The 144179-nt window shown below is 43.6% G+C and overlaps 2 protein-coding genes across 3 annotated transcripts; one reads left to right on the top strand and one right to left on the bottom strand.

The window, feature by feature from the left end:
- The first annotated feature begins 5143 nt into the window (after positions 1 to 5143).
- Positions 5144 to 24678, top strand: LOC147433593 (ABC transporter C family member 14-like). The gene is made up of 11 exons (XM_086490272.1): positions 5144 to 7389; positions 7688 to 8008; positions 8090 to 8176; positions 18855 to 19541; positions 19755 to 19919; positions 20036 to 20330; positions 20415 to 20629; positions 23042 to 23347; positions 23437 to 23500; positions 23654 to 23893; positions 24425 to 24678. Exons 1-11 carry the CDS (start codon positions 5326 to 5328, stop codon positions 24523 to 24525), a joined length of 4545 nt encoding a protein of 1514 aa, XP_086346398.1. The 5' UTR covers positions 5144 to 5325; the 3' UTR covers positions 24526 to 24678.
- Positions 24679 to 65601: 40923 nt separating this feature from the next.
- LOC147433592 (Ypt/Rab-GAP domain of gyp1p superfamily protein) lies at positions 65602 to 136461 on the bottom strand. Of its 2 annotated transcripts, none has more exons than XM_086490270.1 (18): positions 135824 to 136461; positions 135678 to 135747; positions 134949 to 135509; positions 134666 to 134851; positions 134406 to 134519; positions 134170 to 134228; positions 133998 to 134064; positions 122857 to 122908; positions 122677 to 122769; positions 122091 to 122174; positions 121536 to 121975; positions 91776 to 91837; positions 91608 to 91677; positions 87737 to 87817; positions 87420 to 87500; positions 68217 to 68410; positions 66351 to 66513; positions 65602 to 66234 (listed from the first exon to the last, which is right to left on the bottom strand). In XM_086490270.1, exons 1-18 carry the CDS (start codon positions 135868 to 135870, stop codon positions 66169 to 66171), a joined length of 2490 nt encoding a protein of 829 aa, XP_086346396.1. In that variant the 5' UTR covers positions 135871 to 136461; the 3' UTR covers positions 65602 to 66168. The 2 variants fall into 2 exon arrangements, with proteins under 2 accessions (XP_086346396.1, XP_086346395.1); XM_086490269.1 differs by having other exon boundaries at positions 87420 to 87521; positions 135824 to 136460.
- Between the last annotated feature and the right edge of the window lie 7718 nt (positions 136462 to 144179).

The following is a 144179-nucleotide window of genomic DNA, read 5'->3' as shown; positions in this document are numbered from 1 at the left end:
TTGAATCTCTTTCTCTACTTCATAACAACTCGTGGGAATCTCAACAGGACTTCTTCTTTCATCTCTATGGGAGAAACTCATACATGTTCAAGATTTGAGCTACTCATGTTATCCAAATTACTTTACAAATCTAAAAGTGAGTGCTTCCTCTCTCTTTTGACATTTTGAATCTCACATTGCGATGATGGAGTCTCTTAGATCGGACCGCTTCATAGAAGAAGAAGATAATTTGGGGTGTGATACCAATGCAATAAAATTTGAGTAATCGACTTGCCGACATCACTTGTAAAGAATAAAAAATATGAATTTCATATCATAGTCACATAACCATAAGTAGAAACTTGAGAGAGAGAGAGAGAGAGAGAGAGAGAGAGAGGAAAAGAGAGATGACACACAATTGAGGGTCGGAGTGGCCGATTCCCCCCTAGGACTTTTTGTATTATGAAAGCATAACAAACCTTACCAAAACATGAAAACAATGGCACAACCGCATAGAAATTAAAGAGGGATTTTTGTTGAGACCTTAGTTAAGCAATTCAACAACCCATGTAGAAGTCCTTGCCATTTTCATGAAGTGTTGTTGGCTATTTACATCCACATGCATTTCAAAATGCCATTTTCCCCTCTGTTACTGGCATCATCTCCTGTGAATCACTTAAGAAATACACGATATAAGTAATAAAAAAGCATGTGATTCAGGCGTTGACGAGTATTTTCTTTTTCTAGCCTACAGAGAAAAAATCATGTTTTAAGCCTCAAGATTTTATTGTATATTGTTTAGAGTATTATAAGATGTTAGAAACTAAATTGTAACAAAGAAAATTCAAGGGGACTCTTACCAAAGTACAATTTTAGTGACGGTAACCCACCTTAGAAAAACCCATTCCTAAATGTTCATTAAAAGCAATAGATCCTTTTTCTATAATTATGATAGCTCTCTTTTTTACCTTTGACTGTCTCTCTTTTGAGAAAGAGAGAAACTTATGACATTTTTGAATCTCTTGCCTTGAGTAGGGCGAAAAAGCTCTAGGTTGTTTCATTAAATGCAAAACGATCGTGTGGCGTGTCTCCAAATGCAAACCTCCTATGCTTGCATCTTAAAGGCACATGGGATATCCATGTAGTTGACACGAGTGTCCGTGTGTATGGATGTTTTGAGGGGTGTGTGTGTAGGTTACAAGAGACCAAGGCTCTTCATATATACAACACATGGAAAAAGTAGAACACCATTGTTGGTTTAGGAAAGAAAAAGCTTTAATTATTGATCATGATACAGAAGTATGCCATCAAAAAACCACATAGATATCATTTTGCAGAAGCATTTAAGGAAAGGGTTTCCTCTATACTTATCACCATCGCAGCCAACAATGAAAGGCATGTTAGTCAGTGGAAGATAGGTTTCACAAAAGAAGCCCACGTGTTATAGATATCAACCACAAATCTATGCAAATTAAAATCCTTATAGTAAGAAGCTGGAACCTGAGCAGAGTTATCCATGGCTACTGGGTAATGCTGAATGTAGGAAAAAGGAGCCAATAGCTTCTTCGTGAAACCAAGAGTATTGCTATTATGCACGAGCACCTGTAAGTAGTATGTCTCCGTTTGCACCAAGTCGGAAAACATGGCTTCTTTTTAAGCCATGGCTATGCATGTGAAAGAAGGTGGCGAAGTGGAGCCACGTCCCAAACAGGTAGAATCAAAAGCCGTTTCTGTGGGGGGTACCACCTGCAGGTGATACCATATACTTGTATGCTGAATCGGCCAAGTAGCGGGAGGTGTTTCATTATCGTGCCCATATATGATGGCCCCCACACTTGTGTGTGTGTGTGTGTGTGTGTGTGTGTGCACTCGTGTATTTGTTCTTTTATACTTCTCACTATCTATAACTGGCAGAATCAAAGGGAAATTACTGTTGGTGGGCTTCGTGATTTCATCTTTTTTTTTTGTAATTATGCCATGATAGACCTGAGCTTGATTTGCATAGCCCGCACTTTATGTTGAAAAGGAGCCTATTGGACGTGCTTTTATGAGGGGGGGTCGCCCAAAAATTGGTAGGTTTGCAAACGCTTTCCTCTTCAATCCAATCACTTTATGCATTGCTAGACATATACACTTTTTTACTGGCTTGTCTAAACCCAACTCAAGATCTGTGTTCCACCAGGTGGTTGTAGCACTCATAGCACCTGTTTGGTCCCACCCTCATGCCCTAGATGCACTAAAAACAAACCAAGAAAATGCATGTTTTTGTAGCACACGTCACTTGTCTAGGCAATCATTGCAATTTTTGATTTGCATGAATTCCACTAACAAATGTGAGCTGCACAGTAGCAAGTGATCCCATTCCATAAGATAAACCTCTCTTGCACTGGAAGCCCCACACCTACTCAATGAATAAGGGCTCTAAAAACACACTCGTTAAAGGCTGATAGAGAAGGAGGATTATTTCTGTTGTGCATGTTTCTTGCTTCCCTACATGCTAGAGCCAATAGGTCGCAAAACCTCCTTTACCTGCTCTTGAGCACTGGGGAAGTGGATGCAGCAGGTGAAAAAAACGCTTCATTAATGTGGGGGTGGTTCAAGCGCCTCCCAAGTCCCAACAAGATTTTATAGTCTTTGCCAATTAATTGATTTCTGCCATCATGGACTTCTATTGAAGGCCCTCAAAGATGCTAGTAGATTGGACAATTTTTATTTTTTTTGGGTTTCATTAGGGGGGATGTGCACTGATTCCCCCTCACTTTTAAGCAAAAGTTGGGTTGAAGAGCTGAATGGAAGGGTCAAGGGAGATGAGGTGTACTCACAATGAAGGAGGGAGGCAAGGATTGCATGGAATGCAAGTTCGATGCTCAATAGGAGGCAGGGCGACATGCTCAGCATGTGGTGGCAAGCAGGGTAATCAACTGATGGTGGACATGTTGAGCAATTGTGTGAAAGCAAGCATGAGTCTAGGAGGCTTCGTCCCTAGGGCAACCACCACGGGTGGGATGGCTAGCGTAGTGCATGTTCTCTTGCAAGCTATGTCAATGGTTCAATTCCATCTCTTGGAAACGAAATTTTGTAATGATTGCAGAGAACACAAGGAATCTTGAGTGGATCTCTCAAGAGTCACGCTAATACCAATTAGAGAATAGACCCAATAGTAAGTAGATTGCCAATATGCATCCCTCATGACCAAGGGGGTACAAAAGCTATGTGCTTCCATAATCCATTCCAAAAAATTGAAGGGGAGGAAAATTCATTCTCTCTCTCTCTCTCTCTCTCTCTCTCTCTCCCCATATGGCATGTTGTGTGGGGATATTCTCTCTCTAGGTAGAGTTCTCGATTGTACATTTTGCAATGTGCACATGCCACCTTTCATTGCTAAGATAGGCAAAAAAGTATAGCTAGCCCACCAAAATTCGCTCACACCCCAATCAAAATCCACTGCCTGCTTCACTAGTGGTATCGGAACTACACTCCCCTAGCCTTCATGATCAAAGCTGATTGTGTCTGTTTCAATGGGAGACTCTTTCATTTGTCAGTAGTCTCTGCACCTCGTCACATTCCATGAAAAGTTTCTCTTTCCCTCTCTCTCTAGAACACAGTGCATCTCTCTACTCCTTCATTTGTCTGTAGTCTTTGCACCTCGTCAAATTTCATAAAAAGTTTCTCTCTTTCCATCTCTCTCTCTAGAACACAGTGCATGTGCGTGCGGACTAGCTAGCTCTTGACAATCGTTCACTCCCAACGGTTCTCTCAACGACGTGCGCTCTCTCCCTTAGCCTTCATTAATTTTTGTAAGATTTTGAGGTGTCTAATTGGTATCTCCTCTCTCTCTCTCTCTCTCTCTCTCTCTCTCTCTCCCTCCCTCCTTCACTGCTTTTACCAAATTGATTCCTTGCACTTCTTTCTTCTTCATCTTTCTCTGTCGCCAATCTTTACACACACACACACACACACACATACACCACTTCCTACGTATACACAAGCCTCTTTTTTCTCTACCTCTTGGCTCCATGTTTTTCTGGTTCAGCAACCTACAACATGATTTTAGTGTGCGTAGAACTAGAGTTTCCTGTTGTGCATGCAAAGGCAAGCTGTTCTCGCCTTGGAGCTACCTTGCAAATTAGGATCTCTCAATTGCACGCGAGTGCGCACATGCATGTCGCAATATGGTGCAACAATGGTAGCCAAGAGTATGGATGGCCATTGGGATTGGGCGGTGAGTTGGGCCTTCATGATGGGGAGCTTGAAGAACGAGTGTAGAGGTGAAAATGCGATGGATGAGGAGGCAAAGAGAACATGATATGTAGAGAAACCTTAGAGCCAAGTCACACCCAGGGGAGTAGGGGAGTAGGGGGAAGATATTCACCATTTTCAGAAATGCCAAAAATGTTTGCACAAAATCTAAACATTGTTAGTAATCCCATTGTCACTTTAAAAAAGGGGAGAGTTACAGGAGAGTTGCTTCGTCCTTCAATGTATGACTTGTTGAGCGAATGACAACAAAGCACTAGTGGTGTCTTATGTCTTGCTCTTTTATGTGTTGAAGGGAGGTTCGATGCGACTCTGTGCATTCCACTCCCCCCACTAACCAAGGTGTGACTCGATTCTTAGGAAGAGAAAGAGGGCCTTAATTCAACAAGATGTGTGGCTTTCTTGAACTAAAGCCCTTTAAGAGCTAGTTGACCCGGAGCATGGGTTGTGCGCTTGTTGGCAACTAGCAACCGAGGCAGTTTTTGTTGACGTGAGGAAGAGTCAGTAGCTGCCAACATCATGTGCAAACTGAAAAAGTTGCAATTTTCTTTTAGGCTTCTATGCATGAGGTCCTTTGTCTTTTTCTGTGGTTGCTTGCTCACTCCATCAACTTGAGCAAGAGCAAGAGTGAAAATTGGTTGAGAACCAGTGGCAAAAGAAATTTTTAGAACCCCATTACGTAAACTGAAAATGTTTGCAACTGGTTGGCAAACAGTTGCAAACCAAGCGTCCATGTGAACTCGTCCTCAGATTGCCTTTTCCTTTTGAGCTCTTCTAAGTTTCCGGGGCTCACGAGTCTGGGAGCAGTTAATGGCGTAGCCTGGGCAAAAGTCTCGTGATGAGAATTCCACGTACTTGGACTTCAGGCCAGGGCAGGCACCGGGCATAATAATTGATCAAAATGTTCTTGCCGAGTGTTGTTTTCCTTCTTCCTCGCTTTTCCTCTCTTCTGGACCAAGGCGTCTACACAGGACTCAGGACTACAGGGCGGCTGGCACGCGCTTCAACTTCTCAGTCGAGCGGCCTGAAGGCTGAAGAAGCTCATGGCAGCTCGGCCGCCCTCCTTAGGCATCATCTGAGCTGCTAGAGATGTGGGCGTGGCTCGCCTCGCGCTCTTGCTCAGGCCCTGCTCCCCTCTCCGCATCTCAATCCCCTGCCCTTCAATGGACCATCTACATCCTCTTCTCCTCCTGCGGTCTCCATTTCCTCCAAGCTTCCTTCCATTTATTTTTTTTCTCTATACTCACCGTCTCTCTGCTAGCACAGAGGAGAAAAACCCGGCAACAACAGGATGGGAAGAGCAGACTACAAGGGTCCGGCGTGATTGCAGGTCCCCTTTTCATTGCCACACTGTCTTTCACGACTCTGGTTGCTTTGCTTTCCATTGCCTCACTTGTCTGGCATATTTGGTATGCGTGCTCTTCATCAGAAGGGTCATGGATGTCTACAGCTGAGGCTGTGTTTGCAGCTATACAAGCCTTAGCGTGGACCGTATTCACACTCATAGTGGGCCATGAGCTGCCCAAGAGCTCTGCGGAGCGGTCACGTCCTCTCAGGACTTGGTGGGTTACCAATTCCCTCCTCTCAATTTTGCAGTTTGCTTCAGCCGTTGCCAGACTAGCAGGTTACGGCTTCACTTACAGTATTTCTCTAAGAGTCGATGATATGGTCAATATAGTTGTCTTCCCAGTTTCCATTTTTCTTCTGGTCATTTCTGTTGGAGGCCAAACAGGGATCCGGCGAAGAACTGCTGATGGCTTGACAGAGCCTCTACTTGAAGGAACTGGGGATGAAATAGTAGACACTAAAGTTACAAGGTATTCCACTGCCCCTTTACTGAATCGAGCCTTCTGGATATGGCTAAACCCAGTTTTGACGAAGGGTGCCGCAACAACCCTCCAAATAGAAGACGTGCCCGAGCTTGCGCATGAGGACAGGGCTGAGAGGCTGTATGCTTTGTTTCAATCTAAGTGGCCTGGTGATCAATCCAAGCACCCAACAATGATGGCTATAATCAGGTCTTTTAAGGGCCAATTTGCCTTCAATGCATTGCTCGCTTTCTGCAGGGCTGTTTCAATGTTTGTCGGGCCTTCACTCATCCAGAGTTTCTCTAACTTTCTAGAGAGCAGTCCTCGATATTATAGTGAAGGCTACCTGCTTGCTTTCATCCTCCTTGTTGCGAAGCTTGTTGAGGTCCTATCCACCCACCATTATCAGTTTTTGTCTGGGAAACTGGGTATGACAATTAGATCATGTCTCATAACAAGCATTTATCGGAAGGGCCTCAAATTGTCGAACTCGTCCAGGCTATCTCACGGTGCTGGCCAGATTGTCAATTACATGTCAGTGGACGTTCAACAGATCAATGATTCGATTGTGCAATTGAACAATACATGGATGTTACCTCTTCAAGTAGTTATAGCTCTTCTGATCCTGTTTGGGGCGATTGGTGTAGCCACCTTTGCAGGTCTACTGACAATGATCTTGGTTGCTGCTTTGATCACCCAAAACAGCAAGCTTCTCAAGAATTATTCAATGCAAATAATGATGAAGAAGGACATCAGAATGAAGGCTACTACTGAGGTTCTTAGCTATATGAAGATCATCAAGCTGCAAGCTTGGGAGGACTATTTTCGAAAGAAAGTAGAGGATGCCCGGCATGAAGAGTACAAGAGCCTTACAAAGTTTCACGCTGCACTGGCATTCAACATTTTTGTGGTTGGAGTGTCGACTTCTGTAGTGACTGTTGTCTCCTTTTGGGTTTGCCTACTTGTCAACAGTGAGTTCACAGCAGCCAAGGCTTTCACTGTGATTTCTATCTTTAACATACTTTCAGAGCCTGTCAGAACATTTCCACAGGCGGTCATCGCATTGTCCCAGGCCTTTATATCCCTTAAACGTCTGGATAAATATTTCTTAAGTGGAGAGCTAGAGGGCTATGTGAACAGAGACAGTCCTAGAGAACCTGGCTACTCCATCATTGTTGAGAATGGTCACTTCACATGGGATGAGGAGCAGCCCAGCCCCATCCTCCAAGACATTAATGTCAAGGTTCGACAGGGTGATTTGGTAGCCATAGTTGGAACGGTGGGGGCTGGGAAATCCTCGCTGCTGGCAGCTTTACTGGGTGAAATGCCTAAGCTGAAAGGATATGTAAGTTTCTTTTTCTTTGGGAACAACTCTGGTGTTTCTCTTACTGGATTTTGTCGCTTTTGAACAAATAAAAGCAATAATCTTGTCTCGTTATCATAGAAAGGGTGGTTTTTTTGTTGTGTTTTGCATCATATGGTTGCTCACAGTTAGGAGTTTTCATTTCTTTTTAATGTTGCTCAGAAGATGATTTTTATTTTGCGACGTGCTTTACGTAGCCACTCGCAGCTGTTTCACTATGCCTTTTTTCAGTCACCAAATTTGCTGCCTTGTGATTTGTGTGTTCTGGTAAACGTGGCAGGTTGAAGTTACTGGAACAACTGCATATGTTCCTCAGACGGCTTGGATTCAGAGTGGCACTGTGCAAGAGAATATTTTGTTTGGGTTGCCACTGGATGGTGCCAAGTATCATAGGACAATAAAAGCATGTGCATTAGAGCAGGATTTTGCAATGTTTGAGTTTGGTGATCAAACAGAAATAGGTGAAAGAGGTATCAATTTAAGTGGTGGACAGAAACAAAGGATTCAGCTGGCAAGGGCAGTATATCAAGAGTCAGATGTGTACCTTTTAGATGATGTCTTCAGTGCAGTAGATGCTCATACTGGGTCTGCATTGTTTAAGGTTGTAAGGTTATGCGAGATGGACTTTGCAACGTTGTACTGCCTGATTAGAGGAGCTGATTTGAATTTGGTTATTTTGTAGGATTGCTTGCTTGGAATCTTGAAAAAAAAAACCCGAGTTCTTGTGACCCATCAAGTAGAGTTTCTACACAAAGTTGATCTTATCCTTGTAAGGCACTCTAAACTCTCTATTTTGAGTTAATTTTGAGGGCTATTGGTAAGCCCTCTTAGAAAATAATTGTGGTTGTTCTCCCTGGTTAATATGTCTGATGTAATGTTTGTGTTTATGTTTATGGACATGTATGTGTGAAAATATTAGGATTGGTCATGGCCTTTACATTCCATGTGATATTGGCTTTGGTGGGGTTGAGAAGGTTGCTCCTTAGATTTATGTTTGCAAGTAATTAGTAGATAGCAAAGTGTCATTTTTGTTACATGTTGATGAAAGATATTGGCTAGGTGTTGGACCTTCATGCTGATTGGATGTGAAAGGATAGATCTAGGTTTCCTGTGAAGTGCGCGAGCGAGAGCGTGTGTGAGTGTGTGCAACAATGGAGAAGAGAGGAGACCTTGTGTTTGCAGGGGCTAAAACTCACTCTCTACATGTGAGCCCCCTTATTCTATTATGTACATAATGAATAAGTATAGTGGGCGAGCACCTGGCCTAACCGGCCACATGGGGCTTTACCCCAAGAACCTCCCGCGTAAAGGCCAATGTGGCCGTGAGAGAAAAGAAAACTGTACTAAACCTGTACAAGGCCATCCCAAGTATGACCTCAGCAAACACCCACTACCCATTGGCTCACTAAATCTGTGTGCATCCAGCTCTAATTGTAGAGAAAGTATAGAGTGATCGACACCATACTCCTCACCAAAGCTGCACACATACCGCAGGTATCTCACCATACGCTGCAAAGTACCCCTATGCTCAAGGCCAATGTCAGTCACTGCACGACTAACTGCTCCCATTGCAAATGCACCTACTGCAAATGCAATCTCGGGTCTCGAGATCAGTATCTTGTACATGAGACTCCCAAATGCTGATGCAATCCTAGCAGTATCTACCAATTTGACGATTTTAGTCAAATCTGGCTCAGAACTCCACTCATGGAAATCACCCTGACACCGAACTCCGATCCTTGGAATCCATCCTTGTGTCCATCGCATGTCACATGCACACCAAGAGCATCTGTCTGTCCTGAACCGTGTGTGGTAAGAGCCATGCCTAGCTCTAACTCACATACATCAGCCTCTGGCCTAAGCATATCCATGAATGACTGAATCATGGCTGAATCCTCAACACTCAAGCTATCCATATCCGTCATCGTATCCACGAATGACATGCCCTGTTGCACAACTGTCTGCACGACTGGCTCAACATGCCTACAAACTGGAGCATCATGCAACCTATCCGCAAAGGAGACATGCCTCGTCTCTTTGCATGGCTGCGTACTCACAAACATTGTGTCGTCTCGTACATGACGTACTCTCATCGCATGAATCGTGCCAACACTAGCACCTCTCACTATGACTAGCTGTCCACGATGCAATCTGAAACTGTGCTCATCCAATACTACCTGGCATCCGCTGTCTCGTAACTGACTCACAGAGATCAAGCTTTGCGTCAAACCTGGCACATGGCGTACATCTCGCAACACGTATGATGCACCACTCGGCAACAATAGTTTGACATCTCCTGCACCAACTATGTCATGCTTTGAACCATTAGCTAGACACACATGTCCAAGCATACCACTAGCATATGTACTAAACCACTCACGACTCGGCGTGACATGAAATCTAGCACTCACATCCAGTATCCAATGCGAAGGTAACGTGTCGTCAAAAACCGACATAAGAAAGTCAAGAGTAAACACGGAAGCAAAAGCGACATCTCCGTCATGCGTAGCCACATACGCTACATCTGCTCCCACATCATCCAAAGTGATAGCATCCCTCCTGTGCTGTCTCATTTGCCGAAAACAGCGTCTATGTACATGGTCCGTATGACCACAATGCCAACACACGACATCTTTGTGTCTACGAGATCGTCCTTTGACTGTAGGCACCTCTCTAGACTCATTTGTGCCAAAAGCATTGCGCAATCTTTGCCATAACTCTCTAGTTGTATATGCATCCAAACCAATGCGATAGATAGACTCACCAAGGTGTAACATGATCGTTGAACGTGCAAGCTCATCCAAGTCCTCCCACTCATCGTTGGTCATAGACTCGGGCCTAGCATCCATGCCTTGAAGTGGCAACACTTGGCCCAACTGAGTCAATGCATCATGCAAACCTGCTTTCCAATGCTCAAAGTATGAACCATAAAACTTTGTATGGAAAAGCACAAACCCTGACAATGATGTACACGCCAAATCCATGGCGATAACCTGTGACAAGACCAAGCACAAATCGATCAACTGACAATAGCCAAAGCCTGGCTAACTCATACACCAAGTACTATCAAAATACAACATAAGCTGGCATAAGCTGTCTAAGAGAAGTATCAGCAAATATGGCGATCAATGTAACGAACAAGTGAGAAAAACCACTCAAATGATGCCAAAAACCACTACTCTAATCCACGAGCACTATGTGGTAATTGATGAAACTATCATCAACAATCTCCCTCCTGAAGAGATTACCACATATATGTCAAATGACGTAATCCGGTGAGCAAACACTCTCACAATGCGGTGCCAAAACACTATGGCAAGCAACCACTAAGTGCCAAATGCAATCAAAACACGATTGCAAACCATGTGCATAAACAAATAAACTCGCAAGAAAAATCCGGCAGAGTTTCTACAGTATTTGGCTATCTAACCATAACAACCATACATGCCATAAACATGCTCAAAACCATGAGCAAATCATGCGCAAAATCGGCACTCAAGCATATATGAGCTGCCCCAAAGTCTCAACTCCGTAAACTTGGAAAACAATCATGTAATCCGAAACACAAAGTGCATCAACCGCACTCTACAAGCGAGGCATATAGTAGCATAAACTTGGATGCAAACCAACCAAAATATGGCACAAATTGATGCTCAAAACAACTGAAAATCAGCCCATATATGCCATTGCAAGGCGAAGAATACCATCCGTCGAAAAGTGCACGTCATGTGCATCCGCATGGCAATATAAACGAGCGTCAAGCATGTACCAAATGTGTATCAAAGAGCATCCAAATCAGCTGAAAATTCAGCTCTCAATCATGCTAAAAATGCATGCGAAAACTCTCTGCAAATCCGTGCACAATCGAATAAGTCAATGCACATAACCTGTGATGAATCCACTCTCGAACCTGAGAGTCCACAAGAATGCATACATCCACAAAGTGTTCTCAACGTATGTGCATAAATTTGTTGAAAATCTCAACCCTCACTCTCTTCACTGAGAGCAAAACATCAATGCGCAAAACAAGAGAATGACAAAGCTCAATCCGAGCTCTCTGAATGTAGCAAATCACTACATTAGGCATACATAATCTTCAACTTTCCGAATACCATGCAGCCTGTCAGTCCATATCTTTCAAACCGCTCAGAATTTGCAGAAACTTCCTTTTGCAATGTTGTAGACCACGCGAAAATGGTTGGGCATAGGGGGAATGGACCTGAAATGTGTTGTATTTACAGGTCAAAACAGATCTGTAAAAATTTGCACCTGTGTACCCTAGACGTGCAGGCAGTCTGAGTGACATATCTCAAAATTGGTTAAGATTTTGAGAAAACTTTCTTCTGCAAAGTTGAAGAGGACAAAAAACCGGTCAGGAATTGCGGGAATCGGCTTGAATGAAGACGTTTTGGTAGGCAAAAACAGATTTGCAAAAACGCGCTACAGTTTTTGCTGCTTCTCTGCTTGCTTCCCCGCTGAGCTCCAATGGTGCTCCCAATCACTGAGCTCTGATACCAGTTGAAGTGCGCGAGCGAGAGCATGTGTGAGTGTGTGCAGTAATGGAGAAGAGAGGAGAAGAGGAGACCTTGTGTTTGCACGGGCTAAAACTCTCTCTCTACATGTGAGCCCCCTTATTCTATTATGTACATAATGAATAAGTATAGTGTGTGGGCACCTGGCCTAACCGGCCACATGGGGCTTTACCCCAACATCCTGTGGTGATTATCTCCCGTGGAGTACAGAAGCAGAAGACAAAATTGAGAGCATTTTGATCAATAGAACAGGGCATGGAGCAATGGCCCATTTTGACGCATTCTGGGAGTAAATGTAGTGGCATGGACCAAAATTGTACTCCGGTTAAGGATGTGTATACTTTGGGGACAAAATTTTGAACTCGTTATGCATAGAATGTCTCATCATTTCGAATTTGAACTTTGATGGTGTACAGCATTCACCTTCATTGTTTATACTCTCCAAAATCCTTAGATGAGGGCAGAGGTAGTAATTCTAGTTGTAGTATCTATTTTGAGTATGGAAAGATGGGCAATGGAAAAGTTCTTAAGGTGCATTCTTTTTACCGGTAATTTGGCCTAATTTCATTGTGGAGAGATGGCAACATGTTCATCAATTCGACATTTCCCTTGTACTCAAGAAAGATGTAAGGTGCAACGGAATGAATGTTGTATTTTCTCAAGATGAGTGATCCATATTTGCTCAAGGTTCCTTTTAGTTCTTATGGAAGGGAGAGCCTTCCGTTCTTTATGGGGAGTGCTATGATCACGAACAAAGTGAGTGGATATTGTGCGTGCAAGTGTATGAGACTGAGAGAGAGAGAAGAGAGATACGACACCAGAGACGTAAAACCCTCCTCTGAAGGCCCCACTCTCGTCGGCGAGAGTGGTCTACTTATGCAATTCGAGACTATGTCGATGACGACGATGATGACTTTATGGCTGAAAATTGGTGCTCTTCTATCTGGTGTCCACAAAGAGACTATGGCTGAAAATCTGGGACCACTTGGGGGTGCTGAAAATGACTGTTTTGCTGCTGTTTTTGTGGCTGAAAATCCCTGTTTTGTCGCAGTTCTTATGGCTGATAAAAACGCTGAAGAATGGCAGGGTTAGGCTGCATTTTTATGGTTGCAAATCCAAGGCTGAAAACGCTGATGTTTGTTGCGACAAGGGGCTGAAAAACGCTGTCCCTTTTGGTCCTTCTTGCTGCAAACAATGATCTGCTGCAGACTCTTGAGAGAGATCCCAAAACACTAAGAGGTTGCTGATGAGGGCGATCCCAAAACGCTAAGGGCTGGTGATCTGTCGGCGATGCACTGCTGTGGAAACGCCAAGCTGCAGGGATGTATGGCGATAGCAAAAACGCTAGGGGCTGGATGGGGATGGACTCACCAAGGGAGGCTTGGAGACGGTCTTGTTGAGAGAGGGGGAGTACATGTTGCCTGGGGGCTGTTGTGCTCCTTGCTCATCTGCCCAAGAGTGCTAACTTGGGTTTGCTTATATATTTTCTTACCCAATTTGCCCTACCTACTTTTGTTGGGAAGTCACTTAAATTAATAAGTGAAGAATGTCAAAAATAGGGAAAATAGGATAAAGTCACTAAAAAAATCCCCAAACTGACTCTAATGGAATCTTATGGAAATGCTTATGCTTATGCGGTGTGCAACCAGAGGATATGCATCTATACTAAGTGACTGGGCATGCACGGTCTACAAATAGACTCACAAAGTGCCAGATCACTTCTAATCTAGACTGTTTGGACTGACGGGAACCCTGTTCTGGTGTAGCTTGTCCACGGACGCATAGGGTTGGATGTGTCACGTGACATCCCCTCCTTTTTAGAGTGAGGTACTGGTACCGAGCTGCATGGCTTCCTTGTAGTCTGCCAAGAACTCTGGATAATCCTTGAAGAACTCTTCGTCTACCCACACCGCTTCATGGGTTCCTCGATCTTTGAATTTCAAAAAATATTGTCGTACTTGCTTCTTTGAACCATGGCGAAACCGATGCAACAAGACTTGCTCCGGCTCCATGACTTCAGCTTCATCGATGATCTCCGGTTCTTCTTCTTTCGAAATGTCCTTTGGAGGTGTTCCCTGAAACACTTTCAACCAAGAAACATGGAAAACGTTGTGCATTGACCATGAGTTAGGCAACTGCAATTTCATTGAAACCTCATCAATCTTTTTGATGGCAGGAAATGGACCATATATACGAAAAGACAACTTAGGATATTTCTTTCCAACTTGCTTAAGACGTTGTTTCATGATTCTTAGATATATCCAATCTCCTTCCTTGATCGAGACCTCCTGACGATGCTTGTTAGCTTGTCGAGAATAAGATTCCTGAGCCTTGCTTAGCCGAAGCTTTACACTCTCAGAAATCTCATCCAACGACTGACTCTCAGGCATCAGGCATTTGACTGACTGATCTAGTCAAAAGTGATTGGAACGGACGGCCAAAAGCTGCCTCATATGGAGTTCGACCAATAGCAGAAGAAAAGGAGTCATTTAGAATAGCCTGAACCAATAGGAGATAGAGCTCCCACTGAGACTGTTGATCATGAACATAAGATTTTAACACATCAAAAGTCAATTGATTATAAATTTCTGTTTGACCATCTGACTGTGGATGAAAAGCCGATGAAAAATTCAACTTTGTGCCAAAATTTTCAAAGAGTGCGCACCAAAAGTTGGATGTGAACTTAATATCCCAATTCGAAACAATGGACTTGGCAAACCACAGAGGGGGTACCAATGCTTAATGAACAATCGTGCTACATCTTGTGCAGTAACTGTGGCTTTACAAGGAATCAACATGCAAAATTTGTTGAAACGATCAACAATTGTTAAACATTGAGTGTTCCTTGTATGCAAACTTGGTGGTAAGTTAGTCACAAAATCCATAGAGATATCCTGAAAAGGTCCCTCGGGAATAGGCAGTGGAAGTACGAGACCTTGCTGCTTACCTCGAGGAGCCTTTACTCTTTGACATATAGTGCACTGTGTGACATAATGAAACACATCTTTTCGCATTTTAGGCCAATAAAAAGATCGTTCAATTTTTTCCAATGTGGTGTTCATTCCCCTGTGCCCACTCGTGAGAGAATCATGTGCATCATGCAATATGGTTGGCCTGAGAGAGGGCAACACACATAAACGTTGATGAAAAAATAACAATCCATCACGAATGAGATAGTTGTTGGGTCCTTGGGAAGCAAGAGCCTGCAACCAGTACTTACCAAACTCCGAATCTGCATACTGATTCTTCATGCTGTCAAAAGACTCACCCTGTATAGAAAATGTGGGTCTTGACTCAAGAGCCAAAATCCGTCCTTCGCGACTCAACGCATCTGCAATAGGGTTAGCTTTTCTAGGCACATACTTAATCAAACCTCCAAATTGCTCAAAAAATTGTGACCCAGTAAGTGACTTCAGTAAGAAAAAATTCAGACTTCTTAGCTGCAGTGTACAATTCACACTCATCGAAACGAGTTAGTACCCTTTCAACATCTCTTTCATGTTGTTCCCATGATGCAGAAAAAATGAGAATATCATCTAAAAAGATGAACATACATACACCGACCATATCGCCGAAACGACCTACCATGAGACGATTGAATGTACCCACGACACCTGTCAATCCAAAAGGCATAACAATATACTCCCATTGCCCTCGCTCGGTGCAAAAAGCAGTTTTGAAAATGTCGCCTTTGAATATCCGTACTTGATGGTATCCACTTTTGAGATTGACCTTGCTGAAAACCTTTGCCCCATTGAGCCTATCAAGGATATACTCAATGCGAGACATCGGAAACTTGTTCTTGACAGTCATCTTGTTTAATGCCCTGTAATCAACACACAAACGAGACAAACCATCCTTCTTGCGAACAAACAAAATAGGGGCAGCAAAAGGACTTACACTAGGACGTATGAATCCTCTAGCCACCAACTCCGTGAGTTGTCGCTCTAACTCTTCCTCTTGTGACTTGTTCAAACGGTAGGGAGCCTTACTGCTCCCTATATAAGCTCGATGCGATGGTCCTCCGGCCGCTCGGGTGGGAGACGAGGTGGAAGATCATCCTGAAAAAAGAGATGTTTAAACTTCGTAAACAACTCTGAATACTTAGCTGGAGCCTGAATGCTCTGGGAAACTGGAGCAGCATAGATGAATGCCGCTTGTGCCCCTCGTCGTAATTCACGTTTTATCTGCACATGAGAGATGAGAGGCAAAGAATGCAAGCCCTCCTCAGCACGAATGATGAGGGGGGAATCAGTGTCGGTATGTAAAGTGATCGTGTTAGCCCCAAATTTAATGCGAGCGTCGAGTTCCCGAAACCATTTAATGCCAAAAATCATATCACATCCTGAGAGAGGAGACACAAGAAATTTCCTACGAAAAGGAACTTGTTGAACAGTAAACATCACATCAAGGCACTCCTTCGTGATGAGAGAGTCCATACCAGGAGCGAAGCCAGAAACCTCGAGAGGAGATTTTTGACTAACCTTTAGGCGGGCTCTCTCAACAAGAGGGGGACTAATCACATCATGCATACTGCCTGGATCAAACAATATGATAAAACGTTGCCCCTTTACATGACCATAACACTTCAGGAGAGACTCATCAATGTGTGTGTCAGAGTCTGGAGAAGATGCAGGTTGTGTTGTGACAGTGCTTGTGGTAGCTGTGGGTGCCTTTGGTTCTTTAGGTGGGACTGTCTTAGGACAGGCCTTCTTAATGTGCCCCTTGACATGACATTGAAAACATCTACCTTCTTTAGCATATATCACTTGTTCTTCAGCCGTGATGTATCCTCCTATAATTCCTTGTGAAGCTTTTTCATCACGGGTTAGCTTAGGTTTTGCATGTGCTTTAGCTTTACCCTTAGATTCATTGTTAGAGTTCTTTTCCGAGGAATTAGAGGAAGAAGGGCTAGGAGAATTACCATTCTTACCATTCTGTGTGTTCTGAGAATTCTGCGGGGTTCCTTGAGAAGTCTTGTTTTCCTTAGGCTTTCCTTTGCTGTGCTTCATCTCGTGTGCGAGAGCAATCGCTACCGCTTTGTTGAGATCGATTGGATCAAGTACCTCGACATCATACTTGATATACTCGTCCAATCCGTAAAGAAATGCCTCCTTGCTCTCCGAATCCAATTTGCGCAATTGAGTGCCGAGCTGCAAAACACGATTAGAGAAAGACTTAACCGGCATACCATTTTGCTTGAGAGCGCGCCAATTGTCCTTTAATCGTGCGAGGTACTGGGGTGGCATAAACCGTGCCTTGAGCTTGTCTTGGAAATCAGCCCAATTGAAGGAAAGGGGCGTGAATTCGTCGGCTTCCTCTAGGTGCGCGGCTAGCTGTGCCTCTTGCCATGCGTGGTACCAATTAATGGCATCACCGACAAGGTACATAGCTGCCGTCAAATCTTTGCTATTTCCCGTCTTCTTAGTTGTCGCAAAATAAGCATTAAATTGATGCAACCAAGAATGAATAACCGTAGCATCCATCTCACTATCATACTTATTGAAAGTAAACTTCTCTGTGATCGGGTTGTTGGAATCCGTATCGTGGCTTGTGCCACTTGATGAACTCCCACGATCCTTGGGTGGTTCGGATTTCGAGGCAAGTACTTGTCGAACCAATTCTTGAGTTCGTAGTTCTCTTTGAGCCTCACGCTCAATCTCCAAGGCCGCTCTTTGAGCTGCCTCTTCCGCCTTTCTTTGTTGTTTTCTTTCTTTGCGTGCGTCGCGCTCGCGTTCTAAAGCAAGGCGATTTGCTTCTTGCTCGCGGTCCTTTAGCAAGGCGATTTGCTTCTTGTTTGTCCATCATAGCCATCATCTGCTTGACCATTGCGAAGACGTTCGACCCTCCCCCTTCCAAGAGACTTTTTCCCTACCAGGAGACTTTTTCGACCCTCCAGGAGACTTTTTCCCTACGTTCCTCTTCCCTACCAGGAGACTTTTTTGACCCTCCCCCTTCGCCATCATCTGCTTGACCATCATAGCCATCATCTTGCTGAGAGAGGGGGAGTACCTGTTGCCTGGGGGACTTGTTGTGCTCCTTGCTCATCTGCCCAAGAGTGCTAACTTGGGTTTGCTTATATATTTTCTTACCCAATTTGCCCTACCTACTTTTATTGGGAAGTCACTTAAATTAATAAGTGAAAAATGTCAAAAATAGGGAAAATAGGATAAAGTCACTAAAAAAATCCCCAAACTGACTCTGATGGAATCTGATGGAAATGCTTATATGTTTATGCGGTGTGCAACTAGAGGATATGCATCTGTACTAAGTGACTGGGCATGCACGGTCTACGAATAGACTCACAAAGTGCCAGATCACTTCTAATCTAGACTGACTGGACTGACGGGAACCCTATCATGGTGTAGCTTGTCCACGGACACATAGGGTTGGATGTGTCACGTGACAGAAGAGTTTCAGGTTTGAGAGGACGAGTTTGAAACGCATATGGGCCCTAGGATAGAGCATTAACAACACTTTTGTACGAAAGATGTTAACAAACATTAATGGAACAATTGCAGCTACTATGATCAGTGTATGGGGGTTCTATCTTGGGCCAAGTATCAGGTTGCTACGCTCCTGTGTGTAAATGCCATGTTCTATCAGAAAAAAAGACATGCGATGTTTTATGGCCATCGGTGTATGCTCGTGTTGCAGGAAGCTATTGGTGGCTGCGCTGGATTGCCAAGTAGCTGCAGAGGTCTCATATCTGTTTAAAGCACACAACTGTCCTTGACAGGAATGAATGCATCCGTCCTGCAGGACTGTGGTGTATGCTGCCAGTTTTATATTTTAAAGTTCTGATTGCTTAAAGAATTTGTTGCTGATAACAGGGTCTGAAAACGTCACTGTTTTCTTATTCTTTATATCTTTATTAAGCTAAAATGGTATTTTGCTATGTGAATGTGGCTGCAGGTGGTGCAGAATGGGGTAATTGAGCAATCAGGAACATACGCGGATCTCTTAAAAGCAGGGGCTGAGTTCGGTGCCTTGGTAGCAGCCCATAAGAAAGCTATTGGGGAAGTGCAGGAGGTCCCTCAACAAGGGGTGGTGCTAATGGAAGAGTTTTCTGTAGGTTCCCCACCTAATCTGTCTGTGGATAAATATGATGACAGTGTCAAGCTGTTGAGACGTTTGAGCTCTACGTCGAGGTCTCAGGAGCGCATTCTGAAGAGTAGAAGCTCAGGCTCCTTTTCAAAAGCCAATGGAAGGGAAGAGGTTGGGAAGCTTGTTGAGGCTGAGAAGAGAGAGTCTGGCAGGGTTGGGTGGAATGTTTATTGGTTGTACCTCACAAGTGCTTATGGAGCATGGTTCATATTCTTGGCACTTGGTGTCCAGATCATTGCACAAGCCTTTTCTGTATGTGCTGATTTTTGGCTTTCTCATGAGACCTCACAGACCACTTTTAATGGAGTCCTTCTCATAGCTGTGTATGCACTGCTATCTGTGGGGAACTGGGTATTTACCGCAGCTCGACAAGTAGCCATGGCGCTTTTCAGCTTGAAGGCTTCTCAAGCATTCTATTTGAAGATGTTGGGAAGCGTTTTCAGAGCACCAATGAGCTTTTTCGATACGACTCCGACTGGAAGAATATTAACACGGGTAAGATCTTCTACTTGCAGGCTACTTCTCAATCACATCTTAAACATTGTTGTGTGTGACATGTGTCCAGAATGGGTTTCTGTAGCCCGCTTGTATGCTTTAGCTTAAAACTTTGCATAGATCTTCTTGTTCATGGTTGATGATTGCATCTTGCAAGTGATGAGTAACTTTGTTCTCTCTCTGATTTGCTCAGTTTGTGGACATATTTTGCAGTCTTCTACAGACCAGGCTACTGTGGACATAATGCTTCCCCTTGCATTTGTGTTAGGGCTGGCGCTGTATTCTTCAACATTCGGTGTGGTGATTGTAACATGTATAGTGACTTGGCCAATCGTTTTTGTTGTACTGCCATTGGCATGGGTATACTTCAAGTATCAAGTAAGTTTTCAAATTATTTCTCGCATGGCCTATCTTGCCAGCTCAAAATTGTCTGAACTCAACTTACTCTGATTGAATTAAGTTTGTGTCTTGCTGACAGTCCCTCATTATTGCAGGCCTTTTACCTTAGATCTTCAAGGGAAATTGCTCGGCTTGATTCAGTTACCAAAGCTCCTGTCATTCACCATTTTACAGAAACCATTGCTGGGTTTATGGTCATAAGGGGGTTCAGAAAAACGGACCAGTTCATAAAGATGAATTTGGACCGCGTGAACACCAATTTGAAGATGGACTTTCACTCCACTGCTGCAAATGACTGGCTTGGATGCCGGTTGGAATTGATTGGAGCGGTGGTATTATGTGGGGCAGCTTTAATGCTGGTGATTCTCCCTTCGAGTTTCATCACACCAGGCTAGTTGAAATGCTTTGCTAGCTATAGTCATTGCCATTGAAGTATTTTGCCAAGCTGTCCGTGAAATTTGCTTTGTCTTGCAGCATCGGCGGCACTCTCTCTTTCTTATGGTCTTTCCTTGAACTCTGTTCTAGCAGCGTCTGTCTTCTTCAGCTGCCTGGTTGAAAATAAGATGGTCTCAGTGGAGCGAATTGGTCAATACATTCAGCTGCCAAGCGAGGCACCTCTAACTATCGAAGGCAGTGTGCCATACACAGACTGGCCTCGCTTGGGAAACATCAGCATGAAGCATTTGAAGGTAAGCAGTGTTTTGTAGTTTGGTTATAGAGGTTTTTTCTTCGATTGATTCTTCAGTGAATAAGGCTTGTGAAGGTGTTGCTTTCCTTCTGCATGCTCTTTGATTGCTATTGCTTCATAAAAGCTAAGTTAAAGAGTCTGCATCATGTAACATGACGTCGTACCTCACTTGTGAGGTGTCATCATGTTTAGGGCCAGGCTTTGCTGTGAGACTTGTAATCAGATCGAAGCATCTCCCTGAATCAATCCAGCCTGCAGCTCTATCATCTGTTGTTCTGGACGGTTTTAATATTGGCATGTATCTTACGTTTTAGGCTGTTAGGCATTAGGGTTAAATTCAGCTAGTCAATTCAATGTGAATGCTCTATGTTCTTCTGCTAGTCATCAATGGGCAGGTGGGAATGCCAAACTTGTTGTAGTTAATAAAGATATTGAGATGTACAGAGCTTGAATGCAATGTGCTTGGCTGCAATAGTAATAGAGTGGGTATATGGCTGGGTAAAGACTCAGGTTATTGAGTGACATCCATGATGAGGTTCTGTTGAGTATTGCCTGTGTGAGTGGACAACTTGTTTTTGGCAGTCAAAGCATACGTTCAACGGAATATGGTACATATAAGCTAAGAATAATGCAGAGCTTAACTGTACAACACCGTGTCACCCCTCTTTGGATTTTTGAAGGTCTGCAGCGTCCTTAGATAGCAAGGTCAGGATACAAGTTGATCTCATGTTCTCAGTAATTATGAATTTTTAAGAAACGTACCATGGGAATCACTATTGTCCGAACTCCACTTGCAATCAGGTCTAGATGCTGCCATGTTTTGTTGGCTTTGCCCTACTATTTGGCCATGTTGATGTCTTGCTTTGCCACACTGCATACATATAAGATTTAAGTCAGGTCGCAGCCTTTTGGGGAATGTTTGGGTTTTTACAGGGGTCATTATCTTGGTGCTGGCATAGCATAACCTCCCATTCTTGCGTCTCCTCCTGCAATAGGATTATTACATTCTCAATGGAATGGTTGGCAATTCTCTCTCAAAGCTGCATATATGTTACTTTAAGAATCCTTCTTTATTGACGCTGTTGCTTGAACGTTGGTGAGCTGTGGTGTAACACACTTCAAGTCCATTCGATGAGATGTGTGCATTGATTCCCTGTGAGCTAGCCATGGAGCTGCATTGGCCGTCTCATCCAAAATGCCTTGCCTCTGCTCCAAACACTCTTTTCTGTCACGCTTATCTATGTCTGAGCAGGCTCATGCGATTCCAAAACTCAGATGAGGAAAGAGATGCGAAACCTTTGGTGGAAAGGTTGTCCATGAGTGGAATGGCAAGGTGTTAGGAGATGTCAAACAGTAAGGAGAAAAGTGGGTAGCTCAATCAGCACTGACGTGGTTGCCCCCCAAGAAGACTCTCCAGCTCCCCTCTCTCCCGCGCGTGCACCTGTCAAATGCCAATGAACACTTTTTTGTAGCCTCTCCTCTTTGCAATTTGAAGGACCCTCCAAAAGCGCTGCTCAATGTGGCCGTAGGCTGCTGCAAATTCCCTCCTGCCTCTTAAGACCGTGGCTACTGCCAGCCAATCCATCTGGAGGAGGCATAATGCTTGCTGCTTGCCAGCCTGGAGGCAATGGCTGCAGCTGATGAGGCCTGGCTTGTACGGGGCAGCAGAATTAATTTCGAAGGGCCTTCCAGGGCCATCCATTTGCAAGGCCAGGTTCCTACAAAGAAAAAAGCGTTTCCAGCAAGCCTAAGGAAGCATATAGTTGGACCTAGTTCTACACCCATTGGGCACTAAAGACATTGTGTAATTGTCATAGTATTCAGTCAATTCTATCCATGATGGAGCTGATGGTTGTGTTGTCTTATGGATGGCCATGAGTCTACAACTTGCACTTTCTATTAGAGGGGAATTAGGGGATTCGTCGTTTTTGTTCTGCAAGAGACTGTTGTCATCAGCTATCAGTACCATGGTTTTGAGGTATATTTAGAGTATATATTGCTTGTAACGGAGCAGATGGTTCAGTTTGGCTCTAAGCTATGGAGACTATAGAGGCTGGAGTGGCTCATTAATCTGGTTTGATCTTAGCCTAAAGTGGGTCTCCGAAGCTAAGCTCACAAGATTGTGTCAGTTGTCAGCAGTGTCGACTGTTCTTTTTGAGTTATCACATAAGGAGTGCCACTGTCACATTATAAATTTACTCTAGACCGTCAGTCCAATGTGTCAATCTATGTATGACTTGATAGCTGATGGTGAGCCTTTGTGACAATACTTGCATTGCAGAAAAGCAGTCACACTGCAGAAGTACTCTACATGACCAATTTATGCACTATTTTTTTAGCTCAATGCTCATGGTTAAAAAAAAAGCCCTGTGTCTCTACCTCCTAACAAGAGTTTTTCTGTTGGGCATTGCAGGCACGCTATCAGCCAAACATGCCCTTTGTTCTTAAAGGGATTAGTCTTGATATTGTTGGTGGACAGAAAATTGGTGTGGTTGGGAGGACTGGAAGTGGAAAATCGACATTAATTCAAGTCCTGTTTCGGATTATCGAACCTGCTGGTGGGCTCATTCTATTTGACAACGTGGATATCACGACTGTGGGACTACATGACTTGAGATCAAAGTTGGGTATCATTCCACAGGACCCTGTATTGTTTCAAGGCACCATCAGAACAAACATGGACCCTTTGATGGTCCATACCGATGACGAAATCTGGGAGGTAAGGTCAATGTGTACACATTTGCAGAATAGCTGCACCTTATAAAGCCACAACAGATCATGGATAACATTGTGTATATAACATTGCAGGGTTTAAGAAAGTGCCAACTTGCTGAAATTGTGCAGGCTAGACCTGACAAGCTAGATGCCATAGGTAAGAGATTACGATAACTGTTGATTTTACCATGGTAAGCTTTTAGGACAGTAACTTTTCTTGGCACGCATTCGCTACTAGCTCGAGTTTGCCTCACAGTTTATATCTAGAGCTAACATAAGCTGCTCTGGTTTTTTCTTGACATTGATGCAGTGGTGGATAATGGGGAGAACTGGAGCGTGGGACAGAGGCAATTGATATGTTTAGGAAGAGCTCTTCTGAAGAAGAGCCACATCTTGTTTCTAGATGAGGCCACGGCTTCTGTGGATGCGCAGACGGATGCTGTGCTGCAGACTGTCATCAGAGAAGAGTTCTTGAACAGTACAGTCATTAGCATTGCCCATAGGATACCGACAGTAATGGACTGTGACATGGTCATGGTTCTCGAAGCAGGTATGGATTCTTGATTTTGTGCCCAGCATTCAATGAATGCATCATGACAAATGCCAGCGGTATTGATTCATGTGTACACATGCTTTGCATGAGAGACAGGTTGCACACATACATAGTGTTTCTGTTTCGAGAAAGGTGAGGCATTGCACGGTTGCCCGACGATACATATGGAAAATTCCACTCTTTCTTCAACAATTCTCCCCATTCATGATTGCACATATCTTGTCTACGGCATATGTCAGGCTTCTATTCATTGCAACTGTATCACTAATCTCTGATGTGTACATATGCTTTGATGACGAGAGACAAGTTGCACACATACAAAATGTTTGATTCTTCTGTGTTCGAGATGAGCTAGGCATACATGTATGCAAGAATCTTCTCTTTCTTCAACCCCATTCTTATTTGCACATATCTCGGCTCTTTGGGTGCAGATTTATGCAAGTATGTGTGGGATGTGTAGCGTACATTCTTCTCGTATGCATTGAGTGTTGCACCTGGAAGTTAAGAGTAGATCGTACTGTGTTTCAGGTCTTCTAAAAGAGTATGACAGCCCAGCTCGGTTGCGAGAGGACTCGTCGTCGCTTTTCGCAGCTCTGGTAAATGAATACACAGCAAGATCAAGAAGCTGAAGCTGAGGACTCTACTTAGAAGCGTGTAACCATCACACAACAGGGTTTGCTCGCTATATGCTTGGGCAATTTTGTATTTAGGCTTGCACCCCAGGTCCCTCGGAAAGACGAGGGATACGGTGCACACTTTCTTTATTTACCCATTTTTCAAAACTGGGTGGCTGTTGTGTGTGTGTGTGATTTACAAAAAAAGAGTGTGTGTGTGTGTGTGTGTGTGTGTGATATGAACGTCTTCAAAAGGCCATAGTGACCTATGAGACCAGAAAGTTACAAGGTGGTGGATCTGATACAAAGTCAGAGTAACAAAATAACATAACAACAGTACAAAACAAAGATATATACTATGGGATCCTAGATTGGTCGATGTGAACTAAGCAAAAAACTAAGCGAAAACTGAGCAAAAATGGGCGGCTTGTTGGGATAGCTGAATCGTTCTTCGGGACTGGCTAGCCTCGCCATTCATCAGGCTATCTCTGTGTGTACGCAGCTCAAGCAAGAACAAGCCCAAGCATCTCTGATCTTCGTATCCCATGACTCTTGAGAGTGGTCCAAAACCCTCTCTAAAGAAGCGGCCTCGTATCTCGTAGTAGACGGGGCAGCGGCATGTACAATGCAGCTCTATCTCAGGTTCTGCAGCTCTGTCTCAGGTTCCATGTCACACGAGGGGCATGTCCTGGCCTCTGCTCGTACTCCGTTGTATCTCCCAGTCTCAATCCGCAGCTGGTGAGAAGATGTGCGTAACTGGCCAATAACACATCGTATCCCATGTGACAAGTGGGTATCCATGTATCTGGGTCTCGTCACAAAGCCATCTTCCGTAAGCTGGAGAAGGTGGTTTCTGTAGAAAGTCATCTTCGTGCCCAATTCTTGTGCTGGTTGTATCCATGTCCTCCTGGTGTCTAGCTGGGTCAGGTTTTGGCGGATGAGCTTGGTGATCTCTGACTGTGTAAGAGTGAGAGATGGTGCATCCAATGAGCACTGGAATGGTGGTAGCCTGTCTATGCTGAACCCATGCGCCTGAAACCATGATGTCATCTCCCCATACCAGCATGTTGTATCTCCTTGTATGGCTAACTATCGAGAGGACTCAAGTGCTATGCGAGCATATCTGTCTCTAGGAAGTTCTCATGTGCGGTTTATGAAGGAGACTGATCTGGTGAGCGCCTCCACTACTAGTGGGGGGGCCGCTAGCTCTGTTCGAATAATGGCCCGTGGTCCTGATGCCTTGGCTCTAATGAGCCGCGAGATCATACAGACGAGACATTTCTCCATGTTCCCCCATCTGTCTGTGCGACCCGGCCTCCCGCGGTGATCCAATGAAGGTCTTCATATCTGAGCTCCATAGAGCAATGCTGAAGCCACCAAAGTGTCAAAGAGCCAAAGCTTCGTCCGGGGCTCCTGAAACTGAACCTGCAAACACATCTTCTCCAATCTACCCAATGCTGCGTGGGCTCTAGTCAGTCTGGTCTCTGCTGCTCTTCTGAGTGAGAATGCAGGTCCACTAAAAACCATTCGAAGGTAAGTGTAAGCGTCTGTGTATTCCATAGTCTCCCGGCCGTATGTGAATGTAGGTTCTGACCTCTTGATCCATTGCGGGGTGGTATTAAACACCATAACCTTGGTTTTACCAAGGTTGACAGACAAACCACTCTCGTGGGCAAACGTATGCAAAGCATCCAATTGACGTTGCATTCCCTTTGGGGATTCAGAGATCAACACTATATCATCAGCATGTAACAAAAGTGGAATCCATGTCCCTGCCAACTGTGCACCTTTATCCCCATCGTTGTCAATGTAGTCAGAAACCTCATCCACATACATACCGAAAAGAGTAGGAGAGAGCGGGCAGCCCTGCTTCACCCCAATAGTGGAGTGAACTGGTGTAGAAAGTCCCTCCGGGGTGCGTACATGCCCTACTACTAATTTGTACAATGCTATGATTCCCCAAATGAGCTCTGTGGGTACTCCCATTTCCTGTAATCTGCGCATCAATCTAGCTCTGGGTACTGTGTCAAAAGCTTTGCGGAAGTCCACAAAGCTACAATAGATCCGTCTCCCATGAGATCTGCCTTCCTCGTTGATGACCCTGAGTGTCAAGATATGGTCAAGAGTAGAGAAGCCTCTCCTGAACCCTTCCTACCCAGTTTCACACATTCCTCCCCTCTCTGCCCATCTACTCAGCTGTTGCTCAAGAATGGATGCATACAATCGTGCCAATGTGTGCCCAATCATAATAGTGCGATAATTCCGAGGCTCCATGGGGTCTCCTGACTTGAAGATAGGTAAGATCGTAGATAGGCTCCAAGTGTCCGGTAGGCCCTCACACATGGCACGGTTAAACATAATTGCTAGAAGCTCTGCTAGTAGGTCTTTGGCATGCATGAAATGCTCAGCGACTAAGCCATCATGATCATATGCACTCCCAATCCTCATCCTTTCAATAGCTTTCTTCACCATCTCAGCGGTGAAAAAAACACATGTGTGGGCATGGATCGGGGGGGTTGGGGAGGGGCGGCTGTCCAGGTACTGTGTACAAAGATGATGCGTATTGACCCCAGGTCTCTGTGGAGGAAACAGCAGGGGGGAGGGGGGGGGACTACTCATGAAAGAGCCGCCACGCCTCACGCGAGTCCTGGCTCAAGAATAGCTGATATAGATCCTGCTCGAGTCAAGCCAGAAAGGCCCTCTTCTTCTGCCGCACCGGGCGTCGGAAGTCAATTTGTGGCTGTCTGTGAGTGACGTCCCCCAAAAGCACCTCCCTTTGGAGTCTGGCTCTAGTTCGGCAGCACTCCTCATCGTACCAGCTGTTCTGAGGCATGCTCCCTGATCGGCGGCTCTGCTCAGGCTGGGTGTGTGGGTATGCTTCTGTTGCTGCATCATGTAATGTCTGTGTCAGTGTAGTAGTTAGCTCCTCTAGAGGTTGCCCCGGGTCCTCAGTGCATAGGCGTCTGTAGATCCCGTCCATATATACAGAATCCGTCTCCCGTGTGAATGTGTAGCGAGTAGGGGCTGCTACCCGTGGCCTATGTGCTACACTGAACTGGAAGGAGATGGTCATCGACACCAGAGCATGATCCATTGTCACCCCGACTGTTCTGGGCCCAACTGTGAGATCCTGGATACTAGAGATGAGATTCGGCTGTGCCATGACATAGTCCACTGTGCTGGCTCCATGTCTGTGTGGGAAGCATGGAAAACCTCCCGCAACAGGAAATCTGTGTAGGCCGTTCAAGATGGCCAATCCATGTGCGGTGCCCATGTCTATCAGGTGTCGCCCATACTCAGTATATTCCACATCGTGTGATAGTCTGGACATGCCTGTCTCTACAACATCTAGCTCTCTTAGCATCTCCTCTTGAAGTATCATAAAACACTGCCTGGTGATGGGCAGTCCTAGCATTGAAGTCCCCTAGGATGATAATGTCACCATCCCTAGAGAAGTCCCATATGTCATCATCTAAAATAGAGAAAGGGGACTATCCTCTGGGTGATGCATAAACTGATGTACTCGGGGGAAAGTAGCAAATAGCTAAGTAGAGATATCTGCCTGTCTCTGCTTTCAATCTCACCCACATGTACCTAGCCTGCTCATCACTGCGGGCTATATGTATCAGTGGCTGCAGATCCTCTCTAAATAACACTGCCACTCCCCCCGAGCCCCGCGCTCTGTGCTCCGAGTGTCTCATGTCTATAAGCTGTCTCCCACCTGCATCCACTGATGTGAGGCATGGATTGCCCAAGGGCGTGGTGTGTCTCAGAGTAAAAGATGATGTCTCTTCCAGTAAAGCTATCCTCAAAAGCACCCACATCAAGACACATAGATCCATTACAATTCCAGGCAGCCACTTTGAGTGTGGTCCCATAAGTCTCGCACCGTCATGTGGAGCGTCGCTCTAGTATTACCACTTTTCCATCTCGGTAAAAGGCAATCTTGCCTTTTCCCTTTGCCGCTCTAATCTCCGGCATTACTTCCTGCATATGAGCGATCTGCGAGAGCGTAAGATCATCCCCGAGAAAGATGCCAGTCTCTTTAAGAGTTGGTCTTTTCTTCAAGAAGCACTTCTTCGCTTCCATGGAGGGAAAACGGAGGATGAGTGCTCTTTCTTTTGAGGTTTCTCCACTGCTTCCATTTTTCTTTATGTTGCCCACTCTCCATGCCCTTGTGTGCGTCGGCTCATGAACCCCCATCAAGGCTGTGAGTTCTTTTACTTCTTCGTCCACATTGACTTTGTCTTTAAGACCGAAAATTCTCACATGTAAAGCGTGCACTCGTCTTCTTTGCTCCTCCTCTACTGTCTGAGAGAGAGAGAGAGAGAGAGAGAGAGAGTCTTATGAGAGGCCGAAATTGGCCTATGAGACAATTTTAAGTACGTGAGGTAGGTGTCCTCTGTGTATCCATGAAGGATAAAGGATTCAAAAGTGAAAATAGTATCTTATGTGATGGCAATTTTAAGTACGTGAGGTAGGTGTCCTCCGTGTATCCATGAAGGATAAAGGATTCAAAAGTGAAAATAGTATCTTATGTGATGGTTGGGGAATGAGGGGAGTGATACATGGAGTGGGGGATGGAGCTCCAGGTCTAGGGAGAAGATGCAATCCTATATGTTGAGGGGAGGTACAATCATGAAGTGAAACATGTCGTCATAACTCTAGCACTATCCACTTCTATAGCTAGCATGTGAGACACGATCGATGGGTGGGTAAGGTGTGAACAAATTGGGAAAGATGGTGGTCAGATCTACGAAGCCTCGGATGTGCCTCTCCTCTAGAGATCTGAGTGTTAGTAATAAGTCATGAGTTTGCATGGTGTCCGTTTGTTTGATGCATGGCATAAGTTAGGGTAGTCATTGCTTATGCTCAAATGTGAGGAGCTTCAGGTTGCTCTTTCCATTTGGAAGGAGAGTTCTTCCAATTCAATGATGTACTCCTCTAGGAAACTTGGTTTAGCATTCCCATACAAAGATATCCTCCCTAATTATAGGTCCCCCTCAAAGTTGCGTTCGGCGTTAAAAGGCACTGTTTCCTTTTAATTCTAGTAAACTTGCCATTATCGCTAGAGTAATGTTTGTTTGAATCTAGCTACTTGTTGCAATCATGAAATCTTTCCCATTCAGTCTAGAGGCAAACATGGACCCTCTCTCTCTCTCTCAGTCAACTTGCTAGCAGCCTTTCAATGTCACCTCAAGAATGTGTGCTTAAGTAGGCCAGAATCCTTTGTAAGAAACGTAAGTATGTGTAGAGAATGTATGGACTTAAGAAAGTGGAAGGTGAAGTGTGTGGAGGAGATGAAAAGTGAAAAGTTGACTAGGTTATGGAAAGGTATGCATTTGCCTTTGAAAGAGAAATGGTGCATGTGATTATTCTCACCCCCCAAATAGTCTCATTCATTAGGTGTTGGGTGTAATATCCATAGCCACTCCCTAGATGAATTGATGATAGATTAATTCATTTTTTCAAAAGTAGAACCGTTAGGAGATAGCAAATTGTTTATTGAGTAGTTAATTTTAAGTCGATTCACAAAGATTCATGATGAACAAGTATTGATCGGTATAATGGTATTACATATGACTTATAATGAACAATGTAAAGAGGTATGATCTACCTTTACTCTCCACCTTTTTTGTAGGGTGGTTGTGGAATACTATGAGTCATTGAAGAATACTTAGGCTATGAGGTTGGTCGACCTTAGCCACATATATGTGATTAGTGTGTACATGTGGTTTGCATTTTAATTATGCAGTCGATTGTTTTACTAAGCATCTTAATAGTGTAATCATTTTAGGTCAAATTCATTACGGTTTTCAAATCTTTAGGATGTACATTGATATCTCCTCAGTATAGTGTGCATGGAGAGAGAGAGAGATGAAATGAAATGAAATGTTATATTAACGTCTTCGAAAGGCCAAAATGACCTATGAGACCAAAAAATTACAATTGGTGAATCTGATACCATGTCTGAGTACGGAAAGTACAAAGAACTAACTAACTAACACTGAAAAACACTAAGGGGGGTGAATCTGAAGCTGATTCGGAATTGGAACGGGACGGGGGGGGGGGGGGGGGGGGGGGGTTTAATGGGTTCAAATGAAATCTCTGATCGGTCGATGTCGAATCTCATCTGAGAGAGAGAGAGAGAGAGAGAGAGAGAGAGAGAGAGAGAGAGAGTTAGAGAGAGAAAGAGGGATCAAGGCTTCACCTTTGCATTCAACATAGTTAGTTTTACCATGTGCTTTTTATTCACATGTGTAGAAATAAGAAAAATGGAATTCTTAGGGAGGCAAGTAATGAGTGGGTGATTGGCCAAGTCCAACCCACCCACATAGGCATAATAAATGAGTAAGCCATATAACTTCCTTGTTGACATCTATCATAGCAACATACTTTGCTTTTGTGGTAGATTATATGTACAATCTTGCAAACAAATTCTTGTGCATTGATAGAACTACAAGGTTTGCACTAACCAATTAAATATGTTAATCCAAAAAACAAAGAAGCTAACACTAACTTAGTATGGAAGCTATTTGCACACACCTCTACATTAGTGGTCTCAAGAAGTGCAAGAGGATGCCTTCAAACTTTACCATTCTTACTTATTGACCTACTCACTTAGACCTCAATGGTTGCTCTCTTCTACTTAGTGCAGCTCGATTGCTTAATGACCCTTCACTCTATGTAACTTGGTGATGTAGCTATTCCATACTTACACAAGGAAGACTGTGTGTGCAAGAATGTTCGAAGAAGTGTTAAACGTGTTTTACGCCTACTTGAATGCAGAACTGTAAAGCACAATCGGTAAATCAAAGAGCATAACACAAGAACTAAACACTTGTGTTAGCCAGCAATCTTGATTGATAACCTATCAATGGAAGAATTGCTATCTAATCTACTCTAAAAAATGAAGTTTTAATGCAAAGAACATGCAATGCATAGCGGAATGCTACTCTTAGGTTTTGTCCTTTACTCTTTGACAACATCGCCAAAAAGGTTTTGTCGTTGTAGTAGTATAGCCTTCATACTAACTGACTACATATCTCAATACGGAGAACAAGGAAGCTAACTCTTTCCTAAAGTATAGAAGCTATTTAGTCCCCAAAAGTAAGCTACAATGGATTGTTTACCATAATGAGCTTAAAAGCTAATGTTCGTATTGGACCAGTCAAAACTATCAAGTTTCAATCTTGCACTTATTTTGAACTCTGTGTGTCACATAATTATAGGAAGATCATCAAGGTTCTTGATTATCTCTTGAGGCTACCTGCACCAAAATGTACGGATTACAAATTATAAATTACATGGACTCTCAAAAAGTAAGGATAGTTTATCAATCACAAGGTACTTGAAAATTTTGAAGCCTTCCTCAACTCAATGGAAATATTGTCAACTCATGCTTTAAGTAATCTACTTGAAAGAATGAAGTTTTAACCCAAGTAACACTGGGTGCATGCAATAATGCTACTCTTAGGCTTTCTCCTTTACTCATTTTTTTGCAATGGTACTAAAAGAAGGGTATGCATCCATAGGAGTATAGCAATTGCTATAATTGATTAAATATGTCAATACAAAAGAAAAAGGAAGCTAGCCTTAATCTAGAGCCCGAAAGCTATCTACACACACCATTACATGGGTGGTCTCCAAAGGGTGCAAGAGAATGCATTACCATTCGTACTTGCTGACCTACTCACTTGGAACTTAATGGTTGCTCTTTTTATTTGTGCAATGCTCATCCCACAAAATGCTTAATGAAATCTCACTTAATGGAACCTAGAATGATGTAGCTTCTCCATGTCTGCACCATAAGACAATGTGTGGAAAAGAATGAACAACAAAGCATGCTATCCATCCTACACCTATTTGAGTGCACAATCTAGAGCATAACTGGTTAATGAAAGAGCACAACACAAGGATCAAACATTCACATTTAGTAAAAAGTATCGATAAACAACTCTAAACACCAATGGTTGCTCTCTTTACTTGTGAAATACTTATTGAATGGATTGCTTAATGAACTCACTCAATGGACCTAAAGTGATGTAGCTACTATTTGTGTGCACCAAAGACAATGTGTGTGCAAGAATGAATGACCAAGCATGCTACCTATCCTAACCTACTATAATGCATAATGTAGAGCATAATCAATTGATGAAAGAGCACTACACATGGATTAAACACTCATGTTAGCAAGCAATTTTGATTAGCAACTTCGAACACCAATGTTCAAAGCAAAATGGAGAAAACATTAATTCTATTCAAGAGATCAAGCACCATACATGAAGGATCATATGGGAGGACAATAATACAAGTAAGTAAATACTCAAAGAGGATATACAAGCTATGGAGCTTCTTTTTCTTTTATAAACATTCAAGCTTGATGTGACTAGCTCTCCAACTTTGGAACCCCAAAAATAAACTAAAATGGGCTTGTTATCATAATGAACATAAAAAACTAAAGTTCTCCTTGGACTAGATAAAACCATTTAATTCTTGTCTCTACACCTATTTTAAGCTCTGTGAGTGTCACATAATTACAAGAAAAACCACCAAGATTCTTGATAATCTGTTAAGGCTGTCTCCACCAAAAAGTAAGATTACAAATCATAGATTTTATGGACTCCATATAAAAAGCATTAGTTTAAACACAACTACATAGTGTCTTTTGAAAAAAATGATACAAAACTCGGGGCTCCCCTTGGACCTCTACTGCACTCTCGAGTCCTTTTTATTTTCTTTGCTCAATACTATATATCATCACATCTATTTCATAGTATTTTCACATACAATCCTAGCATGTCTGCACTTGGGGGAAGGATTTCCCCTATTGAGTTTGCACTCCCTCTTTGAACGCGAGGATCCCGACCTTTAGGCTTGCAAGTCCTCTCAGACCTCCGATCTAGTTGCTGGTTCTCAATTTGGTTGTGGAAGTGGAAATGGATCAACCATTGGTGTCCACAATTGTTCGATAGCAGCTGGTGGTTATTGTGCTCCAAATTATACCTTATAGTATCTTATTTTTGAATCTAGTCCTAATATTAGTTAAACATAATCCTAATTGACAAGACAAGATCTCGATCGCAAGGTGCTTGAGGATTTTGGAGCCTCCTTTGACCCAATGGAAAAATTGCTTATGAATGATGAATCTAATCTACCCTAAAGAATGAAGTTTTAACCCAAACAACACCACGCGCATGCAACTATAATAATCTTAGGATTTCTCCTTCTCTCATTCTTCGATAATGGCGACAAAGTAAGGTTGTACACCCATAGTAGTATAGCAATGGTACTAACTAACTAAATATATTAATATGAAAAACAAGGAAGCTAACCATAATTTAGAGCACAAAAGCTATTTACACACACCAAAACATTGGCGGTCTTGAGAGGTGCAAGAGAATGCATTGCACGCTCTACCATTCCTACTCACTCACTCACTCAATTGGAACTCAATGGTTGCTCTCTTTACTTCTGTAATGCTCATCAAATGAAATGCTTAATGAACTCTCATTCAACGAAATGTAGAGTGATGTAACTACTTGTCGATGTGTGTCCCAAGAGACAATGCGTGTGCAAGAATGAACAACCAAGTGTGCTACCTAGCCTACATATACTTTACTGCAAAAAATAGAGCATAAGCGGTCCATGAAAGAACACAGTACAAGAATTAAACACACATTAAGCAAGAAATCTTGATTAGCAACTTCAAACACCAATGCACAAACCAAACGTACAAAACATTGGTTCTATTCAAGAGATCAACCACCATACATGAAGGAGCATGTGGGAGGAGAAGAATCTAAGTGAGTAAATGCCTAAAGAGGATATGGAAGCTATGGAGCTGCTTAGTTTTCTAGAAGTTTATAAGTTTGATAGCTCTCCAATTTTGGAACTCCCAAAAATGAGCTAAAATGGGATATTTATCATAATGAGCTTATAAACTAAACTTTCCCTTGGACCAACCAAAACTATTTAAGCCAAAACTATTTAATTAAAGTCTTTGGACCTGATTTGAGTCTTTTGAGCATCACATAACTACAAAAAAAATCACCAAGATTCTCGATAATTTCTTCAGGGTATTTAAACCAAAATATAAGGAACACCAATTAAACATTACATGGACTTTAACTAAATAGGGGTTTTGAGTACAACCACATAATGGATTTCGTGAACTATGATACAAAATTGGTGGCTCTCCTTTGACCTTTACTGTCCTCTAGAGCCCTTCTTCTCCTCTTTGCTTGATACTTCCAATCTTCACAAGTGTTGCATAGTATTTGACATACAATCCTAACCTATGTGCACTTGGGGGACATGACTCCCTCTATTGAGTTGGCATGCCATCCATAGATGCCATTAGTTTTACCAATGGAGGAGGAGGTGGAGGGTCTGACCTTTAGGCTTGCCTTCCTCTAGTGATCGCCAATATAGTTGTTGGTTTTGGAGTTGGTTGTGGAAGTGGAAATGGGTCGGGCACTGGTGTTAAGTTGTTATGGTGGAGGTGGTGGTTGTTGTGCTCCAAACTCAACATTATCTTATCATGTTTCTTAGTCTACTACTAATATTACTTAACCATAATCCTAATTTGAAAAAAAAGGTTACAATCATACGGTGCGTAAGGATTTTGGAGTCTCCCCAGACTCGGTGGAAATATTTCATACCAATGCTTAATCTAATATGCTCTAAAGAATAAAGTTTTACTACAAATAGCTTCTAGTGCATGCAACAATGCTACTCCTAGGCTTTGTCTTTCACTCGTTCCTTGAAAATGGCACCAAAATAAGGTTGTGCATCCATAGTGGTATAGCAATTGTCCTAATCAGTTAAATACATCAATATGAAAAACAAGGAAGTTAACTCTAACCTAGAGCACTCCAACATGGATACACCCTCCTCGAGACCCTCATCTTTGATGCCTTTGCTATGACTATCTTCGCTATTGTTTCCCTTCCCAATTGGCTATGCCCCAAAAACCATCCTTACAAGTTATGCTGGCTGGACCCCACGAGCACCTGCACCTTCACCTCCACTACTCACATGGGCTCACATGTCTAATATCATGAGAGTGGGCTAGCTTTCTGCACCAAATAATACACCCGCCATCACAGATTTTTGCCCTTACCATGGGCACCCTTGTTGAACATCTTACTCCCTACTTCTTGTGTAATCATGGCCCTACCAGCTTTCTGATTCACCCTGCTCTTCCTTAACTATGATGTTTGCTACTAATGTTGTGTGCTACAAACCTCATCAACCTCGCTAGCCAAAATCCCCCAGCCTCGCCTCAAAGCCCTCTGTCAGCATCACATTTGTTGCTTCCACAACCCTGTGTAGCACGCGCTTCCCTGACCTTTCATGCAAATACTCTAGTGTTGTGACCACCCCGACCAGAATCATCATCCTCACCCCCCTGTCCACCTCCTCTTGTTGCACCCATAACAACACCAATACATGTAGCCACCTTCCTTTCTCAAATTTGACACCCTCAATCCAACCTCCTACCCACCTTTTGGTTTTGTTGCCCTTCCACGTGCTACCCCTCCCTATACTCCTAGCTCGCACGGCCAATGTCATCGTCAGCAAAAGTGGCATGTTATTGAACCCAAATGCACTATTTACAACTACCTACTCATCATTTGTGAGGATAGACCCTTGGTGACTCAACTTCAAGGCTCATCAATCAACAAACATTTTGTTTGTCTTTTCAGCAGCCCAAGCATGGGCTCCATAAAATCAAAAAACAAAAGTAGCTTGTTCTAAATGTTGGTAGCTTGTTATGAATGTTGAATGGTCAAAATGGGCCATTATTTCTTGCAAACATATCTGGCTCCTCCTGATCTTGTACTCTGCCAAGCTTTGGAAGATAGGTTGGAAGACCTAGCTCTTGCATTTTCAAAGCTTTATCCCAAGCTCGCTTATCTTACCCTACCCTACCACTAAGACTTACATGCTACTTGTCCAACAATGCTTCTCATTCTAAGTTACAAGTTCCTTGGTGACCCATACCTTGATCAACAAGCTTTAGGTATATTAATACATGCTCCTTTCATCTAGATGGTCCTCTTTAAAGTGGTTTGATAGCCCTTTCTTTGCCCTTGTCTATACCTCAAACCCAAGCCTTGACAACTCCTTTAGCATCAATGACCCTTGCTATTACATCTTCCACCATTGGTACTGCCTACCTCTTGCTCAATGGTCTGACCTTGGTGCACATTGGCAACCCAAATCTTCATATGTGACGATTGGTACTTCCTACCTCTTGCTCAATGGTCTGACCAATGGTGCATGTTGGCAGAACAAATCTTCATTGATTGTAGCCTTCAAGCCAATGTAGGCATCATAATCTCAAAGCCACCATCGATCAACCTTGCAATCATGAAGCCATACAATCATGAAGCTAGTCTTCCCAATGTCTTGTACACCATGCATTGTTTATAAAACCTTTAGCACCTTCAACTTCCTCATCTCAATGCTAGCATCTTTATCCTATCTCTACAAGTTGTTGCACCTAACACTGCAAGAAAAACACTCTTTGCATGTGCCCCTTGTTTTAGTAAATGTTGTGAGGGCTTGAGCACTATACCATGCCATCTCCATCCACCCATTACCTATGCCCCTTTGCCATAAATAGTAAAGTACCTTGTTGCCACAATCAAATCTCATGACTCCTTTCCAAGCCCTCAACCTGTCCCTTATCAGACATCAATGAATCCTTCTAACTGCCTTTAAGTTTGCCTTTGCAACTTTGTTGTAGAACCTATTCCTCTTTTTGAACCTTGTCAAAAATAATTTCCATGACCTTAAAAACTACAAACTTTCACTTTCAATTTATGGAATTGTGAAACCCATTGTATTTTTCTAGAAAGCAACCCTCATTACCTAAGGTCCTTACATGTATCCATGCTCTATCTACCCATGGTTAACTCTAAATCTAACCCCCCTCCCCTCCCCCTTTGTATAAACCTGACAAGAGATTGTAGTTCTTGCCTTGATGAGACCAAAAATGGTCAAAACGCATTGGCCACTAGTAATACAATCTCTATTCCTCAATTTCTTGTGACCCTTGATCCCCCGACTGTTGGGGTATAAAGCCCAATGTGGTTGCCCAGGTAAGTGGGCGGGCTGCCAGGTATGTACACATATTCTTTTGTTAAAACCTAATAAGAACTCACTATGCTCTACACATTACAATAGAGCGAGTTCACCATATCGTCGCGCTCTTCTTCTTGCACTTTCTCTCGCATCGCACTTCCGCTCGTACTCCTTCAACTGGTATCAGAGCTCACATCGAGGCTCGGGGCAGCATTTGCAAGTAGCCAGAGTCACCTGCTCAGATTGGAGTGAGATTCGACAGGCGAAGACACGGCCCCAAATATGGTGTTCTCAAAATTTCATTCTGAGGTCATCTCAGCCACCGTTCGGCTTCGACAAAGCTCTGCGCAGGCCATTTTTGACTACGTGGTCTTGGCGGGTGCAGATTCGACTCTGCAAATTTAGGGTTTCGGCCTACGACTGCAGGTGCTGAGGATATCGGCACTCCTAGAGTGCTGATTTGTGGTTGTCTACACATCGAAGGATGGCTCACAGTTCTTGGAGGCGTGTCACATACGACACGGGTGCATCTACACACAGACTGTAGGCGACATCCACTAGATCATCAGGAAGCTTGTGTTTGCTGCTTGATATTCCAGATTTCATCTTGACATTGCAGGTGCTTCCACATGGGATGTATTGTCAGAGATGATGTATGTCTGTTGAGGGTTTGCTGGCTGTGAGTCACGCAGCAAACAACCGCCGCAGCGATTACATCATATAGTGGGAAATTTGTGGATGTATGACTTTGTGGGAAGTCTATGTATTGTCAGATTTACTGCAGCCTTTGTTGAGGGTCGAGTGAGGTTTTATTGAGCTGGGGGATTCTCGAACGTTGGGATCCTTTCGGTGATACATGTCTTGGAGCGATCCCTCGAGCACCCTTAGATAGGCAGCTAGGATGTATTGACTGTGAGTTAGACAGTTGGGATTGCATCTTTGATTTACTGCCGTTGAGGCATTGTCGCAGTCTATGCTTACAGGACAATGATGATAGGACAATGAGAGATAGTATAGGTGCAGGACAGGTTTACCCATAGCTTACAGTGTTAGAGAGACAGTGGTTTTTTGAGCTGTTTTTGGTCTGTTTTTTGAGTACACCAGAGCCATTTTACAGAGGAGACTCTGTCGAAATTTCTGCAAAATCTGAAGCTTTCTTGGTTCATTTGACAGGTTGATATTGGTTCAGAGGTCAGTTTACAGGGGAAAATTTGCCGAATTTTTCCCAGGAAAGTAAACTACTGTGAAGCGTAGTTATGGCTGGATCACAGGACACTGCTCTTTACAATATCAAGAAGCTGGGTGGAACCAATTTCCCATTGTGGAAGAAGCAGATTTGGCACATGTTGGTACAAAAGAAGCAGATAAAACCTATAAAGCTCAAGGGGATAAAACCAGAAGATATGGACGAAGATGAATGGAGCGAAATGGATGAATTGGCACTTTCTACCATTATGCTGACTTTGGCAGAAAGCGTTTACTTCAATGTAGCAGACGAGATGTCGGCTTATGAAGCATGGACAAAGCTGAGTGATCTTTATGAGAAGTAGAGTGCAGCTTCACAGGTATACTGGCTTAAGAAGCTTGTTGACTTGAAGATGAAAGAAGGGACACCTATGTCCAATCATCTGAATGAATTCAACACCATCTACAGTCAGTTGTCAGCTCAAGGTGTCAAGTTTGATGAACCTGTTAGAACTATGTTCCTGTTGATCACATTGCCAGAAAGTTGGGACACTTTTCGCACAGCTTTGAGTAATTCTGCACCTCCAGATGGTTTGACCATAGCAGGTGTAGAAGACAGTCTGCTTACTGAAGAAACCAACTAAAAGACAATGGACAAAGGCAAAGGAACAACCTTAGTTGTCAGGGGAAGGACCAAAGAAAAGTACAAAGGTGGAAAGAGGAATCAGTCTCGTAGCAAGTCCCGCAGTGCTAAAGGCAAGAGTGACATAGAATGCTACCATTGTGGCAAGAAGGGTCACATGAAAAGAGACTGCAGAGAATGGAAAGCAGAAAAAGGCAAAGAGAAAGCTGATGACCATGGTGAGAAGAACAAGTCCTCAGTGAAGATTCAAGAAATAAATGTGACAAACACTGTTGCAGAGGATGACAGTCTAGTGTCAGGAGACATCTACTTCTTGAAGAATACAATGGACTCAACTCTTCTTACAGCATCGAATGGAAATGCACTGAGTGACTGGATTATAGACTCAGGGGCATCACTTCATGTGTCTCCAAACAAGGAGTGGTTTACCTCTTATGTGACCACTAAAGATCATGTTCGGCTAGTCAATGGGCAGACATGTGAGATCTTAGGTGTTGGAGATGTTCAATTGAAGTTTCAGAATGGCTCTTCTTTCACGTTGAAGAATGTGAGACATGTTCCCGCAATTAAAAAGAGCTTGATCAGCACAGGTTTACTTGATGCTGCTGGCTACGTCACCACTTTCGGAGAGAACATGTGGAGGATATCCAAAGGTTCTATGATAGTAGCACATGGAGTAAAGTCTGGAGGACTTTACATGATTTATGTATCAAATGTCTCTAAAAATGTAATCAATGTAACCGAGCAGCCGAACGTTTCTTGTGGCATAGCCGGTTAGGACATATGTCCAAGAAGGGAATGGAAATCTTGTCTCGTTCTGGTTATTTGCCTGGCTTTTCATTTAATGATTTTGAATTCTGTGAACATTGTCTGTATAGTAAGCAAACACAGCAGCCACATAAGCATAGAAGCAGTAGAAGAGATACACAGTTGGCACTTGTTCATAGTGATTTGTGTGGACCTATGCCTAACCTATCTCTAGGGGGAGCTTCTTACTTTATGACATTTATAGATGATTACTCGAGGAAAGTATGGGTTTACTTTCTCAAGCACAAGGATGAAGCGTTTAGTGTTTTCAAAACGTTTGTGACACTTGTGGAGAATCAGAGTGGCAAGAAGCTTAAATGCTTACGCATTGACAATGGTGGAGAGTATGTTTCAAAGGCCTTTCAGGACTTTTGTGAGTCAAAAGGTATAAAAGGTGAACTTACTGCTCCTTACAATCCTCCTCAAAATGGTGTTGCTGAGAGGATGAATAGGACCATACAAGAGAAGGTCAGAAGTATGTTGTCTAATGCACAACTGCCAAATGAGTTTTGGGCTGAAGCTTTATCAACAACTGTTCATCTTATAAATAGATCTCCTAGCAAGGTTTTGCAGAAGGATTCAGTGGCAGAGATGGTATGGACAGGCAAGGTGCCCTCATACAAGCATCTCAAAGTCTTTGGCTGTGAGGTATATACTCACGTTCCAAAGGAATTTAGGAACAAACTTGAGCCAAAGAGTAGAAAGTGCATCTTTCTAGGCTATGGTAATTCTGGTGAGATGGGGTATAGACTTTGGGATCCCGAATCCAGAAAGGTTATCCGCAGCAATGATGTTCACTTTAATGAAGCCAAATATCATTCTAAACCAGAGAGGGTTGAGGAGATTAGAAGAGTTGTCTTCTAAGAAGATGGACCTGCACGTGCAAGACAAAATGTCAGGGCTCAAGAGGAGCAAGGACAGGATAGAGTGGAACCACAAGTTGTGGCTGAGCCTGAGCCACCTATTTTGCGTAGATCTGGACATATCACGCAACCTCTTGATAGGTTTGTTCCATCTATGAACTATGTCATGTTGATGACTGATTGCAATGAGCCTTCATGTTACAAGGAAGCAGTGCAAATGAAGGACTCCGGGATTTGGCAATTGGCCATGTAGTCAGAGATGACAGCTCTGCATAAAAACCAGACATGGAAGCTAGTTAAATTACCACAGGGCAAAAAGGCTCTACCTTGTAAATGGGTTTACAGGTATAAGATCACCGCTCATGATAGTCAGCCAAAGTACAAAGCAAGGCTTGTTGCCAAGGGCTTTAAGCAAGAACAAGGCATTGATTTTGATGAAGTCTTCTCTCCGGTGGTCAAGATGACTACATTGAGATACTTTCTTGCATTGGTTGCCATATTAGATTTGGTGTTGCACCAAATGGATGTCAAGACAACGTTCTTGCATGGTGATTTAGATGTGGAAATTTACATGCAGCAACCAGAAGGGTTTGTTGAGAAAGGCAAGGAAGATTTGGTATGCCAGTGCTGTTAAAGAGTCTTTATGGCTTAAAACAATCACCGAGGGCATGGTACCATAATTTCCACAAGTTTATGCTTTCTCAAGGCTACAAACGTAGTGAGTTCGATCACTGTCTATATACAAAGAAGGCTAAGGATGGCAGTTGGCTGATCCTTACTTTGTATGTGGATGACATGTTGATTGCTGGCAAGCACTTGGAAGAAATTTCAGCTTTGAAGTCAAAGATGGCAAAATCGTTTGACATGAAAGACATGGGTGAGGCAAGTCATATACTTGGTATGCGCATTGAGAGAGACAGATCAAAGAAGTTGATTTGGTTATCTCAAACAGAGTATATTGACAAGGTTTTGCAACGTTTCAATATGGAGAAGGGAAAGGCATTGAGTGTTCCATTGCCACCATATGTGAAACTTAGCAAACAAGATTGTCTTGTGTCTGAGGAAGAACAGGCTGAAATGGATAAGATTCCATATGCGTCTGCAGTGGGTAGTTTGATGTATGCAATGATTGCTACTTGCCCAGACATTGCATTTGCAGTGGGAGTAGTAAGTCGATACATGTCAAACCCAGGCAAGAAACATTGGGAGGCAGTGAAAGGAATATTGAGATACGTGAAAGCTACAAAGAGTATGCGTATATGCTATGGGAGTCAGGAGCTAAGTGTAAAGGGTTTTACAGACTCAGATTATGCAGATGACTTAGACAACCGAAGGTCTACGTCAGGGTATGTCTTTACATTGGCTGGTGGAGCAGTATCATGGTGTTCTAGATTACAAGATTGTGTTACTCAGTCTACTACAGAGGCTGAATATGTTGTAGCATCAGACGCATGCAAAGAATCAATTTTTCTTAATCGACTAGTAACAGATTTGGGAATCAAAGAAGAGATGCATGTGTTATATTGTGATAGTCAAAGTGCTATACAATTGGCTCGCAATCCAGTTTATCACTCAAAGACAAAGCATGTGGATGTGAAGTATCATTTCATCAGGGAAATGCTCGAGGATAAGCAACTTCAGCTTGTCAAAGTTCACACCACAGAAAATCCTGCTGATCTACTTACAAAAGGACTTCCCTCAGAGAGCTTTGCGCATTTTCGCAAGCAGTTAGGTGGAGGGTAGTACATCACTTCTCTACATCTCTTGTATATTAGCTTGTATAGTAGCTTCTCTCACACTTAAAGTACCACATTGGACTTTAAGAGGGAGGTTGTTGGGGTATGAAGCGCAATGTGGTCGCCTAGGTAAGTGGGCGGGCCGCCAGGTATGTACACATATTCTTTTGTTAAAACCTAATAAGAACTCACTATGCTCTACACATTACAGTAGAGCGAGTTCACCATATCGTCGTGCTCTTCTTCTCGCACTCTCTCTCGCGTCGCACTTCCGCTCGTACTCCTTCACCGACCCCTTTTTTCCTTTCCCTTTTATTATCTTGAAAAATCTCGTACGCTTGACATTTTAATTTACAGTGAAGATGCAAATAGAATGTCACCATCATCACTACTGACAACATTCATCTCCTCTATCTTTGCTTTGCCCTTGTCCTCTTTTTTGCCATCCTCATGCTTTTCCTTCTTTTGCTCATATAATCACTTAAAGTAGTTTTCCTTGACCCTGAGACTTGCCACACTTGTAGCATTCAAAATCCATTTTATCTCTACGCTTGTTGCGATGTCAACAAGATTTACTAGGGTAAAGAACATTCTTCGACCTGTTTCACACAATGAGCATACCAAGAAGGGGATTTGATTCACCTTAATCCTTCATATCAAAGTTCTCTTGCAATTTCAACTTCAATGCATCTACTCAAGACTATTCTTCCCAACAATTAGCATATCATTCACATAGAGGATCAAAACCTAAAGACTACCATCTAAGCTTTCTTTGTGTAGAGCTGATGATGAGATTTTCTTTGCCCATACCCTTGAAACTTCATACAAGCATCAAACTTAGATACCATTCTATTGGTGCTTGCTTCAAACCATAAAGGATTCTCTTAAACGTGCATAACAACTTCTCTTGTCATGCTCAATAAAACCCTTGTTACATGTAGATTTCCACATGAAGATCACCATGTAAGAACATTGTCTTGATATCCATTTATACCAAATCCATGTCTTCTTTGGCAACCAAAGCAAGTATCCTTTGCAAGGTACTTATCTTGAAAATTGACAAAACAACCTCATCATAGGCCTTGCTTTTGCTTGAAACCATTGGCAACTAGTTGAGCAGTGTAGTTTGGCTTCCAGTTGGGTGCAATCTTTAACTTATAGACCCATTTACATGGAAGAGAATTCTTCATGTTTGGCAAAGGTACTAGCTACCATCTAATTCCTCTTCAAAGAATCCATCTTTGATCTCATAGCACTCTCCCACTTAATCTTGTAATCCTGTAACATAGCCTCATCATGGCAGAAGGGATCATCACAATCTATCAACATAATATGATCTAGGCTTGGCACAAACCTCTCATGCAACATAGAAACCCTCGTTGACCTTCCTAATGCAGCAAGCTCTCCATGCGGAATCGGTTGTCCCACTAGAATTTAAGGAACATTTGGTGTAGTGCTACTATTCTCTACATGCTCAAAGGTACTAGAAGCACAATGTGCGCACTCTCTTTAGGTGGGACAACCTCTTGTCTTTGTTCATAAAGAGGTGGCATACGATCTCAAAACATAACCTTCCTTACATCAACCTCTTTGTTAAGATTCATTGGATTCATACTCTCCACCATTATCAATCCTCAAGCACTTAACCTTCCCATCTAATTGATTTTGTCCTAACAAAATCCATCTTTGCATGATAGAATCCATTATATTTATTTTTTAATGGATACGTACAAACCTTGTTAGTTGCATCATCCATAAAAGTTATAAAGTATGCAACACCACCTAGTGGGTTGGTAAGCATAGGCCCACACATTTCCAAGCAGAGTATATATAACTTCTTAATCGTTTTTCCAAATCAAGCAAGCAACTTGACATCTATCAAAGGGCTTGACTGTAATTGAACGTGACCCTAATCATGCATGACACACAAAAACTAAGCATAAAACACCACAAAAATTCATCAATTTTGCTGTAAACATTTCTATTTGCATACACGAGTCAAGGTGTCATCAAGAGAGCACACATGCGGCATGTCTATGTACGAGATGATCATTATTGGCTCCTTTTTTCAATCACAACAAGAAGCATATACGAGAATCAACATATCCTATACAAAACATATCAAGTAGTTGAGTGTTTTCTAGAATCACCAGATCGGACACACATAACCATTATAGCAGTCCTCATTGCCCTTATCCACATTCAAACGTTGCACATGCACCTTCAAACACATGTACTACTTTCAAGAGCACAATACACGTGCACAATGCAAGAAACCAAAAGCCTAATTTTTTTGGCACAAAGTCAATCACAAAATGGTGCAAAATCTAAAGAAACATCATTTCACAAAGTTGTATATATCATCAAAATCGGTGGGCATTGTGAGAAGAATTCTCAGATCTACATTTTTGAAGGACATATTTGATCTTCAAAACAGCTTTGCTGCACACACATAGTTCTTAGCTCACATGCACTTGCAAACTCTCTATTGAGCACAAGAGCATACCTCTTTTTGAATCAAGCTCTCAAGATTCCATTCCATTCTCGTAAATCTCCCAAGATCTATTGCTCCATCTACATGTCCAAGCTAACAACCATGGCTCTAATGCCACTTGATGCACTTGTGATGCACACACACACACACACACACACAAAGCAAGTGAAAGCAAATTGATAAATAGATGTGGCGGATGAAGTCATCATGATCTCTGGCCAGCACAATAGGTAGAGGTTTCACCTTGTTCTCGTTCTTGAATTGCGTAAAGAGAATAATAATGGAATGGCTAGTGAGAGTAATGAGTGGGTAGTTGGACATGTTTGACCCAAGCACAATGGCCCTTTACCTAACGTGTTTCACACCAATTTTTTCTAGGAATGGGCTTTCAGGTCCTTTTGTGCATGATACATGCTTGGGGCTCCTGCACAAAGAATGTGGTCTCGCCAATGTAGAGGCCATATAGTGTTTGTGAGAGTGAGCACCCCTACTTCACACCACTAGTGCTAGCAATGGGCTCTAAAATTCTTTTTAGGCCTCGTACTCGGTTTGCGACTTTCTCGTAGAGAGAGTAGAACCAAGGTAGAACCTTCCAATTGTCCCCCCAATTGCCTTTGATGGCACATCACACATGACAGCCTCAAGCCAAAACACATGTGGCAAAGCCTGGCCTTTGACTATACATTATGCCATCTCCATAAGTGAGCCCTTTTTTCTGTGAGCAACACCATTTTTTTGAGGGGGTATATGGCATTGTACGTTGGCATTTTTTTCTTACTGCTCATGAGAAATGCATTAAATTCTTAAGACATATATCCCGCCATATCAAAATGGAGGCTGCTTGCAATACATTTATATACATTTTCAATCATAAGTAGAAATTGCTTGAAGCACATTAACACTATGGACTTTGCTTTTGGTAGATACACCCATGTATGCCTGGAGTAATCATCAAATAAAAGTCACAAAGAACAAATGATTCCCAAAAGATGAAGTATGCATCGCACCACAAACATTACTATGAACAGGCTACAATTCGCACATAACAATATATAGAAAACTTTGAACATTGAATTTTGCCCAAAGTATAGTCTTCACTTCACATACATGTGTTGATGGTGCCTCAAGAGGGGACAACATAGCAACCATATGAGAGTTCTACAAGCCTAGTAAACTAGCAAAATTTAGCTTACCAAAATGTGCATGCAAAAGTGTTGCATCTAAAACAACCTTTGAATTGTTTTAAAAATGACCTCACCAATGGCAATTCAAAGCTCAATAAAATCATTATTATCCTTGAAAAATACATCCATATCATTCTCCTCTTATGCAGGTAAGTAATTTTTGCCAACTTTGTGCTTGCATACAAAGAAGCTAATTTAACCCATACTTGTTGTGTTATTTGTGTTAAGCAAATGGGCAGAGTAATGGAACGCTTAAGAATAAGCACAATCAATGCATGAGCCTACCCATATTTAACATTCGACCATGCCTACTCAGTAGTAGGCAAAAGAGCTCTAGCGAAATAATTGCTAACACCTACACCATCATCCACATAACCACTATTCATAGAGCTTGGTCTTACATCATAACCACACACAATGTTCCAAAGACCCTTTGCAAGAAGAATATGTTGCAACAATGTACACCCAATTGGGTAGTTGTCCCCATCAAGTTTGTCCTCAATGGACATCATGCAAGCCATGGATGATGACTATAAAACTGATGCAAAAGTTGTATGAATAGGAGGAAAACTACACAAAATGAACTCATGATAACCGAGAGTAGACTAAGTGCCTATTTTGCAAAAAATTACACTATTGAAAAAATTGCACAAAATGACACAATTGTGTGTGATATACTTTTAGTAGTGAAAAAGAGGTCAAAATAAACCACAATAAGAATTCTTGCGTTCCCAAGATCAACAAGTATGCCTTCACAAGGAGTTCTATGAAAAACAGCCTAAAAATCCCACACTTGTGCAGACCCAAACTTGGTTTGTAACCATGTTTTGAAATGAGCAAAAGACCTAGGGTCCTACTACATGCTAATCTCCATCTAGCCGTACTTATTTTATAGGCCCTTGGTCCTCCTACAGGAGACCCCTTGACATGCATGAGTAGTTTAGGCCCTTGTCCTCGCTGGTCCTATCATCATAGGCCTAACAACAGCTCTCTTTTGTTTGCACACATCAGTCCTCATCAGTATACTACACCAAACTCACACACACCACTACAAGTTCTTGGACTATGCAACATAACATATGGTATGATGATGAGTGTATAGAGCTATACAAATAGCTATGTGCACAATGTGCAATGATTGGGAGAGAGGCTTAGAGCCCGATAAGGGCATGCACTTGCCACAAAAAATAAGAGTTCAAGGAGTCCTAGGAGCTAGAGCTACTCCACCTACTCATGAGTCAAGGTTCAGCTATGGCAGGGTGCCAATAATGGGAGGGAGCCCTGCCCAACCACCCCCCATTAAAGACCTCGTGAGTTGACATGACTACACATAGAAACTCTATAAGGTGCATGGACAACCACCAATTTCAAAGCATGTAGACCCGCGTTGTGCCACATCCACTTTGTTAACAATCATGATGATGAAGAGGGCTATTTTTCACATGCAAAGTTTTTGTTCCACAAATCACAAGTGTAGGCAGAATGAGCATCCAATATATGCTATAGATGCCTATCCACAAGTCCTAGGACACTCTTGACTCTGGCAACCACAAGGCCATCATGATTGGCCAAACTTTATAGAGTAATTCTTGAGGCAAAACTTAGATCATATTTAGAGACCAAGGAGCCTTTTGTAACCATAGACCACATCCACTTTGTCAAGAATCGTGAATGGAGATGGCTATTTGCCACATGCAAAAATTTTGTTCCACAAATCACAAGTGTATATGGAGTGAGCACATGACACCCTTATGCCCTTCATTGCCTTGATCTTCAATAGAGCAATACTAGAGGGATTACTAGCATAGTGGACTAGGCATACCATTGTGCCTATCCACAAGTCCGAGGACACTCTTGACCTCAAAAACCACAAAACCATCATGATTGGCCAAACTTTATGGGGCACAAATATAAGATCATATGTAGAGACCAAGGAGCCTTATGTACCATAGACTACACTTGTTACACTCACGTGTCCCTCGGGTAGTTTTGATGTGAACCGTTTTCCTATACACAGGCACTTTTTACTCTAGTGTTGGCTAGAGGTTTTTCCCCCGTGTAACTACATATACACACTATACGCATGTGTGGTGGTACGTTGTACTTAAGGAGACTCGTATCTTTCTCTCATACTCACACTTGAACTTCTCATAACAAAGTGAGGGAGCTTCAAGCTATCAAGCTTCTTGCTGTGTGTGTGTGTGTGTGTGTGTGTGTGTATCTACGGGTGTGTGTGTGCAGTGTAGATAGTGTTGGCAGTGTCCTGTCCAACACCCAAATCAGCCATAAGGCGTCTGAGCCATACACACTCAACCGTAGCTATGAAGACTGCCCTGTACTCAGCCTCACAACTCGAAGTGGCCACAGTAGGTTGCTTCTTGCTCAACCATGATATACATGAATTGCCAAGCATGAAACAAAAACCACTTGTGGACACTCGCGTGTCAAAACAACCAGCCCAATCTGAGTCCGAAAAAGCATGTAAGTCTCGCGGCAATGATCCCCCCTTGGGATAAAACAAGCCAAGATGTAAAGTGCCACTAAGGTAGCGGAAAATCCTCTTGACAGCCTGCCAATGCTTAGACCCTGGGCTATGCATAAATCTGCTGACCTGTGAGACTGCAAACTGAATATCCGGCCTCATGTTGCATACATAAATGAGGCAGCCAATAGCAGTTTGGTAAAGAGTGACATCAGCAGGATCGCCAACATCATGTAGACTCAACTTCAAACCTGTTTCCATGGGAGTGGCAATAGGTTTGCAATCCTCAAGTCCAAACTTACATAGCAATGTCTCTATGTAACTTTTCTGACACAAGGCAATACCACCATCACACTGCCTAAACTGTATACCCAAGTAATGATGCAACAGCCCCAAATCTTTCATCTTGAAAGTAGCATTCAAATCAGCCTTAAATTCAGCAATATGTCTCTCATTTGGTCAAGTGATCAGCAAATCATCAACATAAAGAACCACAATGAGAAGTACATCACCCTCACGCTTTACATACAATGTGCTTTCTATTGGACTATTACGAAAGCCTCGTTTAACCAAAGGAGTGTCAGCTTTCTCATACCAAGCATGAGGAGATTGCTTCAACCCATACAAAGCCTTCTTACATCTGCACACTTTGTCCTCTTGTCCTTTTATGACAAAACCGTGAGGCTGCCTTACATAAACTTCCTCAAATATGTCACCATTCAAGAAAGCAGTAACAATGTCTGATTGATGTACATCCTGTTGGGGTATAGGCGTCTGTGCCTTGCCCGGCCGCCCAGAGTCTGGGCGCCCACTAACTTGTATACCTTATACATAGCATAAGTGTATAGGGGGCTGCTCACTCTTTGAGTCTCCCCACCCATATCTGTGTGTCGTGTGTCTCCTTCTCTCGCTCACTCTCCGTCTGTGGTGCTCCCCGATCCTCTTCAATTGGTATCAGAGCGTAGGTGCGGAGGGAGCGTGTGTGCACAGTCACGACGATAGTGGAGAGCCAGCTTCATTCCCGAAATCGCGTCCGTGCGCGCGCGCACTTTCAAGAGTGCAAACAGGGTTTCAACTTCGGCATCGGCAAATTCAGCTTTCCGGGAGCGTTTCCACCAGCCGTCTTGGTGTTTTACCCTCCTTTCGAAGCCATTCGAGCCATCAGAAACCTCATTCGAGCTACGGTTGAGGAGCTGCATTTTCAGCCCTCTTTTGGTAGTTTATGCTGCATTTTTTGGGTCGAAACAGAGGTTTTTGGCATAGCTTTCACACCCGGACTCGGATACATGTGATCCAGGAGTCTACCTTGGGGTTTTGGCACGCTCCGGACGCGCTCGTCATATCAGAACTTTAAAATTCTGAACGCTGAATTTTTTGCAGCAGCAGTTGTTTATTGTGTGTCGAGGATTCCACACATGGTTTGCTCTCAGATGTGAGAGTGATATTTGCTGCAAATTTCCTCACAGGTGGGAGGATACAATGTATGCCTTATGTGGTTTGATGCTCAAGGAGACTAATGTGATTGCATTTTGAGCTCGGCAATGTATGCCTCGAGCATATTTTTTGGCAGTCACACGTAGAGCAGATATTTGTGTACTAGGTTTGCAGGTGTTTGCAATGATGTATGCAAAGTGTGGAGATTGGTGCATGTATTTGGAGTGCGGTTTGATGCGCTTTGGTTGCTCATGGTTTTGAGCGTGTAGTCTGTTTGGTTACTGGTTTTGTGGCCATTTTACTGACAAAACTCTGGCAAAATTTTCCCAGGAGTTTTATGCGCATCATTTATGCGATCTAGGTAGAGATTGCCAGTTGCACTCAGCATTTGCGTGCGGTGTTCTCTGCAGGTGGGAGATTTGTGCAAGTGTATGCATCTATACCGCACAGTGTGGGCTTGGTGATTAGCTCACAGATGTATGCTCTATGACGGCGTGTGTGCAGGTGATCTTTAGACCGAACAAGTCATAACTTCTTGGAGAAGTTTTGGGCTGATTCTTTATGCGCTACGGTTGGTAGTGTGGGGCTGAATTACGGACTGTTTCTGGCCATGCAAGAGGGCTGAGAATTTTGTAATTTTGGGCTGAATTTCAAGGCTGATTCGGTGAAGATTATGCACAAGGTTATGGTCGTCATGAATGCGTCTTGTAAGTAGTGCGTTTGATTGCAGTGTGATACTAGAGCAGGCGAGGCTTGTATTGACATTGCGGGAGCTCTATTTTGGAGTGTGTCTCACAGGTTTTACATTGTGTTTCTGGCCATATTGGTAGACAATTTCCAGGTGTTGTTGGTGAGGTGGTTTTGCTTTCTAGTTTGCTACATTGTGCTCATGGCAGAGACAGGTGATCGATCAGATTGTGACCTCTCACAGATGCGCGTGTTTGATGGGTCAGACGTTGCGGCATGGAGAGAGTGTATGCTTGACGCATTGACACAGCAAGGGTTGCATGGACCATTGAGTGGTGATGCAGGTAGACCTTCAAACATGTATGACGATCAGTGGCAGGAGCTAGAGGAGATGGCGCTATCTACACTCTCTTTGCACCTTGCGGAATCTGTATATGCTCTTGTTATGTATGAGACTACTTCGAGAGCACTTTGGTGCAGATTACATGAAATGTATGATATATATGAGTCATCACGGACTCGTGTGAGACATGTACATTCACAAGCACGCCGACAGGTGACATGTTGGTATTGTGGTCATTCTGGACACGTGAGACGGCGCTGTTTTCGTCGTATGCGACATCGTAGGAGACATGGAAGTCTCAGAGATGTATGTAGTGATGCCATGGACTCAGTTGCTTTGACAGTTGAGGCACATGTAGTGTCGGAGTATACTAGTGACGGGGATGTCACTTTTACCTCGAGCTATGCACGAGATGCTATACATGTGGATAGTGCACTCCCTTCGCAGTGGTTGCTAGACGCAGATGCTATGTTTCATGTCACGCCGCATCGTGCATGGTTTTGTAGCTATTCTAGCGGGATGCTTGGCAGTGTACGTTTGACCGATGGATCGGTGCATGCGATAGCAGGTGCAGGAGATGTGAGACTGTCATTACCGAGTGGTGCATCTTACTTGTTAGGACATGTGCGCTATGTACCAGATTTGACAGTGAGTTTGATCTCGATTGGTCAGCTTAGAGATTGTGGATGTCAGATTTCGCTACGAGAGCGAGATTTTGTGATGCATTTGGGTTCGCTAGTGATTGAGAGAGGTGCCAGGAGTGGTACAGGTTACCCATTGCATGTGGATCACGAGAGAGACGGTGTTGTCTCTGTGATCATGCAGCCAGGTAGAGAGCGAGAGAGCAGGCGAGTCTCTTTTGCTCATGGGTTGCAGGGTACCTTGCATGGAGTGCAGAGTAGTGAGCTCGTTGTGCACACAGTTGGGGCACGACTTGAGCAGTCACACAGAGAGGTGACAGAGTCAGACATGCATGCTTTGCTGGTGACTGAGCAAAGCAGAGAGTCAGTTGTGCGAGATAATTCTATGCAGGATAGATAGGTAGAGCGGTCTTGCTCTAGTGAGTCACGACAGGAGGACGTTGTGCAAGAGTCTATGCATACGGACTTAGAGCATGAGAGCTCTAGTGAGTCACAGCAGATTGAGTGGTCATGTTTGCAGTGGATGATTGCAGAGGAGACTGAGATGTCAGCGATTATGCAGTTATTTGCTCGACAGTGACCATGGGGATATAGTTGTGCAGGATATGTCTTCCAGCAGACACCTAGAGCAGCTGGTGTGCTATGAGGTTGCACGACAAGTTGATACGTCTTTTGTGGACAGTCAGGAGATGCATGTGGCTGACACGCCTTGTCAGTCAGAGATGCCTATTTCCAGGGATATATATGTTGATGCAAGCTCCGTAGAGCTAGCAGGGCCCGCTAGCATTGCATCGGCATTCGGTGGTCTCATGTATGAGATGTTGATCTTGAGACCGGATATCGCAGCTGTAGTGGGAGCATTTGCAGTTGGGGTTGTCAGTCGTTTGTTGACTGATGATGGCATAGTGCACGAGGGAGATATGCAGGTATTGCATACATACTTGCAGTACGTGTGCGGTACGTCTGGTGGTGTATGGACTTACACGGGAGCAGGACAGCCGGATGCACACGATCACAGCCAGCCAGTGGGCATCGATTGAGAGCGGTTTTCTCTCACCTTTTGTAGTCTTTAGACTAGGTTCTCTTACTTAAAGGCACAGTCGCCTTTAAGTGGGAGGTTGTTGGGGTATAGGCGTCTGTGCCTTGCCCAGCCGCCCAGAGTCTGGGTGCCCACTAACTTGTATACCTTATACATAGCATAAATGTATAGGGGACTGCTCACTCTTTGAGTCTCCCCACCCATATCTGTGTGTCGTGTGTCTCCTTCTCTCGCTCACTCTCCGTCTGTGGTGCTCCCCGATCCCCTTCACATCCCAACCAAAATGAGCTGCCAATGCACATAGAAAACGTACAGTAGTCATACGACAAGTGGGAGCAAAAGTCTCTTCATAATCTATGCCTTTTTGCTGTGCATAACCTTTTGCAACAAGTCGAGCCTTATGGCGATCAATCTCACCATCCGGCTTGCGTTTCAACTTGTAAACCCACTTTGTACCAATGGCCTTTTTGCCAGGAGGCAAATCACATAAAGTCCATGTGTCATTTTCTATAAGTGCATCATATTCTGATTGCATGGCAGCCATCCAATTTTCTGAATTCTGTGCTTCATCAAAAGATAGAGTCTCCTCAACATCATGTAAACTAGACACAGCCAAAGCATAACAATCTGATGCATAAGATGCATGGTGAGATCCTGAACGAGTACAACTAGACAAAGGTGCATCCAATTTTCTGTCATGCAAAGTGTGCACCAGCCATTTTGGCATACCTCTAACCTGCTCATTTTCAGCCCTTTCCTCATCAAGTACATCATGTACATCTGCATCAGTAATAGGCTGATCTGTAACATTTTCAGAAACCCTCATAGGCTGTACATTTGCCTCATTGGAATTTACATTCGTATTTCCACCACTAAAACGAGGCAACAAAGTGTCATAAATGTCCCATGAGCTTACATTACACTCTCTAGTACATGACAACAAGGGCTGAACAGAATCTTCCAGAAACACTACATCCTGTGAAACCAGAATACGTTTTGTTTGTGGATGATACAACTTGTAGCCTTTTCTTTCAGCACTATAACCAACAAAAATACATTTGATAGCCTTATCATCCAATTTTCTGCGCTGCACTTGTGGCACCAAAGCATATGCCAAACAGCCAAAAACACGCATGTACTCAATAGAAGTCTTTCTATCATGCCATGCTTCATATGGAGTAATAGACTGCAAAGCTTTCGTAGGACACCTGTTTAGTACATAAGTGGCACACATGATGGCCTCAAGCCAAAAAGAATGCGGCAAAGCTTGACTTTTGACCATACATCGTGCCATTTCCGTCAGTGACTTGTTTTTCCTCTCAGCAACACCATTTTGCTGAGGTGTATAAGGCACTGTACATTGGTGTTTTATCCCATCAGTAGCCAGAAATGCATTAAATTCATGAGACATATACTCCCCCCCTTGATCGGAACGGAGGGTGCCCATAGTACATTTCGAGACATTTTCAGCCATAGCCAAAAATTGTTTGAAGCACATAAAAACTTCGGACTTCGCTTTAAGCGGAAATACCCATGCATGCCTGGAGTAATCATCAATGAAAGTCACGAAGTACAGGTAATTGCCCAAGGACGGAGTTTGCATGGGCCCACAAACATCACTATACACAAGATGCAACCTGCATGTGGCCCGAATTGAACCATCCTTTGGAAACTTAGAACGCTGCATCTTACCCAAAATACAGCCTTCACAAACATGTTTGATAGGTGCTTCAAGAGGCGGCAAAGAAGCAACCATATCAGATTTCTGCAAACACAGCAAACTGGCAAAATTCATATGACCAAAACGTGCATGCCAAAGTTTTGCATCTGACATAGCCCTTGAATCTGCAACAGCATTTGAAAAATTTTGTCCACACTTCTCAGACAAAGTGAGCTTATACAGCCCACAACACAAAAGGCCAGATGCAACAATTTCATCACCAAAACTGAGATCATGAACTGTACATCTGTCATCCACAAACTTGACTACAAGTCCAAGTTTAGCAAGTGCGGATACAGACAAGAGATTCTTCTTGATCCCAGGTATATAAAGTGCATCAACAAGTGTGAAAGAACTGCCATTAGCAACAATAAGCACAATCTTTCCAACTCCCTGAACTGGATAAGAGGCATGTTGGCACAAGTGACTGAATTCCCATGAGGGACAGACTGAATTCCCATGTTGGCACAAGTGACTGAATTCCCATGAGGGACACACTCGAGAGAGGTAAACAATTCAAGATGTGAGGTAATGTGCTTTGTAGCACCACTGTTGAAATACCACACATGTGAATCTGCAGCAACTGACAAGCATGCATCATGGACAACAGGATTGTAAGTGCACTCTGCGCTAAAAGCCCATTCTGCATCAACATCAACATCACAGTCTCCTTTCACAGAAGACTCAACAATGGCTACATTTGTTGTGGAACCAGCATTTGCAGTGGAACCACCCTCTTTCTTCTTAGCCTCTTTGGCCTTCAACTTAGGACACGACTTGATCAAGTGATCATTAGCTTTACAATAATGGCAACGCATCTTCTTTTTGCCCTTATCACCAGAATTGCCAGATGAAATGCTGCCAACAGAAGCATTAGGAACAGAAGTTTTGCCACTCACTACAGAACCATAAGAAGTGGCTGCATTGCTGTTACCACCCTTTCTTTGAGAAGCAATAAAAGCCTGTTCAACTACACGCTGTCTAGTCTTGTTTTTTCTGGAAAGTGACTCTTGCAACATCAATGTGCATAATGCATCAAACTTGACAACTTCTGGATTTCCTTGGGTCATAAGTCTCCAAGTACTAGCAAAAGTCTGGTAAGAATGTGGTAAGGCATCAAGAACAGTCTGCACAAGGGAATTGTCTGAAATGACTTCACCTGCAGAAATAAGCTGCTCATTGATATCCTTGACACTAGCAACGAAAGTGTCCATGTCATCTTCCTCATGCATAATCTTTGACTCCAGCTCTTTACGCAGCAAAGCAATTTTAGCCTCATTGCGACTTGCATAAAGACCAGCCAAAATATCCCAAGCCTGTTTTGCAGATTTTGCTGAACGGATGTGAGGAACAATGGTGCGCTTCACAGACAACGCAATCAATGCATGAGCTTGCACATCCTTAACATCCTAATGAGCTTGTTCTGACGTAGGCAAAACAACTCTAACAGCTGGAATCCTTGCAGCAAGACCTGCAACATCCTCAACATCGCCTACATCCTGAGAACCAGGATGTACATCAATGCCCTGCACAATGTTCCAAACGCCCTTTGACACAAGAACATGTTGCATCATATAAGCCCACATAGGGTAATTGTCCCCATCCAACCTGTCCTCAGCAGCAAACATCTTGAACACATTTGTGTTGTTGTTGTCAGCCATGGTAAATGCTGCACCTAATGTGAAAACTGCCCGAAAATAGGAGAAACGGAGCGGGAACAACACGTGCTATATAGCACAAACCTTCGAAGACTATAAGGCACCTGTTATGCAGAAAACGACACTAACATAAATTCTGCACAAAATGATGAAATAGCATGTGCAGTACTGCCTGTAGTGGAAACGGAGGCCGAAATGAGCCCAAATCCCAAAGTATTTGTCGACCTGCGAATGCTTGCCAAAGCTCACTGAAATCGGAGAAAGTGAGCAGGCGTGTACTGGAGTAGCTGGCGACTAATCCCGGGAGGACGCAACCTGCTCTGATACCAATTGTTGGAATTAGGGTTGCAGAGAAACACACACAGCTTGGAGAAGACGAAGGAAGCTCAAGGCACACAATAGAGAGTGTATAACTTGGTGTGCAATGGAAAGATAGATAGCCCTAGAGTGATGGGCGTATATACAATGCACGGGGGAAAAAACCTCCTAAGGAGGGGAAAAATGCCCCGGCGGTCCTAGTGTGTTCACACACATCACTACCACATGTATATGGTAACATCGCTCTTGCATGTATGTGCATGTAAGCAAATATGTTGTGAGTTCAAGAACTTTCATGTTGAGACTTTTGCTTATGCACATGCGATTTGTTCACACTCTTGTGATCCGTTAGTTTGTAAGCATAAGAATATTTTCTTGTTTTCATGAGATGCATGTGTATGTTATTCTCTCATCGATAGTTTTTGCAAAGCTACACGCTCATGCATCGCATGCACAAAATTTGTTTACATTTTTCTAAGTTTCATGGATTACTATATGCGTAATAGGAATGCAAAATTGCAACCTAAAAATTTGAAACAACCATCCATTAATGTTGTTTATAGTTCTCATTACATTAACAAGCCTTACCAGATATTTGACAATTTTTAGCCACTGAAATTTTTCCCAACACCATGTGCTCAAGATTGTCTAATAGATGGATTTGTGCACCAACACCTAGGGACTCTATCGTGACACATAATTGGGAACACAGACATGAGTGTCAGTTGTAGAGACTCATATTCTCCACATGTGGAATATGTCTCATATATTGATATCACTAAATGCAACATCCATCAAGTACAAGAAGTACTTGTGCGTGGAGATAATTGGAAACACTCAACAACGGGAGAGATGGAACCTCATAAACTTTGTTCCACACTCACTAACCAAACTCCATGAGTTCCTGAACCATGTTGTACACCTTATGATGGACAACATGTGCCAACAAACGATCGCTACCTTGTAGGCCTGTGACTGTCTTAAGAGGTACCCACAAAAAGAGTATAAAATACCTAGAGTGGACCTCCAATTCCATCATAGGAAAATTAATAGGGGTAGAGAAGGTACTCGATATCCCAACCTCTAATCCTTCCTGTAATGGCTACCATGTAGCTATGTATGACCATGTCACGTGCATCAAAACAACTTGGGCAACATTGTTGCACAACTAGGAAAAACCTTTGGTTTTCTTTTGTCCAAGAACCCTTACTGTTGTTTGAACCCCTTGATCAAATTTTGAAAAGAAACTACTTAAACCATTAGGTAGCTAAGACCTATAGAGGCCATCGTGCTACCAATAGTGATTGTACACATATTTTGGTATAATGCACTTAGTCACTACCCTTTAACAGTTGAGATGGTCTTTCCTTGAAGCCCAAGTGTGAAGAAGCCAAGAAGCGACCATCAACACTGATTAAATGATTTTTTCATTCACAAGTTACGAGTTGGGGAACCGAGAGAGCTTCTGGAGGGAGCTTTTTAGATGGAAAATGGACCGGTTAGCAAATCTATTGAAAAAGCTCTCTATATGATCTTTGTGCTTGATTCCCTAATCTTATGCAAAAAGCTTCCTCCACCAAATGTTGGTTGATGACACAGGCCGTCACCCAAAATTGTACCGCCACATTAAAAGTCACCGCCATAGAGTGGTGGTTGGGTGGTTGGAGGTCTTCAACCACTGACTCCTCACTCCACAAAACAAGCAACAGATTCTTCACCTTAAAATACAACTGAATTAAAATATTATCATCATGGTGCAGAATAGAACTTCTTTGATGCAATGCACATGGATTTAGGGGGTAGGGAAGAGAGAGAGATAGAGAGAGACAGAGGGATAATGACAAGAGATGGAGATAGACAAAGGGGGAGAGAGAGGCAGAGAGATAGAGTGAGATTAGACGAGAAAGGGTGAATTACAATTATAGAGCTAGGAACTTGCAATTGGTAAGGTCAACTACCAAAATTAGAACCACGTTGATTGCAAAAGGTGGTTGAGAAGAGTCAGAGAAATACAAAAAATTCACTTATTTATAATATTTTACAAAAAGCAATCATTCATAGCCATTTAAAAAAATTAATTGTTCCACACACTGTGCAAAGTGATATTTGAAATATTTATTCTAGTTCAATGATGAGAGGATCTAACTCCACACTTTTTGGATGTGGCTCAATCAATGATGCCTCCTGTAGTGCACGGTCCACCTCCTCTGCAAGTTTTCTATCTTGCTCTTGAATTTCTCTCAGCCATTGGGCTTGCATTTCAAGAACAAAGTGCAGCTTGCTGGAGAACACCTCGTTGCTCTCAAATATTGTCATCATTAGGCCCATCTAGCTCTCCAGCAATGCCACTGCCCCACAGTCACCACCGTATTGTACGACAATGTCGTTCTCATTTGTATATTGGGCAAGCAATTGCGAAAGGAACCAATGCCCATGTTCCATACCTCTTGCACGACAAACAAAATTCAAAGACAACATATAAACTTTACTCCGATTAATTGGTGTCGTAGAGTACCTCGCACATGTGTCCCATCAATGTCCTTTATCCAATCACTCTCCTCTAGCCCATCAGACCAGGCATCATCCTACGGTACGTCCATTGCCTCTGAAGTCTAGGTGTTCTCTTTCCTCATTGCAAACACCAAAAGTGTGCGCACAATTCTATTACCCTCCTTGCATGTGGATGTCTTGCAAACAACCACATTTACGTGGTCTTCACGCCATCCAACAGCGGCGGCGATATCATGCACCATTCCATAATTATTTGACAGGTAGACAACTACAAACACACTTCAATCATTTGATGTAGATAGCACTGGACGGGCAAGCTCTCCAAAATTACAACCTCCATTCTCTCCCATTTAGACACTTCAAAATCTGACATCCCATACATAGATGCGTTGCAACGCAAAAAAAAACAATGGAAGCGTTCACTATAGAATCGACTGCCACTCCATCACGCAACGGACCAAGACATTTCTCCACAACATGTGGCCTCATAGAGCTTAACAAGGCCATCTTCAAGCCATCCTTTGTCCTACCCAAACCGAAATGAACAATATGAATATAGTCGCCATCGCTCTCTGCAAATAACCCAATTAGCACAAGAAAGTTCTCAAAACACAACGCAACTCTGAATCAAGGTTTCTACTTACCAATTGACGGGTATGTAACCATTGGTAGGTCAAAGACATGCAAAATTTTTCTTTTTAAACTCGTCACAAAGTCCACCACGACATTCCACTTCTCGTTCTTGATCAACAAGAAACAAACAACTTTTAAAGTGTATGAAAACGTGTTCGCCATTTGGATCCTAGTAAGCATACTCACATTTCTCTCTTATACAAGCCGCACCTTGCGAACCCGATGCCTCCCCAGACTACTCTATCTGCCAATCAATTTTGTCTAGGTTATCTAAAACTAACCGTAACGATGGGAGCAGACACTATGCAATTATAAAGGCATTAATTTTTACACTTGAGATGTTGTATCAAACCCTTCCAATTGAGGCATTTGGACACTTGACTCTACTATCACAGATGTGCGTGTGCCTCCACGTGCTCTTTCCTGTCTATCCTTCACTACATCGTTGTGTACCTTTTCTTCATTTGGAGGGAAGTATCCCTCACCATACTCCAAGAACCATAGCAAATCCTAGTATTCTCTGCTCCTAAAGTTGCGTGCTATCTACATTGGATTAAAAATATGCTCTGATTTTTCAATTTCAAGCATTTCTTATAAGTTCCTAACCCCTTTTATGGTAAACTTGTGCATCCGCAACCATCTAACACAAGCAAGTGCATTGTTAGCGCTAAATTTCAATTATTGTTTGCAATGCAATCGTCTAACGTGCATACCTGCAAAGACACCTCTTTCCTGCATCTGGCAATGCTTGCTTGACTCAGATTGAGCTCCCTTTTCAATATGCCTAGCTCATAAGCAAAGGTCTTGCCCTTATGTGTCAATTTAGCATCCTCGATGAACGACTCCATGTCCAATCCAGGCATCGATTGTAAACGTATATTGCGGGTATAGTTGTATACATTCTCTGCCTCTCTAATTAATGGAAGAGCATAAAACATCAATCCTCTACCACTCTCAAAAAACTCTAGACTCTCCTGTGACAACGTAAAAATGATTATGACATGATCTATCACCAAGACTAAATTGTCCGAAGACTAGGCAATCAAATGCACCCATCTGTCTGAGGAATGTCCAAACTCTTAACATCTCTTGGACCACCAGAGGCCATGGCATGCAGGATGAATGGCTTTTAGTCCGAGGAAAGAACTACATATGCCAACCCTTACAATCTTTCCTCTGTTATCCACTTTGGCCGACCGGTCGACTTGATTCCGCACAATGTCCTATGCAAAAGTCCAACAGGGTCAATGAAAACATGCAATTTCAACATTTGTCATAGCTTTGAGTGAGATTCAAGACCGAACCACCTCCACCATTCATCTCCCAATGCAGGGTCAACAATCGCCAACGCATATCTTGTCATTTTTTAACATTGCACATCTACCTCAAAGAAGGCTTTTTTGTATCTGGCTTAAAACTTGATCGGAAGCATACTATCCTTCTCTGCCATAATTTTTTTCAAGGCATGCATATATTTTTCCTACAGACATGGCTCCAATGAGCAAACAAAGTTATGAATACAATACTTTTTGACCAACAAGCAAACAATCCGAGAACACGTTTTGGATGTAGAAGATGTGACATTAGTGCAACAGGCATATTGTACCAAGACTTCCTCCCCATCCTTTTATAGATCTATGCTTGCATCTAGCTATATACTACACATGGTAGTTTCTCCATGATTTCTTCTTTTGAAGCAAGACCCATTGCCCACACAATCTATAGCATGTCTGTGTATGATGTGGATACATATCCTGCCTCATTCAATCTACAAAAATTGAAGCAATTCAACCCACAAGTCAATATCACGCTATTTCTAGACAACTGCGCACTTGACCATACAAGAGAGATCTTACTTGTCTATGCGCATTACTATGCTCAACATGTCGACCTTATTTGACGAATCCACTTTCATTAGTTCTACTCAAACTTGAGGGTGAAAATCTGCATCTTTTTCGTACGCAACACCTAATATCGCAAGAAAGGACATCTATTTATTGTTTTTTCATACATGCTTGCAAATTAAATCCATTAACATAGCTTACTCTCTTTTAGTACTCCCATCCAAGTGGCTAGCCTATGGTTGCCATCCCAAGTGTACAACATTTTATTGCATAGGTTGCTCGTTACCATATACATGTGGTAGTGATGTGTGTGAACACAAAAGGACCGCCGGGGAATTTTTTCCCTCTTTAGGAGTTTTTTTCCCCCCGTGCATTGTATATACGCCCATCACTCTAAGGCTATCTATCTTTCCATCACACACTAAGTAACACACTCTCAATTGTGTGTCTTGAGCTTCCTTCATCTTCTCCAAGCTGTGTGCGTTTCTCTACAACCCTAATTTCAACAATTGGTATTAGAGCAGGTTGCGTCCTCCCGGGCTCAGTCGCCAGCTGCTCCAGTACACGCCTGCTCACTTTCTTCGATTTCAGTGAGCTTTGGCAAGCGTTCGCAGGTCGACAAATATTTCGGGCAAGCTCGTAGAGCTTGTTCTGCTCATATTTTTTATTTGGGCTCATTCCACTACAGACAGGTCTGCACAGGCAATTTTGTCATTTTGTGCAGCAATTCTGTCAGTGCCGTTTTCTGCATACAAGTGCCTTATAGTATTCTATGGTTTGTGCTATATAGCACGTGTTGTTCTCGTTCCTTTTCTCCTATTTTCGGGTAGTTTTCGCATCAGGTGCAGCATTTACCATGGCTGACAACAACAACACAGATGTGACACAGACACACATTCTCTCATTGTGTGGAGTGCAAAGTGCAAGAGCTCCATCTCCTTCTCCAAGCTTGTTGAGAAGTGGAGAGCTTACACCAACACTCTTAGCTATAGAATGCAAATCCAACCAAGAGCCATGCTTCAATGCTTAAGCTTGCCATCTTCTTCATATTCATTACTATGCTATTTTGCTATGCTAAGCAAGAAGAGTGATGATAAGTGAGAAACTATTTCTTTCTCCTATGAATGATTCTTCTTCCTCTTCCCTACCCTCATTCCCCGCTAGCTCTCTCCACCTTCGAAGGTGTTTGAGGCCTTGGGACTGAGGCTTGGGATAGTTAATGTTTTTTGCAAAGTTTATGTTATGATCGTGATGCCTGAAGCTTTCCATCTTCATAGCATCACCAAGGTCACAAGGAACACAAAGATTGTATTGTACCAAGTTTCTCTTGATAGGAGAATCTATAATACAAACGCCTTTTGGAGGGGGGACCGGCTCCAAGTAAATCGGGTCCTCAACTATTGTCATGTTCTCTAATACTCTCTCTCTCTCTCTCTCTCTCTCTCTCTCTCTCTCTCTCTCTCTTGCAAACATATTGTTCATGCCAAGTTAATTGAAACTATGTTTATGTTGCTACCATCAATTAAGTTTTCCCTCTATGTTCTCAAAGTGACCTCACAAAAATGCTTACTTTAATTCTCTTGATTCCGCTGTTCTCAAAGTTCATAGGTCATTTCCATTACACACCTCGTTTAGAAACAAAATATTTCTATATCATTAAAATGGCTAGCCTAGAACAAAAACCAAAGGTTAGGAGAGTACTGTCAACACTAACATTTAGTCTCCACAAGGCCCAAGAGATACTAGCATCCTATTATGCCTCTTCTTGTGTCAGATGATAAATGTTTTGCTTAGTTCCTTTGAGAATTGTTTCGATATAGGTTTATCAAGTTATGACAAACGTTAGCATACATTTGTCGTCAAATAAAGTGTGTTCAAGAGTCTCTAGATCTATCGATTGAAGCCTTTATACCAACAAAATGTCTTCACACTCTTTCAAAGTTTCAACAAGTAATTCACCTCTTTAGGGATCAAACCAATTGATCTTTACATTGACCTCGATCTTTCCAAAAAGCTACGTAAAAATTCATATTTGCATTGTCGAACCCATCATAGGAGAACCACCATCTTCTATCTCATGCTTTGCTAAACCGCAATCTTTGGATTGTGTAAGTATCTGTTTAGATTGTGTTGGCATAGTCTTTTTTCTCTTTTGTATATGAACCATCACCCTCAAACACCATGGTCTACACATCTTGAAAGGGTCATTTTACTTCATTCTTGTGGTTCTGTGACTTTTTTATTCCCATTGTTATAATGTTTCCATTGAAAAACAGCTTGCTACCTTGCCCTTGACATAATCTTATGCATTTACCAACATCAAAAGTGATTTTTTAACTTAATTCCAAGGCATTCATCCTCCTCCCTTTGATTGCTTAATTCCAAGGCATTCATCCTCTATTTTTCAGCACAGTTGGCTTTGTCAGTTGCATTTTGTTAGAAGGCTCTTACCATTATTCTTCTCTTTCAAAAGCCGACCCTTATGAAGTTGTGTCTGCACTTTGTCAACCATTCAATGTTTGCATCATGACATGCCTTTTGCTCACTTTCTCTCTTTTCAATCTATGTCTCAAGACATTTTATCATCGTGGGTTTGCATCAAACATGTATTCTTAATCGTTTGATTGCTTAAGTTGGTTCCAAAATCAATTTTTTGTTTTCCTTGCTTCCAAATTTTATGATCAACGAGATTACTTGAATCACAACCAAGTAATATTACTCCTCATGATATAGTCTAGCAGGTGTGGACCACTAACGTAAATATCATGTTGTACTAGGGCATACGCCTCGTCTTTTACATCACTTCTTAGAGTAGTCTTGGTTTTGTATTTGCCACCCACTATGGATGCACACATCCAAGAGAGTCCTATGCTATTCATTTGTTGCAACGGATTTGAAGCTAGTCTCTAAGGTGTTTGCAACATCCACGTGGCTGTGACGCATCACGCTCACTACACAATAGCAACTACATAAATCATCTTTTGGTGGCATATGAATGTTCACCCTAAATCGATTTCATAGTTTGGCAAGAACCCAAACCACTACAAAAGGGAAGCTGAGTCATATCCACACAAAATGTTACTATTAAGTAATTCAAAGAGGATTGGTTGCTTTTTTCATGATCCCCACGTGCCAATTTGTTTAGGATAGCTATAGTCTAAATAATACAAATTCCCAATGACCATCCTGACCTTAACGGACCAAAGTCAATAGCAAAATGTCTTTCCATCAGTTCTCTAATCTGCCCAAAGTCTATTCCAGGAAATTTGATCTTGGTGTGAGCCTTCTTAGAGTCTTTCCGCATTGGTGGTGGTTGTTTCATGTTACTAGGCTTCCCATTGGCAGCCTTCACAGAGCTCGTGTGGACCTGTCAAGCAAGACTTGAATGTAAACTAGCTCATCAATGAATCCTAAAAGGGGCTATTTCATGGCTAATTGATGAACAATCTCTAGTGCGCAATAAATCAAACAATATAACTGGAAATGAGGCAAGCCACTACTGTCTATGAGGCTCACATACCACCTGTAAAATGTTATGATGACAATGACTTGATGCCGAAATTGATTCACAAGGCAAGCTTGCGCCTCATTCACCAACTTACAGAGCTCTCGTGTCGAGAGGACAGAAACAGTTCAAGGCTGAATTCACATGTGGTTGCACATTGTCCTCTCTTACTTTTTGCCACTAGAATTGACATTATAGTATATTGCGAGCCAAAAAAATGATCCAAGATTGATCAATTATATGACCTACATCTAAAAGAGACCGAAAGAGGCTTTGTGAAATATCTTTGATTGCATTGGTACAATCAGAAAGAATAATGTGATAAAGCATGCTGATGAGTACAAAAAATCAAAATTTCCCAGATGTGCAGGGAACTCAACGAGCTTGAACAGCTGGTCACAGACAGGTGGACCTCGATAACGAATTAAGAATTGACTTCTCTTTTTGTACTGGTTGGCAGGTAACTCAGGACATCCTTCTGTGGCTCTGCCAGAAAAAAACATATGCCGTATTCAGTGTTAGATTTGCTCTAACTGGTGGCTGCCTTGCATTTTAATCAAACGACTATCTTTGTACAATGGTCCAAGCAGCAGCCAACTGGTCTTAGAACACAATGTCAGCTTGCTGGAGCCAGTGCTGATCAGATCCTCTTTGAAGAGGAGTCACAGCTACCTTCCACCCCGAGCTCCTTTTAAGTGAAAGCACAAAATAGGAAGCGGAAATTTGCTGCACTTCACTCCTCTTCTTAAATGAGGACCATTGCAAAATCACCTTGTCTGCAATGCAAGCATGACTCCTGTTCGATAAGGGGGGTTTCATGAGGACTCCCAAAAAAGCTACTTCTCAGGAACTTGCGCAGAAGGAGACAACTGATTCTCTGTTCCAATAGCTCCATTGCTTTCCTGATACATGCACTACATTGTTTAGAGATGGTAGTTTTATTCTGGAGGAAATTAAACTTGGATCTTCATGAACCCGCTAGATTTCAAGCCACGTAAGGAAAAAACTACTAGAATACCTTTGATTTCTCACGCCATCCCAAGGAAAACCGGCGGGACAGTAGACCTTGCTTTGGAGTTTCAGAAACTTGGACTTCTGAGCTTCTGTTCATTGTAAGATTGTTGGTGACATCTCCCTCTCCTACCTTCCCTCCAGTTGATACTGACGTGACATCAGAAGCCCTGTAGTGGCATGTGAATTACTTCTAAATGTTTATAATAACAGGCCATCGTCTAGTTTAAAAGTTTTGTTTCTATCACAGCAGTACATATTTACAGATATAGTCCCAATGAAACACACAGATGCACCCACGCATGCATGCACAAACACACCCACACTTTTTCAGCAGTACTGACTATCACTAGAGGGAAATCCAACATACAATAAGGTATGCCTTAGCTCCAAGGGAACTACAGCCAAGCATCCCCACACAAAAAACAGTGGTCGTTCCACTCGAAAAGGCTACTGAGACTCCTGTATGTTACCAAAGATGCAAACCTTGCTTGAGAAGAACGTTTAAATATGAGAGGATTTGTAGCATTCCATGCATACTCCTCACGAGCAAGTGACCAATAAAGTACGATCCAGTGCAAATGACTCTGCAACTTTAGTAAAAAAACAACTTGAACCTTCACAATGGAAACACAATCCCTACCAATGGACACCAAATCCATGATGTCCTTGCTATGCCAGCGAAACCAAAACAAATGAGATCCAAGTCTCACCTTATATGTACAAAAAATAGATTGTGAAAGGGTTGGTGTATTTTGAGCCATACTCTTTGGGACATGTGAAGCTGCAGGTGTTTAAGGGAAGGTTTCAACAAACCTTGGGAAAGCCACTAGAAGGACGTGAAGCACCTCCTAAGGTACGTGAGAGCACTTTTAGACTTGGCATCATTATGAAAAATAATAACAATACAATCATTAGTCTTTGTACCGCAAACTTGGCAGGAGCGCTTGATAGTAGTAGATCTGTTCAAAGTTATTGCTTCCGCAATTATCTGATGAAGTATGACGGAGGAACCTATGGTTTCTCTTTCTTCTATAGATGCTAAGTACAAAGCTATGAGTTTTGCCCTGAAGTAGTCAGAATGCTAATGAGGAGGCGCCTCAAACAATTGAATGCTTGACAAAGATAGAGAAGAAGAGATACTATTGAGTTAAATTAAAAGGCAATAGGAAATGACTACGCTAATAACATGATCCTGGGTCTCACGGCGGCTGGCAACAAGGCAAGAGTGATCTCCCACGCAGTGCACACATTTGGATATATTTCAACACACTCCATAAGCTATGAGTTCCGTGGAATCTCAACAAGGGTTTGTGCAAGATAAGAATCCTCTTTGGCACATGACAGAGTGGAGAAAAGCCTGATTGTGATATATCAAATAAGGGTGAAGGCTGGTTTCCCTAAATGTTTGGGCGCCATATTACCCCAATTGCTTCTAGTTTCAGAAAGGTGATTTGCCTGCCCCTGCCTACTTGCAGATTTGAATTTTATGAGTCCCCCTCCTTATATATACATATACCTAGATGAATCCAGTGTAAGCCGAAATTCTTTAATGGTGCACCTTCTTGGTGTTTCAAAAATACCTGCGCATTTTGATTTGTGCGATAAGTTGTGTTTGCTGGTGCATGATATTATTGCAAGAAATTTGGACACATGGCCTTTGAATGCCCTCAAACATTAGTACGGCCTCCTCCAGAGCCATGCCTCTTGAATTGTATCTACATTAATCAGTGCCAGATGCAGGGCTTAACATATGGAAGTCCAGCCCTCCTACTTCTCTATGTTCTCCTTTTAAAACCTGTTTCTAATTTTTAAAAAATTAAGATTCTCCTCCTAGCTTGGTATAATTCATCAGAGCAATCAAGAAGTCTACCTTGGAGAAAGCCTTGGCCAAGACCATCGAGAAACATCCCCCAAAGCTCCTGTAACATCGTTCCGTTTGGGAGGTGGAGGTGGAGCATTGTGGTCAAGAGCCTGATACTGCAAGGTTGCTTCTAGCATACTTTCTGCCATTACAGTTCTATTCTCAATCTCTGCTATTGAGCTTATAGCATCCTCATACTTTGCCTGCAAACAGGTTACATGTCAAATGTAAATAATGTATGACTAGCTGTAATTACGTTTAGTCAAGGAAACTGCATTTTGTACGAACAATAGCTCAACAAGTCTGATAATGTTTGGTCAATGACTAGCGATAGGAGAGAAAAGAAATAAAGTGTTCAAGGACAACTTGTTATAAGTATAACAGTTACAAGATTGATCAGCAAATTAAGCGTTCTAGAACTTGTCTAAGAATAAAAAGGTTACAAATGAAACAAGCGTTCTTGAACTTGAAAGATTACACACGAACACAAAAATAATTTTGATTTTTGTTATCCTTTGTCGACTATGTTCCCCCCGTACCACATACTAACATATATATTGTGTGCACACGTGTGCATAAATATATAGATATGTATATGTAAGTAAGTATGTGTTTGTGTGAACACTCACACACACAAACACATTTTTTGTATTACTAGGACCTTGGGCTCATTCTGAGCCATATTGTGTGATCACCCACACTTGGACTCTAGGCCTTGGCAGCTCTGCCCACACACCCATATCGGTAGGCTTGGTGGTATGGGAAACCATGTCATGGGGAAGGGCACCACGTGCGAACGGAAAAAGAACAAACTGAACAACTTTGAGCACTTCAAATAACAATTGAACTCAAGGAGATGCACAACACGAGACGGGGAGTGGCAGAGTTACGCCCAATGTCATAGACTTGGGCACCCCAAGTCGGAAATCAGGCACGACACACGAGAGAATCGCTTGAAAATACTTCACACTTTAATCACAATTCAATTTGGTCCACACAGCCCGGCGTAGTTCTGTGCCCAAAGGTATTGGCCCCAAAGACTGGCGACCCTTTTGGTATTTCTTTTATATTAATGCTTGAGCAAAGTACAACTCCTGAAGGGGTCCTCTGCTCTCAAACTTTGCGTCCAGATGCTCTGAAGAGTCAGGCCCCTAAGGGTTCTTTTATTCTTACAAGGGATGCCGAAAGCAGAGCCCCAAAAGCAATCTAACTCAAAAGCAATTGGTCCAAAAAGCAAGAGCTCCAAAAGCTGCCAGAAAAAGCATCATCGCAAAAAGCGGAATTCTGTACAATCTGCCATGTCAGCACCCTAACGCCTTTTACGGGCATCCGTACTGCCAGCCTGTCAACGCATTTCATGAGGAGCCGTATTGTCTACCACGCCAGCTGCCGTACAGTCGGCCCGTGCAATTACTGCTATGTCATCACTGTGTGTCCAAGCAATACTGCCACGTCATCAATTTGTGACCTACCCCCTACCCCCCGAAAGAATTGTAATCGCCCTCGATTGCACCTACAAAATCAGACATAAGCCATAAACCAGTTCAACAGACACTGACTCTTAAGTACCTACGCACTAGACGACACAAATCCAGCACTAGTACAAAGACGACAGTCACATTTGGATCACTTCACTAGAATCTAGGGCCGTAATTCTTGGCGACATATTTAGCAATGGCATCTAGATCCGCCACCGGACCTCACTGATGTCGATTTAACTAATCCAATATCGCAATCACGTCCATGGATTCCGTTCTAATCTAGGACCATGATTCTCGACAACGTAATTAGCAATCCTATCTAGATCTATCCCAGATCTCACTGATGTCAGATTGACTAATCCCATATTGTGATCATGTCCATAGATTTCCATCCGAACTCGAGCACTGTCGTGAGCGAGTAACCATTTTCGGGGATCCCAATCCATCATTAAGTTCATATTGAACAAAGTGGTCCAATCATTCAGTTCTAGCTGTGTGGCCATCTCATCCCGCAGGAACTCTTGATGCGCTAAAACAATCCCATCGAATTGTTCATGATTCAAAATTCATGATTCTTTTCATTATCAAGTTCATTCTAGAGCTGTCATTGCTCCCAATTGCATTCATCATCATCAATTTCACATGTTATCTGCACACAACTAGCAAGTTCTTTCAGAAAACATTCATTTCATACAAAAATCAAAGTCATCTTCGCAAATTCATATTTCAATGTTCTATATTCATTGAACATGCAGTTCACAAATCACACACTTAATTCATACTGAACACCGTGTTTCAATCATCTAGTCATCTCATCCGTCTAGAAGTCTTGATGCACCTAGATCCCTGTGTAGCCATCTCATCCCGCACGAACTCTTGATGCGTTCACAACAGTATCTAGTCATCTCATTCATATGGGAATCTTGATGCACTAGAATCATCATCATTCATTCAAAGTTCATGATTCTTATCTCGAATGGCAATCAGGTTCATTGCGGAGCTGTCGTCGCTCCCAATTCGTCATTATCTTATTCTCGATTTCACCTGCAAAACAGGTAAAATTTTAAGCAGATGGTTCACCTCGTTGCAAAAGAGTCGAGGTCCAGTTGTATGTTTCTATATGATTTCATATGCATGTTCCTCCCTCCTACTAGTTATCTGCCCATAGACAACAAGATATCAGTATCCCTTTCAGTTTCTTTTCCAAAATCTATTCTGGAGCGAGTATCTCCTCACCCTGTGATATCTCCTCTGAGAGGCATTATCTCTGTCAGATTCTCCACGAGAACCATGTGTAATCAGGGATTCGTTATGGCTTCTACCCTGTAAACAGAGCGATGACGACGAGAGCGCGTCCGATGCGCGATGAAGTAAGGGTGGGAGTGGCTGATAAGTCCGGGGTCAGGACACAAAGGTTCTTCAATAACAATTTCCAAAGTGCAGAGATTCTTCAATAACAATTTTCAAAGTGCCCAAATGCCCTGTCTGCTCTTTGATAGAACCGATATGCTTTGAGAAAATCACACGCCTGATGCTTTGATACCACGCGTCCAGATGCTCTGAAGAGTGAGGCTCCTAAGGGTTTTATTCTTACAAGGGATGCCAAAGCGAGGCCCCAAAAGCAATCCAACTCAAAAGCAATTGGTCTTAAAGCTACATGAAAAAGCATCAGCGCAAAAAGTGGAATTTCGTACAATCTGCCACGTCAGCACCCTGTCAGCGCATTTTACGAGCGTCGATACTGCGAGCCTATCAGCGCATTTCAAGGGGAGTCATATTGTCTACCACATCAACTACCGTGCAGACAGTTCGTACAATTACTGCCACGTCATCAATGTGAGTCCGGACAGTACTGCCACGTCATCAATTTGTGACACCCTAAGAGAGCATTGGCCCTAAACCTTAGCGCACCTTTCGGTATTTCTTTATATGGCTTAAACTCAGTACAATGGTGGTACTCACGCTCTGCACCTTCACTAAGAAGAGTGCTAGAGACTGAGCCCTCTGCACATATTTGAAGGCCCTTGGCCTATGAAAAGCAGTTTACATGAAAAGCTCCAAACTCAAAAGCATATGGTCTTCAAAATCTCCCAGCACGTAAAACGCAAAAATGCATATTGTTGCCACGTCACCAACTGTCAGCATAAATCACGGGCTGCCGTACAATGCCATGTGGCATGTCAACACAAAACGCGGAAGCTCCGTACATTTGCTGCCACGTCATCGATTGCTACGCAAAAGAGCCTCTCTGTGTGTGTGTCTATGTGTATGTGTGTGTGATGTGTGTGTGTCCAGCCTTATTTATTGTCTTTGTGTCACTTGGGCCCTATCGAACGGGGTCCCAGAAGTTGGTGGGAACTCCTCTTTAAAAAATAGTCCACTCGGCAAAGCTCTGTAAGTTGGTAAGACTTCTTCTGTTGCTTCTTCTTAGGGTTTACGCTCCTCGGCCGGCATATTTCAAACAGGATCACCAAACAGAGTTCAAAAGTATTTAAAACAATTAAATAATTCATTCAGGTTTTTGTTCGAACAACCGAACTTTGAGGACGACTAGCTTGTCCTTCTGCATCACGAAATTATACGATTCCGGATCTGAAGTGTCGCATCATTCTTGTAATGCGAAGGCATGCCCAAAAGAACGTCACAATTGCCCAAAATCCGGGTCTTCTATACAACGGCCACATCATCACACAATTCTTGTGTGTGTGTGTGTGTGTGTGTGTGTGTGTGTGGATGGATCCAGCTTTGTTTTTTAAGTCTTTAGGTCACTTAAACCCCATCGCACAAACTCCCATAAGTTGGTGGGAACTCCTCTATAAAAGTAGGCCACTCGACAACACTTTGCAAGATGATAAGACTTCTTCTACTCATAGTTACCTGGAACGCGGAACGAGAACGGCGACGGGGACCCCCGCAGAACAGGGGAACGGCCAGGGGTCCGAAACGGGAGGCATAAAAAACACCTAAATAATGCAATTTTTATCTCTACATGTTTGAAATTTGAATACAAGTAGTATTAGAGTCTTATGACTCTAATAATCACAAAAAACTCGATTTGAAGACCCCTAGGCCATGGATGATGCAAGAGGGAGAGGGAGAGTCGAGAGAGAGAGAGAGAGCTTGAGAGAGAGAAAGAGGGAGAGAGCTTAAGAGTGAGAGGGAGAGAGCTTGAGAGAGTGAGAGGGGGAGAGCTTGAGACTCGAGAGTCGAGAGAGCTTAAGGCTTAAGCCTTAGACCTTGAGGGCATGTGGATTTGCTTGAGAAGGGAATGGATGTGAGGGGGTGCATTTTTAGTCCTTACACACTTTAAAAAACACCTAATGTTCAGTACAAATAATTTGCAAAAAACTGCCCATTTCTCCCCATTTTTGAGAGTTGGCCGTTCCGGAGCCGTTCCTGTATCGAGTGGTCACCAGAAACGGCAAAATGTTCGGGGGCGTTCCGGCTTAGCAGGGGGGGGAGGTAACGGCGTTCCAGGGCCAAGGGAACGTGTTCCCCGGTAACTATGTAAATTCCACTATTTCTTCTTAGGGTTTAAGCTCCTCGGTCGAGATCTACATGTTGGCTCCGCTCTTCAGTGGCTTGACACATCAGCAGTTTGTGACACACCAACCCTTGTGGTAGAGGCTAGCTCGTTGGCTACAAGCTCCCAAGCTCAAGGGTGAGCCCCTATTGGCTCTATGACTGGGAGATGAGCCTCAAGTCCACTCTCTACACTTGTTTTTGCGTAAGTATGACTTGTGTCATGTCATGTGTGCAAGATGGATCCGGCGAGGAACGAACAATACTGAACAAAGTAGAATCCAGCGCTCATCACCATGAAGAAGAAGTGAGCAACTAAAAGCAATCAAAATACAACTCTAGGATCTTTTGAAAGATGTCATGAATAGTGTAGAATAAGTGTGACAATTGCCAAAGAGAAATCCCAAAGAAGTTAAGAGGAACCCCTGGAGGTTAAAGGAACAAAAGATCATTCCAAATACTTCAAATAGAGCACAAAGCCCAATAATGCACCCAAGTGAAGAAGATGGTAGCATACATAGTAGTTAAAATAGCACACCAAATAGCCAAATGTAATGTGCAACGGAAGTGAATGATGGTGTATGCTCAAGATGAAAGATCAATGAGTGCTCAAGGTTCCTTTTACTCTGTGTATTGCGTGCTAAGAAAATCAACAGAGAACCTTCCTTGACTTATGAGAGATTGTGCAATGACCGAGACAAGAGAGTGAAACCTGTGAGAGAAAGTGTTGAGAGTGATAGAGAGAGAAGAGACGACACCAGATGGGATCCCAAACCCCCCTCCAAGGGCCCCAGAGAGGCATTTGCTTTAGATTGCACAAAGTCTGGTATAATGGTCCTAAATGCTATGATGCTTGACAACGATGACGACGACGATGTCGAGGCTAAGGGCTTAAATCTGAAAATGTTAGGGATGCTGATGGGATCTTGCACATGCGGCGAGGCTACTGTGGTGAACTGTTGTCATCGGCGACGACGACGGCTGAAAACTGAAAAACGCTGGCTGAACTGAGGGCTGAAAACTGAAATCGTTGTCTTGGCCGCGATGGAAAGGGCGACCACGACGAGGTAAGGCTGATCTGATGTGGTACTGTGCCAAGAAGCCGATGAAAACAAAGCGCTGCTGCTGGCTGAAAAAAGCGGATGCCAAAACGTTGGTCCTCTTGAGAAAACGTGAGGGAGGATGGGGTACTGTAGGTCTATTGCTGGGTGCTTCTACTCCTTGGCTTCTTCTAGCGCCCAATGGGGTCCATATATAGGTGCAAAAAGCTGGGTCGAGCAGTCTCTTGGAAGACCCCACGATTCTGGAACTGAAAAGTCACATAATAATAAAAATCCCTGCAAGACGTGATTCACATGCAATTTGGGAAAAATGGGTTCATGCGGTAAAAATGCTTATGTTGAGTGTTGGGTACTGATGCTAATACTAATGGGTTGTGCAATCAGAGAGTATGCAACTACTCTAAGTGCCTGGGCATGCACATGCTGCGTACAGGCTCACAAGGTTGCCAGAACACTTCCTAGGCTGTCCTAAACCCTAGAAATAGGAGTTACAACTTGTTCACATGCACATAGGGTTAGATGTGCATGTGACATCCCCCCCTTTTCAAGGTGAGCTACGGGTATCGAGCTGCATGGCTTCTTTGTCGTCCGCCAACAACTCAGGGTAATCAGTGAAAAAAGCTTCATCAACCGACAATGCCTCGTGGGTTCCTTGATCGTTGAACTTCGAAACGTACTATCATGCTTGTTTCTTTGATCCATGCCAAAACTGAAGCAGCAACATCTGCTCCAGTTCCATGACTTCTGCTTTGTCTATGATCTCCGATTCATCTTCTTTGGAAATGTCCTTTGGTGGATCTCCCTGAAACAACTTCAACCAAGAAACATGGAAAACATTGAGCATTGACCATGAGTTAGGTAACTACAATTTCATAGAAACCTCATTTATCTTTTTAATGACTAGAAGAGGACCATACATTCAAAAAGACAACTTTGGATACTTCTTTCCTACTTGCCTAAGACATTGCTTCATAATCATAAAGTAGACCCAATCCCCTTCCTTGATGGTAACATCCTGACGATGCTTGTTAGCCTGACGTAAATAAGACTCCCGAACCTTGCGTAGCCAAAGCTTCTGACTCTCAGTAATCTCATCCAAATACTAGCTCTTAGCATTGGCATCAGGCAACTGACTTACCGATCTAGTCAACAAAGACTGGAACGAACAGCCAAATGCTGCCTCATACGGAGTTCTACCAATGGCATTGGAAAAGGAGTCGTTGAAAATTGCTTGAACTAATGGGAGATATTGCTCCCAATGTGATTGTGACCTTACAAGGAATCAACATGCAAAACTTGTTGAAACAATCAATGATGGTTAAACATGAGTAGCCAAAGCTTCTGACTCTCAGTAATCTCATCCAAAGACTAGCTCTTAGCATTGGAATCAGGCAACTGACTTACCGATCTAGTCAACAAAGACTAGAACAGACAGCCAAATGCTGCTTCATACGAAGTTCTACCAATGGCATTGGAATAGGAGTCGTTTAAAATTGCTTGAACTAATGGGAGATATTGCTCCCAATGTGATTGTGGCCTTACAAGGAATCAACATGCAAAACTTGTTGAAACAATCAATGATGGTTAAACATGAGTCACAAAATCCATGGACATGTCCTGAAATGGGCCCTCGAGAATAGGCAACGGTAGCAACAAGCCTTGCTGCTTACCCCGTGGGGCTTTTACTTTTTGACAAATGGAACACTGCGTGACATACTTAAACACATCTTTTCGCATTTTAGGCCAATAACAAAATCTTTCTATCTTCTCTAAAGTGGTATTATGTCTCTGTGCCAACCCGTGAGTGCATCATGTGCATCGTGCAATATAGCTTGCCTAAGAGGAGGCAACACACAAAGACGGTGACGAAAATACAAAAGATCCTCACGAATGAGATACTTGTTAGGCCCTTGGGAAGCAAGAGCCTGCAACCATTGCTTAAACTCGAAATCTGCATATTAGTTCTTCATGCTGTCAAAAGAGACTCTTTGAATGGAGATTGTTAAACTTGACTCAAGAGCCAAGATCTGTCCTTTGCGACTTAACGCATCTGCAAAACAGGGTTGGCTCTACCAAGAATATATTCAATCAAACCTCCAAATTGCTCAAAAAACTAAGACCACTGTGCCTGGCGATCACTCCAATGTGCACTTGCCATAGACTGGAGCCACTTGAGAGCTTGATAATCGGTACGAACAGTAAACTCTCTATAATACAAAACATGCTTCCAATGCTTGAAAGAATAAATGACAGAGAGAAGTTCCTTATCGTACACAAAGTAATTCTTTTCAACACTATTTAACTTTCTACTGAGAAATGCAACTGGACGGCCATGTTGTTGCAGCAAAACTCCTATGGCGAGGTTGCTCGCATCCGTCCATACCTCAAAGAGATCATCCCATGAGGCAAGGATGAGACGCAGAGCCTTAGTCACCGCAACCTTGAGAGCTTCAAAAGCCTCAACGGTTGCCTCAAGCAAAACAACGCGCTGACGGCGAGTTATCACCCCTTTCAAAAACATCAGTCATTGGTGCGGCAATGCGTACAAAATTCTTTACATGCGAACTATATGCCTGACACAAACCTAAAAAAGAGCACACATCATATGCTGTTTTGGGCAAATCTCAATTACGAATTTGTTCAACTTTTGCGGGGTCTAACTTGTTTGCAGAAATGATATAGCCCAAATAAGTAACTTCAGTTAGAAAAAATTCCGACTTCTTTGCAATGTATAGCTGACACTTATCTAAACGGACTAACACTCTTTCTACACCCCATCCCATTCATGATTTTTCCATGATACAGAAAAAATGAGAATGTCATCGAGAAAAATAAACACACATACGCAAACACACATATGTCAATCATATGAACAAAACGACCTACATGAGATATTTGAACGTACCCATGGCACCTATCAATCCAATAGGAATAAGAGCATACTCCCATTGCCCCCGCTCCATGCAGAAAGCGATCTTGTAGATATCACTCGTGAATCCTTACCACTTTTGAGATCGACTTTGCTGAAAACCTTGACACCATTGAGCCTATCAAGGATATACTCAATGCAAGGCATCGAAAACTTGTTCTTGACGACCATCTTGTGAATGCCTTGTAATCTACACACAAACAAGAAGATCCATCTTCTTGCAGACAAACAAAATAGGAGCAGCAAAATGACTTACACTAGGGTGTATGAATCCCCTGGCCACTATCTCGGTGAGTGGGCGCTACTCTGCTTCTTGAGACTTGTTCAGACGGTAGGGAGCCCTACTAACTAGCTGTGCTCCCTCCATGAGCTCAATACGATGATCCTCCGGCTGCTCGAAAGGGAGACGGAGTGGAAGATCATCGTGCAAGAAAAGGTGCTCATACTTCTTAAACAAACATGAGTATCGTTTTGGGGTCTTGATGTCCTGCGTCACTTGAGTGGCATAAATAAATGCAGCTTGAGGTGCTCATCATAACTCACGCTTAGCTTCCACATGAGACATGAGAGGTAAAGAATGGAGGCCTTACACACCGCGGATGACCACGGGAGAGGAACCTGCAGGTAAGAGAATGAGCGTGTTTTCTTTCCAATTAATTATGCATCATGCTCATAAAACCATTTAATGCCGAAAATCATATCACATCCTAAGAGAGGAGAAACAACGAATTTTGGGCAAAAAGATGCTTGTTGAACAGAGACTAACACACTAGGACATTCCTACATGATCAAAGAGTACATGTCGTGAACGAAACCAAACACCTCGATAGGAGCCACTGGAGTAGCTTCAAGGGAAGCCCTCTTTACAAGAGAATCACTAATCACATCATGCACATTGCCAGAGTCAAACAAGACCACAACACGTTGACCATTCACATGATTTAAAGAGAGATTCATCAAGGTGTTCATAAAAAATGTGTGGTGTACTTTATGGATTAATCAAGATACTGACAAAAGATGTGGATTATGAGGTTGCTTTTGGGGGTGCTTTCTAAGGACAATCTTTTACAATATGACCTTTAGTGTGACATTGAAAGCATCTTCCTTCTTTTCCATAAAGGATTCGTTCATCAAGAGTTAACCATCCTCCTAAGATTCCTTAAGCATATTTTTCAACAGGTGTCAACTTAGGTTTATCTTGAGATTTAGTCTTTCTTTATTTTCATTGTGAGAGTTCTGTGCTCTAGGTGTAGAGGAAGATTGAAAAGAAGAATTACCGTTATGTTTACCATTGGTCTTACCGTTCTTACCATTCGGTGGGTTCTGAGGGTTTTGCAAGGTACTTTGAGACGACTTGTTCTCCTTAGGCTTACCTTTCTTGTGCTTCATTTCTTGAGTGAAAGCTATTGCCACTGTGGTATTGTAGTCCGTAGAGTTAAAGACTTGCACATCAAACTTGATGTACTCATCCAACCAAAAAGAGAAGCCTCCTTTCGTTCTGCATCCAATTTGCACAATTCGATGCCAATGTGCAAGATACAGTTAAAAAAAGACATAACAGGAGTGCCATTTTGCTTGAGACCACGCCAATCTTCTTTTAACTGATCAAGGTACTGCGATGGTATGAAGCGAGCCTTGAGCTTGTCTTGGAAGTCGACCCAGCTTAGTGAGAAGGGTATGCCATCCGCGGCATTTCCAAGGTGCTCAGCCAACTCTGACTCCTGCCAAGCTTGATACCAATTGATGGCATCACCCGCTAGATACATGGCAACAGTCAAAATATTACAGTTGCTTGTTTTCTTGTTAGTCGCAAAGTAAACATTAAATTGATGCAACCAAGAATGAACCATAGAAGCATCCATCTTACCTTCATACCTATTGAACGTCAGCTTCTTAGTCACTGGATTGTTGGAGTCGTCCGCTCTAGCTTGCCATGCTACGTGATGACTCGTCGGCCTCCTTGAGTAGCTCGGCTATTGGGGTGAGTACTTGTAGGATCAACTCCTACATGCATTGGCCGCTATGCGTTGAGCCTCGCGTGCTTGCTCACCCTTAAACGGTTTCAAGAGACTCATATGAAATGCATTGTGAATCTTCCAAGTATCTGGCAACTTAAGTCTGAAGAATACATCATTTATCTTTTTTGTAATCAGAAAGGGCCATAATATCTTATGCTAAGCTTTGGAAAAAGCCGCTCCTTTTCCTTCCGTTTCCTTAGGCGTGCTTTCTCAAAACGTAAGAGCACCAATCATCTTCCTTCAACTTCAAGTCGCATCGATGTCAATCCGCTGTCTTTTTGTGCCTTACTTCAAACTTCTCTAGAGCCTCTCGAATCTTGGCAAAAGCAGTGTTCAAATCCCTCGTATGCTGATCGGCTTCAAAAATCTTGTCTTTAGTGCTTAGGAAGGGAGGGACCTTCTTAGCACCTTCGATTACCTCAAATGGCGCCTTCCCCGTCGAAGAGTGAACCGTGTTATTGTAGGCAAATTCCACCAAAGGCAAATATTTTCCCCATTGAGTCTTCTGATCAGAAATGTAAGACTTCAATAAATCCAAAATCATTGAATTGGCTATATCAAATTGCCCATTTGTCTGCAGATGGAACGATGACGAGAACTGCAACCACGTGCAAATGTTCTCCCAAACAGCCTTTCAAAATAAACTCGTGAACCGAAGACTATGGTCTCAGGTATGCCAAGTAACTGAAATATCTAAGCAATGAACAGTCTCGCTAAATGGTCTCGCTTGACTGTTTTCTTGACTAGAATGAAGTAAGCTTGCCAGCTAAATTTGTCAATGACAATCCAAATGCCATCGTGCCCACTGTGTGTCTCCAGGAGATCAAAGATGAAATCCATTGCAATACTTTCCCTGGGGCGGGTGGGAATAGATAAAGGCTATAGTAATCCCCGTGTGTTATGCATGTCAAACTTGACCTTTTGGCATACTAAACAAATGCGAACAAAGTCGTCCACATCATTTTTGATGCCTTGGCCGAAGTCGTCCACGTCTTTTTTGAGTCTTGGCCAATAATTAACGCTTCACACCCTTCAAGGTGGTATCGATGCCGCGGTGACCCGTAAAAGGCGAACAGTGGCACTCTATTAAGGCCTTTTCCCGCAAAGACTGTGTCACAGCATCGTTTTCTTCATCAAGACGCCATCCCGTATGGAATACCCTGGAATTGTCTCCCCATTCTGTATCCGAGTAACAATGTCCACAAAGTCAGGATCTCTCGCGTACTAATCAACCATATCCTCAAAGCTTTTTTGATGAATCGTGGAAATAGCCAAGACTAGGGGTTTCCGAGACAATGCATCTCCCACTAATTTTTTTTGTCCCTAGACATGGACAATCTAGAAGCGAAACTGTGACGAGATGTTAGCCCACCACATCTACTTTTCCGAAAGCTGCTTCTATGACAACAAGTAGAGTAGACTGTGATGATCTGTAAAAACTCTTAAATCGGCTCCAAGTAGATAATGTCGCCACTGTGTCAGAGCATGGATCACTGCCAATAGCTCTTTCTCAGAAATCTGCGCTACCAATTCTGGCCTTGAAAACATTCTGCTTTCATAAGCAATCACATGGCCTTCTTGATTCAAGACCGCTCCCAGACTACGCCCGCAAGCGTCACAATAAACTTTGAATGGCTTTTGCAAATAAGGCAAAGCCAACACTCGTCCAGTAGTCAATTTCTTGAAGTGTCTTAAAAGCAGTCACCTCTATCGGTCCCCACGAGAAAGGGACTCCTTTCTGTGTCAATAAGTGCAAAGACAAAGCTATCTCTGCAAACTTCCGAATGAACCGCCGATAATAAGAGCACAACCCCAAAAAGCTTCGAACTTCATGAACATTCTTCAAGTCTGACCAATTGCTGATAGTCTCAATTTTGGCCGGGTCCATCTGTACTCCTGTTGTTGAGACGATGTGTCCCAAGAAATGTATCTCCGGCAAGAAAACTCCCTCTTTTTGGCATTAATAACCAATCTATTATCGCGCAATGCTTGAAAGACCTGTAGCAAATGGTGTCGGTGCTCTGCTTCATTCTTGGAGAAAACTATAATGTCATCAAAGAAAGTTCCCACAAAAGATAGATGCTCTCAGAAAATCCTATCCATCATTCGGTTGAAAGTTGCTGGAGCATTTGTAAGTCCAAAGGGCATCACCAAAAAATTCGTAAAAAACAAAACTTGTCCGAAAGGCTGTCTTGTAGACATCTTGTGGAGCGATTTTGATCTCACAATATCTGCTTTTCAAATCAATCCTGCTGAAACAAGAGGATCCGTGAAGTCTGTCAAGAATATCATCGATCCTTGGAATCGACAATCTGTTCTTGATGGTGATTTTATTGAGAGCTCTATAATCAATGCAGATTCTCCAAGATCCGTCTTTCTTTAGTACCAGTAAAACCGGAGAACGGTAAGGTGAAGTACTAGGCTGGATGAGACTCTTTTCAAGGTCTTTTACTTGGTTCATGATTTCTTCATTCTGGGCTCGGCTAACACGGTAAGGTAGCCGGTTCATTGGTGTGGTTCCAAGGATCAAATCAATGGTGTGGTCCTCAGGAGGAGATGGAGGTAACTCGCTTTGTAGGCCTTCTGAGAAGTAGTCAGCATGTGTGTGCAGAAATTCTTCTCGTTGTTTATCCAATTCAAACATGTTAGTTCGTTGCTCATCATTCAATTCTTTCAAATAGATCGCATAAACAAAACGACTGGATCTCATTAATTTCGAAATGGCCAAAGCCGATACAATAGGGATGGACTCACCCTTCAATTTTACATCAAGTACAATTTTTATGCCCTTCTCATTAGTCAAAATTGCTTTATTCGCCCGATAGTCGACCACAGCGTTGTTCTTGTGCTACCAAGGGATTCCTAGGAGGACGTCACACCTTTCCAAAGGCATGATGTAATAGTCCTTGTGCCCTAAACACCCTTGACAATGCAAACGAAGTTTGCCAATGACAGGTGTAATGGCAACATCCCATCCCGGCGTCGCTAGAATTGCCTCCACCGGTGGGCCCATCTTGTGGGGCGTAACCTCAAGTCGAGCCGCCAATTCAGGTGAAATGAAGTTGGCCTTGGCTCCTCCATTAAAGAAGATGAGGGCTTCCTGATCTTTTACTTTGCCCATGCGCAGCACAGTTCCGTACTTTCGTCTCCGATCGGGGTCCCCATGCAATCGGGTACCAGTCTTGCTTTCATCTTACCTTTTCTGCCATGCTCTTCTGCAGCTCTAGAACTCTCTCGCCTTTCTTCTAATTGTCCTCATTGTGCCTTTTTGGGACACCTTGCGGAGATGTCTACTTGTTTCCCGCAACCAAAACACTTCCCCTCTTTGAGATAGTCAGCTCTCTGTTCCACAATCAATTGAGGTCATGCATCCTTCTTTTTTTGGGAGTTCTTCTTCTTTCTATTGTCATTTGTCGAGTTCTATCTGGTCCTTTGTGTCAAAACTTCATCAGTGGAGTAGGTCAAGTTATCTGAATGTATCGAGAATCCCCGCTTAGCATGTACCATCACTTGTTGTATGGACTCGGACTTTTGCTCAAGGCAGTAATCTCGGATCTCTTTAGGGAGTCCGCAACAAAACTGCTCAACTTGCTCTTTGATAGTGACCTTCTTAAACGAAGAGGTCGATAGAAAAGAATCCCAAAACCTTTCACAATGTGCATCCAAAGTGCCACCCTTGGTCATTCGAAGATAATTCCAAGCGGTTCTCACATCTCATTCGTAAACCAAGAAGAAATAAAGAGCAGTTTGAACTTCAACCACTTGGTCGCGGCTTCTCTCCTCAAAAGAAGAGTGGACCACCATGTTAGTGCATTTCCCTTCAAAAATGATGTTGCCCTCCTAATCTTGGAGTGCTCTGAGTAGTGCCCTCCAAAGAAGGCTATATTAAACTATTCAATGAAAGTCAAAGCCTTGGGAGCATTTCGGAATCCGGAATATGATTCAAATTTCGTTGACTGTCCACCCTCTTTAAATTCCTTAGCTCTTTTGTTCTTATCTTCGAGGAAATCATATTGGTTGGCTCTGTAAAAGTGTTTCTTCTTTGCATAAAATAGTGATCATCGGGGTTCGAACGATCAGAGGATGACTCCTTGGTAGAGCTGTCAGAAACTGGTCGGAATCTGATCTTCTTTGCCTTTCTCTTGTTCTTTCCAAAACTTTGATTCTTGCTTCGCTTCTTGCCCTATCTATCCTCCTCACTCGAGTCAGAAGAGAAAGAGCTAGAAGAACTGTCGGAAGAAGAGGAAGAGGAACTGGATAGTCCTTCGAAATGCACATGCTTCTTCTATTTTCGTGCAGTTGCAAAAGAAGATTGACGGCCCAAGTAATCGGGGTAGTGAGTCCCCTTATTGCGCTTCTTCAATTGCTTCTCGATGGCTTCTTCGAGTCTAGAAGTTGATTGATTCGGGTTTTGACAACATCATCGAGTTCTTCTTCAGTGAACATCCTTAGAGTACGAGGTTTCTTGATTGCCGGTTTAAATGGTGATTCAATGGCTTTCTCCCAGTGAGTATGCACTTCATCTATCGGGTGTTAAGTCAAAAATTTGGCATACTGTGGATCCTTGGCGAATTGAAGCATCTGCTTTGTGCACTCATCAACCTGCTGTTGACGTTGCATCTCCATGAGTTGATACTGTGAAGGCCGAGGTGGCCCGTACTTGTTCTCTACTAATCCGCTTGAATTTTTCGTACTGCCTCCCACTTCAAAGGTGGTAGATGGAGTCGTCTGATTCTTTTCGGAATCCATATGTGCTGCGAGAGGAAGGATTGGATTTCCCGATAGCACAGAAATCGGCCGTGCTCTGATACCACTGTAACAAACTTGGGCACCCCAAGTCTAGATTCTGTTGCGACACAAGAGGGGTTCACTTAAAACACCCCTTCACAATTTAATTGAGTCGACACGGCTCGGCATAGTTCCATGCCAAGAGAGATTGGCCCCAAAGACTGGCACCCCTTTCGGTATTTCTTTTTGTATTAATCTTTGAGCAAAGTGCAGCTCCCGCAGGTCATTAGCTCTCAGACTCTTCGTCCAGATGCTCTCAGAAGTGATGGCCCTAGCATCCTTATAGGATCTGATGATGAGGATGCTGATGCAAAGACGCAACGGCTGATCCGACGCCGAGGCATGCAAAAAGCTAGGCTGAAGGTTGATGGCTGGAAAACGCTGGTACTTCATGGCTGAAAAATCTTGGTGATGCTGGGGTACTGTGGGCGCTCGATGCCCTGCAGGTATTGGTTATGTTCTGTCTTCAATGGTGAGCCAAGAGCTCACCTATACGGCTTGGAAGTTGGGAAGAGGAGGTCAAGCCATAGCCAGAGAGGCCCCACAACTTCATAATAAAAAGGCTCACTTATTATTTATTAATAAATTAACCTAAATGACTTCAGAGATTGTTCATATGCATGTGTGCTTAAAGCGAGAGTATGCAAAATATGACCTGCCTAATGATGCATGTCCTTCTAGAGGCTCATGGAGTGCAAGGATAGATCCTAAGCTATACTAACTAGGACTGATGCTGACCTGTAGCGGTAGCTTGTTCACGTGGCTCAAGTGCAATGTGCGCGTGAGACGTACAGAGCCGGATAGTTCCTGGCCTTGACCAAATGATTAGTGGACCAGCTTACCCTTCTATTTTCTTTTCCTTGCGCCCTAGGACTTGGCGGTTATTGCTTTGGCTCCCTATCCACTAGCACATCATTCTGAACCTTCGGAATTCTTTGATTTACCATCAGTTGTTTCCTTTGGTTCTTTCTTTAGACACTTCACGAAGATTTGTCCCTATTCACCACATCCATAACACTCGCCCTCTTTGAAGTACTCAACAGGCTGCTCTTCTATCAATTTAGGACCTGTGGATTTCTTCTTCTTCTTTTGCTTCTTGCCCTTCTTCTTTTCCTTGTAAGACTCCTCCCCGTTGACTCAAACACTAGCTCATCCGTTGGGTAAGTCAAGGAGACTGAAGGCATGGAGAAACCGTCATTTGCGTGTTCAACAAGGTTATGAATGCTTGTAGACTTTTGATGAAAAATTATCGTCGAATCTCTTTAAGCAATCTGCAAAAAAACCACTCCATCGCCTCCAAAAAATGAACCTTCCAAAAAGAAGCAACTAGCAAAAAGGTATCCCAAAACCGTTGACAATACATAGCGAAGGTATCATCTTTCCGCATCTTGATGGTTCCAAGCCCTAATCACTTCTTGTTCCTAGTGACAGATTGCACACAAAAGGATCATGATGGTATAGTAGCCGAGCATTTCTAACATGCTAGAGATCATATTATTGGCTTGTTGGCCTTCATGTTCAATAGGGCCATGTGTGAGGGGTTTCTAGAGGATTGGAGTCCGTCTACGATTGTTACCACTACTCAAGTCTAAAGATCCGACCCTGCCAACTTACTATTGCACTATCATGATTGGCCACTCATTGCCCAAGCTATATGCATTTATACTTGAGCATGAGTTGAACAAATAGGCAAAGAGAGGGTGTACGAGCTTCAAGGTAAGCTGCATTCGGGAGGGGATTCTCTACACTTGATCACTTAGAGGAGTCATTAAGGAGCGCAAAGCACATGGGAGAAGGATTTACTGTACGTTTGTGGATTTCCCCAAAGCCTTTAACTCAATCCCAAGAGCCAAATAAATACTTAGATTACATGACTTGGGTCTCATAGGAGTTTGTATGGGATATCATGGCACTCCATGAGACGGTTATAAGCAAAGTACAAACACCACAGGGTCTTTCAAAGCCTGTTCACTCTACTATTGGCGTGAAGCAAGGACGCCCACTTTCTGCAACTTTGTTTGGATTGAATATTGATGAGTTTTTCACCATATTGAGACTACAGGGGATAGATGGGCACAGTTATCAAGTACATGGTTACCTCAACTAATATATGCCGATGATGTTGTGCTTATTTCAGACTCTTCAAAGGGTATGCAGAGACATCTAGATGCATTAAATGCTTATACACAAGATATAAGCTCTCCATCAACCTTGACAAAACCAAGGTCATGGTATTCAATACTACAACGCACCGGTTCATGAGATCAGCACCTATTTTTACATATGGACAAGAGATAGTGGAGTATGTAGACTCCCATAAATATCTTGGCGTTGTATTCAGTGGACCTACTTTCTCTGTAAGAGGTGTTATAGAGGCGTTTGACAAGGGGATATGCAGCACTAGAGGACTAGAGAGGATATGTGAGTTTCAGAAGCCACGCACTAAGCTATGGCTATTTGACACTTTAGTCACTTCTACCATGCTTTATAAAGTGTAGATATGCAAGCCTAGGCTAGATCATCACAGTAGATCAAGGCACACATATGATGAATGGATATCCACGGAGAGACCACTTGTATCCATGATCTCCAAGTTGATCCAAGCAAAAGCCTCAATGCCACATGAGATTATCAGGGCTGAGATGAGTGCAACATCGATTGAAGTTGACGCTCCTGCTAGATCAATGATTTTCATTCATAGCACCCACGCCCTTGAAAGTTGACTCATCACGACAATTGGCCAGTGAGGGTAATACTTCATGTTGGTTTGCACAGATATCATCTTGGTTTGAGCTACATGGATTTTCAGTATTCCCTGGATGCACCATCCCTCACCCTCACATATTCAAAGATTAGCAGGATTTAAGCATGATCCCATTCAGCTGGATATTAGGAGGACTTGGTCGGGTGTGAGGATCTTCACATCATAGACGAGGTCTACATCCGAGCTACGGAGCATCATTGAGCAACACCAAGCACTTGCCCCCATAGAGCTGACTATGGAGGACATTGAGGCCATATTGCAGAAACCCATGAGAGAGTTCATGGGATGATCGACATTGCATACTTTCTCTATTGTACACCTCATTAGCCCACATGTGATTGTAGTCCCCCCTATATGTTTTGAGTTTATGTATTATGCAATGCTGATGATGAGGATGTAGGGTAGGCTTACATACCTACCCACACTAGGGACCCTCATTTATTTTCACTTTATGTTCCCCAGACAATGTACTAGAGTCACACACGGGTGTAACCTTTTGGTCTCAGGTCATTTTGGCTTTTGAAGACGTTAATTTAAAATTTCATTTCGTTTCGTTTCTCTCTCACACACACACAAGTGCTAACTGACCACGGACTCAATATCTTCAAACATCTTTGTTTTTTCAAACAGACAGCCGCTCTCCAATTACCTGCAGTACATTTGCAGCATGTCGCTGTGCTGCTGCGTCTTCCTCAGCATAGCGACGAGCATCATCTGCAATTCGTTGCTCCTGCTCCATTTGAAGCATCACCTGATGAGTAAATTGATTTATCAATTCTGCAGAGTGACCTAAGTTTGGACTCTAGCTAGAAAATTGGAAAAGTTGTCCTCTTAAATTCTGATGATATTTGAAACAAAGACGATTATCTACGCACAGCTCAAGCCTGTAGGCAGTGCACCATCATTTGCACAAATAGTAAGGCCGCCGCCACCCTATTCAAAACCAAGATTTCTAGCTCTACACACCTTAACCATAGCCTGCTCCTGCTCATCCTTTTCAGCAAGAGCTCCTCTTAATTTCCCCACTTCATCTTCCAAAGTCTCCAGCTGTTAACAGTCCAACAAAGAAACACACACAGCTTCAAAACAATAAAATCAATAACAGAGCAGTAGTGATGCAAAAGAAGATGAAATTTTATGAGAACCTGTGGCTTCAACCAACCTATAAATGTGGTGCCTGATCATGTACACACATTCTGATCACATAAACAGACTCAAAGCTGCATTGCATTCCCTAACTGAAGTTCCTCAGCATCAACACTTCAAGCTCAAGTCATCATATACCAAATTCCACACCATATTCATCACAAAACCAAAATCCCGATAAACTCCCTTATATATGGAATGAGCAATATTAGTGGTCTCAATTTATGCCCAAATTTTATGCTATAAAACCGCTTGAAAACTGAACTTCACCGCCCTACACTAAGCCAAAACATTGTCTCTAAAATATGAAGTGTGGTGCGTTATCAACTAGTCACACTTATCATCCCACATGCAATCTTGTCGTCCTTGAGCCATTGTCGCTGCTGGTTTGCGATCCTTGTGTTCAGAGGCTCACCTTCCCACTTATGAAGCGCAAGACGCACATTAATTGCAGCTTGCAATGGCATGGTATTTGAAAACACTTAGTAATGCAAAAGAGTCAATATAAATGTTCAATCAAGAGCTTGATAATGCCATCTGAAAATACTAATAATGCAATTAGACGATGCTCAATTGGTGAGCTTATCAGAGAGTGCACACACACTACTGGGTTGCCAAATGTCAACTCGGAGAATGGTCACTTGAGGCAAAAGCCACGAGCATATCTCACACAAATTGAGTGATTGTACAAGAAATTAGTGTGTAGATTAGAGCTAGTAGAGAGAGTAGTGATAATGATCTAGTGTGTGAATAGGAAGTATTAATCCCGCTAAGGCTCTAATACAAATTGTAGGGATTATGGTGGATATTCAAGAGTAGCATTCATGATAGCAATAGAGAAATTGTCACCGATTTGATCCATGGTTAATTTGACCCACATAACCATGGACAAGATTGATTATCTGCAATTGTTGAGAAGTGCTCAACAGTCCAAAATAGCAGCAGGGAAATGCTTCATATGGAACAAGAGCCAAGACAACCCTCTAACTAGCAATAAACGCAGAGAAAGTGGACACATGGCTATTGAAGCTCATGCATATCAGGTGGCGACTCATGTCAGATAACTGGAATTCATGCACGGCAGATGGTGGCTCATGCAAGGGAAGAGGACACTCGGACAGTTCATGCATGGCAAGTGGCCACACATGCAAGGCCCACACATAAACTCGGAGACCCATTTACAGCCAAGAGCTGTCATTTGGAGCCAAGGGCGCCTCCACACACACACATATATATATCTATTTAAAAGGGCTGAATAGCCGATTGTAAATGTCTTTTTGTACACTCTCCCCCAATCTACTAGCTCTCTATTGAGCCTTGTATTGTTATACTTTATATAAATAAGAAAATACCATAAGATTGAGGGGCCAATGCTGTGTAGAAAAGGAGCTTCTCCATCTTTCCCTATCCAATCTCTATCTCTCTCTCTCTCTCTTCTAATCTCGCATTACTTTCTCTATAGTATCTGTGGGCTGAATTTTCAGTTTCTTATTGACTATTATAGGCCGAATTTGCTATTTTTGCTAGCCAGTACCACCTAGGCAGTAGACCAGCTGGTTCTAGTGGTATCAGAGAATACTTGATTGCTCATCAACGGACAATTCCTGATTGGACAACTACTCTCAGCATCAATGAAGAATTCAAGGGAGATCAGCAACAATGAGCAGAATTGGAGAAAGAGGTCGAGGTTGGATGATGAAGACATCGATGGTCAAGATCAGTCCTTGAACAGCGACGAGGAGAGAGAAGCCGAAGTAGACCATATCTTGGATCACACATGTATAGAAGCAGATAAAGGAAACCAAGTTAAAGGATCCCTTCCTCTTAGAATCCACAAAATATATGGATGATAGGCACGCTATAGCCTATGGAAGTCAACTTAGACAAAGAATTTCTACAAATCAGAGAGTGAAGGATACAAAGGGTTGATTTGGTCTCGTGTGCAAGTGGTAAATCCAAGTGCAAGCCAAGGGCGAGTATACCAAGAAGGTTGACGCATGATTGAAAAGAAAATCAAGAGTTGCTTTGGACAAAGACACATGCAGATACAAGAACACTTTTGGGTCCGGCTCTTCTGACAAAAGAAGTAGTGAAAGCAACAGACGAAGGATCTTGAAATTCAATGTGAATTATCGAGCAAATATCAGTGTTTATGCATACTCTTATGTATGCATGAAACATGTGTAGACTCCTCAAATATTAATCATGACAGTTGTTTGTTTAACTGAGATTGAGAGATGAATGTTTACAGTGGATAACTGTTCAATTGGAAGCATTTGGATGAGTCTGATGTGAAAGGTTAGACAGAATGTGAAGGATAGTCATGTGGTAGCATGTATGATTGCATGTGGTTTGAATGCCAAATCTGTACTATCTAGCCTAGTGAGGTCTTGACAAAACTCTAGACAAGATAGCTGTAAGCATTTGTGCATGATGTCGATATTGGCTAATCTGTGTCGGTGAATGGTTTATGGAATGTATGCCATATTGTGTGCTACTTGGATGACATGTTCACGTGTATGAATGTTTGATGAGTAAAGTCTACTCTTCTAATGCTTCGATTTTGCAAGTGTAATCGGGGACGATTACACTATTTTATGGAGAGGGAATGTCACCGATTTGGCCCAGAACCATGGATAGGGCTGATTATCTGCAATTGATGAGATGGATGTGCCTGTTGGGCGCCTAGGACAGAGGAGCTTAGTTCTCAGCAGTCCAAAATACCTGCCATGCATGAGCTCTGGTTGCCTTGCGCAATGTGTCAGCACCTGCCATGCATGAGCTCCAGTAGCCTTGCATGTTTCACCAAGTGTCCACATTCTTTGCATGCATTACACATGGTTTGCACATGGGCTTTGTCCACATATGATGATGATGATGTGGAGAGGGTGTTCACACAATCAAGGTGCAACAAAGCTCCTCCCAACACCAAGAGCCTATGAAAGTGAGGACAGCCTGCCAGTTGTACTCGCATCCTAAGCTGGTCTTTCCAAGAAAAGAGCAATTGTACCATGTTACGTCAACATCAATATGGTACAGAAATACCCTCAAGGCTCAAGCTCTCAAGCTCTCTCTCCCTTGCTCTCAAGCTCTCTCTCCATGAGTCCATGACTCCATTGCCCTCAAGCTCTCTCTCCCTTGCTCTCAAGCAGTGAAGCCTCTCTATCTCAAGCTCTCAAGGAGTCAAGACTCTATTGTGTATGTACTATGACCGCGGCGCCGCGCATCACCACACGATGCGATCAAGTCATAATAAGGTTGAATGGTCTTCAAATCGTGTTTTTTGTGAGTATTAGAGTCAAAGGACTCTAGCAATACTTGTATTCAAACACATAACGCTAAAAATTGCATTATCTGGGTGTCTTTTATGCCTCCCATTCCGCACCGTTCCCGTTCCGGACCCGTTCCCGTTCCCCCGTTCCGAAGGGAGGCCCGTCGCCATTCCCATTCCGCGTTCCAGGTAACTATGGCTTCTAGAGCCTCTAAGCTTGGACTCACAAGAGGTATGTACAGCATGATGGCTCACATGCAGAGGTATCTTTTGGGTCAACCGTCACAGTACGAGAGTATGTACAGAGGAGCGATGGCGCCACCTTTTGGCACCACATTTGGTGGACGTCAATGGAACTCGTAAGCTGCTTATATCTTTATCCCATGAAAAATCTTGCTGATGTTGCTAAAAAATCTTAACCTTTGCAGACAGCAAACGCCTGTTGTCTTCCTTCACAAGCTCCATAAATGCATTTTCCAACTCATCTGCCCTGATAAATAAACAGTTTAAGACATAAATGCACAGGAAAGAAAAGCAACATACAACCAAGACAATGCTTAACACGTAGATAGTTAGTGGCATGCACACCTTAAATTTGCTGCCCTGCATTCAACTAGAGCTCGCGAAAGCTCAACCTTCAGCCATTTAACCTGCACAAGGACATGCAGACACAACCCTTACTATCTTGTAGCATAGGTGACGGCACCATAAAGCCAACTGCAGAAAAGAAATCTCAAGCTTGGACACACACACAATTTTGCACCTTCCCACAGCTATTGAAGATTGTAAGCTTTGGAAAAAGAGTTTGAATTTTCCTTTCACATGGACATGCATTTGCTTTTAGAGTTTTGATGCAACCAGGTGTTCAAGCCTTCATTTTGTCCAGCGAAAGTACAAGATTCTAAGTTTTTGAAGGCTTTTTCCTAACATATTGGAGCAGGGGCAGAGTTGACCCGTTCTGGCCTTTGCAATAACAACCAACTTCCTCTTCTTCCTCGCGCGTCATACAATCAATCATTTGCTTACGCTTGACAAACTTTATTCCAATTTCCAATGGTGTCAAGAAAAAAACTTTTCTACTTTGTAACTACCAATTGTCAACATTACATAGTGCAGAACACATACACAAGGCATGATGATCATAGACATGCACGAGAGAGAGAGAGAGAGAGAGAGAGAGAGAGAGAGAGAGAGAGAGAGAGAGAGAGAGAGAGAGAGAGAGAGAGATTAAATGTTATATTAATGTCTTCTAACGGCCAAAATGACCTATGAGACCAAAGGGCTACATCATGGTGAATCTAATACAAGGTCTAGATAAAGATGGAAACTAGCTAAACAGAAACATTACTAGAGCTGTAAAAAGGTGGGTATCACGAGCCTTAGGGGTACGTACACAAAAGGTGGTTTTGCATCTCACAAACCAGATATAAAATGGTGAATATATATGCATGTATCAGAATCCAGAGACAGCTCGCATCGGTTGGTGAATGAACGTGTCAATGTCCTCCATGGTGAGAGTCTACACAGGGCATCTCCTATGTCTCGCCAATATAAATATGATCCTCTACTGCAACATCCTCCGGCGATGGAAGCATCCCCTCATCTTGGACCTCCTGGATCTCCCCATCTATGCTGCTCGATCACTCAATATACCTCTACTAGTGATATGCCATGTATCCCTCCTCTCTGGTTGCTCTCGTCTATGCTCAATCTCTAGATGGAAGAACACTGTGATCTAGCTTTAGGGATGTCTCCCAATCTGTGTCACAAATCATTGACGTGGCAGCCAAATGGGGCAACAGAAACACACATACACTCTCTCTGGCAGCAAAGCACTCTCAGGATTCACGCTGAATGCTGACGTGGCACTGTCGTACGGATCTCCGCGATTCACGGGGCAAAAAGCAGGACTTGCTGAAGTGGCAGATTGCGTACGGAAATAGCAGTGGCAGCTTTTGGCTTGCTTTATTCTACGCAAGAGAAAGAGACAGAGAGCCTTGTTGCTTTATTTTTAATCAAGCAATGTCTTGTGAGTGGATATGCTTTATTTGTAAAAGCTTTTGATTTTCAGCTTTTGGGGCTCTGCTTTTGGCATCCCTTGTAACTCTTTATAAGTGATGTTGGGCTCCCACTTCTCAGAGCATCTGCACGCAGAGCCCCAAAGTGAGACCCAACCATTCCTGTGTACTTTTGCAACAAATTAGCATAAAAAGAAATACCGAAAGGGGCGTTTGGGGCCAATATCTCTAGGCACGGAACTCCGTGGGCCATGTCGAATCGATTGTGAACTGTGAACTGTTTTAAAGTGAGTTCCTATCGTGTCGCGGTAGAATCTTGACTAGGAGTGTCCAAGTCTGTTACAATGGTATCAGAGCGCGGCCGATTTCTCTTTACCGATCCTTTTCACGCGGCACTTATGGATTCAGACAGAGATCAGTCAACTTCCTCTGCATCCGGAGATGCGGAAGACATCACGAAGAAGATTCACGTGAGGAGTATGGCCCGCCTCGGCCGACTCAGGTGGAGCTTGAAGAGATGGAGCGTCGACGATTGATCGACGATGCAGCAAAGATGATGTTAAATTTTGGGAAGGACCCAAAATTTGCAAAATTTATGACCCAGACCTCCTTCGAGATGTGCACGCACAGTGGCGGCAAACCACAGAAACACCCCTCAAACCGGCACTCAAGAAACCTCCTACTCCAAGGATGTTTACTGAGCAAGAATTAGAAGAGGTGGTTGATACACAGATTTCTCAGCTTTTTGACGCGCAAAACAAAACTGAAAAGCACGACAAAAAGCAGAAGAAAGGAACTGACTTCCCGAGTTATTTGGGTCATCAATCTGCTTTTGCCTTGGCAAGAAAGCTATTTAAAAAAACCCAGATTTGAAGGAGTATCCAGTTCTTCCTCTTCTTCTGACAGTTCTTCTAGCTCTTCTGATTCGAGCGAAGAAGACAGAAAAGGGAAAAAGCCAAGCAAAAAGCAAAGCTTCGGAAAGGGCAAGAAAAAGGCAAAGAAGCCTAGATTTCGCCCAGTTTCTGACAGTTCTACAGAGGACTCGTCTTAGACAGTTCGGACTCCGATGATCACAGATTTTATGCAAGGAAGAAGAATTTTTACAAAGCCAACCAGTGTGACTTTTTGGAAGATAAAAGCAAGAAAGTCCGAGAGTTTAAAGAAAGTGGACAGTCAATTAAATTTGACACGTTTTCTGGATTTCGAGATGCTTCGAAGGCTTTGGCCTTCATACATCAATTTGACATAGCTTTCTCTAGAGGGCGTTACTCAGAGCACTCCAAGATACGAAGGGCTACCTCTTACTTCAAGGGAAATGCTCAAACTTGGTGGTCCACGCTTCTATTGAACAAGGAAGCGCCAGTTAAATGGCTGAAATTTAAAAGGCTTTTTGGGAGTACGAACGTGACATACGAACTGCTTGGGACCATCTTCGGATGACCAAGAGAGATTCATTGGCAGCTTATTCCGAGAGATTCTGGAGCTCTTTTCTACCAGCCTTGTTCAAAGAACAGATTGAGCGGTTTACCTTGGGACTTCCTCCAGAGATCCGAGATCACTGTCCAGAGATCCGAGATCACTGCTAAGAGCAAAAGTCAGATTCCATTCAAGAATTGATGAGTCATGCGAAACGGGGTTTTGCCATTCACTCAGGCAGTTTGACCTACCCCACAGATGAAATCATGACGCAAAGGACCCAACAGACTTCGAACAATGAAAGTAGAAAGAGGAAGAGCAACCCAGAAAAGAAAGAAAAGGATGCACGACCCAAGCTTACTCTTCGAGAGAGAGCTCTCTACATCAAAGAAGGAAAGTGCTTTGGATGCGGGGAAACTGGGCATATCTCCACGAAGTGCCCTAAAAAGGCACCGAAAGAACAGAACAACAAAGATGAAGACAGGCCTGAGGATTCATAGGCAGATGAGGAACGTGGACGAAAAGGCAAGATGAAAGCAGGATGGTTCCTGATTGCATGGGTACTGACCCAAGCACGATTGACGAGAGTACAGAACTTTGTCGAGCTTGGGGCAAAGTGAAAGACCAAGAAGCCCTGATTTTCTTTGATGGAGGAGCCAAGGTCAACTTCATTTCACCTGAATTGGCGGCGCGGCTCGAGATCACACCAGATCGGATGGGACCACTAGCAAAGACAGTTCTAGCGGCACCCGACAAGGACGTAGCCATTACACCTGTCATTGGCAAACTTCGGATGCATTGTCAGGAATATTTGGGGCACGAGGACTTCTACATAATGCCCTTGGAAAATTGTGATGTCCTCTTGGAAATTCCTTGGTACCATAAGAACAATGCCGCGGTCAACTATCAGGCGAGAAAAGCGACTTTGACTACAAAGAAGGGCCGAACTATTGTACTTGATGTGAAACTAAAGGGCAAGTCTGTCCCTATTGTATTGGCTTCGGCCGTTTCAAAATTAATGAAATCAATCTGTTTGTTTACTCGATCTTTTTGAGAGAGTTGAATGATGAGAATAGAACAAATATGTCTCACGTTGATAAAGAACGCCAAGATCTTCTCCACACTCATGCCAATTGCTTTTCACAGGGCTTGCTAGGCGAGTTACCACCCGCTCGTCCTGAGGATCATACCATTAACTTGATACCTAGAAGGACACCACTGAACTGGCCACCTTGCCGTGCGAGCCGAACCCAAAACGAAGCAATTATAAACCAAGTGAAAGACCTCTTGGAAAAGGGTCTTGTCCAACCTAGTACATCACCGTACTGCTCTCCACTGTTGTTGGTTTCAAAGAAAGACAGATCTTGGGGATTGTGCATCGATTACATAGCTCTCAACAAAATCACCATCAAGAACAGATTTCCGATTCCTACGATCGATAATATTCTTGACCGATCACAAGGATCCTCATGTTTCAGGAGGATCGATTTGAAGAGCGGATATTATCAGATCCGAATCGCACCGAAAGATTTCTACAAGACAGCTTTTCGGACTACTTTTGGGTTGTTTGAGTTTTTGGTGATGCCTTTTGGCCAAACCAATGCTCTTGCGACATTTAACCGGATGATGGACAAGATTTTTCGAGAGTACAATCTATTTATTGGCACTTTTTTTGACAACATCATTGTTTTCTCCAAGGATGAGGCAGAACATAGAGAACATCTGCTACAAGTCTTCCAGGCATTACGAGATCACAAGTTGGTGATTAATGCGAAGAAAAGTGAATTTTTCCTACCGGAGACACACTTTTTGGGACATTGTCTCAACAGCATGAGTGCAGATGGACCCGGCCAAGATAGAGACTATTCGTGATTGGCCCGATTAGAAGAATGTCCATGAAGTTAGAAGCTTCTTGGGCTTGTGTTCGTACTACAGGCGATTATTTAGAAAGTTTGCAGAGGTTCCTTCCCCTTTGCATATTTTGACACAGAAAGGAGACCCTTTCTCATGGGGACCCACAAAGGTGACTGCCTTTCAGGCATTGAAAGAGAAATGACTACAGGACCAATTTTGACTTTGCCAGATTTGCAGAAGTCATTTGAAGTATATTTTGATGCTTGTGGTCGTAGTCTGGGTGCGGTCTTAATGCAAGAAGGCCATGTCATTGCCTACGAAAGCCGATTGTTTTCAAGCCCGGAATTGACAACACAGATTTATGAGAAAGAGCTTTTAGCGGTTATCCATGCTCTTACTCAGTGGCGACATTACCTACTCGGAGCGGATTTTACTGTCTTCACAGACCATCAGAGTTTACGCTACATCTTGTCACAGAAGCAGCTATCGGAAAAGCAGATGTGGTGGGCAGATTGTCCATGTGTAGGGACAGAATAATTTGGTAGCGGATGCTTTGTCCCGGAAGCCGTTGGTTCTGGCTATTTCCGCGATACATCATAGGAGCTTCGAGGATATGGTCTATCAGTATGCCACAGGTATAGATTTTGTAGATATTTTCAATCGGATACAAAATGGGGAGATAGTAGCGGGATATTCCATTCGGGATGGTTACTTGATAATGAAAACGATGTTGTGCATTACACAGCCGTTGAGGGAAAAGGTTATGACCGAATGCCACTGTCCACCTTTTACAGGTCACCGCGGCATAGCTACCACCTTTGAAGGTGTGGAGAGATGCTTCTTTTGGCCGAGACTCAAGAAGGACGTGGACGATTTTGTACGCAGTTGCTCGGTATGCCAGAAGGTCAAGTTTGACAAACATAAAGCACGCACAAGAATTGTTACAGCCTTTACCCATAGCCACCCGCCCCTGGAAAGTATTGCAATGGATTTCATTTTTGAGTCCTAGCAACATCTAGAACACATAGGGCAGCCATGGGCTTCCTCAGTGTCGTCTCCTTTGCCGCTGAAACCTGCGGTAGCTTGAGGGATTGTTTGGCGCCTTGTCTGCATCACAAACGTGTTATATATACCTAGATGAATCCAGGATAGGCCCAGATTCGCCCTTAAAAGGAAAGTGCAAGGTACAGACCCATGGTAGTCACCCACAAGACAATATAACCATCAGCTCCAAACGTGTTGGCTGAAAATCTGCAGCAGCAAGGGCTGGTCCTTAGCGCTAGCTTTTCTAGTGTCTGAGAGTGAGAGAGAGACCACTTTTATAGCCTCTGGCAGCCAGCAAGTATAGGCGCATGTGGTCGCTCTCCCACCCCCCCCCCCCCCCCCCCCCCCCCCGTCCACGAGAGAAATAAAAATGAAATGAAATGAAATGTTATATTAACGTCTTCAAAAGGCCAAAGTGACATATGAGACCACAAAGTTACAATGTGGTGGATCTGATACAAAGTCAGAGTAACAAAATAACAACATAACAAAACAAAAATACCATGGAATCCTAAGCAGCTCGATGTGAACTAAGCAAAGTAAGCAGCTCGCTCGCATAGCTAAATAGCTAAATCACAGGAGATCCAGCATCGGTCGTTGGCGGATCTCATCAATCTCCTCCATGGTTAGTAGTCTGACCGGGCGTCGTGCATGCCTGGCCAGAGTGCTCTGAATCTTCTGATGTAGCCTCCGCCGATGCTGTGTAGTCCTCCGTAATCGTGGGCGCCTTGATTGCCCCAAGTCAATCGCTCGGTCGATCAGTGTGACTCGGTGTGAGACGAATGTGAGCTCTGTTGTTGGAGTAGCTCCTGCGGCTGTCCAGTGTCTGCTCTAAAGAAATCTATGATCCATCTCAGAGACTGGCTAGCCTCTCCACTCATCAGGCTATCTCTGTGTCTGCGCAGCTCGAGCAACAACAAACCTAGGCATCTCTGATCCTCGTATCCCATGACCCTAGAGAGTGGTCCAAAACCCTCTCTAAACAAGCAATGGAAGCGGCCTCGTATCTCATAGTAGACGAGGCAGCGACGTGTAATGCAACTCTGTCTCAGGCTCCATGTCATGCAGCATTGGGTAGATTGGAGAGGATGTGCTCGCAGGTTCAGTTTCAGGAGCCTCGGACGAAGCTCTGGCTCTTTGACACTTTGGTGGCTTCTACATTGCTCTATGGAGCTGAGATATGGGGACCTTCATTGGATCATCACAGGAGGTCGGGTCGCAGATGGATGGGAGGACATGGAGAAACCTCTGGTCTCTATGAGCTTGCGGCTCATTAGAGCCAAGGCTTCAATACCACGTGCCATTATCCAAGCAGAGCTAGCAGCCCCCCCACTAGTGGTTGAGACGCTCACCATATCAATCTCCTCCATACACCGCATTGGGGAACTTCCCAGAGAGATGCCCGCCTTGCACTTGAGTCCTCTCGACAGTTAGCCATGCAGGGAGATACAGCATGCAGGTATGGGGAGATGACATCATGGTTTCAGGCGCATGGGTTCAGCATAGACAGGTTGCCACCCTTCCAATACTCACTCGATGCACCATCTCTCACTCTTTCACAGTCCGAGATCACCAAGCTCATCCGTCAAGACTTGACTCAGCTAGACACCAAGAGGACATGGATACAGCCAGCACAAGAGCTGGGCACGAAAATGGCTTTCTACAGAGAGCATCTTCTCCAGCTTACGAAGGACGGTTTTGTGATGAGACCCAGATACATCGACACCCACCTGTCTCACGGGATACGATGTGCTATTGGCAGATACGCGCATCTTCTCACCAACTCCGGATTGAGACTGGGAGATACAACGAAGTACCAAGAGAGAGAAATGAAATGAAATGTTATATTAACGTCTTTCAAAGGCCAAAATGACCTATGAGACCAAAAAGTTACAATTGGTGAACCTGATATCCTGTCTGAGTACATAATTACAAAGAACTAACACTAAAACACTAAGGAGAGCTCCCGAGGTCGATGGAGGGAGACCCCCCGAGGTCGCGGGCGTCTCGATCTGCCTAGCTCAATGGCTCGATCAAGCAACGTACCTCTAGTGTGGGTGGGCTTTGAGATCTGCTGTGATGACTGTTGCTCTAGCTCTCCCCTGGCTGGTGTAAAGAAATCTGTGATTCGTCTCTGAGACTATCTTTCCCCTAATGTCCTCAGCAAGCTCTCCCTAAGTCTGCGCAGCTCTAGCAGGAACAATCCGAGACATCTCTAATCCTCATACTTCATGACACTAGAAAATGGCCCGAAACCTTCTCTGAACAGGCAGTGGAAGCGGCCGCGTATCTCATAGTACGCCGAGCAATGACATGTGTAGTGCAGCTCTGACTCTGGCTCTGAGTTACATAGGTGACATATCCTGGCCCCTGCTGGTACCCCTCGAAATCGACTAGTCTCAATGTGGAGTTGATGTGAGGATGTGCGCATCCGCCCAATAGCGCAACGTATCCCATGAGATAACTGCGTATCCATGTATGTAGCCCTAGTCACAAAACCATCCTCCATGAGTTGGACAAGATGCTCTTTGTAGAAGGCCATCTTCGTGCCCAACTTCTGTGTCGGCTGTATCCATGTGCCCTTGGTATCTAGCTGAATAAGATCCTGGTGTATGAGTCTAGTGATCTCTATCCGTGTGAGAGACAGGGAGGGTGCATCCAAGGAGTATTGAAACGGAGGCAATCTATCCATGTTGAGAGAGAGAGAGAGAGAGAGAGAGAGAGAGAGAAATGAAATGTAATGAAAGGTTATATTAACATCTTCAAAAGGCCAAATTGACCTATGAGACCAGAGCGTTACAATGGGGTGGATGTGATACAAAGTCAGAGTAACAAAATGACAAAATGACAAAACAAGAATACTATGGAATCCTAAACTGGTAGGTGTGAACTAAGCTGCTAGCTGGGATAGCTAAATCACAAGTCACAAGAGATCCAGCATCGGTCGTTGGCGGATCTCATCAATCTTCTCCATGGCAGCAGTCTGACCGGGCGTCGTACATGTCGGGCCAAGGTGATCTGAATCCTCTGATGTAACCTCCATCGATGCTATGTAGTCCTCCGCAGTTGTGGGTGTCTGGATCTTCCCAGCTCAATCGCTCGGTCGATCACCGTGCCTCTGATGTTAGGCGACGAGCTCTGCTGTGGTAGTAGCTCCTCCGGGTGTCCAGTGTCTGCTCTAAAGAAGTCTGTGTGTGTGTGTGTGTGTGTGTGTGTGTGTGTGTGTGTGTGTGTGTGAGAGAGAGAGAGAGAGAGAGAGAGAGAGAGAGAGAGAGAGAAATGAAATGAAATGAAATGTTATATTAACGTCTTCAAAAGGCCAAAGTGACCTATGAGACCAGAAAGTTACAATGTGGTGGATCTGATACAAGGTCAAAGTAACAAAAATGACAAAATAAAATACTATGGAATCCTAAACTGCTAGGTGTGAGCTGAGCAGCTAGGTGGGTGTCACAAATCTGTGACGTGGCAGCTTGCAAGGGAGCAAACACCCTTCCTCTGAGCTGGCGGAAAACTCAGCGCTAGGCCTACATGGCAGCAGGGTACAGATCCGGATTTGGCGACGCTGGGCACGGAAATGCTGACGTGGCAGCCTACGTACGGAAATGCAGAGGCGGGAGCAGTTCCTGCGGCAGTTTGGGGGTTTACCGCAAGGCTCATGAAAAACTCTACGCTAAAGGTTGCTTTATTGAACGCAATACAACAAAAGAGAGAAAGGGCTTAACTCTTTTAGATTGCTTTTTTTTGTAAGCCTGTATTAGAGGCAGTTTTTATGGACAACTTTTGAAGCTTTTGGGCTCTGCTTTTAGCAACCCTTGCAAACTCTTTAAAAGAGTCTTTGGGCTCTCACATCAGGGAGCATCTGGACGCAAAGTATGAGAGTGAGTCCCGAAGACTCGCATTATACTTTGAGTTGAAGATTAATACAAAAAGAAATACCGAAATGGGCGCCAGTCTTTGGGGCCAATATCGTTAGGCAAGGAAGTCCGTTGGGCCAGTGTTGAGTCAATTCTGAACTGTGAACTGTTTTGAAGTGATTATTTGTGGTGTCGCGGTAGATTCTCGACTTGGAGAGTCCAAGTCTGTTACAATGGTATCAGAGCGCAGACGATTTCTCTACGGGAAATCCAATCCTTTTTACGCGACACTTAAGGCTTCAAGCAAAGATCAGCCGACCTCCTCTGCATCCGGAGATGCGGGAAGAGAGCACAACAAAGATTCACGCGAGGAGTACGGCCCACCTCGGCCTACTCAGGCAGAGCTCGAAGAGATGGAGCGTCAACAATTGATCGGCGATGCAACAAAGATGATGCTTAATTTTGCGAAGGACCCAAAATTTGCAAAATATATGAGCCAGACTTCTTTCGATGAGGTGCATGCACAGTGGCGGCAGACCACAGAGCCACCCCTCAAACTGGCCCTGAAGGAACCTCCTACTCCGAGGATGTACACACAGCAAAAATTAGAAGAGGTGGTTGATACACGAATTGCTCACCTTTTTGACGCGCACAACAAAGCTAAAAAGCACGACAAAAACCAGAAGAAAGGCGCTGACTTCCCGGGTTATTTGGGTCGTCAGTCTACATTTGAATCGGCAAGAAAGCAGAAGAAGTGTGTTCGATTTCAAGGTTGTACCGTACGTACGTACAGATGACATCCGTACGGTACGTCCGTACGGTGCAATACTTTTTTTAAAAAAAATTGGGCACCGCATGCGGCGTCCGTTGGAGCGATAGGGTAGCGTTTTATTTTTTGGGCAAAACTCTTTGTATTCACTACAGAGAGTTTGCGTTTCTGTAAAAGTTGCAGAGTAGGTGCAGAGCAGGTCTGTGAGCGCCTTTCTTGCGAAGAAAACACCATGCCTCGCGAAGCCAACCCCCTCTGGAACATTCACACTAATGTCATTGAGATTGTGAAGACTCGAGGGCAATCTGGATCATGTACACGACGTTGACAATGCAAGTACTGTGGGATGCAGAAGACCTGTACAATCACTCGTGTCGTCAGGCACTTGACGGGAATAGGATGTACAGCCAATTGTGGAGCATGCAAGAAGGTGCCACCTGCTGTAAAAGATCAGCTGATTGCAGAAAAATATCTAGCAATGGCAGGAGGAAACAAAGGTAGGGGAAAACAATCTACGCAAGATGCTCTTCATGATGCCCTTCTCGGAGACCTTGAGGACACGGACACTAGAGATCAAACGGTGGGAAGTAGTGAACCTAGTGCACAAGCTTAGTCTAACAGGAAGAGGGCTCGTGTCATGCAAGATGTTGAGGATCTGTTTTCTGAGGATGTTAATGATACGGAGGATGTCACAGGGCCTCGGCAGACCACCTTGCCCTTGCGTGTGCATACTCAATCTTGAATCAAGGAGCGACAAAAGGTGGCGGAGATGGAGATTGCTCGCACTCTTATTGAGTGCAACATCTCCTTCAATGTATTAAGGACTAACCAATGGAAAAGGATGGTGAAGGCTATTGCTCAGGTTGGTTCCACAGATACATGGACTGGCTTAGAGTACAAGAAAATGTGCACGACAATGCTTGATGAGCAAAAGGCTTTGATTGACAGGGCTTTGGTTCCAGTGAAGGCAGGATGGAAACAATTTGGGTGCACAATCATTTCAAATGGTTGGAGTGACATACGTCGACGACATGTCATCAACATTCTTATGTCATCTTCCCTTGGCACTTATTTTTTGCAAGCCGTGGATGCAGGGAAGGTAGGGGAACATATCACAGGTCAGTTCATTTACACGCACATTCGGCAGGCCATTAAAGACGTTGGCGCAGAGAATGTGGTACAGGTTGTCATTGATAATTCATCAAATTGCAAAGCAATGGGTGACTTGATTTCAACAAAGTTTCCATCCATAGTTTGGACCCCCTGTGCTGCACATTGCCTTGATTTACTCATGGAGGGGATAGGGAAACTCCCTTGGGTGTTGCCTATTGTGTCTGATGCAACAAAGATCACCACTTTCTTCCGCAAGAAGCACCAAGCACTTGCCATCTTCAGGAGCCACAGCCAGTTGGATATGGTACGACCTTCAAAAACCAGGTTTGCCTATATGTATTTGGTGCTCCATAGGCTCTTCAAGCTAAGGGATTCCCTGATGCAAACAATGGTGGATCCCAAATGGAGAGACATGCACAAACCCCAGCAGGAGAACACTAAGTACATCCAGAGGCGTGTTCTTGATGAGAGCTTTTGGACAGAGGTGCAGTCTCTCACAATGGCTTTACAGCCTGTTCACCTGTTGTTGCGTGTCACGGATATGGAGGGGTCCACACTCGGGCTGGTTTACCATCTTTTCTTGCAAATGAAGAGCCACATTGCAAAGTGTCCTTCTTTGGCTCAGCAGCGGTATGTTTCCTTGATTGCATCATTGACAATTGTTGGCAATTGTTTTTTTTAGGTAGCTCGAAGCTGCTTCACTGAGATGCTTCTTTTTTGATGGCTGTGTGCAGACGAGATGACATACTGGCTATTGTGGAGAGTCGGTGGATGTTCATGAGCCGTCCTATACATGGAATGGCCGCATGTCTCCATCCTCTCTACAAAAAGCCAGAACTATTCCATGATAGAGATTTGCTTGCACTCGGTGATTCATGCATCTCGTTGAGGTATGACGAGGACACACAACTCGAGATTGATGCTGAGATGACGAGCTTCATCAATAGCTTAGGTCCTTCCTTTGTGCGGCTAGTGGCACTGAGACAGGAGGCCACCAAGTTTCCTATGACTTGGTGGCAGAGCTATGGGAGACGGGGTCTTCCCAAGCTTACGGATCTTGCATTACGCCTACTTTCGCAGGTAAATACTAAACCTAAACCATTGCCACTTTTGCAGGTAAATACTAAACCCTAAATCATTGTAATTTCCCAATTGAAGGATTGCTCTGTGGGTGCTTGTGAGCGCAATTTGAGTGCCTACTCATTGATCCACACAAAAATACGCAATAGGCTAAGCGATGCACAACTAGAGAGGTTGGTTTACTGTAGAGCCAACATGAAGCTTGTGCGAGCCTACCATGCTTTGGGGACACCAAAGCAGGTAATATTAAATATGTGGTTTTGTTAACTCGTCGATTTTACTCTATGATGATATGATCGAACTCTTTGTAACGTACGTTCGGTTTTTTCTATGAGCAGGTAGATCCCACGCAGGTTAAGATGGTGCCTGATCCCACTATAGAGAACATTAAGCAGCAGACGAGAGATGAGCAGGAGGAGATTCTTCAACTACTTCATAGAGAGTTGGAGAGTGTGGATTGGCGCGTGACCAGATCGCGAGCACGGGCATACAGCATTCCACTCCTAGAGCGAGTTCCAAATCCAGATATTGCACGACGTGAGAGCATTCGCAAAGGAAAGCTTCATGTCCACAAAGCACGAGACCGTGCAAATGAGATTGTTCGTCTCATTCACGCCACAAAGGAGGAGGATCTTGAGGATGTTACAGAGCAGCCACAGGTGTCTATGGTTGTGGAGCCAGAGTACGACGACAAGGGCAACGTCTTGTCACATGGAGACATTCTCTCCTCTGCAGAGAGCTCATCTTCATCCAATGATGAGTTCTAGGCTAGTTGTCTTGGAAGAGAGAGACTTGAGTCTCTTGACTGAGGACTCCATTGGGTTTTTTCAAGTATCATTCATGCTATGTATTAGTTTTAACTTTTGGCATTTGCACCTTGCTAGTTTATGAGCTTTTGTAGTTGGCATCAGACATTGGTCATGATTGCTATGTCATTCTCATTGGTCATGATTGATATGCCATTTTCATGCCGGGATGATTGTAGTGTTGAGTTTTGTATTTGCAGTATTTTGATCATCATTAGTCAATCTTTGGATCTTCACTCTTGTATGATCATTGATGTACATTGTCTCTTATCTTATGCTATGTTGCTTTTAAGATTATGGTATCGAGTCTGTCATACTATTACTGAAATCCGGTTTTGTGTCCCATGTTCGTATCATGGATCATGGTAGGTCACTTGATTTATGTTAAATGCAGGTATGCCTTTTCATTTAGCCATATAGATTGATAGTTTATATATTTGTAGGCTTCTTTTGTGAAATTCCAAATGTTTTTCCTAATTTTTAAGGGTTTTTTACCAATAGTGCGTATTTTCACGTACCTTAAACCTCAATCCATACAGGACTGTGTACCTTACGTACTGAATACGTACAGTATTTTACGTTTGGTTCCACCTTGTTCGATTTGAAGGAGTACCCAATTCTTCTTCTTCCTCTTCTTCAGAGAGTTCTTCTAGCTCCTCTGACTCGAGCGAAGAAAACAGAAAAAGCAAAAAGCGAAGTAAAAAGCAAAGCTTCAGAAAGGGCAAGAAAAAGGCAAAGAAGCCTAAATCTCGCCCAGTTATTGACAGTTCTACACGGGACTCGTCTTCAGATAGTTCGAACTCTGATGACCGCAGCTTTTACGCAAAGAAGAAGAATTTTTATAAAGCCAACCAGTATGACTTTCTGGAAGATAAAAGCAAGAAAGTCACAGAGTTTAAGGAAGGTGGACAGCCAATTAAATTTGACACATTTTCTGGTTATAGAGATGCTTCGAAGGCTTTGTCTTTTATAGAGCAGTTTGACATAGCTTTCTCTGGAGAACGTTACTCAAAGCACTCCAAGATTCGGAGAGCTGCCTCTTACTCCAAGGGGAATGCTCAAACTTGGTAGTCCACGTTTCTATTAAACAAGACAACGCCAGTTAAATGGCTGAAATTTAAAAGGCTTTTTATTTCTTCTTGGCTGACTCAAGAGTATGCACGCGACATATGAATTGCTTGGAACCATCTTCGGATGACCAAGAAGGATACAGTGGACGCTTATTGCAAGAGATTTTGGAGCTCTTTTCTACTCGCCTCTTCATTTAAGAAGATCTCGTTCAAGAAACACATTGAGCGGTTTACCTTGGGTCTTCCTACATAGATCCGAGATCACTGCTTAGACAAAAAGTCAACTTCCATTCAGGAGTTGATGAGTCATGCGAAACGGGGTTTTGCCATTCACTCAGGCAGTTTGACCTACCCCACAGATGAGATCATGACGTAGAGAACTGAACAGACTTTGGGAAATAAAAGTAGAAAGAAGAAGAGCACCCCAAACACGAAAGAAAAGGATGCACAACCCCAGCTCACTCGTCGAGAGAGGAATAGCTATACCAAAGAGGGGAAGTGTTTTGAATGCGGGGAAACTAGGCAAATCTCCACGAAGTGCACTAACAAGACACCGAATGAACAGGATGAAGAAAGGCCCGAAAGTTCCAAAGCAGCTGAGGGACGTGGCAGAAAAGGCAGATAAAAAGAAGAACTGGTACCACATTGCGTGGGCCCCGAACTGAATCAAGTGAATGAAAGTACAAACTTTATCGCTTTTAGGGCAAAGTGAAGGATCACGAAGCCCTCTTTTTCTTTGATGAAGAAGCCAAGGCCAACTTCTTTTCACTTGAAATTGGCGGCTCGATTTGGAATTACGCCCGACAAGTTGAGGCCACAGGCGAAGGTAGTTTGAGTGGCACCCAAACGAGATGTTGCCATTACACCGATCATTAGCAAACTTTGTTTGCAATGACAGGGGTGTTTAGGGCACAAGGATTTCTACGTAATTTCCTTGGGAGATTGTGACGTCCTACTCGAATTTCCTTGGTACCAAGAACAACGCCGTGGTTGACTCCTAGGCCTAGAAAACGACTTTGACAAAAGAAGAGCTCAGAGATTGTTCTTGATGACTCCAGTTTCTTTACTCTTTTGGAGAGCGTTGAACGATGAATAAAGGTCGAATATGTGTTGACCTGAACAAAGAACTCCAAGATTTTCTCCACACTCGAACCGATTGCTTTTCTGAGGGCCTGCCAGGCGAGTTGCCACAAGTTCGTCCTGAGGATCATTTCATTGATCTGATACTTGGAATCACACCACCGAACCGGCCACATTACAATGTGAACCCAGCCCAAAGATACACCCGTTCGGGACACATTGTCTCAGCAGCAGGAGTGCAGATGGACCCGGCCAAGATAGACATTATCCGTGATTGGCCCGAATTGAAGAATGTCCATGAAGTTGAAAGCTTCTTAGGCTTATATTCTTACTAACGACGCTTCATCAAAAAGTTTGCAGAGGTTGTTTACTCCTTTGCATTTTTCGACATAGAAATGAGTCCTTTTCTCGTGGGGATCCACAGAAGTGACTGCCTTTCAGGGATTTGAAACAGAATTTGACTACATGACCAGTTTTTTACTTTCCCGGATTTGTAGAAGTCGTTTTAAGTATATTGTGATACTTGTGGTCATAGACTGGATGCGGTCTTAATGCAAGAAGGCCAATGTCATTGCCTATGAGAGCCGATTGTTTTCAAGCCCGAAATTGAAAGAAAAGATTTATGAGAAAGAGCTTTTGGCGGTTATCCATGCTCTTACTCAGTGGCGACATTACCTACTCGGAGCCGATTATACAGTTTTCTACACATGGTTGGAGTTTACGCTACTTCTTGTCATAGAAGCAACGATCCAAAAAGCAAATGCGGTGAGCGAACATCTTGTCACAGTTTCACTTCCAAATTGTCCATGTGCAGGGACAGAAGAATTTGGTGGCAGATGCTTTGTCTCGGAAGACGTTGGTTTTGGCTATTTCCACGATACATCATAGGAGCTTCGAGGATATCGTCAATCAGTATGCCAGAGATACAGATTTTGCAGATATGTTTACACAGATTCGGGATGGGGAGATAGTAGCGGGATATTCCATTCGACATGGCTACTTAATGAGAAAAACCATGTTGTGCGTTACACAGCTGTTAAGGGAAAAGGTTATGACCCAATGCCACTGTCCACCTTTTACAGGTCACCGCGGCATTGCTACCGCCTTGAGAGGGGTAGAGAGATACTTCTTTTGGCCGAGACTCAAGAAGGATGTGGACGAGTTTGTGCGCAGTTGCTTAGTATGCCAGAAGGTCAAGTTTGACAAGCATAAAGCACAAGGATTGTTACAGTGAATGGAGAAGGAGGACCTAGCAGATAGTCCTCGGAATGTGAATCTTTATCTTAAAGCTTTTGGTTTAGCATTGTCTATTCCAAATGGAATCCCGAACTCAGCTTGGCCGCAGATCTGGTGCAGTGGGTTTGCACAAGAGAGGAGTTACTCCGCTCCTTTGGCAACAGATGCCTCGATTTTTGATACTAGAGTCACTGATGTCTCTTTGAGCTTCAGGGATACTGCGAACTGACAGTATTTTGCTGTATGACTTTATGAACTGGAATTCCCGAACATGATATTGACTCTTGACTTGTTTAAGTGTAGGAACTGATAGACGAAATGATTGCAACATTTCCGTCTGAATGATCTCGATAGACATGGTTGCAATAGGGATTAGTCAATCGGGAATCTAAGAGGTCTTGAGTGGATCTAGATGCAATTGCTAATTGCATTGCCGATAAATCATGGTCTGAGATCCGAATGAATGTTGAATGTGATTTGTCCTGTGATGTCAAGTGATGTCCTGTGATGTCGTGTGATGTGACTATCGATTGGTACATGTGCTACATGTGTGTTCCTAGTGCGTCAGTACCAACAATCAATGTCTGCTAAGACAGTTTATGGCTTCTGTCTATTTTGCAGGCGTAATCGAGGGCGATTACAATGCTTTCAAGAGGTGGGTATGTCACAAATCTGTGACGTGGCAGCCTGCAGGGGAGCAACGGATTCACACACACACGCCCTTCCTCTGAGCTGGTGGAAAACTCAGCGCTAGGCCTACGTGGCAGCAGGGTACGGATTCCAGATTTGGCGGGCTGGGCACGGAAATGCTAACGTGGCAGCCTACGTACGGAAATGCAGAGGCGTGAGCAGTTCTTGTGGGAGTTTGGGGATTTGCTTTTTCCTACGCAAAGCTGATGAAAAACTCTACACTAAAGGCTGCTTTATTGAACGCAATACAGCAAGAGAGAGAAAGGGCTTAACTCTTTTGAGTTGCTTTATTTTTGTGAACATGTTTTAGAGGCAGTTTTTATGGACAGCTTTTGAAGCTTTTCGGCTCTCCTTTTAGCAACCCTTGTCTTTGGGCTCTCACTTCAAGGAGCATCTGGACGTAGAGTCTGAGAGTGAGTCCCGAAGACTCGCGTAAACTCTTTAAAAGAGTCTTTGGGCTCTCACTTTAGGGAGCATTTGGACGCAGAGTCTGAGAGTGAGTCCCTTAGACTCGCACTATACTTTGAGTTGCAGATTAATACATTAAAAAATACCGAAAGGGGCGCGAGTCTTTGGGGCCCATATCTCTAGGCACGGAACTCCGCCGGGCCAGTGTTGAATCAATTGTGAACTGTGAACTGTTTTGAAGTGATTATTTGTGGTGTCGCGGCAGATTCTCGACTTGGAGTGTCCAAGTTTGTTACAGTGGGATAGCTAAATCACAAAAGATCCAACATCGGTCGCTGGCGGATCTCATCAATCTCCTCCATGGTCAATATTCTGACCGGGCGTCGTGCATGTCGAGCCAAGAGATCCGAATCCTCTGATGCAACCTCCGTCGATGTTGTGTAGTCCTCCGTAATCGTGGGCGTCTGGATCTCCCTAGCTCGATCGCTCGATCGATCACTGTGCCTCTGGTGTGAGGCGACGAGCTCTCCTATGGTAGTAGCTCCTCCGGGTGTCCAGTGTCTGCTCTAAAGAAGTCTGTAATCCGTCTCTAAGACTGGCTAGCCTCTCCCCTCATCAGGCTCTCTCTGTGTCTGCGCAGCTCGAGCAACAACAGACCCAAGCATCTTTGATCCTCGTATCGCATGACTCTGGAGAGTGGTCTCATGCCCTCTCTGAACAAGCAGTGGAAGCGGCCACGTATCTCGTAGTAGACGGGGCAATGGCAAGTGTAGTGCAACTCTGTCTCACTCTCGATGTCACACAGGAGTCATGTCCTGGCCTCTGCCGGTACTCCACTGTATGTCCCAGTCTCAATCCGCAGCTGATGTGAAGATGTGCGTATCTGGCCAATAGCACATCGTATCCCATGAGACAAGTGGGTGTCCATGTATCTGGGTCTCGTCACAAAACCATCCTCCGTAAGCTGGAGAAGATGCTCTCTGTAGAAAGCCATCTTCGTGCCCAACTCCTGTGCTGGCTGTATCCATGTCCTCCTGGTGTCTAGCTGAGTCAAGTCCTGGCGGATGAGCCTGGTGATCTCGGATTGTCTAAGAGTCAGAGAGGGTGCATCCAGTGAGTACTGGAAGGGGGACAATCTGTCTATGTTGAACCCATGCGCCTGAAACCATGATGTCATCTGCCCATACCAGCATGCTGTATCTCCCTGCATGGCTAACTGTCGAGAGGACTCGGGTGCAAGGCGGGCATAACTGTCTCTGGGAAATTCCCACCTGCGTTGTATGAAGGAGACAGATCTGGTGAGCGCCTCCACCACTAGTGGGGGGGGCAGCTACCTCTGCCCGGATAATGGCACGTGGTACTGAAGCCTTGGCTCTAACGAGCCGCGAGATCATAGAGACTAGTGGCTTCTCCATGTCCCCCCATCCATCAGTGCGACATGTCCTCCCGTGATGGTCCAATGAAGATCCCCAAATCTCAGCTCCATAGAGCAATGCAGAAGCCACCAAAGTGTCAAAGAACCAAAGCTTCGTCCGAGGCTCCTGAAACTGAGCATGTGAACACATCCTCTCCAATCTACCCAATGTTGCCTGGGCTCTAGTCAGTCTAGTCTCTGCTACTCTCCTCAATGAAAATGCTAGTCCACTGAAAACCACTCAAAGGTAAGTGTAAGCATCTGTATACTCCACTGTCTCCTAACCGTATGTGAATGCGGCGCTGACCTCCTGATCCACTATGGGGTGGTATTAAATACCATGCCCCCACACATGTGCTTTTTTCACCGCTGAGATGCTGAGGAAGGCCATCGACAGGATGAGGACTCGGAGAGCATATGATGATGATGGCTTAGTGGCTGAGCAATTCATGCATGCCAGAGATATACTAGCAGAGCTTCTAGCGGTTATGTTTAACCGTGCCATGTGTGAGGGCTTGCCTGGTACTTGGAGCCTATCTACTATTGTACCTATCTTCAAGTCAGGAGACCCTATGGAGCCTGGGAATTATCGCACTATCATGATCGGATACACATTGGCACGATTGTACGCATCCATTCTTGTACGCATCCATTCTTAAGCAGCAGCTGAGCAGATGGGCAGAGAGAGAGAGAGAGAGAGAGAGAGGATACGCGCAGCCGGGCAAGCAAGGTTCAGGAGAGGTTTTTCTACTCTTGACCATATCTTGACACTCAGAGCCATCATTAAGGAGGGCAGATCACATGGCAAATGGATCTATTGTAGCTTTGTGGACTTCCGCAAAGCATTTGACACAGTACCCAGAGCTAGATTGATGCGCACGTTACACGAGATGGGAGTACCCAAAGAGCTCATTTGGATGGAAGGTCCTGGCATTATACAGGTCAGTAGTGGGGCATGTACACACCTCAGAGGGGGAGAGAGAGAGAGATGATGATGATGATGTATTTACGTCCTCGGGGGGCCAGAATGACCCATGGGACCCAAAATCTCATATATGAGACTCCCCCCTTCCCATGTGAAGGAGGGGGCGTGTCATGATTGTATGATGTTCTTGTTTGTGAGTGTGGTGTGATTTTCTAGCACTTTGGCAAGATAGATGCCTAGTGCTACTGGAGAGGGATGTGTTCTTGAGAGAAGCTCCTCAAATGTAGTACATCCTTGAATAAGTTGAGGAAAGTCGACCCGAATGTGCGCATATGCTGGACATTCAAGGGTTACATGTGCCTTATTTTCCAATGAAAAGTTGCATTGAGCGCATCTCCTCATGTTTGCATCAATATTCAGCCATCCTCCCGTTTCACTTTTGAGCATGTGTGATCTTGTCCGCATCACGGTGATGGCCGGTCTCGCACGGGAGAGAGAGAGAGAGAGAGAGAGAGAGAGAGAGAGAGAGAGAGAGAGAGAGAGAGAGAGATGAAATGAAATGAAATAAAATGTTATATTAACGTCTTCAAAAGGCCAAAATGACCTATGAGACCAGAGCGTTACAATGTGGTGAATCTGATACAAATGATAAAATGATAAAATAAAAGTACTATGGGATCCTAAACTGGTAGGCGTGAACTAAGCAGCTAGCGGGGGGTAGCTAATCACAAGTCACAAGAGATCCAGCATCGGTCGCTGGCAAATCTCATCAATCTCCTCCATGGACAGAAATCTGACCGGGCGTCGTGCACGTCGGGCCAAAGTGATCCGAATCCTCTGATGTAGCCTCTATCGATGCTGTGTAGTCCTCCGCAGCCGTGGGCGTCTCGATCTCCCCAACTGAGTCGCTCGATCAGAGTACTTCTAGTGCATGAGGCGACAAGATATGCTGTAGTAGTAGCTCCTCTGAGTGTCCAGTGTATGCTCTAAAGAAGTTTGTGATGTGTCTCTGAGACTGGCTAGCCTCTCCTCTCATCAGGCTCTCCCTGTGTCTACGCAGCTCGAGTAGAAACAAACCCAGGCATCTCTGATCCTCGTACCTCATGACTCTGGAGAGTGGTCCAAAGCCCTCTTCGAACAAGTTGTGGAAGCGGCCTCGTATCTCGTAGTAGACGGGGCAGTGGCATGTGTAGTGTAACTCTGTCTCAGGCTCCATGTCACACAGGGTGCATGTCCTGGCCTCTGCTGGCACTCCGTTGAATCTCCTAGTCTCGATCCGCAGCTGGTGTGAAGATGTGCGTATCTGGCCAATAGCACATCGTATCCCATGAGACAAGTGGGTGTCCATGTATCTTGGCCTCGTCACAAAACCGTCTGCCGTAAGCTGGAGAAGATGCTCTCTGTAGAAAGCCATCTTCGTGCCCAACTCTTGTGCTGGCTGTACCAATGTCCTCCTGGTGTCTAGCTGAATCAGGTCCTGGCGGATGAGCCTGGTGGCCTCGGACTGTCAGAGAGGGTGCATCCAGTGAGTACTGGAAGGGGGGCAATCTGTCTATACAGAATCCATGTGCCTAGAACCATGACGTCATCTCCCCATACCAACCTGTTGTCTCCCCCTGCCTGGCTAACTGTCGAGAGGACTCAAGTGCAAGGTGGGCGTATCTGTCTCTAGGAAGTTCCCACAAGCGGTGTATGAAGGAAACAGATCTGGTGAGCGCCTCAACTACTGGTGGGGGGCAGCTAGCTCTGCTCGGATAATGGCACGTGGTACAGAAGCCTTGGCTCTAATGAGCCGCGAGATCATGGAGACCAGAGACTTCTCCATGTCCCCCAATCCATCAGTGGAGAAGTCCCCCATCCATTAGTACGACCTGTTCTCCCGTGATGATCCAATGTAGGCCCCCATATCTCAGCTCCATAGAGCAATGCAGAAGCCACCAAAGTGTCAAAGAGCCAGAGCTTAGTCCGAGGCTCCTGAAACTGAACCTATGAACACATCCTCTCCAGTCTCCCCAATGTCGGGCTCTAGTCAATCTAGTCTCTGCTGCTCTCCTCAAAAAAATGTTGGTCCCCTAAAAACCACACCAAGGTAAGTGTGGGCATCTATATATTCCACTGTCTCCTGGCCATATGTGAATGCTGGCGTTGACCTCCTAATCCACTCTGGGGTGGTATTAAATACCATGACCTTGGTTTTACAAACAAGCCACTCTCACGGGCAAACCTATGCAAAGCATCCAAGTGACGTTGCATCCCCTCCGGAGAGTCGGAGATCAACACAATATCATCAGCATATAACAATAACGGATTCAATGTCCCTGCAAGCAGTGCACCTCTATCACCATCTCTCTCAATGTAGACAGAAATCTCATCCACATATATACCAAATAGAGTAGGAGAGAGCCGGCATGCCTGCCTCATCCAATAATACATGCCCTACTACTCATCTGTACAGTGCCATGATCCCCCAAATGAGCTCTGTGGGTACTCCCATCTCCTGTAATTTGCGCATCAATCTAGCTCTGGCTACTATGTCAAATACTTTGCGGAAGTCCACATAGCTACAATAGATCCGTCTCCCATAAGATCTGCCCTCCTCGATGATGGCCCTGAGTGTCAAGATATGGTCAAGAGTAGAAAAACCTCTCCTGAACCCTGGGGTCTGCCTGCCCAACAGCACACATTCCCTCCCTCTCTGCCCATCTACTCAGCTGCTGCTCAAGAATGGATGTGTACAACCGTGCCAATGTGTGTCCAATCATGATAGTGCAATAATTTCCAGGCTCCATAGGGTCTCTTGACTTGAAGATAGGCACAATCGTAAAAAAGGCTCCACGTATCACGCAAGCCCTCACACATGGCACGGTTAAACATAACTGCTAGAAGCTCTGCTAGTAGATCTCTGGGTAGAGAGAGAGAGAGAGAGAGAGAGAGAGAGAGAGAGAGAGAGATGTTATATATTAACGTCTTCAAAAGGCCAGAATGACCTATGAGATCAAAAGTTACAATTGGTGAATCTAATACCATGTCTTAGTACGGACATTACAAATTACAAAGAACTAACACTAAAACACTAAGGAACAAAAGGAAGTAGGGAGGGGGTCCCGGGGGGGGGGGATGCATATAACCTGGCCAATGTGTGACCAACCATGATGGTGCGATAATTCGCGGGAATCATGGGATCTCCTGACTTGAAAATAGGCACAATCATAGACATACTCCAAGTCTCTGGGAAGCCTTCATACATGGCTCGATTAAACATCATAGCCAGGAGCTCTTCAAGCATATCTCTGGCATGGTTGAAGTGCTCTGCTACCAAACCATCATGATCATGTGCTCTCCTTGTCTTCATCCTGTATTGGCTTTACTTACCCTCTCGGCAGTAAAGAAAGATACTGTTTCCGGGGATGTCTCTAGTGGGTTCGGTAGAGGTGGTTGCCCTGATGTAGTGTAGAGAGATGTGGCATATTCCCCCCCATGTCTGGGTGGAGGTGACTGCTGGTGGTGGTGAATGGTCGTGGAATAGCCTCCATGCTTCGCCTGAGTCCTGACTCATAAATAACTGATACAGATCCCGCTCTAGCTGAGATAGATAAGCCCTTTTCTTTCATCACACTAGGCGGCCAAAGATACTCTGTGACTGTTTATGTGTGATGATACCCATGAGCACTTCCCTCTGTAATTTGATCTTTATCTCTCTACACTCCTCATCATACCAACTGTCCTGGGGCATGCTCCCAGATCGTCTCCGTGTGGACTCACTGTGGGGATATGCCTCTGATGCTACATCATGGAGCGTCTCTATCAATATCTGAGTGAGTTCATCTAGTGGCCGTCCCGGCTCCTAGGTGCATAGCAGCCTATATATCTTATCCGTATACACAGAATCCATCTCCCTCATGAAGGTATACCGAGTGTGTGTGGGAACCTCTCCTAATGGATTTGTGCTGAACTGAAAGGTTAGGATGGAAGACAAGATAGCATGATCAACTGCTACTCCAACTGGCCTAGTACCCAGCATGAAATCCTGAAAGAATGGAATGAGACATGGCTGGGCCATAACATAATCCACTGTGCTGGCACCATGTCGGTGTGGAAAGCAAGTAAAACCTCCAGCTGTCGAAAATCTTTGTAGGCCATTCACAATGGCCAATCTATGTGCGGTTCCCATATCTATCGGGTATCTGCCATATTCAGTGTATTCCTCATCTTGTGATAGTCTGGATAGACCCAACTCTATGACGTCCAGCTCCCTAAGCATCTCCTCGGAAGTATCATAAATTATTGTCTGGTGGTGGGAAATCCTAGCATTGAAATCCCCTAGTGTGATAATGTCACCATCCTTGGAAAACTCCCATATGTCATTATCCAAAATAGCAAAGGGGGATTGTCCTCTAGGTGATGTATATACTGACGTACTAGGAGGAAAGTAACAAATAGCAATGTAGAGGTATTTGCCTGTCTCTGCCTTGAGCCTCACCCACATGTACTTAGCATGTTCATCCTTGCGTGGTATACATATCAGTGGCTGCAACTCCTCCCTGAATAGAACTGCTATTTCCCCCGAGCCCCGTCCTCGATGCTCCGATCTGGTCTCCTGTCTACAGGCTGTCTCCCATTTATATCCGCTCACCTGTGGCATGGATTGCCCAAGTGCTTGATGCGTCTCAGAGTAGAAAATAATCTCTCTTCCCGTGGAACTATCCTCAAAGGCCCCTACATCAAGACGGAGTGACCCATTACAGTTCCAGGTTGCCATCTTTAGTGTGGTCCCATAGGTCTCGCACCGTCATGCGGGGCATCGCTCCAATACCACCACTTTTCCATCCCTGTAAAAAGAAATCTTTCCCTTTTCCCTTGCTGCTCTAATTTCCGGCATTACTTCTTGCATTGAGCAATCTGCGAGAGGGTGAGGTCATCTCCAAGAAAGATGCCATTCTTCTTTAGGGTCGCTCTCTTCTTCAAGAAATCCTTCTTCGCTTCCATGGAGGGGAAGCGGAGAATGAGTGCCCTTTCCTTCGAGGTTTCTCCGTTGCTCCCACTTTTCTTAGTGCCCACTCTCCAAGCCCTCATATGCGTCTGATCGTTGACTCCCATCAGAGTCATGAATTCTTTCACCTCTTTATCCACATTATATTGGTCTCTGAGACCACAAATCCTTACGTGTAAGGCCCGCACACGTCTCCTTTGCTCCTCTTCTAGTGTCAAGTTGATGATGGTTGGTGTGGGGGTGAAGGCTATTTCCTTGCCTTTTCCTTTCTTGACAATCTCCATCCATTTTTCTGCTTGTTGTTGGGTCTTTGTGATGACATCCACCCACGAGGTCGTCATTTCTTTCTATTGCTCCCCACCTTCTTTGATGGCTCGCACTTGTTCCTTAATCGTGTTAAGCTCTTCAATGACAAAGGGTTGAAGCTCTCCTTCTTCGAGGACATTCAGCGATCGCACCTCTGCAAGCTCTTTCTTGACTCTGGAGAGTGGTCTCAAGCCCTCTCTGAACAAGCAGTGGAAGCGGCCACGTATCTCGTAGTAGACGGGGCAGCGGCATGTGTAGTGCAACTCTGTCTCAAGCTCCATGTCACACAAGGGGCATATCCTGGCCTCTGCAGGTACTCCGTTGTATCTCCCAGCCTCAATCCGCAGCTAGTGAGAAGATGTGCGTAACTGGTCAATAGCACATCGTATCCCATGAGACAAGTGGGTGTCCATGTATCTGGGTCTCGTCACAAAACCATCCTCCGTAAGCTGGAGAAGATGCTCTCTGTAGAAAGCCATCTTCGTGCCCAGCTCTTGTGCTGGCTGTATCCATGTCCTCTTAGTGTCTAGCTGGGTCAGGTCTCGGCGGATGAGCCTGGTGATCTCGGACTGTGTAAGAGTGAGAGATGGTGCATCCAATGAGTACTGGAAGGGTGGCAACCTGTCTATGATGAACCCATGCGCTTGAAACCATGATGTCATCTCCCCATACCAGCATGTTGTATCTCCCTGCATGGCTAACTGTCGAGAGGACTCAAGTGCAAGGCGGGCATATCTGTATCTAGGAAGTTCCCACATGCGGTGTATGAAGGAGAGGTCACTGATCTGACGTGCGCCTCAACCACTAGTGGGGGGGCTGCTAGCTCTGCTCGGATAATGGCACGTGGTACTGAAGCCTTGGCTCTAATGAGCCGCGAGATCATAGAGACAAGAGTTTTCTCCATGCTCCCCCATCCATTAGTGCGACCCGGCCTCCCGTGATGATCCAATGAAGGTCCCCATATCTCAGCTCCATAGAGCAATGCAAAAGCCACCAAAGTGTCAAAGAGCCAGAGCTTCATCCGAGGCTCCTGAAACTGAACCTGCGAACACATCCTCTCCAATCTACCCAACGCTGCATGAGCTCTAGTCAATCTAGTCTCTGCTACTCTCCTTAGTGAGAATGCACGTCCGCTAAAAACCACTCCAAGGTAAGTGTAAGCATCCGTATACTCCACAATCTCCAGGCTGTATGTGAATGTAGGTGTTGACCTCCTCATCCACTGTGGGGTGGTATTAAACACCATAACCTTGGTTTTACCAAGGTTGACAGACAAACCACTTTCGTGGACAAACCTATGCAAAGCAGCCAAGTGACATTGCATCCCCTCCGGAGATTCGGAGATCAACACAATATCATCAACATATAACAAAAGTGGAATCCATGTCCCTGCAAGCTGTGCACCTCTATCACCATCGCTCTCAATGTAGTGGAGTGAACCGGTGTAGATAGTCCCTCAGAGGTGCGTACATGCCCTACTACTGATATGTACAATGCAATGATCCCCAAAATGAGCTCTGTGGGTACTCCCATCTCCTGTAATCTACAGATCAATCTAGCTCTGGGTACTGTGTCAAAGGCTTTGCGGAAGCCCACAAAGCTACAATAGATCCGACTCCCATGAGATCTACCCTCCTCGATGATGGCCCTAAGTGTCAAGATATGGTCACGAGTAGAAAAGCCTCTCCTGAACCCTGCTTGACCAGCTGCACGCATTCCTTTTCTCTCTGCCCATCTACTCAACTGCTGCTCAAGAATGGATACGTACAACCGTGCCAGTGTGTCCAATCATGATAGTGCGATAATTCCCACGATCCATAGGGTCTCCTAACTTGAAGATAGGTACAATCGTAGATAGGCTCCAAGTATTAGGCAAGCCCTCACACATGGCACAGTTAAACATAATTGCTAGAAGCTCTGCTAGTAGATCTTTGGCATGCAGGAAATGCTCAGCCACTAAGCCATCATCATCATGAGAGAGAGAGAGAGAGAAAGAGAGAGATGAAACGAAATGTTATATTAACGTCTTCAAAAGGCCAAAATGACCTATGAAACCAGAAAGTTACAATTGCTGAATCTGATACCATGTTTGAGTACAGAAAGTACAAAGAACTAAAAACTAAAACACTAAGAAAATGAATCTGAAGCTGATCCGGAACTGAAACGAGATAGAGGGAGGGGGGGTGGTGGGTTCAAATGAAATCTCTCATTTGTCGCTGTCGAATCTCATCAATATCCTCCATGGTTAGTACTCTGATTGGGCATCTTGCATGTCGAGCTAGAGTGATCTGGATCTTCTACTGCAGCCTTCGTCGATGGTGCGAGGCCCCCCCCCCCAGGTCATGGGCGTCTGGATATGCCGAGCTCAATGGCTCAATCAATCAACGTATCTCAATCAAGAGTTTTGGGCTTATGGTGGATGAGTCTATTAATTAGTTAGCTATGACTAAGGTTAAAGCAACTACTCTAGTACTAGCTAAGTTAGGAAGATTATCTAAATGCAAGATTCCCTAATTATGCCATTTACCTTGGATTAACCAACTAACTCTCACAACTCCAAACAAAAGTTTTAATTTTTCACTTTAAGTTCAATGGAAGCCTCTTTATATCATTTTTTTTTTTTTTCCTTTTCCTTTTCATTTTTCTTCTTTCACTTTGGTTCAAAATTATTTGACATGTGTGCTTATTTTATGCCTGGGACTTTTTGCTTCTCAAAGAAAATGCCCACACTGGGAACCTCTAGGACTCTAGTACCATAGACTATACATGTGAATGAAGTACCAAATCAAACCGGGAGTTCTCTTCCAGCTTAAGATTTTACATTTCTAGCACTTTCGTTTTTTGCTTGCACTTCCTTTGTATTCTCACCAGTGTCTTTTGTTGTTCAAGTGAGAAAGCTTCTCTATGCCTAAAACACTCATAAGGTCTCTAGTGTGGGTGGGCTTTGAGATCTGCTGTGATGACTGCTCCTCTGGCTCTCCCCTGGCTGGTATAAAGAAATTTGTGATATGTCTCTGAGCTGTCTCTCCTCTGATGTCCTCAGCAAGCTCTCCCTAGAGAGAGAGAAGAAGAAGAAGAAGAAGACTATTTTAACGTTGTAGGAAACTATCCCAAGAAAAGCAAGGGAGAGGGGGCGCTGGGTTTTTCTGCTTTATTGATAAGTGAGCTGCCCACTTATCAGGTGGGCAGCCGGTCCGGTATTAAAATGAGTGTGAACCTGCTTAAAAACTCAGTAAAAGCCTGTAAGTTGAAAACTAACGATTATAACAGCACTCCCGACCCTGGATGCAAACTCATGCACAGATGCATGCAGACCAGTTCGTCCCAATTTCCCCCAGGGACAGGTGTTAGGGAGTGAGGGCTGTTTTGTGGCTATTTAGCTCAGGGGTTTTTAACAGGATTCAGAAAAAGAATTCTGTCCAGTTAATGTGTACTGGTTAACATTCAGATATTCTTTATTTTGTGCCAGTTTGGATTGTTTTGTCTTTTCCGATAGATGGAAGACATTCACACATGTATACTTGATTTGTCTCATAGGCCGACTTCAGCCTCTCATAGACGTTACAAAATTTTTCTTTCTTTCTTTCTTTCTTTCTCCTGTTTTGATAAAGACTCCAGTATCACTGACCCTGAGTTTACATCATATTCAAGAAGGGCAAAAACTGTAATCTTGCTGGCACTAAAATTTACTTCGGTGGCTTAATAGTTCTGGAACTAAAGGCTACCTCTCCTAGTCTAGTTCCTTATGTGTCAATGAAAAAAGAGACAGCAATGTTCATTCTCTTATCCAACAGGGGCCAAGTTTCTTGTGCATGGGCATTGAATTTGCAAGCAAGTGCACCAAAGAATTAGTTTTCAAAACTTTCTAGAATAATTGAAAGAATCAGATGCTGTGATCAACCTATTATACAGGTAAAAGCAACCCCAAAGAAGGATATCCGACAGGGGCCAAGTTTCTTGTGCATGGGCATTGAATTTGCAAGCAAGTGCACCAAAGAATTAGTTTTCAAAACTTTCTAGAATAATTGAAAGAATCAGATGCTGTGATCAACCTATTATACAGGTAAAAGCAACCCCAAAAGAAGGATATGTGACTCTTTAGAAAAACCTAGACTCACTTTGTAGAATCAGAAAATAGAAGGTATGCTACACATTTTTCATCAATTTGCATAGCCAGTATTCCTTGTTTTCAAGAAAACAGCTATTAAAATTTTTTGCTTAAGATTTTATCACGTGCATCAGCAACCAGAGGAATCAACTTCAGACAGGCACCTGATCTACGAGGTCTGCAACACCAGCATCTTCCTCATCAAGAACATCATCCTGAAAACCATTTGGCACATGTTCCCCATCCCCATTCATGCTAGAATTCTTGTGTCCAAGGTCTCCAGAAGGAGCTTCTTCTTCGTTAGTGCTGCAAATGGCATTTTTATCAGATGATTTGTTGAACGTGCCCTGGCTAGTATACCTCTTGGATGCCATGGAACGCCGAGTGCTACTCCACATTGAACGCTCCAAAGAGCGATCAGAAAGGGCTGCAAGTACTTGTGGACGGCTTTTAGCACGCAAGTCCTGAAGCAGGGAGTCTTCTACTGTTTGATAACCCATGCAAGCAATCAAAACCAACTGGCTACTATCAAACGTTGAGCCAGCTAATGACTGCAACATTGTTACAGCATCTCCTGCATCTCTGGTGGTCAAAATAGCTGATCCTGTTTCAAAACAAACCACACACTTGCTGGAAAAAGAAGGTACTAGAGACAACTAACATTCTACTTTCAATAGGCCTGGATTACTAAAAGCGTAAGTGGCATTAAATTTCTTTACCATGCTGTTCCAAAAGAGCAAGGGCAGTTCGAAAGAGCATACTGCGGTTACCATCATATAAAAGCACATCCCAGACTCGTAAAACTGCATACAAAAAAATCCATCTAAAGATAACTTTAAGAGAGACACATCCTATATATCAACCAGATTGCCTTAATATTGTTTAAGCTCAGTTTCACATGTGACACCGGATGTCACACATGTCGCATCACACTAGATACAGCTTAAAAATTCAAATAATAATTCAGAAAGCCAATCAATATACTGACTGAAGGTTGGATGCTTGAAAGGTAAAAACGTATGGCCAAGCATACAGACCTTTGCTGTCTTTCTGGTATAATATATGGTTACTAAATTGAGATGCGCTAAAGAATAAGTTTACAGGGACAGGATGCCAATGATGTCAGCAGGGGTTTGCCTACGGTGCAAGACAAGTAGATCGTCTGCAGAAGCAGTCATGCCGGCATGGGCAACATGCACGCTTCAGCATCCAGTTGGAAGATGAGAAGCTGTTGCCTCAAACCAACAGACCAATTTCTAACCCTTACATGATCATGCAAAATGAGAGCCTTTCAAGGATACTGACCACTTTCCCATGGAAGAATGTTCACAAAGATGGATAAAAACCATGGCCCTGTGACCCAGGCAACCTGCACTCCAAGGGTGTCCAGGTGAGACACTGGCATGGACAGAAGATGTGTCAAACTAAAGTACCACAAAAGGGAAATACATCAACAAATATACTGACAGTTAAATTAGCAATTACCTAATCTTGGGAAATGTCTGCGGACTAAATCATCAAGAACCAATTGGTCCACCTGAAATTGGCAGTTGAAGCATATAAAAAAGAAGTGTTGCAATCTTTTCTTTGAACACATAAAGCAGCACCTATAGTTTCCCACTAGCATCAAGCTCTGTAGACGGTAAACAACTGCATCTTTTCTACAGCATATCGAATATTACATATCCAAGAGAAAGAGCAATAAAATTCAGACACACTATAACTTGGAATGGATCATTTGGATGCAAAATCAAATTTTAAAACTGAAATAGAAACAAATAATGCACCCACGTAAATCTTAAAAACTTTGAATAATATCACCAGATCAAATAAACTGATCCCTGCGCTTGAGTGGCCACTGGGCGAGGTCATACCATGAGCACCCCCCCTTCCCTCACGCATGAACCTCCTTGCTCGAAGGCCTACACTGTACCATTATGCTATCGCATGCTTGTTTTGTATGCTCAATGAAGTTGCCTCCATGTACAACCAGCCCGTCTCCTTGCCATTATGCCGAGTCTCCAATGGCCAATGTCAAGATTTTGGAGACCAAAGTTTGGCCATTGCACATGCTCTTATTTTCTTAAAAGAGATTCACCAAGAGAAATTGTATTACATAGAATCAACCATACGTCCATATACAAGAGATATGGGAAAAAATGTTAGGTACAGCGGAATGAATGTTGTATTATTGCTCAAGGTTCCTTTTAGTTCTTTAGGGAAAGAGAGAGCTTTAAGTCTTGTAGAGTGCTGTGGTCACGAACAAAGTGAGTGGATTGTGCGTGCAAGTGAATGAGACTGAGAGAAGGAGAGAGAAGAGATACGACACCCGAGAGGTTGTAAAACCCTCCTCCGAAGGCCCCACACTCGTCGGCAAGAGTGGTCTATTCTTTGATTGCACAAAGGTGTACAATGCGTATACAATGGACTATGCAACTTGGTCTATGCCGATGATGACGACGGTGACGATGACGACGATGGCTGAAATCTGAGATCTTCTAATCGCTGAATTCGGGACTGTTTCGGTGGCTGACAATGACTGTTTGGCTGCGTTTTCTTGGCTCAAAAATGAGGTTTCTTAGGGCTGAAAACTGATGGTCTTTATGGGCTGAATTTGCTACACTTTAGGTGAATAATGCCGGTTTCGGTGGCTGAAAATGACTGTTTGGCTGCGTTTTCTTGGCTGAAAAATGAGGTTTCTTAGGGCTGAAAACTGATGGTCTTTATGGGCTGAATTTGATACACTTTAGGTGAATAATGCCAGTCTTAATTTGCTGCTGAAATCCAAAAACGCCAGGGGCTGAAATTGGTCCTTCTGTCGTCGGGGTTCTGCAAATGCAAAAACGCTAGGCTGATCTGCTGTGTCGTGATGACGCCGGGGCTGATCTGCTGTGCACAAATCGCCAAGGCTGATCTGATGCAAAAACGCTAGGTCTTCTGTGGAGAAAACGCCAGAGTAGTCGCGGGGGTTGGTCTTGCTGAGAAGTTGCCTGTTCAGCAAGGTGCTCCTGCTGCCTCTTCTGCCAGAGAGTGCTAACTTGGGTTTGCTTATATATTAACTTAGCAAAATTGCCCTACCTACTTTTGTTGGAAAGTCACTTAAAAATAATAAGTGAAAATCCCAATAAATAGGAAAATAGGCTAAATGCACTGGAAAATTCCCCTAACTGATACGAATGGATTCTGATGGGAATTCCGATGATCATGCTGTGTGCAACCGGAGGATATGCATCTATGCTAAGTAACTGGGCATGCACGGTCTACGAATAGACTCACAAAAGTGCCAGATCACTGCTAATCTAGACTTGACTGAACTGACCGAACCCTGCTGTGGTGTAGCTTGTCCACGGACACATAGGGTTGGGATGTGTCACGTGACATCCCCTCCTTTTCAAAGTGAGGTACTGGTACTGAACTGTATGGCGTCGAGGGAGATCGCCAACAGCATCCGGAATCCTGGAAGAGACTCTTCGCCGGCCCACTCTGCTGTGTGGGTCGAGCGGTACTTGAACTTCATAAAGGTCTGCAATGCTTGCTTCTTTGGGCCACGCCGAAAGCGACACAAAGTCTTCTGAATCTCCTTTCTTGCTTCAACTTCGTCTAGAGTCCTGCTTCTTTCGTCTTCAAGAATCTCCATGGCTGAAAATTCCTGAAACCATCTACAACACAAAACCATGAACATACCCATTAAATGTAAAGTGAAGGAAAACAAATCTTGTCTTCTCTAGAGACTGTGTATGCAATGTAGACGAACATAGAGACGGAGTGACAACCCGTTCATCAAACACTTGCAAACAATGAGGTCGAATCTTTTCTGTTTGATGGAAATCAATCAACTGTGGCAAATCACAATGGAAATGCCGACGCTTGGTGCTCATACTATCATATGCTCGTTCGGAAACTATGTCATACCAAGGAAGAGACATGGAATGCGACTTCCTGACATACAAACTTTTCAACTTTTCATGAACAATCCGCATACATTCGTGCGCATCCATGAGAGAAACGTGCTCAACATACAGTATGCCATGCCTAGGAAAAGGGATCACACAACGATGTTGACTAAAATACAGGAAACCTTCACGAATGAAACACTCGAACAATGTGTGCGTATCAACCATGCGAACACACAATACTTCCTGTGAGGGTTCTTTGGACCAAGGCTCAAGAGCCAAGATCGGTTCTTCCTGAATGATCGAATCGTCCTGTGGGGGTTCTTTGGACCTCAGCTCGAAAGCCAAGATCGGATCTTCGTGATTGATCGAATCTACAACGAGGTTAGCTTCGAGGGAGATCGCCAACAGCATCCGGAATCCTGGAAGAGACTCTTCGCCGGCCCACTCTGCTGTGTGGGTCGAGCGGTACTTGAACTTCATAAAGGTCTGCAATGCTTGCTTCTTTGGGCCACGCCGAAAGCGACACAAAGTCTTCTGAATCTCCTTTCTTGCTTCAACTTCGTCTAGAGTCCTGCTTCTTTCGTCTTCAAGAATCTCCATGGCTGAAAATTCTTGAAACCATCTCCAACACAAAACCATGAACATACCCATTAAATGTAAAGTGAAGGAAAACAAATCTTGTCTTCTCTAGAGACTGTGTATGCAATGTAGACGAACATAGAGACGGAGTGACAACCCGTTCATCAAACACTTGCAAACAATGAGGTCGAATCTTTTCTGTTTGATGGAAATCAATCAACTGTGGCAAATCACAATGGAAATGCCGACGCTTGGTGCTCATACTATTATATGCTCGTTCGGAAACTATGTCATACCAAGGAAGAGACATGGAATGCGACTTCCTGACATACAAACTTTTCAGCTTTTCATGAACAATCCGCATACATTCGTGCGCATCCATGAGAGAAACGTGCTCAACATACAGTATGTCATGCCTAGGAAAAGGGATCACATAACGATGTTGACTAAACTACAGGAAACCTTCACGAATAAAACACTCGAAAAATGTGTGCGTATCAATCATGCGAACACACAATACTTCCTGTGAGGGTTCTTTGGACCAAGGCTCAAGAGCCAAGATCGGTTCTTCCTGAATGATCGAATCGTCATGTGGGGGTTCTTTGAACCTCGACTCGAAAGCCAAGATCGGATCTTCGTGATTGATCGAATCTACAACGAGGTTAGCTTCGCTAGGAAAAGCATCAACTAACACATCATCCTTGTGAACAATCACATCATCTTCATGCAACTCATCATGCTTGTGAGAAATCACACCTTGATCATGCAAATCATCAAGCTTGTGAGAAATCACATCTTGATCATGCAAATCATCATGCTTGTCATTGTCATCCTAATCATTGGCATCCAAATCATCATGCTTATCATTGTCATTCAAATCATCATGCTTAGCAATATCATTCAAATCATCATCATGCTTCAAACAATCATGCAAATCCTGTGTATCCTGCTTTGGAGAAGAAGAGACTGAGAGAGTCTCCTTTTTCCAATTCTGTTGCATCTGTGCCTGAGCTTGAGAAAAGAGTCGCAATAACTCTTGCATTTGTGCTTTGTTCTCGCGATAAAATTCTGCTTCTCTTGCTTTGGCTTCCAAGCGTGCTTGCTCGCTCTCACGCGCTATGGCTGCCATTCCTTCTTTGTATTTACGATCTATGGTTGCCCTTCGTTCTTCGTAAGCCTTTCTTTCAGCTTCTCTTTCTTGGTCTAACTGCTCCATAGGAGTTCGTGCAATCTTTGTCGTAGATAGGGAAGGGTCGGAAAAAACTCCTAGTGAGGAAAATTCTTTTTCGCCTCTTTCATGCTCATCACCTCCAAGCGAAGTATCCATTCCGCCTCGAGTGATGACCATTCTGAAGTAGTGGGTTCTTGTGGATTCTTGTGGGTTCTTAAGTTCACGAGGAACTTGGGTTCTTGGGAGTCTTGGGTTCTTAAGTTCACGAGGAACTTGGGTTCTTGAGGTTCTTGATGTCCTTGATTCGTGAGAATCTAGGGTTCTTGAGGTTCTTGAGTTCTTGGGGTCCTTGATTCGTGAGAATCTAGGGTTCTTGGGGTTCTTGAGTTCTTGGGGTTCTTGAGGTTTTCTTTCGCTTGCAAATCGCGTTGGAGAAGGATCTTCTCTTCACCCGAGTTCTACTCTTTTCTGCGGGCGCACCCCTTGGCGGCCTTGCGCTCACACCAAGGTTGCTTTTTCCCACCTCACGTCGATTGGCCGGCCGCTAAGTGCACGGTCCGCTCTCAATGATTGAAAAGAGACACAAGGGGAGGCTGGACAAGCCCTTCTTTCTTGGGATTCCTGTCACTCTTCAACAAAACACGATTAGGAATCGCCACGCCCAAGTAAACTTGGGTTGGTGCGATCACAACAAGCAAAAAAAAAAATTATTGTGGTTCTTTCCTTCAGTAATGCAGAACACTTCCATAGCTATGATACCAATGTTAGGTGCAGCGGAATGAATGTTGTATTTTCTCAAGATTAGTGATCTTTATTGCTCAAGGTTCCTTTTAGTTCTTTAGGGAAAGAGAGAGTTTTCCGTCTTGTAGAATGCTGTGGTCACGAACAAAGTGAGTGGATTGTGCGTGCAAGTGAATGAGACTGAGAGAAGGAGAGAGAAGAGATACGACAGCTGAGAGGTTGTAAAACCCTCCTCTGAAGGCCCCACACTCGTCGGCGAGAGTGGTCTATTCTTTGATTGCACATAGGTGTACAATGCGTATGCAATGGACTATGCAACTTGGTCTATGCGTATGACGATGACGACGACGACGATGGCTGAAATCTGAGATCTTCTAATCGCTGAATTGGGGACTGTTTCGGTGGCTGAAAATGACTTTCTGGCTGCGTTTTCTTGGCTGAAAAATGAGGTTTCCTAGGGCTGAAAATTGATGGTCTTTACGGGCTGAATCTACTACACTTTAGGTGAATAATTCCGGTCTTAATTTGTTGCTGAAATCCAAAAACGCCAAGGGCTGAAATTGGTCCTTCTGTCGTCGGGGTTCTGCAAATGCAAAAACGCTAGGCTGATCTGCTGTGTCGTGATGACGCCGGGGCTGATCTGCTATGCACAAATCGCCAAGGCTGATCTGATGCAAAAACGCTAGGTCTTCTGTGGAGAAAACGCCAGAGTAGTCGCGGGGGTTGGTCTTGCTGAGAAGTTGCCTGTTGAGCAAGGTGCTCCTGCTGCCTCTTCTGCCAGAAAGTGCTAACTTGGGTTTGCTTATATATTAACTTAGCAAAATTGCCCTACCTACTTTTGTTGGAAAGTCACTTAAAAATAATAAGTGAAAATCCCAATAAATAGGAAAATAGGCTAAATGCACTGGAAAATTCCCCTAACTGATGCGAATGGATTCTGATGGGAATTCCGATGATCATGTTGTGTGCAACCGGAGGATATGCATTTATGCTAAGTGACTGGGCATGAATGGTCTACGAACAGACTCACAAAAGTGCCAGATCACTGCTAATCTAGACTTGACTGAACTGACTGAACCCTGCTGTGGTGTAGCTTGTCCACGAACACATAGGGTTGGGATGTCCCGTGACATCCTCTCCTTTTCAAAGTGAGGTACTCGTACCGGACTGTATGGCGTCAAGGGAGATCGCAAATAGCATCCGGAATCCTGGAAGAGACTCTTCGCCGGCCCACTCTGCTGTGTGGGTCGAGCGGTACTTGAACTTCATAAAGGTCTGCAATGCTTGCTTCTTTGGGCCACGCCGAAAGCGACACAAAGTCTTCTGAATCTGCTTTCTTGCTTCAACTTCGTCTAGAGTCTTGCTTCTTTCGTCTTCAAGAATCTCCATGGCTGAAAATTCTTGAAACCATCTCCAACACAAAACCATGAACATACCCATTAAATGTAAAGTGAAGGAAAACAAATCTTGTCTTCTCTAGAGACTGTGTATGCAATGTAGACGAACATAGAGACGGAGTGACAACCCGTTCATCAAACACTTGCAAACAATGAGGTCGAATCTTTTCTATTTGATGGAAATCAATCAACTATGGCAAATCACAATGGAAATGCCGACGCTTGGTGCTCATACTATTATATGCTCGTTCGGAAACTATGTCATACCAAGGAAGAGACATGGAATGTGACTTCCTGACATACAAACTTTTCAACTTTTCATGAACAATCCGCATACATTCGTGCGCATGCATGAGAGAAACGTGCTCAACATACAATATGTCATGCCTAGGAAAAGGGATCACATAACGATGTTGACTAAACTACAGGAAAACTTCACGAATAAAACACTCGAACAATGTGTGCGTATCAATCATGCGAACACACAATACTTCCTGTGAGGGTTCTTTGGACCAAGGCTCAAGAGCCAAGATCGGTTTTTCCTGAATGATCGAATCGTCCTGTGGGGGTTCTTTGAACCTCGACTCGAAAGCTAAGATCGGATCTTCGTGATTGATCGAATCTACAACGAGGTTAGCTTCGCTAGGAAAAGCATCAACTAACACATCATCCTTGTGAACAATCACATCATCTTCATGCAACTCATCATGCTTGTGAGAAATCACACCTTGATCATGCAAATCATTATGCTTGTGAGAAATCATATCTTGATCATGCAAATCATCATGCTTATCACTGTCATTCAAATCATCATGCTTAGCAATATCATTCAAATCATCATCATGCTTCAAACAATTATGCAAATCCTGTGTATCCTGCTTTGGAGAAGAAGAGACTGAGAGAGTCTCCTTTTTCCGATTCTGTTGCATCTGTGCCTGAGCTTGAGAAAAGGGTCGCAATAACTCTTGCATTTGTGCTTTGTTCTCGCGATAAAATTCTGCTTCTCCTGCTTTGGCTTCCAAGCGTGCTTGCTCGCTCTCACGCGCTATGGCTGCCATTCCTTCTTTGTATTTACGATCTATGGCTTCCCTTCGTTCTTCGTAAGCCTTTCTTTCAGCTTCTCTTTCTTGGTCTAACTGCTCCATAGGAGTTCGTGCAATCTTTGTCGTAGATAGGGAAGGGTCGGAAAAAACTCCTAGTGAGGAAAATTCTTTTTCGCCTCTTTCATGCTCATCACCTCCAAGCGAAGTATCCATTCCGCCTCGAGTGATGACCATTCTGAAGTAGTGGGTTCTTGTGGATTCTTGTGGGTTCTTAAGTTCACGAGGAACTTGGATTCTTGGGGGTCTTGGGTTCTTAAGTTCACTAGAAAATCTTGGATTCTTGGGGGTCTTGGGTTCTTAAGTTCTTGGGGGTGTTGGGTTCTTGAGGTTCTTGATGTCCTTGATTCGTGAAAATCTAGGGTTCTTGAGGTTCTTGAGTTCTTGGGGTCCTTGATTCGTGAGAATCTAGGGTTCTTGGGGTTCTTGAGTTCTTTGGGTTCTTGAGGTTTTCTTTCGCTTGCAAATCGCGTTGGAGAAGGATCTTCTCTTCACCCGAGTTCTACTCTTTTCTGCGGGCACACCCCTTGGCGGCCTTGCGCTCACACCAAGGTTGCTTTTTCCCACCTCACGTCGATTGGCCGGCCGCTAAGTGCACGGTCCGCTCTCAATGAGTGAAAAGAGACACAAGGGGAGGCTGGACAAGCCCTTCTTTCTTGGGATTCCTATCACTCTTCAACAAAACACGATTAGGAATCGCCACGCCCAAGTAAACTTGGGTTGGTGCGATCACAAGAAGCAAAAAAAAAATTATTGTGGTTCTTTCCTTCAGTAATGCAGAACACTTCCAAAGCTCTGATACCAATGTTAGGTGCAGCGGAATGAATGTTGTATTTTCTCAAGATTAGTGATCTTTATTGCTCAAGGTTCCTTTTAGTTTATTAGGGAAAGAGAGAGCTTTCCGTCTTGTAGAGTGTTGTGGTCACGAACAAAGTGAGTGGATTGTGCGTGCAAGTGAATGAGACTGAGAGAAGGAGAGAGAAGAGATACGACACCCGAGAGGTTGTAAAACCCTCCTCCAAAGGCCCCACTCTCGTCAGCGAGAGTGGTCTATTCTTTGATTGCACAAAGGTGTACAATGCTTTTGCAATGGACTATGCAACTTGGTCTATGCCGATGATGACAACGGTGACAACGACGACGATGACAATGACGACAACGACGACGATGACGATGGCTGAAATCTGAGATCTCCTAATCGCTGAATAATGCCGGTTTCGGTGGCTGAAAATGATTGTTTGGCTGCGTTTTCTTGGCTGAAAAATGAGGTTTCTTAGGGCTGAAAACTGATGGTCTTTATGGGCTGAATCTGCTACACTCTAGGTGAATAATGCCGGTCTTAATTTGCTGCTGAAATCCAAAAACGCCAGGGGCTGAAATTGGTCCTTCTGTCGTCGGGGTTCTGCAAATGCAAAAATGCTAGGCTGATCTGCTGTGTCGTGATGACGCCGGGGCTGATCTGCTGTGCACAAATCGCCAAGGCTGATCTGATGCAAAAACGCTAGGTCTTCTGTGGAGAAAACGCCAGAGTAGTCGCGGGGGTTGGTCTTGCTGAGAAGTTGCCTGTTGAGCAAGGTGCTCCTGCTGCCTCTTCTGCCAGAAAGTGCTAACTTGGGTTTGCTTATATATTAACTTAGCAAAATTGCCCTACCTACTTTTGTTGGAAAGTCACTTAAAAATAATAAGTGAAAATCCCAATAAATAGGAAAATAGGCTAAATGCACTGGAAAATTCCCCTAACTGATGCGAATGGATTCTGATGGGAATTCCGATGATCATGCTGTGTGCAACCGGAGGATATGCATCTATGCTAAGTGACTGGGCATGCACGGTCTACGAATAGACTCACAAAAGTGCCAGATCACTGCTAATCTAGACTTGACTGAACTGACTGAACCCTGTTGTGGTGTAGCTTGTCCACGGACACATAGGGTTGGGATGTGTCACGTGACAAAAACACTGAAAGATATCAATGAGATCATGGGGAAAATCCCAAAACAAACCACAAGATACATCAACAGATAAAGATACTCTAATCAGAAGTGACAATGAAGCTATCTGGCCATGATAAGCCTACACAAATCTGCCCAAAAGCTCAGAAAAGTCAATGGAGTGTGAAATCCCAAGGCTATGCATCCAAAATCATCCACATCCACTCTTAACATTTCCTCATGTCCTACCCCAAAAAAGATGCAGATCTACAGTACAGCCATATGTAAGAGAGGCAAGAGGGACCCACTCCTCGTCCACCACAAAAAAGGGAAGGTGCTTGTCTCTCTCACCAATCCAACTTTCCCAAAGCCTAGGTAAATTAACTCTAAACAACTCTCCAAACTGTCGACATCCATAAAGAAGTCTGCCTCAATCATCATCTGCTCCTGTATGGTATCATAAACAACATCCCTCGTCCAAAAGGAATCCTCATGTAAAACCTAAACTCTCAATCTGATGATCATGGGTGCTCTCTCTAGACCAAGGAAATCTCGCGTTCTCCTAACAACTGTAAGAAGAACGTGTCAACACAAAGTGGCCCACTCCTCAAAGATACATTTGGAAATCTCCATGGATGTGTCGCACAATCTGTAGCATGCTCCACTGTCATTTGCGTCAGACAGGCAGTTATGGTTGGGTTTCGGTTCATACTTGGGTGGACACTAGACTGGTGGACAAGAGGCGCATCAGTGGTGTAGTGGACCAGAGGCTCTCTCCATCACCACAGGCCGGATATATGCAGCAGTTGTCGTCAGAGATATTTGTTGGCTGTCATTTGTCTGTATATAGGCTCAGTCTGGCGTAAGTTTGGTACGAGTCTTTGGTCTTGAATGTACCCTCTTGCACAGCACTCTCCTTGCACAATCTAAGCCTCGACACCACCATTGTACCCTGTCAGCACTTGGTCTGGATTTAGTAGCTGATACCTTGAGGGTAGTCGATGCTAACATTGGACTCGGAGTTTATCTGTCTTATGTTTTGAGTACGTTTCTGTCTATGAGCCATTTCAGTTCTCTGTTCCATTTCAGTTGTCAAGTGCCTACATGGAGTGAGGTTTCTTGCATATTGCACTGAGGAGCACCCACAGTAGAGAGCACGACACTGTTTTCCTGCTACAGAAAGAGCCTTGCATACACCTTTGCAAAATTCCCAGCAAAATGCAACCAGGTACAGGATAAAGGCTTTGCAACATACGGTTGACTCCTCACTTTCATAATAATCGTATTCGTTCATAATCATAGTACACGAAATAACCGCACATTATACCTGTGTTTGCTTCTTTTTATAGCACCTGAATCCCTTTAATAGAAGCAAACAAAAGTTCCAACTCCTATGTTTAAGACCTACCAGTCGCAATCTCTGGTTAACAATGACAAAATTGATGGCCCTAAAGAAAACATGAAAACCCACAAGCGTCAAGCTTGTAAACCTTCCCATCGCCTATGGTCCATGAACCATTCCATCAAATTTACGTGAAAACATAAGACATTACCAACTTCCATGAACTCATCAAACTGTAAAAACATACTGACTCAATATGCAACAAATCCTCAGTCAACAGCAACACATAAACTCACCCATGAACTGATCAAACCATAAGATATTAAAATTGAATGAACAACAATTTCTCAGTCAACAGCAACACAGGAGCAAAATTCACAGTCAAATACATCCAAAGTCAATCATCCCAAACATTCAAGATATAAATAGATAATACACTACCTACTAAAACAAACAATCATGCGCATACCTGAGACTCCAACATCGTCTCAGAATAGTAACCCTCGAAATAGTCATCAATGAAACCAGTCAAAGTCCTGTAAATGAGCTGCCAAAAATCTTAACACAGTTTGTGAATCAAATTACCGTAAGAGGAGAAACTGATGAAAAAAAAGAATCAAGATCAGAAAGGCTAACAATACCAGAATGCATTCTCCTCAGGCATCATTAATAAAAGAAGAGCTGCAAAAAAGTTCATTGCCTGCAAATGGAGACATCTTGAGAATTCAGTGTTCGCTAAGCATTCTATTCAACATCACATTCCACCCAATTTGTAGCTCTTCTGGAAATACAACTAATGATAAATCACCATTATTTTATCTTTCTTTGAGAATTAGACAACCTAATCACAAAAAGTGTCAATCAAGGGGAGCCATACCTGACAGTACCCAACATCTGGGTTGTGGCGAGCATATGCTGTTAGCAAGTGGCGAAGAGCATTTCTTCCATCCTCATCTAAAGCAGGATGACCAGGAAAGGTTCTTGGTAGGTCCTGAGTAGAACAAGGCTACATAAAGCTCCTCGATCTATGGGTGAGGATACAAAGAGAATATATACATTTACATACAGGCATATACACACACAAATGAACTGAATTTTGCACACATAAATACTTGATAACTGATTCAATTCAGAAACCTTTTCTATTTGACTGGTCCACTTCTCCAATATGCCAACATCTGACAAACTATAGTTGTTTGAAGTACCCTTATATAGGCCACCTACACCATCACTATCTCCGCCGCCATCTGCCAAGAGTGTAAGAAGGGCTTGGTAGTGGCCAGACACTCTACGAGCTTTTGTACCAACAAACACTTGCCAAACCTGCTTGGTGGCCCAGATTGAGGACAGTAAGTAGAACGTTTTTAAGACTAGGCAACAGAAGTGCAGGTGAATGAGGACAGAGTTGAACTTTGAGTACCTCACCCCTCAGTGCCATTGGCACTCCCCCTTGAACAAGAGCATCTAATTCTTCCTTCCACGGACAAGGCTCCTCTTCATCGTCCTCCCTAACTTGATGTGCAACAGGAACAGTTGATCCACCACGAACATCTTGCATTGGCAAGACATTCTGAATCCCATCATTTGCCACCGTATCCGATCGTTCCACATCATAAAATTCTTCAGATTCGTCCTCAGACACAACGACAGAACTTTTTGTTGGGCTGCTCCCACTCTGAGCAGCTGTCGACTCTGATGGCCCCACAGGAGGGGATGAACTTGTTTTCGTCGAATGCATTTTTTTAATCTTCTTGTAACGAGAACAGAGAGCTTGTTCAATAGGCCACAAATTGGGGCGTATTTGCCCCCACATTTCCAGTTTGCTCTCCCCATCATCTCCACCATTACTTCTCCCCGCTTCAGGTGTTACCTCATCCTGCTGATTTGTTCCTCCTCCCACACTAGCTCTTTTCAGTGATACTTCCTGACCATGAGCTTCAAGGAAGTGTTCCCATCTAGCCGACCTCTCTGCCTCCTCTTCCTGCACAAGTAAAGAAAGCACCATTAAAGTATACCACCCACTACATCCTAATTAGAGATCCGCATGAGAATGTGCACGTATATTATGATTTGTCATGTTATAACATTAAGAAAAGAGCACAAACAAACCAGGTAACTGATGGACTGTCACAAGGTACATAAGCCATACCGTGTAGATAGCTGCATATTGCTTGTATTTTTGGAAATGCTGAGGGCGGACAATAAACCCATAGATATCTCTGCCATTGATCTCATTCGTTAAATTAAGCAACTTTAAAAACCTTGAAGGGGGGAGAAAGGAAGAAACGGTACTACCTGCAAAGCTCCACATTGGGGACAGGCTTTGAAGAACGCTTAGCCATCCTGTGTTCATCTAAATCATAATGAGCATTCAGTGTGGATCACGACTGACGTGCAAAACCCCCTGCATTATCCATTCCGAGGACAGAGGTTGAATCTCCAGACCTGCAATGGGGAGGAACACCAAATCCAAACGTTTGCTTGTAAGTTCAGAGCAAACCCTATAGCCAGGTTCCAACCATCATACGTCCTGCTTTTCAAGGGTCATCCTTAAAGATCTAATGGTGTTGGTAAGGCACCAACTGACTTCTAAACCCAGAATTCAAAGCTCGGAACCATCTGTTTTCTGGGTCCAAGAGATAGATCGCCCTTGTTTCAATGTGCTCGAAGGACACGCGCATGCACGCAAAGCTCACTGGACAAATCCAAACAATGCTGCAATCAGAGCTGGGACGCTGGCATTTAACATTTATTTTGCAAGATCCAAGAGCGTCGTTTGGCGAAGCGTAGACAATGCGAATATGCTGCCGCGGAAGGAAGAGAGATCAACTGAAGCAGTTGCCTCACTTTGCATGTGTGTGTGTGTACGGGTGCTGCGACTCGCGAGTGTGTGCGTCGCACGATCAGGTTGCACTTTGAAACAAGTCTCATGAGTCATAATAGGCTAGAGATCTGCCATCACAGCATTCAATTCAAAATGTCCGTCCGGCGTTTGTTCTAAGGGTGGGTTCAGACTAGGAGGCGGAAGAAAAAAGCAAAGGGGCGTTCTTCCTCCATGGAAAAATTTAATTGGTTGAAGTTGAGGCACTCTTCCGCTGGGCCCTCCATTTTTCTTCCGACCCCCCCCCTCGGAAGAATTGATGGTCTCTCTCAGCCCCCTTCACTTTTTCACTTTTCCTCCTCCACACTATTCACACTAAGCGGCAGCACATTTAGGAAAGCAAATTTCTTCTGCCGGTTCAATATGAACCCAGCCTAACTTCCCGGAATCCAACAGGCAAACTAGAGCGAGTCCTCACGACCTCGGGGGCTCCATTTTTCAAAAACTCTTCCATGACTGAAGCAACCCCCAAGCTGATCGAAATCGAAAGGCACAGTAGAGAGATTGAAGAGAGAGAGAGAGAGAGGTTTCTAAGTATAGAGAGAGAGGAGTGTTCACATAAAACCGGACTTTAATGTATTTTTATAGGGCAAAATTTGAAAATTCACGGTTACTTTTGAGGGTCGTCTTGAAGAAAACCGGCTAAATTTGGCAAAAGGAACATCCTCCTACTACATTGTTTTCACATGCCCTCTTTCTTCCACTAGGGGGCAATTTGGACTTGTGGATAGGGCGTGCAATATGCGATGGCACCCCCATGCTTGAGCATCAACAACAAACTAAATAGAGACAACTATGCTCATTGAAAATTGAAAAAGGTTGTAACGGAATATGGCTATAACATTGACTATAGTGGAATTAAAGTAACATTAATGAGCATTTCCTTAAGAGAATCCTTAAAGAGCATAAGGAAAGTACTTGATTAAAGGTAGCAAAATGAACGGGAGCCGGTCCCCCCTCCAAAAGGCTTTTGTATTATAGATTCTCCCTTGAAGAGAGACTTGGTACAATACATATTTTGTGTTCCTTGAGACCTTGTTGAAGCCATGAAGATGGTAAGATTCATGCACCAATACGTAACTAATCTTGTAAAAGCATGAACTTGTCCCCGGCCTCAATCCCAAGACCTCGAATACCTTCAAAGGTGGAGAGAGCTAGCAGAGAGTGAGGGAAGGGAAGAGGAAGAAGAAGTAGCATACGAGAAAGAAGTACTTTCCTCACCATAAATTACGCTTGGAGCTTATCTTAGCATAGTAATATAGATGGTAGAGAAGATGAACATGCCATTGAAGCTTGACTCTTGGGTGGATTTGCATTCCATAGCCAAGCGGTGTCGGTGTATGCTCTTACTTCTCAAGCTTGGAGAAGGAGATGGAGTTCTTGCTCAACACAATGAGAGAATGTGTGAGTGTGTGGGAGAATGAGCAAAAAGGAGGCTCCCTCCTAGCCTTGGTCAACTCCTCTCACTCCCTACTCTTGCTTGCACCTCATTGGCTCTTGCCAAGCTCAACCAATCATAAGCTTAGGTCATAACTAGCAGTAGCATTTGGACAAGTGTCCTCCTTTCATCTTTGAGAGAGAGGGCTTGAATAATGCTTCAATAATTATTTAATTATTCTAAATTATCATTGGACCTCTCTAAAGGTCATCGAATAGGCTTTAGGCACAATATCAAGGCAACCTTGTTAGGGGCTTGACATGTGCCCTATATGTCTCTTGTGGAAGGACCACGTGGCTCTTGGTGTGTGTGGGTGAGTGTTCTCTCTCATCCCCTACTTCTTGGGCTCGCCCCTCCTTTGTATGCCACTTGTTGACTTTCAAGCACCTTGGTCATCAAGCACCTCAAGCACTTCAACCACCTTAGTCAGCTTAAGCACGACAAGCACCTCAAGCACAGGCCTAGCTTGCCTAAGGTCTAAAGTACCTAAAGGTCCTAGGTCTGAGGTCTTTTAACACTAACCTTTGGAGGTCTTTAATGAAGCTAACCCTAAGTCTTTTAAGCTCCAATACCTGCTAATTGCTCTTTGGTAGACCATCTCTCTTTTAGACCCTTCGTGAGATGTAGCCTTTTCTCCCTTTGGTCCCGTGCTGAGATAGGTTTAAAAGCACATATGTATATTCTAACTCTTGTTCCTATTCATTTTCCCACATTAAATGATCAATTCAATATGAGAAAATCATTTGGGACAGTTAGATATTAGATCTTATGACAAAGGGAGAGAGATTGGGGAGGGTGGAGAGAGAGGGAGAGAGAAGGGGGAGGGTAGAGAGAGAGGGTTTGAGAGGGAGAGTGAGTGAGGGAGATAGAAATAGAGATAGGGAGAGGTAGAGGGAGACATAAGGGAAAGTAGAGAAGAGATAGAGAGAGGGGAGAGGGAAAAAGAGAGAGAGAGAGAGAGAGAGAGAGAGAGAGAGAGAGAGAGTGAAGTACGTGTGTGCATAGAGCGAGAAGTTAGAGAGAGAGAGAACACGCTTTGTAGGGTGGAGCAAAGTGGCAAGAAGCAACACTCACTCCTTATTCTTCTATGTATAAAGAATAGTGAGTAAGTTAGTAGAGTAAATGGACGGCCATACACCGGACATCCCACCTCGGGCAAAGGCACAATGCCTTTACCCTAACAACCTCCCACGTAAAGGTGAATGTGTCAAAAGTGGGTGCTACTACCTAAACTACTAGTATGTACAAGAAACTAGGTGAGAGACTCTCTCGTCCAATGGCTCTCTCTCTCTCTCTCTCTCTCTCTCTCTCTCTCTCTCTCTCTCTCTCTCTCTCTATATATATATATATATATATATATATATATATATATATATATATATATATATATATATATATATATATATATATATATATATATATATATATGCAGTCGTATCAGCTCTTGCGATAGACGGGCGTGCATATCCACGTTAGATCCTGCATGTAAATCCCATAGATAACTCAGTATGGTTTGCAAAGCTCCACAATGCATCATGCTAGTGTCAGTCATCATATGACTGACAACCCCTGTTGCAAATGATCCCACTGCAGCTGCTAGGTCGGACCTCGACACTAGTAGGTCGTACATGAAACGCCTAAACGCTCACAAAAATTGTGCAAACTTGGCTATCCTAGCCTCCCATGCGCTATCTGCATGCACTGCACCATCACGACTACTCATCACATATGGATGTGTCAACGCCGACACTTGGATGGCTACGTCCCTCTCACCCATAGACGAAAATGTGTGTCCTAGCACCAACTCATTAGCCTCTAGCATGAGCATATCAAAGAAATCCATGTTTCTCATCTCTAGGGAGCAGACATGCTCTACCTTTGCCCTATGTGACCACATTGCCAACATCGCATATATCGGCAACTACCACACTGCCGTCTCATTGTAGACTCTGAATTGTCATACATATATGCTATTATGGATGCCAAGAAATCAAACTATGGTGAGAAAGCCTAAGCGAAAACTAACAGAGTCTCCCTTGTAAACTGAACAAAAAACTCAAGTATAATCTCTACCATAAACCATACCAAACTGGCAACAAAGTGGGAGATCACTAGACCACTACACAATCACAAGAACCATGATCAATCTCATCAAAACCGGTGCTCATATATGCGTTACACAACTCTACAAAGGTCCACAATATGCAAGCATAAACGAGATCACTAAACCAAGCGAGCCAAGTTTGGGACAAACAGCTCAACTCGGCGTAAAGCACATCACCATATGCACAAGTAGTGAGCAAACAATGCTCAAAATGCATCCCAAGTAGGCCAGCAAAGATCTACCAAAAAACTCGTAGAACTTGTGAAGCATGGACTATCTGTTTGTAGCCACAAGAGTACATGCAATCCTCACTCCTGCGATAGTGGATACAAGAACATTAAACTATGTTCAAGCTTATAAAACCTGTCAAAGTGGTAGTCAAACTCGACCACTAAACCATTAGAGAGCAAACTGTAGATATGCATAAAACATGGCGAGAATTTGGAAAAAAATGACAAAGTTTCCCCTGAAAATAGAGAGTAAAAACTCAAAAATCTCACCCAAACCGCATGAAAACAGACACTCAATGTTGCAGTAGCAAAATCCACAATTTGGTATACATCAATTACCAAAACCCTGCTAGCAAACAAGCTCACTCCTCAACGAGCGGCTCCATGGACCTGTACCTATCCAAAAAACGTTGTAAAACTGTGAGCCTGCTACATGTGAGCTATATCTAGCTCAAGTTGTATCCCCATATGCATACATGGCATAAACGCACCAAACCATGTTGAAATCACTCTCTAGAAAATCCCACACAGTCATGCATGAGCACTACATGTGTTGCACAATCTACACCACAATGGGGGTTTCTAATCATCGAGCCAAAAAAATCGAGCAAAGACAAATTCGAGGAAATTCGTACAATAGCAACAATGGTGAAAGAAAAAAATTATGTCATGCACATTACTTTCACTACACGAATCTAACACTCAATCGACAAAATTTGAGATTTTAGAACCAATGTAAAAACTGAATACCCGAGGCACAAGCAATCTCTTCATACTTGAAACATATACAATTCAATTCCATGTGGCATACCTCCTCTCAAAAAAGGTGAAAGAAAAAAATTATGTCATGCACATTACTTTCACTACACAAATGTAACACTCAATCGACAAAAAATGAGATTTTAGAACCAATATGAAAATTGAATACCCAAGGCACAAGCAATCTCTTAATATTTGAAACATAAACAATTCAATTCCATGTGGCATACCTCCTCTCAAAAATGATTTGTAAAAATTTTGGCAAGCTCCATTTTACTAATTACCAAAAGTTCAAGTCAAAACTTCTCGTCTCACTTAAGTTCGTTGGCAGCTTGTGCAGCATTGGCTTCTAAACTGCCTCCTAATTCTCTGAGCTCTCCTAATTGCAAATTTAAGGATAAAATAAAGCTTGAAGAGGTGCCTTACAGGACCTCCAAATTGCAGATTTATCTGATCATTTTGCTTTTGGAACCACTTTCCTTGAGATAATTTCTTGCCTAACGAGTCTATTGTGAGATCAATAGACAAAAATGATACGACCTAGAGCCAAATGCAAGTTCTTCTACACAGGAAAGGCCCAAGTCTCCGGTGCATTTGCCTGTTGGATGTAGAGATAAAGTCATGAAGCAACAATTCCTTAAAAGCTTCTACACTGTGAGTGCTCTCGCTGCTAAAAACACCCAATGCCATGGCACAACTAGAGAATCATCTAATCCTAGGATATCCAGGCAAGATTGAAAGAATCTTTTAGTCCTAGCTCAGTGGTGATTTACAACTTCCACAGCCTGCTAGATCTCTTGCAGCAATAGGTAAACAAGAGCAACCATCATAGGAACAGAGGTACAATAGATCTATTTCTTCTACATGCTGACGTCTATGGCTACAATCCAATGTCCCTCCAATCTATCATAGTATTGTCGTCTATGACTTCATATAAATATCGAATTGTAAGTGAACGGCATTAGCGCTATGGGATATACCACGTTGGAATGAATCAAGAGTGTTGGTTCGAATCCTAAATTGTGTTGAATAGAGTTCGTGCTCATTCGTAGCCCTCCCTAGTTCGGATCCCGAGCTGTGTTGAATAGAGTTTGTGCTCATTTATAGCCTATGTTCAAACACGTTTGGTGGAACGAGCTGCTGACTGCTTAATCTACTAAGTAGGTTGTCCCCGTGGCTACATGGCAGGCTCTCAAGGATCCCATATCATTGAGAGTCTGATATTTAGTAAGAGCCGGATTGTGTGGGCCTGACCCTATGGACAGGAAGCAGCAAATGGGCAAAACGCAGCAATTGTAGGTGTGAGTGAGACAAACGACAACAAAAATAAATCCTTCACAAAATCTTGGAATCCAACTTATTTTGACAAATGCTATTTTTTTCAAGAGAAAATTATCAAAGTACCCTCTAATTTGTGAAAATTCTCAAAATACCCCTCAAATTTTAGAAATTCCCAAAGTACCCTTGTATCTATTTTGGTTGGATTCTTCAAGATTTTCTAATCTTTATTCCTTTTTAACAATTGAGATCAGTTTTTGAGTGCTTAGCATGGAGTTTATCACAAATTACCTCACAAAAAGGGCAATTATGTTCAAAAAATAATGAAGCAATTCGTCTCCAGAGCCTACATAACCAACTCAAATTCTAGTTTTAGCATCTTGTATTGATAGACAATCAGTCTTCTTATAAAAAGCTTCAACTTTTTTTTTATCTTTGGAGAAATTTAATCTCACAACGGGAGTATTTTGGGAATTTTGAAAAATCTAAAGGACATTTTGGGAGTTTAGGACAAAATATGTGGGGTACTTTGGGAACTTTTGAAATTTGAGAGCAACTTAAAGGGGGTATTTTGGTGATTTTCCCTTTCACTGGTTTTCTACTGCAACTAGTCCACGCCGGCGTGGAATGGTTAAAGCAGCAGACCAAGGAGAGCCCATGCAGGTGCTCCTGCCCCCTTCTCAGGATGCTTCGCCTCCCTCCCCACCACACCATCTACTCGCCTTTAGCTAGTGGGTGGGTGAGAGAGAGAGAGAGAGAGAGAGAGAGAGAGAGAGAGAGAGAGAGAGAGAGAGAGAGAGAGAGAGAGAGAGAGAGAGAGAGAGAGAGAGAGAGCTGCATAAGTGGCTCGAGTTCGGGAGGAGGGGGTGGCTATGCCTACGCTAGAGCTACCGCTGCAAGTGCAAATGAGAGAGGTTATATGTAGACCTTCCACGCTTCGAGCCTGAGACCGAATGGATATATGAAGCGCATCCGAACCACGTAGCATTCCTTGCCCGTGAATCCACTAGCATACTCATTTGCTAGACTTCAATGCATACACACATACAAGATTCGGAATCAATACCACTCTCTCTCTCTCTCTCTCTCTCTCTCTCTCTCTCTCTCTCTCTCTCTCTCTCTCTCTCTCTCTCTCTCTCTCTCTCTCTCTCTCTGTGTGTGTGGCCAGGGCCTCTCTCCCTAAGTTGCAAAGATGTCCGAAGTCGCACACATTGCTGCATGGTGGTAAATGTGGAGAGCAATTCTTCCGAGCCCGATCCTCAGTCTGTTGAGGCCAGAAGAGCAGTTGAAAAGCTTGCAGTGATAAACATGGGTAAGTGGGAGTGCCAGTCAGGTGGCTACGTATATGAGGAGTCACAGGAGGAGGTAGCATACCCCATTGCAGGAGGAACATAATTTCGAAACTTACTAGGAGATTGGCGATGCCCTAGCATATGTGGTGCAGGGCAGTCTTATTTTAATTCCAAGAGTGTGGAGGTAGCTGGATTTGTTGAGAATCAAAATTATGGGCTTGGCACAAACTCCCTCACATTGAGCCCGAAGAGCCTCCTCATTTATGGTTCTTTTCTTCTCTTCTTTTGTCTCTTTCCCTCTGGCTATTTTCTGTTATAGGTTGGAACTTCTTGTATGTATACTTCTTGGTTGTTTCTGATAATCTTGTCTATTAAAAAAAAAAATTAAAAAAAATGAGAGAGAGAGAGAGATGGTTCTGTGGTTTTCAACAGCAAGCCTTCATCTCGGTGAGAGATATCCGCACTCTCAGCTTCATGTTGGACGAAGAGCTCAAAGGCGTGATCCCGATCCGCAGGATCGCAGGCTCTTGAGACATACATCGTGCATGCGCCTGCCAAACGGATGCCCTCCCTCTTTCTTTCTCACAACCGTGGCAAGCCTCCTTGGTTCCCACCCCATCCAGCTATTATGGGCGGGTGGCCTCTTGGGGAGTGAAGCGGGCGGCGAAG

This window comes from Adiantum capillus-veneris, chromosome 19, assembly GCF_014529385.1.
Source record: "Adiantum capillus-veneris isolate H3 chromosome 19, ASM1452938v2, whole genome shotgun sequence".
NCBI classification, from domain to species: Eukaryota; Viridiplantae; Streptophyta; class Polypodiopsida; order Polypodiales; family Pteridaceae; genus Adiantum; species Adiantum capillus-veneris.
This window is presented reverse-complemented; position numbering and strand designations above follow the sequence as displayed.

Bases quoted from the DNA above. Each gene is read 5' to 3' on its own strand.
- LOC147433592 (XM_086490269.1), bottom strand. From the start codon at position 135,870: ATGGCTAAGCGTTCTTCAAAGCCTGTCCCCAATGTGGAGCTTTGCAG. The intron at 135,510-135,677 runs GTATGGCTTATG...TTACTTGTGCAG, and splicing joins AATATGCAGCTATCTACACG to GAAGAGGAGGCAGAGAGGTC. The intron at 68,411-87,419 runs GTAATTGGAGAG...ACCTGTTTGCAG, and splicing joins ATGCTGCAAATGTACTGCAG to GCAAAGTATGAGGATGCTAT.
- LOC147433593 (XM_086490272.1), top strand. From the start codon at position 5,326: ATGTGGGCGTGGCTCGCCTCGCGCTCTTGCTCAGGCCCTGCTCCCCTC. The intron at 19,920-20,035 runs GTAAGTTTTCAA...TCATTATTGCAG, and splicing joins GGGTATACTTCAAGTATCAA to GCCTTTTACCTTAGATCTTC. The intron at 23,348-23,436 runs GTAAGGTCAATG...ATAACATTGCAG, and splicing joins CCGATGACGAAATCTGGGAG to GGTTTAAGAAAGTGCCAACT.